Source organism: Dermacentor albipictus, chromosome 9 (genome assembly GCF_038994185.2).
Source record: "Dermacentor albipictus isolate Rhodes 1998 colony chromosome 9, USDA_Dalb.pri_finalv2, whole genome shotgun sequence".
Lineage (NCBI taxonomy): Eukaryota > Metazoa > Arthropoda > Arachnida > Ixodida > Ixodidae > Dermacentor > Dermacentor albipictus.
In genome coordinates this window covers 36467999-36611290 of record NC_091829.1, presented here as the reverse complement: position 1 = coordinate 36611290, position 143292 = coordinate 36467999, and the positions used below count along the sequence as shown (strand labels likewise).

The window sequence follows — 143292 nt, the reverse complement described above, 5'->3', positions numbered from 1 at the left end:
TGGAAGCTTTCGGCATTTGGCGAGGGCATTAAAGGTGATCTTGAGCGCAGTTTGGCGCAGCATAACGGGTTTGTGTTTTCCGTTTCCTGCCAGCGATGCTCGAATGCGCGCGAACCAAATAAAGCTCAGTGTGCGTGGGACAGGCAGTTTCAACAGAAAAATGTTCAGTGTTTCTTGGTGGCTATGGTGTTGGGCTGCTAACTGTTCATTTATTCGTTTCTATCTATCTATCTATCTATCTATCTATCTATCTATCTATCTATCTATCTATCTATCTATCTATCTATCTATCTATCTATCTATCTATCTATCTATCTATCTATCTATCTATCTATCTATCTATCTATCTATCTATCTATCTATCTATCTATCTATCTATCTATCTATCTATCTATCTATCTATCTATCTATCTATCTATCTATCTATCTATCTATCTATCTATCTATCTATCTATCTATCTATCTATCTATCTATCTATCTATCTATCTATCTATCTATCTATCTATCTATCTATCTATCTATCTATCTATCTATCTATCTATCTATCTATCTATCTGTCTATCTATCTATCTATCTATCTATCTATCTATCTATCTATCTATCTATCTATCTATCTATCTATCTATCTATCTGTCTGTCTATCTATCTATCTATCTATCTATCTATCTATCTATCTATCTATCTATCTATCTATCTATCTATCTATCTATCTATCTATCTATCTATCTATCTATCTATCTATCTATCTATCTATCTATCTATCTATCTATCTATCTATCTATCTAATCTGCTAAGCACGAGGTCGCGTGATCAAATCGCGGCCACCGCGGCCGCATTTCGATGGGGGTGAAATGCGAAAAACAACCGTGCACTTAGACTTGGGTGCACGTAAAAAAAAACACCTGGTGGTCGAAATTATTCCGGAGTCCCTCACTACGACGTGCCTCATAATGAGATCGTGGATTTCGTGCGCGAAACCCCATAATTTAAAACATTTCAGTGCGTAATGTGGACGGAATATACGCAGGCTGCGTTATCACGCCGTTTCTTTCCCAGGCGATCAGAATTAATCCTGCCGTCCCCAACTAGAGCGTGCCCCACACTCTATCGGGGTTTTGGAACGTAAAGCATCATAGTTAATTTTTATTTCTTGGAAACTATGACATATTGCACTTTTCCTTCACGCACACGCCTCGCCGTGTTCGCATGAGCGGCGCCTCTCGCTAGGCGCACAACGCCGATACCAAAAAAATGGCTGTGGCTTAGGTAAGGTTAAGCCCAGGATGCGAAGCATACTAGCCTTTATTTTAGTTGTTGAACCACTGTTTAGCCTGGTGAACTGCTGTTGCTTGGCTATATTTGGTTCGGCTAGACGAAGAAACAACTCATGCATTACTGCTTCGCCTTCAAGAGTGGAACGCGACAGCGTTCCCGTCGACCCGCCAAGGGGTGTAAGACAATGGGCTACAGGGCAGCGACTACGCGCCCCGCATTGGACGCGGCGAGCGTCGAGCAAAGCAGCGTTCGGCGCGGCAACAAAATGTGCGCCTGAGCAAGAGACGCACGCCTTAGAAACAGCTCGTTTCTAAGGCAACACCGCATTCACTAGAGGCGCTTTTGTACCGCTTTGAAGCATCGTACTCGTGGCTCAGTGGTAGCGTCTCCGTCCCACACTCCGGAGACCCTGGTTCGATTCCCACCCAGCCCGTCTTGCAAGAGTTGAGCCAAAGCCACTTCTCCTCTGTCGTGACGTCACGGTGTCACGTGGTTTCATGGCGACACCGCCGCGCCTGAGGAGCTGGGTTGAGCTCTCGTAATATGCTTCGCATAAAAAAAAATTATGGTGTTTTACGTGCCAAAACCACTTTCTGATTATGAGGCACGCCGTAGTGGAGGACTCCGGAAATTTTGACCACCTGGGGTTCTTTAACGTGCACCTAAATCTAAGCACACGGGTGTTTTCGCATTTCGCCCCCATCGAAATGCGGCCGCCGTGGCCGGGGATTCGATGCCGCGACCTCGCGCTCAGCAGCCCAACACCATAGCCACTGAGCAACCACGGCGGGTAACGCCGTTACCAAGAGATGTATTATAAGCAATGACTTGCTGTTTCATTGAGGCGCATCACGTCGGGATGATAACTCGGCGAACGTATACGTTGATCGCCCACGGACAAGTATATAGAATGGTGCGCTGTATAGCGTCGCGGTTGAAACATTATGAAGCGCTGTGTCTGTGTATCTGTTTCTTTCTACGTCCTCGTTAATTTAATTATGGGGATTTTATGTGCCAAAACCACTTTCTGATTATGAGGCACGCCGTAGTGGGGGACTCCGGAAATATCCACCACCTGGGGTTCTTTAACGTGCACCTAAATTTAAGCGCACGGGTGTTTTCGCATTTCGCCCCCATCGAAATGCGGCCGCCGTGGCCGGGATTCGATGCCGCGACCTCATGCGCAGCAGCCCAATAGCCACTGAGCAACCACGGCGGGTTACGTCCTCGTTCAGTCGCTCTTATACACTCTACCATGAAACATTATGCCACGGTTCATGTGCAGTATGCGGCATCGAAATTGCAGTGGAGGCAGCCGATCGCCTCAAATAAGGTAGGTGCGTTAATTGTTTTTTCTTTTTCGTTTCCGTTTACCGTATTCGTTCGAATTTAGGCCAGCTTCGATTCTAAGCCGAGCCCCAATGTTCGGAGGTTCAGATAGTAAACAAATAAGTAAAAGAAGTTTCCTCGAATGCAAACAAACCAAGATAATAATAGTAAGCGGAAAGAGCCTCAGAAGGCAACTGACATTTATTGCCCGTGACCCAGCGGTCAGCCACGGACTTGTCCGGGTTCAGCGTAGGCCCCATTGTACGGACACCGCGTGCTTAGTGTCAGCGTCTCGCCGAAATCGAACGTTGGAAAAAAACAATGACTGTGCCCGCATTGCACGCATTAAATGCGTTCAAAATGTCAAACCGTTACAGTGAGCTGAGCTGCTGCGGAATAATCGCACATTACTATTTTATATAGTTGGCGTTATCGGCATGCCGTTTTTCCAGTTCTAACAAAATCTTCCAATATAAGCCCGCGTAGAAGTTTCGTAACTCCCTATTCCCTATATTTTCCCGTAATTCCCTATTTCCCCCGGTATAATTCATGAGCCTATGTTCGAATAAATGCAGCAGTGTGACAGGAATTCTAAGCTTGAAATTGGGTTTGCTTTGCCTGTTCTGGTCGCTTTCGATGATGGCGGCCGCCGTAGTGATTGTTAAGTCCGTCGTCGGGCCATATCCTGTGCTTCACTCTCGCCATCTTACGATAGCTTTAATGTGACGTCATGGGCGCAGCTTCTCACCGGGCCAGTATCCCAACGTGGGGGCCGCGACGTGCACCACGTCATCACGCGCACATATTCTCGCTTTTTAACGGTGTCCGCTTTTCACCCAATTATCGCTGCTATCGAGTTGCCACTGGGCGCAAGACGAGCCTGTCGTGCTGTCACGTTCCTTGTTCCCGCCGCTTCTCGTCGTGCTATAGTAGCTCAAGATGGCGCCAACAATGACGTCAACGCTTTGACGCTAAGAACTTTACCCGCCGCCCCCCCACCACCGCTGCATTACCCGCACTTAAGACAACGCTCAAACTAACGCAGTGCTGCTTGCGTCGATGTGTCTATGTGTCTTCTTGTGTCCCGTCTTTTAATCGCGCTACTGCACTCCCCTTGAAGTTGCCGGGAGAGTTGTGGTAATTTATGCTGCACAGGAAGTGCGCCGGAAGACAAGCGCTAAGAGCGAGGCACGCAAGGACACATACGGGAGCTCTCTAGCTACTAGTGCTTAATGATGGTATAGCAATTACGTGGACACTGCAAGCGAATCTGCGCCGTCGGCGTTGCTGTGATGTCTCGTATAAACTCCAAGCGCGATAAGGTCGCGGTGTCATGCTGTATGCTGCAGGTGCGAGGAAAAGCTTGCGAGGATCAGCCGAGTAGGATGGTGGCTTGATGCGGTGGTGTCTTCTCGCGCGGGCAAGGACGGGATTGGTGATAAGTGCGCGCGATAGGAAGTGGGCTCCAGGTTAGCGCGCATCTCTTATTCTAATCCAACTAGTCCGGCACCTGTTCTACTCGTCCGCCGCCATGGTCGTGGGCGGCGCTGGCTAACATGCTAATTCCGGCCCTGGCTGCATAGATACTACCGTATCCGTTACAGGCATGGTTAGCGGTTCAAGATAGATAACTTCTGAGGAAGAGGAAAAAAGAAGGTTAAGGTTACGTATACAAAAAAATGCTAGAATGAAAAGCGTGTATAGCTTACCTGATTAACTTAAGTCCCTGTTTCGAAGGGAATGCCAATAAATCATAATCATCATCATCATCACCATCATCATCACCGTCACCATCAGGGCTAACCTTGCATACATGCACAAGTACCTATGAAAGTTGAGGTGGCTGCTGCCGGTGGCTTATGGTAAAGCACCGTGCGCGTAATGCGGTAGATGTGGGTTTGGCTTCCACCCGAGGACAAATTGTCTTTCAATTCATTTTGTTTTTCTCTTTTCTTAGTATTTCTACGTTAAAACGAACATAACAGTCAATTTCTCCTTTGCGTTCTCTGGCTTCATTTTTTGTTTTCTTCAAATGCTTGTAAATAATAAAAAAATAAATTCGAGCCTCTCTGTTCCCCTCAGTCTCGCTCAGACATCCACTTAAGTTATTCAGCGTCTTCGAGCGCTTTGAAGTAGCAGACACGCATCTATACTCTATGCTGTTTTCTCTATATTTCGCTAAGGAACTTAGCAAAATGGCAGCACAGCTGAAATCTAGAGTAACTTGGTATAATGCGAAATACACAAGCTCCACAAACAATAGCTCTGTGTAAGCTGTTCTGGAAGTTATGTAGGAAAGAGAGAGAGAGACAGAGAGGAAGAGAGAGAAAGGAACAAATTCAATGCGTTGCATTTAAAGTAGCCGCCAGACATCCACATACGCTTGGCGCCCTCAAAAACTGGAGTCCAGGCGTGCAAAACAGATAGCACCGAGGTCTTCGTTACCATCTGTAAACGCAGAATGCGTTTCGGAAATCTCGAGGCGGGGTTATCGATGTAGAGTTAAGACAAGGCTTCGTTCCACGGTTCAGTCAATGCTGGGCATTCTCGACGCTAGTGGGCAAGCGTAAGTACTGCTTCTTTCCAATTTCTTTCTTCTACAGCCTCTAAATTGGTTATTTCGGTAGAACGGTTGAGGTCACACTGGTCTGTGTTGCGTGCAATTTTTCATGTGGCAAAAAAACTTTCAGCGTTAGTTTTAAGCGACACGAGTCAAGTAGGAAGGTGAATGCGTCGGTACTAAAGCTGATCGTTAGTTAGTCCTCGTACTGACGACCTAGTTGAGGGGCAATGATAGGTGCGTTCCTGTGGAACCTGTCAGGTGAAATCAAAGGCACTTAACCACGTTACGCTCAACTCTCAATATCAAGTAATATTTACGTGTTTTTTAAAAGGAATAAGAAGCAGTCGGGAACATTATTGGGGCTGCTACTCAAGGTGATCATCGATTTTTTTCGTGTATTGACAAGCGCTGGCGCGTTCTTACAAAGCACAGCTACGTCATAGCTGGTATGTTTCGCGTTGATTTCCACATAGCAGAGCGTGAATGCAAGAAAAAAAAAAGATGCTTGCGAATGACTTTTGCAGGGAACGAATCGGAAAAGTGAGCTCGTGCAATATAGTGGACAAGCGTACTGCGAGAAGAACTAGCAAAATATAAACAGATGAGAGTGATAATTTAGTTTATCGTTATTATAAAGCCCGATTTCAGGTATGCTAATAAGTAAGTTAGCACGCACGCACACCTTCCGATTTATTTTTTGTGGAACTTGATTTTTTCAACTTTTCAACCCAAGCTTGATGCGTCTGCAGTAATGTAGATAATGAGGACACGTAAATGAAAAGAAATAATATTTTAAAGGTTCATGTTATACTTGGCTCCATCGCGACCTGTAATTGATCGGTATGCTAATTACTTCGAGAGCGTTGACGTCGAGTTGACGCCGGTAACCTACTTCAGCTCATCTAAGCAGTACCCTGGATCTGAGCTACGCTCAACTAAAGCGCTTGTATCAATTCCTGCAGGTACAGCTGTCAGTGAGGTCAACGAAATTTTTGGGCTAGTAAGTTTCGCTCGCACGTATTTGTTGGTATTGTGCGCGTTTCGTTTTGTTTTGTTTCTCAGTTCGTTTACTTCATCCCTCACCATCTCCTATAGAAAAGCACGCCAAACATGCCGCTATGATAACCTCTGCAGATATAATGAAACTACCTCTCTATTTTAGTTTGGTACTGCATGGTTCTATCATTTGTACAATTATCGTACTTGGTACGATGACCGTTGTATGCACTTTACGTACGATCTTTGTTAATACCGTGTGGATTGATTTTCCTGTAATCGCGAGACTGAATATATACAGGCTGTTTACGGGAGCTCCTGCGGTATACCCTATGTTACGACGCTCTGGGAATGAACAATAACTCTGATACTCATCCCCATGAGGCTTGGAGTACCAGGAGCGCTACCGGAACCGTACCGCAAAGTCGAACGACACGTTTGGGAAAGCCATGCGGTGGCCCGTATACTTTTGACGAAGGCTGTACCTTCACTAAGGAAACATCGGCGTTTAACGCTCCGCACATTCCCCATTTAACGCGCTGTTTCTGTTATCTCGCAAGAGTTCAGAAGACATGTCTGCAAAGGCGCGGCTGACGATCATCGCAATCTTGGCCGCCTGCTTCGCCTGGGACGTGATGGCGCAAGATGGCGGGCTGCCCGCCACGCGTCTTTCACCCGTGTCAACGACGGAGGGCAGTGACCAAATTCCCAGACCGACCTGCGCGCCATCTGATGGTGAGTGTGTTGGTGTGCTCTTGCTTCCACAGAGGCGGCTGCTTAAAGCTTGTACGCTTTTCACACAAGAAACAAAGGACCGGGACGGGAAGCAGTAACTCCCACTAAAAAAATAGAAAGATTATGCCGATCCGCATTTTGGAAAACGTATGAAGCGAATCCTTCGTGGGGTGGTTAACAAAATGCTATATATTTGCCCATTTCAATTTTGCGTCTTTGGCGTAAAGTGTGTGTGTGTGTGAAGTGATCTTAGAAAAGTAAACGGAAGAGATGAGTGCAGCGCCGTAACATTCTCTCACAGGAGGACACCTCAACAGCACTGCACGGGGAAGGGGGGAATGGGAAGAAACTGACACGCGTGCCTGTGCTCTTGCGTACCTATGCTACACAATGTGGCGGACGAGGCCCTCACTTCTAAGAACTGGTTGGCGTTGGCGTGATCATTCTGGGCTACGGTGACCTAATGCATAGAGCATCGGGTTCCTATGGTGGAGTACTGAGGTTCGATACCGCCATCGAGCAGATAATTCGGTTATGTATGTATCTTGAATTATGAGCTATTCGCCAAGGCAGCGGTACCCAGCAACCACGGCCAGGAAAATCCGGGAGTGTTTGCAAGGAAAGCCTAGCTTTAAAGCGTGCTTACAGAAAGCCTACAGGCGCATTTCTACAAAGTGCGCACGCCATCAGTATGCATTCTGTGGTATTAACATAGAGTGGTGCCTCGCAACACGAAATGAAATTGTTCCGCGCGTCTGTCTACTCTGTGCGACGTTCGTTCTGTCAGTCAACTAGATGCTTGATGCACGCCTTTCGATTCCTCACCAAGCGGAGCCGATACCAAAGGCCGTGTAAATGCATGAAGGCAGAACGGTTATGCACACGTGCATAATGGGTGGTGTCTAAAACATGGCGTCTATGACGTGTTTCTGGCTCCGCAGTTGCTTCCGGCGCACATAGTTAGCAAACGCATAGCCATCGAGATTGGTTTTTTTGTTCACTCGGAGGCGACCATCGTTTAGGCGTGGATTTGTACATTGCCTATCATTGCGCGGCTTGCAGTCGTAACGAATGTGACGCTAAAAATGATCGATCTGCCAACGTCACAAAACTTTTCGGAGTCGGAAGAATTACGTTTAGCAAAGGCATGTACTGGCCACCATTTTCTCGCTGCCTGAATTGCCTTACTCGCCACTTTCGTGGACACTAGCGCCAGAGCTTGTTCCCTGTAAATAAAATGCTATATATTAAAATTATGGTGTTTTACGTGCCAAAACCACTTTCTGATTATGAGGCACGCCGTAGTGGAGGACTCCGGAAATTTCGACCACCTGGGGTTCTTTAACGTGCACCTAAATCTAAGTACAGGGGTGTTTTCGCATTTCGCCCCCATCGAAATGCGGCCGCCGTGGCTGGGATTCGATCCCGCGGCCTCGTGCTCAGCAGCCTAACACCATAGCCACTGAGCAACCACGGCGGGTAAAATGCTATATATAGAAGGCTATATATTGTTATTCATACAGGCAATTTTATAATTGGAAGAATATGAGTGCAAAAGAGGTCGCAAAGCATAGAGGAAATAACCTGAAAAACGAGACACAATACACAGGTTAAAAACTCATACAATGATACGAGCACTTGAATGCAATGTGATTAGGGAGATCTCGAAGGCTCCGCATTTTATACTGCATGCGCCGGAAGCGATTGCGGATCCGGAAAAATGTCATACACGCCATGTTTTGGGCACTACTTATTATTAAAAAAGCTTTTTTTTCATGGTTATAACGTCCTAGTCATTAAAAGACAAGCGATTTGAAACCTGATCATGTGCTTGAGCTGTCTTTTGCCTGGCAGGCTCAAATGGGCTCATGCACGGAAGGTTATTCGGAGCCAAAAAAGCAGAAGGAGCAAGATTTCAACAAAAAGGTGCTGCCCAAATACACGCTCCAGTGTCGGTTGCCCCTGGGTAACGGAAACAAACCAAATCCCTAAGACGATGCTTTCGCTGGCTGCATGCTCCGGAAGGGATTGCGCAACCGGAAGGATACCGAGCCCACCACGTTTTAAACGCGACCTATTCATGACCTACCCACAAAATTCCCGTGTTGGATGAAGTTCCATACTGGCGGCGTGTGCAGACCACTATAGCTTAAAACATTTCTGACGCCATCTGGAACTTATCTTGTCCCTTATCTGTCTTTAACATCTCTCTTTTATCTGTCTTCCTTCTTTAACAGTGCATGTTATATCCTTTACTGTCAAGGGCATGATGTCACGTTGGTACGTGTCTGCTGTTCGGGAAATGCCAGTACTGGGAGTGCAACGTTAACGCAGGGTCTTTCAATACTTTTATCAAGTATTGATGGACAGTGGTTGAAGGAAAGATACGCCCGCAATATTGATAAGGAATATTATTGGGGACAGGATAAGCCCCAAAGAGTGCAACTCTTTTTATAGTGCAGCGTCCGAGTTACTTCTAGTTTGGCGGCCATGACGTCAGCACGGTCCTTTCGTTCATCCGCTGCGCGGTAAAACCATGGCCCCTCAATACCGGTTTCTATGATTCATACTACGAAAGGAGGGGGGGGGGGTGAGGTTATAGCTTAGTTTCGCACAAAAATTACTCCAGTGAACTCTTGCGCTGCAATCACTCGGCTACCATGGGAATGATGCTTAGTGCATGCAGTTGTCTAACCTTCACGCTTGTGTCTTCAAACGTTCTTGCGAAGTTATATATCTCGCTAAATTTCTGACCACTCATTGCATCCTAAGCGCAGCTACAGTCGTTGTGCACACGCGTGGACGTAATCATTGCGAATTCTTGCTACTTATGACGCAAACTAATAGGTTGTCGAAAATGACCGAATCGCCGAGTCGCAAGGCCGTTTGAAGCCAGAAGGACGATGTTTAGGCAAATCCATGCATCAGCCATCATGCCCATTGTGGCTGAACCGCGACAGTTACAGCTCCAGTAGACACGGACGCCCGAGTTCCCTCTAGTCATCAGTTTTTTTTTAATCTCTATGGTAGACGCCACCAATGTTCTTAGTAGCGAAATCTGTATCGCAGTAAGTTGCTTGAAATCAAAAGCATGACAGTTTGGGCGAGTTGGTGTGTAATGACTTTTTTAGGCTTGGAGCGCAGCTCAGAAAGAGCAAAAAGGAAAGTGGAAGGGGTAACGAAAGGGAACGGAGACCAGAGTAAGCGCTCACTCTGTTCTCCGTTCCCTTTCATTATCCCTTCCATCATCCTTTTCGCTCCTTCTGAGCTGCGCTGCAAGCCTAAAAAAAGTCACGCTTGAAATCGCTTGTCGCTCGCCGAGACGGAAGCGCCCGCCGTACTCGTCGCCGCCTTCTGCTTGGCCACTGAGAGTGAACCGACGCTCGGTTCTGTGTATGGCACTGCGGTGTCGTCTGCCGACACGCAGGCTGGCTCGCCAACGCGTCGCTGCTGACACAGTTGGCCTTCTGGTTCGGCGCCGTCGGTCTGGTGGTCACCCTGTGCGTCACCGCCGGCTACTTCTGCTGCTTCTCTTGCGGACCGGTCCGAGCGGTGAGACTGCGGCGGCGGGACCGATCTTCGAGGGTTAGTGTTCCTGCTTGGTTTCCCTTCGGTACGCGTGCAGTGCTAATCACACTTGTCTGCTTAGAGTGTGTAATGCCTCCCCTCAGCAAAGGCAGCGGGAAAGTTGTTTGTTTCTTTCTACTAATGCCCGTTGCGAGTGTATTACTCGTGAATAGACTGTAAGTCGCGGATTGAATTCTCTTTTTATAAAAATGACGCAATATGTCTGAATGCAACAGCCTTACCGAGATTTAATTACTCTGCAATTATGAAAACTCTCTGGTAAATGCACCGAAAATGATCTTACCGCCTGGATTCTTTCATAAGTGAGTCCGGAGTGCTTCGGGAGGAAATTGTGCGAGTTCGATGCGTTCATCAACCGTTCATCAACGTTATAGCGACTGAAGATAGGTTCGAGACACCTAATCTGCGTCTTTATACGTTATTGGCACGTGTGTTAGCTACAGGGTACGCGATCGAACGCCTATGGCGTTCGAGCTGCTGTATGTAACGAATCTTGTTTGCACAACCTCGCAGTCCCGAGAACGGCTGCTACCACCGGCGACCAACGGAACAGACCAGCGCGAGCACCAAAGCACCGTTCGACTGCTGTGCGTCAGGGTCGGGAACCCGGCTGGAACGAGGCCCACGTCACCCACCCACGCCAGCGTCTTCCCGCGCCTGGCAACATTGGGTTCGGCACAGGTAGGCACCGCGTTACTAAGTTGCGCGGCGAATTTCCTCACGCAGACTCACTCCCGCATTCTGGAACGTTCCCACACTCCACACTTCACCTCTACTCGAGAAAGGAAAGCTTTACGACGACGACGACGACGACGGCGATGATGTTGATGATGATGATCATGATGATGATGATGACGACAACGACGAAGACGACTTTTTGGCATTCTCTTTGAAACGGGATGGTGAAAAGTAGTCACCAAGCCTGCTTGAGTTAATAACTTATGCTACACATGCTTTTAATTATAGCATTTTAGTGTATATCTTATTTTTTTCTGCCCTTCCTCATAGTTTCTCTATCTACCTTATACCGCTACGTAACCCTGTAACGGATCCGGTGGTATCAGCTTTCTCCCTGCTTTTTTTGTTTCCCCCACCAATACTCTAAGCGTCTCTCACTTATCACGACTGCTGACCGGTTGATGCTTCCGTCAACTTTAAATCCAAGCGCTTCTGGAAGGTGTACGTTACCTACGAGTCCCATCAATGACCCTAAATACCTTCGCATTCCATGAGGACGTGCTGAGTGCTCCCTTAATCTTTGCTGCAGCAGACACATGCCTAATCTTGTTGTGAATATTTGCTTAGGTATGTGTTTGTCGTCAGGCAACAAGCCCGAGCCTCAAATAGGAAGTCACTGTCTTTTGTGTTATCGCACAGATTTTTCCTTGTAATCTCTTTCTTCCCATTTTTTGTAGATTTTCATGGTCTTTTCTTGTTTCCATTATTTGCATCCGATTCGCTGTCTTTGTTTCTTTCACTTTATTTTTGATGACTCCTTGTTGTCTATTGACACTTTCAATTACCCTGTACTTGGCTGCCAACTTTGTTGACCTCTTCCTCCATTCTGTGTGCGCGCTTTTCAGGTAGAGATACTTGTGCATTTTAGCCGCTCATTTATTTCCGTCCATGTTCCTGAGGTCTCGCTTCAAAACAGATTTTTCTCTTAGTTCCTCTGACTTCAAAAGAGGCCAAAGCCATGTGACCCTGCACTGACTCATCCGTGGCTTTATCGTGGGCTCCCAAAACAAACCGTTCTACCGATCTCTGGTCAACTTCCAACCCCGACAGACATCCGATTTTAGGCACACAATGGCATTTGCGAACGTTATCACTGCCACCGTTGCTGTTTGCCAGATTCCACGCGCCACCTGTTGTGGCCACAAAATGCTCTGTTTCATTATTGCTGCATTCCGCTTCCCCTTTATTTTCAGATTATCTTGGTGGGTGCTTGAGTCTTTCCTTCGTTTATGTATACGCCTGTAGGATATCTATATTGCTTGGCCATCAATGTAACTTGCTGTTGAGCCGATACCACGTAATTACTCGTCCCTTCATTAAAAAAAAAATCAGAATTCCCGATTTCTCTGTGCTATATTTCTCTATTCCTAGATTCGTCGCTGCTTTGTCACACATATTCACAAGTGTCTGTAAATCACTCCAGGGACCTTCTGTTGCACCCTTTGCCCATTACGCAAGTAGCATAAGTTAAACCCCATTTCACTGTTTTCCTGTCGTGTTTCTATGCCGTTAACTTAAAGCGTGAACAACAATGAAGACAGATGACATCCTTGCTTCAGTTCTTGGTGAATTTTCACCACTTCATTATATTTCCGGCCTTCCCATGCAATTTGTACTCGGCTTTGTCTGCATATCTCCCTCAGCAGTTCCAGGAAACCTCCATCTTTGCCTTCGTGGTTGCGAATATTTAATACCAATTCCCTGTCTACGCTCCCTTAATATCTAGAAATGCTATCCATGAATAAAAATAATGAAAATTTGGGGTATTACGTGTCAAAACTACAATCTTCTTACGAGGTGCGCCATAGTGAAAGGCTACCCATAAACGTCTGTCTACTGAAATTTGTACCCACCGAGTTAGTACAAACATATTATCCTCTAAGCGTCTGCGTAGTGTGAAACCGTTCTGTAGATCCACCGTTATACTATTTTTCTCCACACACTTAGAGCGTTCTATTTTTGCTTGCATTGCCATTCGGTATATCACCGACGTTACTGTTACTGTACTGTGCGAGCTCGTCCTATCTTTATCACCGTTGCCTTTGTATATGAGGTTCGTCTTGCTTACGCGCCATCCAACCGGAATTTTGTTTGCTTTGATCACTTGCTCTATTGCTCTATGGCATTACTCACCAGTGCCTTGCTCTTTGGACACAGGCTTTTTTCATTACCTGTATTAGGATTACATCGGGTCCTGCGACCGTGTTATTAAGGACATCTTCCTCTGCTTTTTTTTCTTCTCCAGTAAAAGGTCTGCTTGCTAAATGTGTATCTCAAGCTTCTCCATTGTGGCGGGATCTGCTCAGTCCCAACTGCGCTTTCTTTCATACCGAATTCATCCCTAATAACGTGTGTGATGTACTGCAGTGCATCGCCTTCTTCGAAGATGTTACCGTCTTCATCGCGTATAGCCACTTGCGAATTTTTAGTTTTAGGGAAATCGGGTAGCAGCGCCTCTCCTCGGCAGAAATGACCACTGCGTTTTATTGACACAACACCGCAATTCTTGAGTAGCGTAGCGAACTCTTTAGGCGAAGGGCGGGCACTCTGCTCAACTCGGGGTGGAAGAAGAGCTTCGAGTGGAGGACCGTTTTTACAAATGAAAGCTTTCTTTAGCTATACGCCTATCCGGCCTGGACAGCCGTCTGGACCGATCATAAAAACAGCGTGTAGTCAGAGACGAGCAGAACCCGCAGGCATGTATTGACACGCGTACAGTGTTTACGTTCTCCCGGTGGCTGGGCTGTTATCGATCGGCGCCCGATACGCCTATCTTTTATCGAAACCTTTTTCGAATGTTATCGCCGATGCTGTATATAGTTTTCACGGGACGTCACGGACGCAGGTTCTCGCCGTGCTACTTACTACTCGGACATGCCAACCCCGATAATGTCAGTGTACCGTGTTATCGCGCGTATATTGCTTTGATTTTACAGCGAAGCTGTTAGCCTCTAGTTGGCTGGGATTCTTCGCGGTGCGTCCTCACGACGACGACGACGGCGACGACGACAACAACGACAACGACAACAACAACGACAACAACAACGACAACAACAACGACAACGACAACAACAACGACAACAACAACAACAAGAACAACAAGGAGAAGAAGAAGAAGAACAACAACAACAACAACAACAAGAACAGCAAGGAGAAGAAAACAACAAGGAGAACAAGGAGAAGAAGAACAACAAGGAGAACAAGGAGAAGAAGAAGAACAACAAGAACAACAAGGAGAAGAAGGAGAAGAAGAACAACAAGGAGAACAAGGAGAAGAAGAACAACAAGGAGAACAAGGAGAAGAAGGAGAAGAACAACAACAAGAACAACAAGGAGAACAAGGAGAAGGAGAAGAAGAACAACAAGAACAACATGGAGAACAAGAAGAAGAAGAACAACAACAAGAACAACAAGGAGAAGAAGAATAACAAGGAGAACAAGAACAAGAACAACAAGAACAACAAGGAGAACAAGAACAAGAACCTTCAGCGATTTAAAAAAATTGACTCGCCATCTCGGCCCTGCCAAAGTGGATGTCCCGCGAAGCTGTTGGAAACCGCCACTACAACTGCTGTGGGGTGTATGCAATGCTTTACTGTCAATTCCTCCTCCGGTGCATTATTCAGCCACTGGCGAATATGGACGTGCGGACTTGCCCTGTGCTAGAAATCGACGGCGATAAGACTAGTGGTAGCACGGCGCCACTGATCTTATTGCCGTTTCTTTTCCTTTTGCCGCTCCTCGCACTCATGCTGCTCCTCGGGAGCCCTAACTATGTGTTGCCTACCCGTAGCGGTTCTGGAGCAACAATGAAATCAGTTGCTGGGTTGGTTCTTTTGTGTATGACGGGCTAGTGACGTCACTACCCACGTCGACGCGGCAGCTTGAGACGGGGCGACGTCGAAATTTTACCGGGAAATGAAGTTGTCTGGATACTTGTTTTGGTGCTTGTTTTTTATTGAAACAAATGATGTGCTGTATGTTCTATGCGTGGCACCAAATAATTGTGCACTTTTCGCTTCAATCGCTGAAGGTATTTTTTTTGCGGGAGGACGACGCGGAGAAAAATGCCCACCAACTACAGGCTAACAAATTCGCTGTAAAAAAATCGTTTTACATAGATTCCAGCATGTGTCTTACCATCATATTTGCATAATTATTTTTTTCTAAACAGATGCTTCTCCAACTTGACCCAGGTCGGGCCACCTGGCGTACCTGCGGCCACGCAGATTAGCCGCGGAGGAGCCCCCAGCACCTCGTCCCCCGTTATCGTGGCGCACCGCGTAGAGGACGAGTTCGGGTACCAGGCCCAAACGCTACAGCCTTACTCCGCAGGCCCACCGGCGTACAGCACCGTTGCCAGCAGCACCACCTTCCCGTTTAGCCCGCCAGGGCCGGGTCCGCAGCATCCGGCGGCCATGGGCGTTCCAAGATCCCCGCCTCCACCTTACACGTTCCAGGGCTACCAGCAGTAACGTGCACGAATCTCGCCCACTTTGCGGCAGCAGCGATGGGCTATACGCACACGTTATTGCACGCCATCTCACATTTTTTAAAAATTTTGCACGGGCATATTGCAGTAAAGTGCAGTAAAGTGTTTTTTTTTTCGTTGTTCTACTTTACTCACATGTTATTCCCAGGGGAAGCGCTTTAGTGTTTCCTTTCTTCATTCGCTGGCGTTAGTTTTCTTATAACGCGGTTTTAGTTGTGACGTTTTACCTTTGGACGATCTCTCCTTTTTTTGGCTACTTATGGTTTGTTTGGGTTGTTGTTAATGTTTCGAAGACTTCCGGTTTTATTCAAAGGCCTTGCTGTTTTGATTAAAACAGCCTCAGCGAGGACTTCATCGGACAGGCATCGTCCTAGTTGACTGGCATGACCACTGGCGCAAGGAAACATTGCGTAGAAGCCAACGGCGATGATTTCGCTTGTCAATGTAAGCGAATAGCCGCTCGCTTCTAGAAAGCTGTTCGATTTAGTAAATGAACGATATGCGCCTGAAGGCGCATAGCTGTAGGTATATGTTGCAATGAGAATATTAGGGTAGTGCTTATTGTTTCATTGAGCAATTCCGAAATCAATAGAGGCGCCAATGAGCACGTCTATAAAAGAAGTGTAAGTTATCCGTTATGTCTGTGTTGTCTCCAGAGGCGCGAGCGACCACTGACATATTGCTCTCCTGTTGCAGGGGGGAGGGGGGGAAGAGGGAGAGGCACTTGGAGCCCAGCCTTTCTCTCTCCTCCCCCTTGTGCAGTGCAGTTGAGGTGTCCTGTACTGAGAGAAAGTTATCGCGCTGTACTTAGCCCCACTTTTCACCCACCCCCACAACCAACAATCTCTCTCTCTAGGAGTGGTCTAGGAGTGGGCTGTCCTTCCTGGGCCTTCTACCGCAGCATCTGAACCTTCAAACGCTTCAAAACTCTCGCGTGACAGCGCGTGCGTATCAGATAGATCAGATAGATAGATAGATAGATAGATAGATAGATAGATAGATAGATAGATAGATAGATAGATAGATAGATAGATAGATAGATAGATAGATAGATAGATAGATAGATAGATAGATAGATAGATAGATAGATAGATAGATAGATCTCTTGTGTTGGCGTTCGGCGCCGAGCGCCCCGCAACTCGTTTAATAATTTTGTCACGAATGTAACACCTGGTATCAGCATTAGTGATAGAATGTCGTGCATACACTGCATGTCATATAGCATGGCATGACATATAGCAGGCTTATACCTAGATATATACGGAACATCACGGCGACGGCGACGTCAAGAACTCGCTTGGAGTGTCCATATAATTGCTATCGCAATAAAAGAACCAGAAGGCTCTTCGCGCATACGCGGATGCACGGTGATGAGGAAGTAAACGCTTCCTGCGAATAGAACGGATTCGAATTGCACTTCGTACGTATGAGCTTGCTGCCTCTGAAACCATAATTCACCCGCCGTGGTTTCTCAGTGGCTTTGGTGTTGGGCTGCTGAGCACGAGGTCGCGGGATCGAATCCCGGCCATGGCGGCCGCATTTCGATGGGGGCGAAATGCGAAATCACCCGTGTACTTAGATTTAGGTGCACGTTAAAGAACCCCAGGTGGTCTAAATTTCCGGAGTCCCCCACTACGGCGTGCCTCATAATCAGAAAGTGGTTTTGGCACGTACAGCCCCATAATTTAATTTTTTAAAAACCATAATTCGTTGAAGGCTTCTGTCTAGATCGATAGTAGTCAGCAACTCTCCCCCTAACAAAATGTACGGTGTAATTTGTGTGCGTCCGCGCTTGTGTGTGTGTTTGTGCTTGCGTGTACTCGTGTTTCGACTCTTTATGCACTCACGCAAAACTTCGCTGTATGTAGATTCCAACTCCTGAGATCTGCTCCAATTAAAAAAAAATGTGATTTGGCCTTCGTCAAACTGCGCACACCTGCATTTCAGCCGTCGCAGTTCAGCGTAATGAGGCGGAAGCGGGGGCTGTTACGCGCCGGCAAATAGATAAGGCGCGAACATACGGGAACCGTATCAGTGCCCAGCCCGATACGCGACGGCTGTGCTGTTACAAGCTATGTGCACGGAAAGACCATGCACAGATAGCTGCCCAAGCTTCGGCGCCACAAGTAGGTTATGCATACTCGGGACCCTGTTGCTTGCAGTTGCGTAAGGACGGGAAACCACGTGTCAATATATCTGTACGAGGAACAGGTTTTGGACTTGTGTCGCAGAAACAGTGAGTAGCGAGACGCTGATGGTCGGAGCGTAGATTTTATTTCTTGTTTGCGTTAGCAAACATGCGATACAAAGCAACACTGAAAACACGTTGGGAACAACACTGAATCTGAGGACGAATGACAGATGAAGCGGGGAACAACCTATGCGGAATGCGAGCGATAACACGAATCGCGAAGTTTCAACTATAATCGGAGACGAACTTAACTATTCAGTACGACATGTCCGTCGAGAAAACTGCACTGCGCTTGCGATCTCCGACTCCGCGTTTAGAAACATAGTTCCTGAGGATACGGATATTGAAATAAGTTCGCCTCCGCTGAGAAGCAACGTAAACAAGCGAACGTTGATTGGCCGGTGCATTTCTACAAGTTCCCATCGAGTTGTACAGCTTGGTGTGTTTCCCACTGCACTCTGAGGTAAGTTGTCACCGCCTATGCATAGGTTGCTCGTGACGTCACGGACGCAGCTTCTCACCGTGCTGGTCCTCCAACATGGCGGCTAGTGTGTCATAGTCATTGCCACGGGTCATGGTACTAGTGTCTCATACTCACTGCCACGGGTCATGGGAACGGGTAATTTGCTCCGAATGTCACACAAACGCGATCGGAACGCGCTGCTGGAGTCAGAAGCGCGGCAGAACCATCGCGCGGGACGCCAACAGACACGGCTTCTCAGCGTGCTGGTCCTCGAACATGGCGGCTATGATGACGTCAGGGCAAGTCACATGTACTTTATTTCGGATATTCATTTGTATGCAGCTTTAACTTTCCCACGTGTACTTGAACGCCTCACAAACCCGCACACATGCGCGCGTAAACAGGCTGCATGAACACTCAAAGCCGCTGATTGAAGGAATCTGAAGGACCGCTGCGATTGAAGGATTCATGTCCTTAAGCGCAAATTATTCGTAACAAAGGATGCGCGTGCGTTCGTGTGTGCACGCACGCAGAAAATTACGAAAAGCGCTTACTTAATTGAAGATAAGACTAATTGGATTAAGAAAGAGCGATGCTAGTCCGGTAGGACTACGTGTGCTGCTACACGAAGGCCTGATTAAAACCATTATACTGGGAACGCGGAACTCTTCGCCTCTTGTGTTGGAACGCCGAGGCAGCTCCGAGTCGCCCAAGATCCCCGTCCCGAAGCTCAAGGGCCCCTTTAAGACGCGCGCGTTCACGTTCTGGCGCTTTTAAGGGGCCACGAAAGGGATCATCACCAGGCGAGCGATACCGTCCCGACCGCCGGCGCGGTCCTTTTCCCGCTATCGTGACATACAGATAGAGAGCGGCGTTCTTTACTCTCGGCAAACACGCGGCACGCCGGGTCGCGATAGTGTGCGCTCGCATGCGAGTCTGGGAAAAAGTCGAACCGCGTTGACCTGCGGCAAGACGCGAGTTCCAGAAACGAGGCGTTGCCATCGGTGCGCTTCTCGCCGACTTCATCAAAGGTAACTGACTGCTCTCAAGTACTTCAGTATAGTCGTATTGCACATCCCTTCGAGAGGCATCCCATGTGATAATACTCGTATGAGCTAGATTTCAAAACTACTCGCTGCACTGATGCCACAAGGGCGGCGCCCCGTTTCGCAGTATTCTGGCGCTGCAACGGAGGCTATGAGTCATGCTCTAGTGCTCAAGGCTGAACTTGATACTGCACATGAGGCTACGCTTGCGATTGCATTTGAGACTTAAAACGAGGCTACGCATGAGAATACACGTGAAAGTGCACTTGAAGCTTCACTCGAAAATTCACTTCAAACTGCACATGAACTGCACATGAAACTGCACATGAAACTGCACATGAAACTGCACATGAAACTGCACTTGAGGCTGCACTTGAGACTGTACATGCGACTGTACTTTTGACGTCACAAGAGAATGCACGTGAGGATACCCGTGGGAACACAAGTGAGCCTACCCGGGAGACTGTGCGTGAGAGATTACACGTGATACTGCGCTTGAGCTTTCGCCCCCAAATCTTGCTTGAGACTGAGGATACGGCAATCTGACGCTGACTGACACGCGACGCGTCCATCACCATCAACGAGCTTCTGGTCGGCTGAGGAGAGCTCTCGCTTCCGCTTCATTGCCAAATGCTAACGACATCTAGCATGGCTAGCTGGCCGACTGTGTTTGCAACATTTCGTGAAACTGTTGTTTTCCAGACCGGCTTTCGGCAGCTTTTCGGTAAACCAACTGAAAGCAAAAAGAACGGCGCGGTCCGTTTATCTGAAGGAATGACTCGGCAATTTGTGTAAATGAGCTAAAAAATAAGGGTAATTCCTGGAAGCATGGCACATCTTTTGCCAGATCTGGACTATACGTCCAGTTCCGCTGGTTTCGCCAATCAATGCGTCTCGAAAAAGGATACAAATCACTCAGAAAAAAAAGAACAGCGCTTTAGGAGCGCGTTGAAGGGTCTTTCACTTTGGGACATAATGTTGCGATTTGGAATGAAAAAAAGATGAAATCTCTCTACTTATCGTTCGGCTTTGTGTACTCCAGTTGCTAGGCTAAGGGGCGGACATTCAGTGAACAACGTGGTTCATTTGTGTTCTGTATCCTTTATTCCTATACAAAACTCGAAAGTTTACGTTAGCAACGGTAACTTGTGATGAGGGCAACTGCTGAGGCTAGACATGTTCATAGCTCAAATATCTGTGCTGCAGATTTAGCAGAACACTAATTTGTGTTTTGTTTTGCAAAATACATTCATCTAGAAGTGCAAGCACAGACCTCGTGCAACACTGTGCAAGTCTGTGCAACCTTGGGCAATGATATATCAATTTGCTATTACTCAAGCTCTAAAGCCCAGGGATGTATGTATGTTTTCCTATGTCCGCTGCAATTAAGCAGTGAGCTGAAGTTTCTTATGAGCTGAGCTGAGCTTTGCTATTCTTTTTATTCTGCTTGAAAACACACACACACACACACACACACACACACACACACACACACACACACACACACACACACGCACACGCACACGCACACGCACACGCACACGCACACGCACACACACGCACACGCACACGCGCGCGCACACACACATATTATATATATATATATATATATATATATATATATATATATATATGTATGTATATATATATATATATATATATATATATATATATATATATATATATATATATATATATATATATATGTAGCGCTTACCTGCACTTTAAGAAGGAAGAGATTGAAACTTGAAAGTTGAAGAAATGAAGAACGAGATGACAGTTCGCGAAGCGTAAAGTACAACAATGACATTTATTACAGTAGTGTTGCGCGAAGATGAAAAAAACTAATCATAAGGGTATAATAAACACAAATTCAGAAGCCGCCGCAATTAATGCGCCACATTAAACCAATCAGTAAATCAACCAATCGTATACGCGAGAATAAATCAGCAGGGTTCACGTTCGACGATTCTGTACTTTTGGAGTGTGTTTTATGTTCCTGATAATGTATTCTATGTATTGCATAATTTATCTATTATATACAGTTACGCATCTGTAATCATGTAACTGCGCGATCATGCGTTACCTTACATCTTATGAATATTTCGCTTCTTTAATTCGTGCGCATGGAAGGTACCGTACAGGTGTGTAGTCCAACCTCTTGGCTGTGGGGTCCGACCTTTATGTGTCTGCTTGTTGCGTAGTTGGCAAACTAGGATTGATCGATTGGTTGATTTCAAAAAATAAGTCAAACGCTTTGTCTGTTAGAAAGTGACCGGCACGCATCTCCCACACAGGAGGATGCACCGTCGCGGCCAATGGAGCCTCGTCACCCAAATCACTTGCCTGACGTTAGCAGCTGCCTCAGGGTTGTTCACGGCTGGAGCCACAGGCACGGTGGTCTCTCCGTTCTCCATTACGAGAACGAACGTTCTCCATTACGAGAACGTCGAGTACGCCGTGACGAATGCCACTAACGCTTACAATCGTCACCGCCAGGGCGGCGCGTCCATCGCCACTCACGCGATGACGTCACTGGTTGCGCCATCGTTCAGGTCTCGAGCGAACACAAAAGACGCGCCCGACGGAAGCGAGCGCGGAAACCGGAAGTACAGCGAGGCCCCTACCAGTGATCACCGCCAGGGCGGCGCGTCCATCGCCACCCACGCGATGACGTCACTGGTTGCGCCATCGTTCTGGTCTCGAGCGAACACAAAAGACTGGCCCGCCGGAAGCGAGCGCGGAAACCGGAAGTACAGCGAGGCCCCTACCAGTGATCACCGCCAGGGCGGCGCGTCCATCGCCACCCACGCGATGACGTCACTAGTTGCGCCATCGTTCTGGTCTCGAGCGAACACAAAAGACTGGCCCGCCGGAAGCGAGCGCGGAAACCGGAAGTACAGCGAGGCCCCTACCAGTGATCACCGCCAGGGCGGCGGGTCACTAGCCACTCACGCGATGACGTCACCGGCTGCGCCATTACTCAGGCCTCGAGTGCGCAACGAGAGCGATGGAGCGCTTCCGTGTGCTAGGTGGATTTCCTTACGCCACATATCCAAAAGTGAGTTTATGAAGCTATGAAATTGATTAACTGTGAAGTCGCAGAAGCGTAAGCGTGTGGTAAATCAGCGGCTGTGGCGCTTTGTTTGGAGGAAGGAAAATACCAGTTTAGTCCTAGGCGCGTACTATTTTCACTTACTGTTCATTTCACCTCAGAGGAGTAGAAAGCGTGGAAACTAATTTGGAACCATTTCTACGTAGCGTTCTTGAAAGCCGAGCAGTGCCTTGTGGGCCGTTGAACATTGCTAAATTCAAATCAAGTTAATTGATTGAGACAACAGAGTTCAATGTCTGGAAGGGAGACAGCGACAAATGGGCGCCCGCGCGCGTTGGTAGCAGCTCGGGAATTCATCTAGCGATGCCTTGAAAGCACGGCACTGCAGGAGCAAGGGCTTGAGAGTCGCCATTTGAGCTCATTTTTAGCCGCCGTCCGTAGCGATGAATCCGAGGCGCACGGGCAACGGTGAGAGTATTTATGGCGCTCTCAGAGAGAGCATAAATAATTTACTATGGCTAGTTCTTGCGCGGTACAGTGAGATAGCCTGTACAAGAGTACATCCTTTGACCACACAGAGCGTATACGCGGAGTTTTGTGGACCGCCCGAAAGCGGTTGCTGATTGCGTCTTCAGTTAATCGTGGCAGTTTGGGCGCACATGGCAGCGCTTTCGCGCGAAGTCCACCACCCTCACTTGAGTCAATGAATGGGAAAGTCGGAAGCGTCGTGCCAGTGCTCGCTTAACGGTTTCTGCGAAGCGTGCGTGAGCAATAACGCTGCGTTGCGCGACGCGCTTTTTGGTGCATCGCAGAGTTCGTGGCCGTGCGCTCGTTGCATGTCCAAGCGTCGGCACTGGGCAGAGCTGTCTTGGGAACCGTTTTCTTCGCGACCAGCCTGCTCGTCGTGGCCTCCCTGTTCGCCTTAGTGTGGTGCTTTTGCCGCAGTTGCCGGGGCGCCAAGAAAGAGGTATGGCAATGTACACTTTTCTCAGAACGATATTGCATACTGGGTGCTCTTGTTCGCCTAATAACGCGTTAACATTAGGAGCGTCGAAGTGGAAACAAGTGTCTTTGTGTGAAGTGTAGAAAGCGAGTCGCGTGACATATATATATATTAGTGCAACAGACGTTGGGTCTGTTCCGTACCTCCGTCAGTTGCACTTCATTCAGCATGTGTATCGAGTGACTTCCTGAACAAGATATTGCATTGCGGTGAACGCGGCTTAACTCGTGAATCCTGCACTACAAAGAGTTGCGAAGTAATGCTAACGCATTTTCCTCGCCTTTACCGCTAAATCGACGCAGATTTTTTTTTTTTGGTACACAAGGGAGCAATGTTATAATAGTTCGGAAAGTTCACGAGGGTTGCAATGTGGGCTTGTTGGTAATGCATCTTCAAGGGGAGTATGGTAGCGCGATTCAAAGACGGGACAAAAGAAGACACTATGTGTGTCCCTTTGTGTATTTTGTCCCGTCTTTGAATCGCGCTACCGTACTCCCCTTGAAGGTTCGGAAAGCGCTTGCTCTTGCGTGATTGGCCAGAATTGTGCTTTCGTAATCGAAAACGCCGTTATTGGGGTTATTCCACTGCAGCGATACCGAATTTGTAGTTGTATAGGCAGCGTGGCTACACTGTAACAACGCGTTCACCCCGATACAACGCGCGAGCAGCCGCCCGATTGTCGCCGCAGAATGGGCGCGTTCAGATCGAATCTCTGGTGGCGCGCGACGAAATGCTCTTTGGCCACCGGACAACTCTCACGTGATGCGCTGAAATTCGCCAGGCTACTTCTCGCAAGTGTGTTCCGAATTCGTGGTTACTGCAATAGTATTTTGTGTGTGACTAAGCCATAATGGTGCTGCTTCTACATTCACCCATTTACATTTTTGTGGATAACCGTTGCTATTGCGCGAAAAATGGTAATGTAACATAAATAATGACAATCCTCCCCCCCCCCCCCAGTGCTACAGGGATAATGTAATGCCAGGCCAACTATTTTAATTAGTCGGAATAAAACTTGCAGGAATCACCAATCTGTAACTGTGGTAAATCACTACTCTGTAACTTTAACTGTCACATCATCTGCAATAAGACGTCTGGCGCTGCAGCTATGGTATCTGTCTGGCGACTATATACATCTAGCAGTTTTTTGTGGGCCAATTCCGAAGATGGCGCAGTCTAAAAATGTGGGTAGATCCGGAAGATTGCGTTGTCTAACACGAGTGTGGAGCGCTCAGCGATTGAAACACAACACTCGGAGCGCGTGGCTGCCGGAAATTCTAGAAAAAATTGTCGACGCCGACGCCCCGCTCTTGCGGCAAGCGTAGGCGTCGTACCTCGTTGAAAGGATTGAAGAGTGAACGGGGAGCGCGTATGAAAGACGGCGATACGAAGAGAGCGCGAGGAGGAAAATGGAGGAGGAGGGTATGGCGAAAGCCTGAGAAAAAAAGCGCCGTGCCGCGCACGACGGGCTTTGTGGTGACTACAGCTACTAGATGGTTACGAGATGGCGCCAGAGTAGCGCGCGTCGTCTGTTTGGAAACAAAGCGCTGCATGAGTGAAAGTGTGTCTGCGCCGACTGCAGTGAATCGCGCTCACGGGTCGCGATTAGCGAAGCAGTCGCGCCAGCTAATATATCGCATAATAAAAACACGTACAGAGCTACGCTCAAATTTCGCATTAGGGAGTATCGTAATTGTCGGTGAATTTTCTTCGTCCCCGCTGCGCTATGGGGACACCGAGCTGATGTATTTTTGTACCACATGAAGGCGAGAGCTTTTGCGGTGCATTCTGACTGCATTAAGCCCCTCAGCATCGAACACACCGGTCCTACACACCGACGTGGCTCGCAACCCACAGAGATGTTCCCTATGTCTAGTCGCACTAGACAGTACATCCCGGTCACTGCAGCCGCATTTCGATGGGGGCAAAATGCGAAAACATTCGTGTGCTTAGGTTTAGGTGCACGTTAAAGAACCCCAGGTGGTCGAAATTTCCGGAGGCCTCCACTACGGCGTGCCTCATAATCAGAAAGTGGTTTTGGCGCGTAAAACCCCATAATTTAATTTAATTTAGATAGTACAGGCATTCAGAGGGGTTTGGCCACGCTCAACACTGTGGACAGTGGCACGGCGGAAGAGGCTGCTGTCGCCCTAGTCATCGTACATGATTGAAACATACCGTTTAGAACGACAGAAAGCTGAGCTAGTTGGTAAGGATTCATTATGCAAAATAGAAGTGAGGCGTGCAGACAGGACACAAGAGTAGAGAGGTGGACAACACGAACGCCGTTCATGTTGTCCACCTCTCTGCTCTTGTGTTCTGTCTGCACGCCTCACTTCTATTTTGCATAATACAACCATACCGGCACCGGATGGACCCATCCACAGTGGTCACTGATTCACAGACCGCTTTCAGGACTTTGGCACAAGGGAGGGTGACCCCCTGCACACACCGCATCCTTACATCATTACACCCAACAGCATTATACAGGGTGCGTGTCGTCTGGACACCTGGACACGCCTCTCTCCATGGTAATGAACGCGTTAATGTGGTAGCCCAAGAGCTCGCTAACCGGGCGCCATTGGAAGAGCTGTGCAACCCAGACGACACACCGACAGAACCACTGAACTGCACTGAAGCTCTATAACATTACAGAGGTAGCAGAAGACACTTCCCCCCACCACATAATTCCTTTAACCGAGAAGATGCCGTCGCGTTGCGACAGCTTCAAACTAATTCATTTCCCTGCCTCTTTTATCTTCACCTCTTCCACCCCACACAATATACCTGATACTGTCCCTACTGTGGAGTCCACAGTATGCAAGTCCACAGTATATAATTGCAGCTGGGAGTGCCCACACCCTCCGGGTTACTCCCCTTTCCTTCACCTTCACCTTCCTCCTGGGGGACTGCGCTGACCAGCTTAGATCCGCAAGGGCAGCGACGGCTCATCCGGTGGGCACGCGGAGTGGCGTGAGCCAATGGGGCCCCGAACTAAGGGCTCCACCCTACGAGGAAGGCACCCCATCTCATTACAAATAAATTTTCTCTCTCTCTCTCTCTCGGCGATCTGCCAGCGTTTTAGTGGTGGTGCAAAAAAATCAAGGCCATTCCGCCCTGAGAAGGTGGATGGTCAGCGGAGCTGTAAACATCGTGGTAATAGAACTTGTGGTAAAGATATTGTTACCTAATTCATCGTCACTTAGTAACGACGGTCACAGTGACTTTGTGGTCGTTATGATATAGACTGATCGGCATACTCGCGGCTGCTGACACATTCCTTGATAATGTCACATCGATGCACGTACGCCGCTGTGTGGTCAGTTGGGCCGGATCGGTGTGGCATAGCAAGCGATATGTGTGCCACACGAAATGTGTAAACTACTCCCTTTTCGGTCCCAACACATGCACATTGAAATCACGGACAACGACCACGGGGGTGGTGTCATCGCAACTAAGCCACGCAAAGTGAGTAGCCAAGAAACTTACGGGGCTATGAGCCATCGGATTTTTTGCTTGCTTACGGGAGGAGGGGGGAGGGGGGGAATGATTGAGTGCTTACATCCGCTGTAAAAAGCGCCGGCCGCCACGCGTTCAGAATATCGCGTTTCAATCGTTGAGCTCTGTACATTGTTCCTGCAAATTTGAGTAATGTCGTTGCTACATCCACATTCTACATGAATTCTACAGGATTCGATGGATGTATCATCGATGTTGCACCCAGAGTAATGCGAAACGTAACCAAAGAACGGGAGCTCGAGCGGCTCTTCCCAGAAATTAAGGTTAAAAGTGCCGCTTTTTCATCAAACTATAAGATTGTAGCGATCGTATAGTCGTCAGGACCTCGTTGTAGCGGTCGTCGACTTTGTTGGCGTCATCATGCGTCATCATCATTGTAATCGCGCCGTGGTCTGGTCGCTGTCGTCGCACAAAATGCTAACCTTACGATGATGATGGTGATGACAATGCATCGTCACCAATGCACCGAGTCGCACAATTTGGGAGTCCGATTGTCGAAACGGATGCCAGCCTCAGAATTCTTTCCAAGTGCTTTGCGAGCTCACCTGCCGCAATTCGTGAATCGCAGTATGTGTCCAATATGGAATACTTATAAAGTTACTTAGTTAAATATTGACTACTAATGAATCATGAATTCTAATTTCTCGTTGAAGTAATGTCTGCCTCTTCGAGTTAGTCAACTAAAAGAGCAGAACTGCCGAAGGCAATTATTTCTTAAGGTACCCGAGATTTCCGAAGAAAGGACACCGTATATATGCTGCGCTCTTCGTAACTTTGATTACACCATTAAAGAATCATATAAACATGAAAATATAGATGTGACCATTAAACCCTACGTCTATTCCATTCAGTCACCTTCAAGAAACTGCCATGTTTCATGAGTAATTCCTTCATTCAGATATGACTCTGCCAGATAATGACTGAATGCAATCGAAGTGCTAAAATGAGTCCATAGTGATGCTGCAAACGTTACGGCGGCATCAAAATTCACTGCGTTTTGATGATCACGTGTGTTGTAATTCATCCAGGCGTCGCGCAATGCCAACCAGAGGAGCTTCGCGACAGCGCTGTGGCGCTTGCGAAGCGTTTCGAGATTTACATGTGTGTAATTCGTCATCACATTTCTTTTCACGCTATAACGACTTGCCGCGATCGGACAGAGCCACGTAAGTTTTGTCACCAAATTTACCACACGTGCTGTGCCGTACCGGTAGCCGAGTGGGCAACATGTTCAGATCGCACCCATAACGGCGGTGGTTCGATAGGCTGCGCCTGCATCCCGAAACAAAAAGTGCTATCACACGCGCATTTCTGCATTTATGAGGGAGCTTACCTCAGGCAAATGAAACCAACATTCATGCGATGGAACAACGATGAAGCAGTCTAGTTGTGAGTAAGACCAACTCTAACAACATCACCCACGCCGAAGTTAGGGGATACCACGCCGTTCACGCAAGGACGCAGTGTTCTGGAAAGCGCCTAGCAGGCACAGGCCATTATCGGGTGTAATACACAGGGAATAAACAAACAAGCAGGTTGTGTCAGTAACGCTCCCCATTTCTTGTTTATTTTAAACATGTTTCTTTTCCCGCAGGCGTACACGTTTCCCTTCGCCGCAGGTCTTGGTCTTCGTTACGAAAATTTTGCGCCGATCCACGTGGTGCCCCCCTCCTCGAGGTTTCTTGAGCTGGTCGGACGTGTTGCGGCCCGGACCATTACAGGTTTTCGTTCACATCAGTAGCCACAACCGCTGCCGCAGCCGCTGCCGCCTCCGCAGCCGCTGCAGCAGCAGCTTCTGCCTCCTTCTTCTTCTGGCTTTCGTCCTTGAGGCTCTGCAATCGTGTCAGCAGCGTCTCGTACTGCGCTGTCTTGGTCGCGTTCATCAGCGGGTCCCTAAGCGTCGTGCCGGTCTGATGGAGTCGCGCGTTCACCGTCTCCTCGTACTTGTTGTACGACTCGAGGAACGACTCGAGGATGACCTTCCTCAAGGCCGGCGGGCACTGGGCGTCCTCCCTGAGGGCCGCGTCCACTTGGTCGCACACGGCCACCCGGAGCGTCTCGTGCTGGATGTAGACGTTGTAGGCCTCCGCGTCACCCGGCGCCTTTTCCTGACTGAACGCGTCGTAGTACGGGTTGTCGCTCAGCAGAGACTGGATCGAGACGAGCGTGCTCGAGAGTGACTGGGCAGGGCTCCAGTTGCACAGGCCGCCTCCCGTGCCCAGGGTGGACACGCATACCTTGCCGTTGATGTAGAGGTGTATGTGGAATCGCAGTCTCCCGCCGTCCGTGTTCAGGAAGCGTACGCGGGGCGGGCGCAGCGGGTAATCTTGAGGGAACTTGAGCAAGAACTGGAAGAACCCGCCTTCGTACGGCGAGCCCGGCGCTCCCAGCATGAGGACGTGGACCTTGGTGATGTCGTCTTCGTCGGGTGATATGAAGAGCCTCGCCGGCGGCTGTGCGTTGAACTCGGCGATGTCCTTCTTGACCCTGACCAAGCACTGCGGGGTCGGCACCTCGTGCTGGTATTCCAGCGGGTCCCAGTTGCTAGTAATCATTGTGGCGTATGGAAAGATTTCTTTAAGGGCGCGGGCGAAGCAGATCGGCGAGGTTTTGGGGGCGGGGGGGGGGAGCGAAACCGGATCCCGGCCCTTCGGACGTCCGACGGCGAAGCGCAGTGTGCGAGCTGCTTCACTTCGTCTACGACGTCAGCGGTCACGTGCCTATGCCCAGCGCGAACCTCGTGTCGAAAGACCTCAAAGAATGTCGCAGGATCAAGGAAGGTTTTTTCTGTCAAGCCACAAATTAAGAAGCCTCGGAAGCAACCTCGATTGTTTACGTGTGAGTCGTGAGCATTACCGAAATGTGAAAACAAATGGCCAGTCTGTCAGAGCCGCACGCGCACGGAAATTGAAAGAAGACGAAGAACACCAAGAAAGATTCTTGATTGGAATCCCCGCGAGTGGGTAAGCGCCAAACTCATCAAGGAAATCATCATCATCATCATCATCATCATCATCATCATCAACATCTTCTCTTCGGATGCCGTATGCTATACGGATCCTTTTAGCCTAATTTATGCCACTGGTGCTGGGATTACGCAAATTAGGACCATCAATTACGTCAGCCGTGATAATCACTGATTCATTATCATTGTGCTCATCCCTTGCTGCTTCTCGTGATTCTCGCGTAATGAGGACGTTTCATTCATTGGTACCTGGGTACTTGAGAAACGTGATATTAGTTTGCGTGCCTAACCATAAAGGACTAATTATAAATGAAATTGAAGATTCTCTAGCCAAGACAACGATGAGTGGCCCGATTTTCCCTTATACCTTTTGACTGCTCTTGTCACTGCTGCTAGATTTCGCAGGAGTGTCATTACGCAGCCTGTATAAGGCTCCGCAATTACGAGCTCTGTGGATTACTGACATCTTCTATACACTTGGCACAGAAATTTTTGCCAAACAAGAGAAATTGAGGTGTCCACCAAGAAGTTGTGCTGCCGTATAGGTACGTTCAACTTCTATCTATACACGTCTGGTCTGGTCCCCTCACCATTATGCTCATTGTGTGCTGAACCGGAGCCAATAGACCATTTATTGTTGTCTTCCAGGCCTTTTTCGGTCATATTGACGTAATTTATCTGCGCCTGTGATCCTATCTTTCACAGAAATGTTTGCTTGGCAATCTAAAATTACGTAATTTAAACCAATCGATTACCGTGGTAGACTGTTCCTCCCCCTCTCCACTATCTTTTATTTATTTATTTTCATGCACGGTTTTCTTCTGATTGATTTTTTTCACACACACAAAAATTTTACTTTTTAAGCTTTAACGCTCAAATGGTCCAGAACCAACTCTCCCACTTTTAGAATCTCGCGCTCATGATGGCTAATAACGTTTACGTCATGCCTCAGGAATTTCGACTATTTACGCGCGCAGAACCGTCGTCTTGTAATGGAAGTATCTTAATGCTGGAAGTATCTGATTAAAACATGACAGTGTCCCAGATATATTTTTTACAGCCTGGGTCATAAATTTGTCGCCATTGCTTTCCCAAAACATGGTACAGTTCGGAAGCTGAAGTGACGCGTCTCTCAGATTGCACCTTGATAACAAAAGGGGCGGCGGCGTTGGGTTATATCAACCCAGGACTAAAGTTATCCGTACTAATGACTTCATGGCTACCAAACGATATGTTGTATCCCTAACCATTTCATCTTCTAATGTACTCCTTTCTGTGGTTTATCGCCCTCCCAGTGGGTTCCATGCCAACGTACATTTTCTTGAACGACTACTTGATTTCGCAGACAGCACCCATCCACGAGTAACAGTGCAAGGAGACTTTAGCATTACCTTGCTCGTTCATGCTAAATGTGCTGAAGAGTTTCTGGACGTTCTCCACGCGCATTGCTGTGAAAACATTATAGCTCTGCCAATAATGCTTTCAGAAAATTCGAGCAGCCTTTTGGACTTGCGTGTCAAATACTACAACACATAAGTAATTGTGGGAGGTGTTCTTTCATGAAAATTAGTCGACCACCTACTTACCTTTCTATATCTTTTTTTTGTTTTTGCCAAGAACTTCATTTAAAAGTAGACCAAACATATAACCTGTTTTATCTTGCCTAGTTGTTGATGGTGGCAGCATTTCTACATCTTATGTATCGATAGCGAATGCAAGCATTGATGATGAGTATTCAAAATAAGACTACAACACTTTGCTTTCAACAATTCCATGATGCATTTCTTTAGGTAAATCCATCCCCTATAAACCACCTATAAAGAAAGGGGTCAGACAAGGAGACACAACCTCTGCAATGTCATTCACTGCGTGCTTGGAAGAAGTATTCAAGCTATTAAACTGGGAAGGTTTAGGAGCAAGGATCGACGGCGAATACCTCAGCAACCTTCGGTTTGCCGATGACATTGTTCTATTCAGCAACATTGCAGACGAGTTGCAACAAATTATTGAGGACCTTAACAGGGAGAGTGTAAGAGTGGGCTTGAAGATTAATATACAGAAGACAAAGATAAAGATGAATAACCGGGCAAGGGAACAAGAGTTCAGAATCGCAAGTCAGCCTCTAAAGTCTGTGAAGGAGTACGTTTATCCAGGTCAACTAATCACAGGGAACCCTGGCCATGAGAAGAAAATTCGCAGAAGAATAAAAATGGGTTGGATCGGCATACGGGAGACATCGTGAGCTCGTGACTGGAAGCTTACCGTTATCATTGAAAAGGAAGGTATACAATCAGTGCATTTTACCGGTGCTGACATATGCGGCAGAGACCTGGAGACTGACACAGAAGCTTGAGAACAAGTTAAGGACCGCGCAAAGAGCAATGGAACGAAGAATGCTAGGCATAACTTTAAGAAACAGAAAGAGAGTGGTTTGGATCAGAGAGCAAATGGGTATAGACTATATTCTAATTGACATTAAGGGAAAAAAATGGCTCTGGGCAGCATGTAATGGGCAGATTAGATAACCGTTGGACCATTAGGGTGACAGAATGGGCACCAACAGAAGGGAAGCGCAGTTCAGCCTCGGTTTTCGTGCTACAAAGTGCGGGCAACACCGTACATCCCGTAACCCCTTTTTGTCCGCGTCTTCTAGCGCAAAAACCATTTGGCTACGAATGAGCTCTCTGTAGTACATTTGTTATATTGATAACTCAGTGACCGATTATAGGTGCGAAGTGATGGACAACCACACGTGTTCACACTGAGTACTTTCTTCCCCCCTCTCCTGTCTTTCTTTACATCCCTTAAGCCACTCCCTCATGTAGGGTAGCAAACCGGACATGCGTCTGGTTGACCTCCCTACCTTTCCTTCCTTCTTTTCCTGTTCCTCTTCCACATGAAGGAAACAGACTTTGAAGTCGAGTCACACTTACGATCGTTCGCTTTAACGCTGTTCGCGAGGTGCTACGTTTCTTTTGAAGTTCTTTCTGCGTCATGGAATTGCTGAATATAGAAAGGCTTTCAATTCGCAGGATAATCCGCTGGCAACACGGACGCCGCCCCCTGCGTACACTGCACCGAAAGGCGGGTCGTTCGGAGGAATGCACAGTGTACTGATCGACCCACCGCCCCCTTACGGCAGCGTCATCGACTCGACAACCGCTTCAGTTCACTGCATCGGAACAAGGCAGCCGAACAGCCCTGTTCCTTCGCAGGGAGCAGACCAGCCGCCTGCGTACGATGCCTCCATGTCGTCGTCTGCTTCACCGCAGACGGCCTCCGCAATTCCTCGCTTATGACTGCCTCATGACGATGGTGATGTTTGCGCGCGGATTTTCCATCTACAATGGCACTCGGTGGACTCGTCGACTTACGTAACCCCGTATTCTCAAACCAATGTCTCCTTTACTAGATGCCTGCCGCGTTGTCCGGTAGCTCGGTTCCGGGTCCTCTCCCTTTTCTCTCCTCCGCGAAAGGCAACGAGCGCCTCTCATGGCGAACGCCTGCAACTTGCAGCCACGTGCTGCGGCCTCTGAGATTAACACGGCATCTATCACCGTCTCGGAGGCCCGCGATAACGCTCGCCAACAGACGCCCGCGCATATAACGCGCCGGCGTATGCATTCAGCCGCCGCTGCCACATCCGCCGGAAGTTTAAAAGGCAACGAGCGCCGCCGCACGGACTTTATGCTGGACTAACTTCAACTAAGGGAACCGCCGTTACAATGGGAAAGCGAGTTACGCGGGGGGCATCTAGTAAAGGAGGCATTGCTCAAACGATCCTCGACTCGAAAGCTCGTCCTCCGCCCCACCGAGTGGAGCAATGCGCCACCCCTAGACCGATGAGGGAACTACGCATCTTGAGAATTGCCGTGTATGATCATATAGCGCAGTAACCATTGCCATCGAGGGATGGCGCTGCTATCTCTACTTTCTTGAGTCTAGGCAGAACGTTGGTTGCAAGAACGTTCTGGCATACGGAAGTTAAAGTTACAGAACGTAAAGTGAAGGCTCGTCAACTCTTAGGGTGAGCACGTGAGCGCATGGCATCGCTCCGCAAAGCGCCGGTTCAAACATGGCGGCCACCCATCGAAGGAAGCAAACCAGCGGTGGTGCACTGGCGCCTAGAGGCGTGAAAGTTACTAGTGTAGTCTAGTAGTCTAGACCTAGTCTATAGTAACGTTGAGAGCCGTCGCTTCGTGTCGTCTGTAAAACTGCTCGGGCGCGCCAGGGATGTGTACCACCATCAGACTCTAAGAAACGTTTACACCTTTTGGAGTGTATATTTGCGACACAGCAATAATCGTCATCTGTCTTGCCCGCATTTCCTTTCTTGAAAACGCTGCGCTCGTTACTTTCCTGTCGGCAATGCTATATCGTGCTGGTAACGCGCGTGCCGTTCGTTACTGGAAAGTACCGGGCTCGCCGCGTTAAAGAAAGGAAATGCGGACAAGACAGATGACGATTATCGTTGTGGGGCAGATATACCCCCCAAAAGGTGCAACTGCTTTTAGAGTGTAGTGGGTGGACAGTTGGGCTGGTCTCTGCATTGACAATAAAGCGTCGCCATTTTCCTGGTAGCCAGTAGAAAAGTCAAAATGTTTTGAATATTTGGCTCTACCGTTTCAACCTACACGGTAACAAAATACGCTGAATCGAGTATATGCAGAAATAAATTGTGCTTTTGGCCTAGTTTCTATTTTCGCAACCGATATTTGCATTTAGTCGTTTCCGTTGTTGCGCCAACGGACGGCTCTGTCTCTGCTATCGCTTCGGCTGCCGTTCTGTTTGTCTGCTCCTGCCGCTTTCAATGCACGTGCAAGTTTTGTTCCTGTGCTCTGCGGTTAAAGATTTCCTCTCTGTGCGCGCGAATCTCCTGGCGATGTCGAAAAACCGAGGAAAGGGCACAAGGCGTGCAGCGCGGCTGTGTGATGTAACAACTTGGGGAGCAACAGCAGCGCAAAGTTTTCCGCTTCTCAGCGAACGAGAGGTAAGCGCACCTTTTACCTACTCGTTATAAAGGGAATGAGCGCTATTCTTATCAAAACATGTATATGACTTCATAATAGTGGCTAGCCGGGCTTGTTGGTACGAACACATTCTTTAGCAAACAGCGCGAACAACGCGACACAGAAAAGAGACACACACGACACAGCCGCTGGCTTCCAACTAGTACGTTTATTGCGCAAGCGCAGAACAAACAGGCAGCTAGCTCCTGGTACAGCTAGCGGAAGACATGTTAGCGGAAATGCCCCGAAGAAAGAAGACACTCAAAACCGAGATCAACAATTCGAAGACGGCTGTCATTACCCATGTGCACGAGGTGCCCCACAGATTGAAGAAGGCTGCGGGAAGGGCGGGTGTTTCGGTTGTTTTTTTCAGCCCCAGGCAAGCTGAACAGCTTGTGCAGATCGAAGGGCCAACCAAGACAACCCCCACAAGAAAGGTTGCGACAAGAAGCATCAGCAGCTCCTCACCAGCTGCATCACAGCGCTCGTCCGTGTCTCTTCCTGTGTCTTCTGTTTGGCGCTTTAGTACTTCAGTAACATGCACCAACTAGCCCAACAAAAAGTTCTGCTGGAGCGTCACAGGGGTCGTTAACGAAATACCCGTGAAGTGCGGAGGCCCTGACGTAGGACACACGGGACGTTGCCTCAATGATCGCCTCCGGGAGCACGCCAACAACATAAAACAAAATTACAGCAGCAATCTTGCTCTGCATTGCAAGCTGTGTAAATGCATCCCCTATTTTAGAAAAGTCGCTGTCATCCAAAAGCACGCTGACCAGCGCACTCGGAAAATTATCTAAGCATTTGCGATCGCCCAACGTGGTCCTTTGTGCCTTGTTGGGAATGGCCGTACGGGGGTGGCAACGTGCCAGCTTTCAGCCCGCTGCGCGTGTTCCAACCCCCCCAGACGAGGCGCCTTCTGAGAACTACGGATGACAGGCGGCCACGTGGCGCGCGGGCAGCTCTGGAATGTGGTGCGCCGCCGCGCCACCCGGGACGGCGCAAAGTTCTGCGAGGGCCTCGGTCGACGACACCGCGGGCTATGCTGTACCGAGAGTTCTACAAAGCCCTCGAACGCGTTAGCCTTTGTGTGTGTAGGCTCGAACGTGTTAGCCTTTGTGTGTGTGGGCTGTACCGCGGGGCGGCGGCAAGTTTACCATGATTGGACGCACATTCCCGACCATTCGTGCTCCGTCCACGCCGAACGATGACGTCGAACTATGACGTCAAGCGGAGGCTTATAAGCAGCGTTTGCCGACTGCTAGAGCGTGCTTGTGCTCGTGTCGTGCTCGTCGTAAGGAGCTGAGTGCTCGATGTTATGCCAAAATGTAGTAGTGAGCTGTGTGCTCGAATGCTGTTTTGCTGAATGTTAATCTTGCGGGCTCCATATGGGAGTCGCGCTAGACTGCCAATGTATCTTGTCTTAAAATATGTTAATCCTGTAAATAAATCCTGTTAACCGAGTTCCTCATCTACGACCTCCGACTCCTTCAAATGGTGGCAGCGGCGAGGTAGTCCGACGAGTCCTACATCTGCTTGACAGCGGTAGGATCGTCCGATGAACCCGACAGCCTAAGTTCACCATTCATCAAGTTATTAGACAAGGAAATCGCTATCTGCAAACTTAACCGATCTCCGCCAACATGCAATCTCAAGTCATTCTTTTCGTGTTTTCATGCCATTTATTTTTTTACTATTACTTCTCTGCCTATATATTCTGCACACGCGCAATAAACATACTTGTTGGAAGTCAGCGCTTCTGTCGTGCGTCTCTTTTTTTGTGTCCCTTTATTCGCGCTGTTTGCTAACGAATCTATAGGACGAAGCGAAACATCTTCCGCGGTTTCCAGTGAACATCGTTTTGGTTTGCCGGGGCGCATTTTTCTGCAGTGTTGTTAGAAACCGAAGCTACCTGTTGACAATTGCTCATGAGCCGATTGATGCTAGCTGACGCGCAGATAGAAATTTCACTTCATTGTATGTTAGCGGTTGGTCTTCATTTTTTTTTTTGCCAGCAATATAGAAAACTTGCAATTTTATTTACGCACGAACTCGTTACGCTGGAGAACATTCCGCTGACCAGTTTCTTGTGGCCAAATTGGGGTCATTCTGGAAAATTATTGCAAGTGGATACGCCTCGCAAACTCACCGGCTAGAATTCGTGAATTACAATACGTGCTGTAGAGTAATTAAATATTAAGTTAATTAGCAAACTTTCGCGTAAATAGTTGAATATGAGTTTCCATTTCCCGTGCCGGTGAAGTCCGCCTGCTCGAATAACGCAGCTCAAGGACACCAATTATGCTATCTAGCTGCCACAGGAGATTTTTAAGAAAAATTTCATAAAACGTTTAAAAAATGATAACCCTATATTTCTCTTACACGAGTGAGGTTTTTGTGTGGAAGCCGACACGTGAATTCCTTTGACACGGCTTTCGTCAGAGTTTCCAAGGGTCCGGCGAAGTTCGTGCACGACTATTCCTGTGTGGTGCCATTCCTGTGATGCCGGAAAGCTAGGATTTGCCAACTGAAAAAGCTGTTGCAAAGATTGGGGGATGTGTTCAAACCGCGAACTGTCCGAATCGAATACGATCGCTCCAACAATGAAGGCTTAAAGTGTCGAATCGAAGGTCGAACGTTTTCTCTTATTTTAGTTCTTAGAACAACAAAACCAAGCATGGAAATATAGGGTGGCATGCACAAATCTGATTTCCTCCTTTCACTGCACGCATTGCCGACAGGTTGCCTGCTGAACATGGCGCTTTGTAAGCTAACAAAGTCTAACATGGCGTCTAACATGCAGTCTAACATGCTGAACATGGCGCTTTGTAAGCTAACAAAGGCGTCGCTCACAAAGTCCGGCGTCGGATTGTAACGTGCCGTTGAAGCGATTGGTGGGCCAGAAACTCGGCACTTGTAAAGGTTGAAAATTTTCAAATTTTCGTGAGTAAGCGCGGAGTTTTCTGTCGAGATAACAGCGAAAGCAACACAGGGTAAATTGTTCTTATTATTTTTTGTTAGGTTGGAAGTATAACAACGATGTTTTTAAAGTTCGAAGGAACAATATACAGGGCGTTTCAGAAAAGGCGATCCAAAGTTACTTCAATAGAGGAAGGAAAGATGCGATGGCGAAACAATTTCCTCAAGTTTTGCTTTACAGCAGTGACGCACACATTTAATTACTCGTCCAAGTAATTAGGCAGATAATTATGTACATTAGACTAATCTTTCAATCGTATTCACTTGGGGACTGAATGACAAAAAAACGTTTGTGTATCGTGCATCGGGTGCATGTTAAAGAACCGCAGGTGGCCACTAAGGCATGCTTCATGTCAGATCGTGGTGCTTGCACGCCAAGCACTAGAATTTAATTATTTTTTTTAAATTTTAGATCTTGAGCTGAAAGAGTCAGCAGATTGATCCTAATGCAAGACTTGAAGCCCGTCATCTGATCAAATCGCAACTGATTTAGGAGATGCGAGAAGTTGACGTTGTTAATTTTAGTAGCGTTAATAATTTCTGACCAATTTCATGCAGGAAATCGAAACTGAATCTGCTGAAGAGTGCAAATGTCATACTCTTAGCAGACTCTCCAGGGTGGAGTGCGTGCTCGCGCGTCGCCGTCGGGTATCGCATAAAGCGGGCGTTCGTATCAAACGGCAATCACGCTCGCTTCATATTAGCCCGATGGTGAGGTGTTTGAGAAAAATGTTCGTAACATTGAATTTTGTTAAATCAAGGTTTGCCTGTATAGAACAAAAACAAATAAATGGATATAGCAACATGTAAAGTAAAGAAAAGGTAACTTCTGACCCAGAGGATATACGTATATAAAAAAAGGATTATAGCATGAAAGCATAAAACACAGTAGAATAAAAAAAGGCAAGCTTAAGATTATGTAGTAAAATTTGAAAAGTTATTGCCCTTGACGAAAAGATGTGGCAAGGAAAAGAAATGTGTGATTCAGGGATGCCAAAGAAGTAAGAAATAGCAAGCACAGACTTCGTCTTGGTAGCAATCCGACACGTAGGCCCGGGAAAAAACAGACTATGCAGAAGCTATTACTGTTCATTGCTTTATCTTTTCAAGCTCATTTTTCTGAATTCATTAACTGTGCGCATAAACACTCGATTCTTGGCCCATCCCCCGTAGTGGGTGAGAGCCATATTATGAAGTTTCACCATTATCAACATCACCATCAAACGCAGGGCTTAATGTGATAATCTGTAGTAGAAATGAAACTATAAAACGCTTCGTTTCACCGTGCCGTATGTTTTCATTACAAAGGAAACACCTTCAGATGGCCTACGTCGTCAGTGTGGGCTGGGCCTAATTATGGTGGCTTTAGGCCTAATTCACATAGTCGTCATCATCCGTGTTTCGTAATCGTCACGGACGGGACAGGGCAGATGACGACCTGGAATTGGGCCTCGCTTTTCAGGTGAAGTTCTCCTTTGGGTCGTTGGCTCTGAGTTTCTGCCACAGAAAATTATGGTGCCATAGTCAGTATTCTGTGTGACAGAAAGAGGCTGTCATGTAAATTGTATTCGTATTCTATTCTAGCGAGTATTAACAATGGGTATACAATAAATTCTTCATTCTATTTATCAATATTCACATTACAATAGCTCAACACACCACAATACTTCGTAAAGCTTACATTATATGTATGTTCCTTTACTGCTACTATTCCTGAAGTATTTTCTTTTTCTAACATTTCTTTCATTTTTGTCATCTTCTGCCGGCCGGTCCGTGGCTTACCCTCCATAGTGGGGTCTACCATTTCACTTGAAACCGACGAACGAACCAATCAGATTCAAGGAATCGATATCGGCGATCAGTTGAGGTCAGAAGGAGCAGCAGTTTCGGCAGAACCACAATGCGAGCAGACTGCGTCCCAATGGGACGTTGCCGGTGTTTTCTTTTGTATTTGTCGTTTGCGATCAGCTTATGTAGCACCGAGAGTCTGAGCACCGCCGGCCAGGTGCACCTGCTAGTAGCCATACACAGGAACGTCCGGGAACAGGACTTCTTCCTCGAGAACCTGCAGCGGTTCCTAACTCTAGCCTCCCGGCAGCTGCGCGAGGTGACAGGGCGCGCATGGATAGACAGCGTGACGGTACAGGTTCCCAGTTCCTGGCGCCGCCGACGGTACTACGGGGAGCTGGACGCCGACTTCTACCAGGTCGCCCAGGTGCGCGTGGTGCCGTCCGAGGACAACGTGAAGCCGCGCATGGAAGTCGTGCAGCCTCTGCCTTGCGGGATGCCCGGCGAAATGCTTATCGTTCCGGACGCCGCCATCATGCACCGACAGCACACCCGGCCCGTCTCCACGGCACCCGACAGCCTTGCTCCCGAGCACGAGTTCGTGCATCTTTGGCCACGGTTCCGTTACGGAATATTCGACGAGATCGGTATTCCAGGCAGCAGGCGTTTTCCGATGGCGGTGACCGACAACGACACGGTGTTTCCGGTGAGCCTGTCGAAGGGCCTGGCGGGCGTGCTGTCCCTACCCGACGGGACCAGATGCGCGGTGACGCCGACGGGCATGGTTCGGCCCGATTGCCACTTGTTCCTCGAGCTCAAAAGCAAACAGACGCTGATGAGCTTACTGCGGATGCCTTACGCGGCGGCCACCAACCCGCTCACGGCCAGGTACCTTCCGACGCAGCACAACGTCCTCTGTCAGCGGAGAAGTACGTCGGAGATCATCTACGCTCACGAAGACTTTACCTTAAACCGAGAGTGGAACCGCCCGCCGAGCGAGCCCCGTTTCCGGTTCGTGCGGCCGCGGGAGAACGCCACCACTCGCGTCGTGCTCCTACTGGACGCCTCGGAAGGGATGTGCCGCTCAGGCTGGATGCGTCAGGTGCACCGGTCCGTGTCCCGCTTCATCCAGTCTCGGTTGCCGGACGGCACGCAGCTTGCGCTGATGGCGCTCGCCGGAGGCGAGGCTCACATCCTCGCCAACCTGACGCAGCTTGATGCGCGCTCCAGGAGGGCTCTCAGACTTCTCGTTCCTTTCGGCTGCGGCCGGCCGGGTGTGCATGCAGTCAGAGCACTCGATCGCGCCGTCCAGCTGCTGAAAGGCGCCCACATTGCGGGAGCCATCGCGGTGCTTGTCACGCACGAAGCAGCGTTGGGAGGGAAGAATGAGACTGTAGCCGGACCCTGGGACACGGGATTGATCGTTAGCACTGTGGCGCTGGGTTCGCGCGCCGACCCGGCGTTGGAGCTGCTCGCCGCCAGAATGGACGGCATGAGCTACTGGGTTCCCGGCGACGGGGACGCTTACGCCAGTCTCCTGGACGATGCCCTTGCCGACGCGGCGCAGCAGCTTACCCAGCCCGACCACCGGGAGGTCATCGTGCGCCGGGAGGAGCTACGGGTGCGCGGCGAGCACCAGGTGTCCTTCGTCGTCGACGCCGCGCTGGGCGCGGACAGCCGCGTGGCGATAGTGGGGAGCGCGGTCGAGTTCCTCGCCGTGCGCGTTCGCGACCCGGATGACGAGTTGTACCACGAGGCGAGCGCCGAGTGCACCAAGGACGTGCTGCGGACGCAGTCCGTGGTCTTCTCTTTCCCGTCAATGAAACCTGGCCGATGGACTGTTCAAGTGTCGCCTATCGTCGGCAGTGGCCGAGGCGAGACGGCGACATCCAGCGTGACGCTGTTGGTGACGTCACGCGGCGTGCGGGACAAGCCGGCGGTACTGCTACGTGCGCAGGCGTCGGCGTCGTGGGTCACTTACCCGGCGGTCGCCAGCCTGCACGCGCGCCTCTCCAGAGGGAACAACGTGGTCCTCGGAGCCTCGGTGTGGGCCTCGGTGAGCCGGCCCCGCCGGAGACACGTGGTCATCACTCTTTACGACGACGGCATCGGCGCGGACACGAGCGCCGGCGACGGCATCTACTCGGCCTTCTTCACTGACCACTCGGGCGCGGGGCGGTACCATCTCGCGGTACGCGCTGCGGGCGACGAGAGCAACGCTCGCGCCACGCTGCCCCACGTCTGCCGCAGCTCGCTCGCCGACCTGGCGCGAAAGCCACAGAATCTGATGGTGCTGCCCAAGAAGGCGTACCGCTTGATCGACCTGGCCGAGGACACCAGCGCCCAGGACCAGTGGGCGTCCCAGGCTCCCCAGGCAGGCGAGCCCTGTGCCATGTTCGAGCGGTACGTGGACGCGGGCTCCTTCCAGCTGGTCGGCTACCGCGAGCGCAGTCCCGTCGGTCCAGGCGCCATCTCCGACCTGCTGGTCGAAGCGTCCACGGTGCGGGGTCCGCGGTGGACGCTGGAGCTCTCGTGGACGGCCATGGGCTCGCACTTGGACGCCGGCGTCGTGGAGCACGTGGAGCTGCGGTGCAGTCGACGCGGGAGCGAGCTGGAGGAGAACTTCCGGCGCGCCGTTCAGATCCAGGAGTCGGACCTCCTGCGGGGCAGCCTGAAGCCGCTGGCAGCGCGTAAGCAACACCGCGTCACCGTGCAGGTACCGGCCCGCCTGTTTCCGCCGGACGGTGGTGCCTTCACCTTGTACCTGGCAGTGCGCACCCAGGACGTGCAAGGTCGCGAGTCGCCGCTGTCCAACGTGGCGAGAGCTACGCACCCCGGCATAGGGCCGCCGCAAAGCCGACCGAGCGCGGACAAGCCGAAGCCGGGAAATACAGCGAGGCCCATTGTTCTGCGACCGAGACCCGACTTCGGTCAATCCGATCGCCTTTATTAGAAGTTCTATGGTGAAAGACGTGGAACACTGACTTGCATGGTTCCCAGATTCGATAAAACATTATCGTTTCTTTCTCTTCTTTCTTTGTCCAGATTTCTGCTGAGGCCTGTATTATGGCCGTTTGTCACTGGGGTACCATGTCGGCCGGCGCAACTCCGAACAATAGCAAAGACAATTTTGTTAGTTCTATACTCAAAACAAACAAACAAACAAACAAACAAACAAACAAACAAACAAACAAACAAACAAACAAACAAACAAACAAACAAACAAACAAACAAAGAAGCAAGCAAGCGAGTGAAGCAAAGCAAAGCGAAGCGAAGCAGAGCAAGAAGAAGTAAAGCAAACAAGCAAACATTTAAACAGACAACGCATACTTTGGGAATTATCTCCCTTAATGCGATTAGCATTCAAGTGGTGTTATTGAGTATATGTTGTCTGCTCGAGCACATATTCAGTGGCACATATTCAGGGACCCAAGCATTTGGCAGACCGTAGCCAGCAGCAAGTTGTATGTCCGGGCGCATACCCAGTTGCTCATATTGTCTGTCTGGCTGAAGAGCAGCCTATACATGCCTAGTGGCCCAAGCTACACAGCAGACAACTTTGGCCACTGGGAAGAGCGGTGTGAAGATGCTAACTAGATAGAGACAAAATTGCTGAAGTACCCTCAGAATGATAATCGGTTTAAATATGTTTGCCGCTGGATTGGAAATGCGACAGAATTCTTGCTGATGATGTCGTTGGCTTCGGGTTGTTAAAGGGAATTTGCGTTTCTCCTGACTCTCGGTTTCTCTGCCAATGGCTCACCCGGGAAATGCATTAGTCGCCCCAATAAGCGAGGTCATGTACACCAGTCGTTGCTCTGTTGGCGGCCCGTGATCAGAACGACCGTTTAGGAGGAGTGAGTGAGCGTAAGTTGTCAGTTCTTTTGTTTGATTTGGTTAAAACTATTTGATTTTTTTCCCTAGAAGCGACAGTTCAAGTAAGTTTTATGTCTTGTCAAGACACAATGAAACATTTACCATCACAAAAAAAAAAGGGATTATCATATGACAAAAGTTGAGCGGTTCGGATGAGAACGAGGGGCAAAGTAACTAAAGACTTATTTCGGTAAGATGTGCAGAATTCTGCAATCCAAGAGCATCAGCGAGGGAACGAATGAGAATATTTTGTGCAGCTCGACGACTTAGTTTGACACTTCGACGTATAGAAAGTATGACTATTTTCCAACGATGTTACCTAATATATTTAAGCACAAACATACTTTTGTGCACATATTTTGGCGCCACAGTTCCGTTTTGAAGCGCGAGGTCGTGGTATCTTAAATTACCTTAATTTCACGAACCCACTTTCGGAAAGCTTGTATCATTTTATTTAATCGCTCACTGGCTACTTTTGAGCGCATATTTTGGCGCCACAGTTCCGTTTTGAAGCGTGAGGTCGTGGTATCTTAAATTACCTTAATTTCACAAACCCACTTTCGGAAAGCTTGTATCATTTTATTCAAACGCTCACTGGCTTTTTCTTCACTCGCTCACTGGCTTTTACTGACCAAAAAAGGTACTTTTGATCCTGCATTTTTGAACTACAGTTGCGTCGCCAAGTGGGGGGCCATGGCACCAGCAAATAACAGTACTGCGGAAACGAAGGCACAGATAACAATACAGCGGAAACGAAGGCACATATGCGTAGCACCTGTTATCAGATTAGGGGAACGGCTTTCAGAATAATCTCGTCCGGCGCAACCTGAACACTGTGTACGTATCTATTGTCCGCGTAAAGCATTATTGCGTCCTTTAAATATTTATCACATCAGGCAATTTGTACGCGAGGTTCCCCTTCAACCATGCCAAGCATTACCGCCGGTGTGGCAATACAAAGGGCAATTAAAGAGGCGCTCCGGCATTACAGAGGCTGTTGAAACATGCCGCTGAGCGGATTGCTGAATTGATGGTGAGTTTAGCGCCGAATGCGCCAGAAGTGTGTAGAAAGCTGACGGCCATCGGGAAGCAGTGCGTTTCGCAGACGGGATATCAAGAGCCAGTGACCATGGAGATGTCGATGACAACAACCTCTGCATGTAAGCATACCGTTCTTATCTCGGAAATTTCGCTTCCTGAACTTTTGTTTCCAAAGGTCAGGTTTGGTGCACTCCAACGTTTTTTTTTTACAGTAGAAGAAACAATTCAACGCTTATTCCTATCTCGTCGCCCCTTTACTAATGCAAGAAAAATAATCTTGGAAATGTCTCTTTGCAAACTTCGTCTAGACTTAAATGTGGTACCACATGTTCCAATTAGGAGAATAGCAACTGTGACAAACGGTAATCTATATTAAACGTACAAAAAGAAAGATAAGAGATAAATATTTAACAGGGAAATTGGCCGAACACAATGCGGTTTTCCGCGTCCCTGTGGCTGAATTTCAGAGCCGAATAAATAATTTTCTCGCTGCTCATTAGCTTGGGACGTTATTACAGCGAAGTTATTTGCCTCTCGCTGGTCGGAATTTTTCATGTTCGTCCGTCAATAATAATGATCATCATTAGCAAAAGCTCATACTCTACCTAAGCAAGCAAAAATGCACTGGCTCATCCCCCTCATAATGCAGAGGTTACAAGCATTCAGCATAGTGAAGCGAACATTGCATATATTCATTGTAATCGCGCATACAACGTACTGAACAGTGTACGTTTCAATAAAGAACAAGCTCAAACCATGTATGTGTCGTCTTCAGCAAAAGCTCATACTCTGCCTAAGCAAGTAAAAATGCAATGCCTCATTCCCCTCATAATTCAGAGGCCACAAGCATTCAGCATAGTGAAGCGAACAGTGCATACATTCGTTGAAATCACCCACACAGCTCGCAGCACAGCCTACGTTTCAATAAAGAGTAAGCTCTTTATTAATAGAGAGTTTAGTTTAGTAATAGAGAGTAAGCAGCAGTAGTGATGGTTTTGGAACAGCTTCGCTAGGCGTCCACTTTCGCAGGGCCGGGATGGCGAGTCACTTCTTTTTTATATAAATAAATATAAACTGAAGAGTTGTGTCTGAAGAGATGGCAACGGCAGCACCTTTCCAAGTGGTTAAAAATATAGGTATAAAAATAGATGTACATTCTTGCACTAGGCAATTCGTAAATGAAACCGAAAGTAAATGTCTAACTCTCCTTTCTCTATCTCTCTCTTTAATCTTAATTTATTATCATTGATTATTGTTGCCTTTGTTCTTCTAATTTCAATACGCATGTGATTCCGCTTTACAGTAGCATTTACTTTATAGCAGCCCCAAAAGCTTATAACTTGGAAGAATTCACCAATTTCCTGGTATGAATCGGATTAGTGAATTACGCGTTTGCAATCTTTTCTTAACGCGAGAGTAGGCTTAGTGAGCCAGAAAACGACGCAAACAACACAATACAAGTGGCAAAACCACCTTGAAGTTCCTTCTACGGCTTAGAATCGGTGCGCGGCGCTAGGTTAAAATTGTTGACACACATTTCTTGAAATATATGCACCAACTTGCCCGATATGGTGCTCTGTTAAAGTTCCTGTGACAGCTATCCCTGGTGTCGGGGATACCGACGTCGACTCCTCTGGCCTACTTAAATGTTTTCTTTTTTATTGGCGTACATGGAATACATTGTATTCGAATAACGGAATCAAATACAGATTTTTCGATCGAGAACGTCATCCAGCAGCGCGTATACCCTTCGCGCTGCGACAGCAAGGAGTATAAATTTAGGTGCACCTTAAGGAAACCCCAGGTGGTGCAAATTATTCCGGAGTGACCCCACCCCCGCACAACGGCCTGCCTCATAGTCAGAGCGTTGGTGTTCACACAATTTAATTTTAATTTCGCGCGCTTGTGATAGCCGAAATTCGTCGTGCCACAATTCGGCGGTAATCCCATCTTTTTTTTTTCTGCAGATTCAAAAGTTGATACGGCTAATGTACGGCTAATGCCTGCTTCAATTTATCAATTGCAATGAGCCTGCTGGAGGTAAATGTTCAGAAGCCAGTTATTAAAATTTTGGTAATTAGCGACTAATTACCGCGTATTACCCGCTCACCCTGTGGTCGACGCCACTGACGGCCCGTCTCCGAAGGAACCGTCTTCTTATTTCAGAACGGCTATTTTGTTAAGTATTATTTGATGTCATTGTAGAAGATGTTACGTGGAACGTGTTTATGTGGAACGCGTGAACGCTCGCATTAAGATAAACGCTGGCGCGAGGCCATCGTGAATGCGCAACCCCTTCCTACGAGATGCGATTCCCCCGCTCGCTATAGGCTGTGTGATTTGGCGCTGCTGTTGGTATATGGAAAGCTTGTGCGTCCGGTACATATAACGCGCGCCTAATTATAAGTACACGATCTCTTCTTTGCGTTCCGCTTCATCGCAATGAGGCCGCCGGAGGCCGGGGAACGAACCTGCGACCTCGTGAACAGCAGCTGAACGCCCATAGCAACTAAAGCACCACCGCAGCTGGTTAAAAATTAAATTATGAGGCTTTGCGTGCCAAAACCACCGTCTGATTATGAGGCGCGCCGTAAAATTCGGACCAACTGGGGTTCTTTAACCGGCACCTAAATCTAAGTACAATCTAAGTACACGGGTGTTTTTGCATTTCGCCCACCATCGAAATGCGGCCGCCGTGGCTGGGATTCGATCCCGCGACCTCGTGCTTAGCCACCGCAGCTGGTAATGGAGTGTTCGTGCGAAACTTGTTTGATGGCGCTAACATCGCCATGCGCGGGCGCCTGATCGAGAGGGACCTCATTAGATTTCGGCCGCTTTTTTGCAACCTCGGGGAAAAAAAAAATGAAACGCACGAATTGCATTCGTGGACGCAAATTGATTTGTTCCACATTTCTCGACGTGGTTTACAAATTGTTCGCCGAAGGTGTCGCGTTTAAATCGATACGCTAAGAGTGAGCTAATTAATACTTTTGCAGCCAACTATGACTAATCTGTACATATGTAACTTTTGAGCCGTTCAGCGTGACAGTAAACAAAACTCAGGTTGTAGCATTTTCGCATCACGCACCTGCTTTCTTTTAAAAACGCATGGGTAAAGTTAATTGAAACACGCTAGATCGATACAGAAGTTTTTATTCTGCTTGAGGATCAAAATGTAATATGGACTTACGCACTTGAAAAGGTTTCCTTCCCGGAGAAACAATGTCCGCGTGATTATCATAAGAAAGGGGGGACAAAAAAAAATAACGAAACGACGGCAGATGTGTTTACGTGAGCCAACGCGATGGCGACCCGTGCGACTCTGTCATCTTGTGATTCGTGCGAACTTAGCTTGTTGTTCCGTTTGACCTAATTTACGAAAAAAATGCGCGACCTTGAATCCTCGCAACCGGTAGATTTGGCCCGACCCCCAGCTCCCCTGCTTGTAAGGCTTGATTCGCACAGCCGTCATCGGCATCCGTAAGAAGAGAGCTTTTTTTCTCGTCGGTTTCTCCTCAAGAACGGTATGGTGGTGACGTTGAGAGCGTGGGCTAATGAAACCGGTGTCCCGTTTTAAGAAGAAACCGGCAGAGAAAGGCTCTGCCCTCACAGACGCAGGTGCAGTGATAGTGACATGCATGGGTAAACGTGCAGCATGTGTCTAGCCATTGTACTATGTATGCACAGTATGAGTACTTAGCCTTTCTGTTTCATTCTTACTTCCTACATGTCCTTAGAGAGGCGTGTTTGATTGTAATGTAATCTTGGGTTCATTGTATGTCTGGTACAGTGCCTTTTTATGAAGGTTTAGTGATGCTAAATATGGGTTTCGTCTCCACTGCTGATGGGTGGCTGGAGCCCCGTCAAGCTGCAGGGTAGCAGCTTTTCCTTCGGCCACCTTTTTTCTCTTCTAAAGTTGAGAGATAAAATCGCTTTGATTGATTGATTGATTGATTGATTGATTGATTGATTGATTGATTGATTGATTGAATGAATACGGCCAAATAAGGGCCACTGCATCTGCTTCCCGCACCTTCCGCGGGGCGTCTAGCTTGCGCGGGAACAAAATACAGGATACTGATAACTCCGCGGTACCCTTTCGTGCAGCATGTTTGGAGCCTCCGATGATTCATATAGAAAGACGGAACAAGGCGTCACAAAACGTTATATCGTTTCAGCGCCCAATTCCGACTTTGAAGACAGCGGCATCAAGAATGACACCTTCACCACGTATGTCGACGCCTACATTATCTACGGACTTATCAGCGCCTTGCTGGCGTCCTCGCTTATCGTTCTTCTAGTAGCCGTTGCGGCTCACGCCCTTAAAAGAAAGGTAAGTTTTGTTACACGTATACAGGGCTCAGCGATCGAAACGTGATAGTCAGAGCGCATGGTTGCCAGCGCTTGCCGCGCCACTGGTCCGCGCACTGTGGTAGGAGCAGTAAGTGAGAGCCTTTGTGACGCTTTATGTGACTGCATACTGGCCCTCGGCCACAAGCCAGCGCTGTCTGGTGGCGCAGAAAACGCTGACTGTCATGCGGACCGGTTATATCGTTTGAATCATCGCTGAGCACTGCAGTATACTACATCCGTGAGAAAAGAAAGTAGGCGGGTCAAAGGCTCACCGAAAGCAAAAACTGAATATATTGGCTGTTCAGACGCATGAACTGAAATTGACGAGTGCACGTGAAATGTCCGCGAAATCAAGCTTGAACCGCAGCCCTCGATTTCAGGGTACATTCAATGGGCGTCTAAGAAAATAGAATTTATCGTGGTATATACCTGGTCTGCATGCCGTTGCTCAGGGGAGTACGTTAACTGCAGATGTAGACAATACGAATTATTTCGACACCTAACATGTCTCTACATTGCACATCGCACCGCGAAACTAGCTACCTACACGCGCACTCCATAACCTAATTTACACATGTAGCTGCGCGAGGACTGTAAGTGTCCACTACGATGGAGACTTGTAGCGCAACCGAAATTACTGGAATCTATAATATCGCGGATATAGAAACTCTGAGTTCTTTGTTCGGCGTCGTAAACCGTGTTGTCGTAATACGAATAATTCGAAAAGGCCCATGATTGGGGCGTAATGACACCGAGAAAACTTTTTCTTTTAAATTGAAGCGTCCCTGCACGACTGCCTTGTAAACAATGCGACCAACAGATAAGTAGAAAGACACACTAACTATACCACATGTATACATCGCTCGAAGCAGCTTTAGAGAAGTACTCCGAAATGCACAGTAGCAGACGCTATAGGTACGTGCTACCTCAAGCAGCGGAAGCTGTCACCACTTGGCTATAGAGCTTCGCATAAAGTACGCACTAATCAGTGACATTAACAAAAAGATAATCACAACTTCGAGAGATGTATAACAGCTGGCTATGAAAACAAGCATTAGCATACGCCAAGCAGAGGAACAGGTGGACGTGGTATTGATTTCGGCGAGTTGGAATACCGAAACCACGGTAGGCAACCCGTGCAAACACAGCAAGAACTACGCAGGTATTTACACGAAGCACTGTCATCCAACTAATCTTTACCTGAATCATGGAGATAGACGTGTTGAAGGGATAATATGGTAAAGGGAATTACGTACCAAACAAACACGCGGCGAGCGGATAGACAAGATATGCACAAGTTTACCTACGATAGGTGCGTGCTCTATTTTCCTTGCATACAAGGGCGGGTTGCCGATTTTTTTTCTGTGCTGTTGTACTCGCTTATTTCGTAGCGCATCACATTTTCATCATTTCAACTTGCGTAATGTTATGATTCGCCCCTATGTCGACAACATTTTTTATGTATGGCTCGTGTCTCGTGTTTGGGTGTGACGTGATGCCGACTGATGACAATCGACGACCACCGGCAAAAAGAAAGACCGGCTGGCCCACAAAAAAAGGACATAATGACCCCTCAGCCAACCAGACTGTTATTCACTGGTGAGATAATTGCCCTGTCGCCAACTAAAGAGGGGATAATATCCATTACGGTCCCCACCAGACGGTAATGGGTCCTTCATCACCGAACCGTAGAATAGGCACGGCCTACACCGGCGAGAAGAATGTGATTTCTAAGTTTCGAAAACTAAGGGCGTTTTTGAGGGGCCTCGAAGGATGTGTAAATGACTCCGCCCTACTCTCTCTCTATTTTTTCTCATCGTGCTATCTCTAATAATGTGAATGAATTGTTCAGGTTTCGCAAAGCTGCCTCTAGACTCGGCACCGCGCCCATGACCAATCACCCTCGGTCACCCAGCACATCGTAAAGCCGTTCGCCAAGTGTGAGGCTCGATGACTCCTGTAATGACAAGAAGAAAAAAAATTGTTGCCTTTATGTTTCATGTCAGCCGGGTTAGCATCAGGTTCGAGGTTGTTGCTACGACGGAGGAACAGTTACCGGCTAACCGATGTTGACGGTGGCACCGAAGTTCTTGCCTTTGTGGTCTCTATTAATTTACCGGTTCCTTACTGTTGACTGCTGCGTGGTGTGTGCAGCCAGAACGAGCGGCGAGGACTTCTTCCACCAACACCGGTTCGGCGCGGGCTCACTCGTGGGTGATGCTCTGTCACGAAGACCGGGAGGCGGGTGCGCCAACAACCGGCTCGCCCGACGACAACGTAATCGACTGTGAAGCTGCACCTTCGCGGCCAGACACTGTAGAGCCTCCGCGCGTTGCGGCGGGCTCGAGGCGGCTAGGAAGCCGAAGACCTTCCCTCAGCGCATTTCTCGCTGCCACGGCGAAGAATGCGGGTGACGGTGGGACCGCACCGAAAGCCGCTGTCGCGGAAAACGAGACGGCCGTCTGAACGGTGATGCGTATGAGTAGCGACGGTTTTAGGCGTCCTCGCTTCGTGGTATAACATGTTTGCCAGTCTGCTCGGCATTCCGAAATTGTTATGTTTGTACGCGTGTCGACAGCGCCACATATCAGTAAAAGTTGGCGGGGATGGAGGGTCCCAAACGTTAGTTACGCGAGAGGAAGATGTTTTCAAATTCGTCAAGTCATCGCGTATTGAAAGTGATTTGTCTGTGTCCCTTGGATGGATTGTCTTCGGGGAAGTTGGTAAGGTGTCAGAGCAAGAAAAGAAAGAGAGAAGAAAGGAACAGATAGAGCGAGTTGTACAAGACGGAAAGAATGCACGAATGTATGTCAAAGAACAATAGAAAAAGTGAGAAAAGGTCACATAAAAGGTGAACAAATGCTTAAGACACCGTTCTTGGAACTCGAAACATGATCGTCAAGCAAGCGAGCTTTTCATCTCAATGAAATTAGAGCCTGACTGTCACGTGCCACGCTTATCTGCACTGTGTCTTTTTTTTACCTAAATCTTTTGTAATGCGTGCCATTATATTCTATTTTGCCTTTGATGCGTAATGATGGGCGTCAACACTGCGTATTGTAGAAAACCTGTTAGTTTGGTAATATGTGGGAATTTCATGTTGATGACTGCAGAAGAGTTACACTACGTCAAGGTGCAGTGTACGACACTGGAGTGTCTGAGTGACTGAGTGGGGACCAACGACGAAAACTTACGCACGAGATGAGGTATGCAAGGGCTAAGGGCTCCGGAATAATATCGTTATCTTTTAGTTCCTAAAAGCGAGCCCAAATAAGCTGAAATGGATGTTTCAGCATTCTACCATCAGCAAGAGGTGGCCGGTAGAGTGAACACGCCACCCCGCGCTCAGCAGCTGAATGCAACTGAGGTCGGCTAGCTAATTATTGCAAGTTGTATTTTCGTCTGCCTTCCGTATTATAGTATATATATTTCAAACATACATAACAATTCATTCCTCCTATGGGCCTTGTCTGGTTTCATTGTATTTTTTGTTCATGTAGTTGTAAGTGAAAAAAAAAAGAAAGAAAATTCCAACCCCTCGGATATCTCTAGTCCTTGCTCTCGACCCAGTGTTGGATTCTTAACGTCTTGTGTCGCTAACTGAGCACCGACATTCAAGATTAACATGGTGTACTACTCCATGCATCATACTTACGTAAATAATGGGATTCGAACCCATCGCGTCCTAAAACTGGTTCCTTGTTTCTTTATTATTGCAGTTTGAGCTTCTCATTGCGGCATCCGTTGCCTTGTGATTGCTATTGTGTTCATTGGTCATTTTATTATCAAGAACTAAACCACACTGAGGACCATGCGAGTAAAAATAGGTCGCACATGGTGCTCATTTCTAAACTGAATGGGGCCCGACAGTCCCAAAGAAAGAGAGAGAGAGAGAGAGGGATTAATGTAGGGCGGGTGAGCCGATGGCATCCAGAAATTTCAGGAGGCGACAGGGGCGTACGTTGAAGTGTCGGCCCTACGGTGTAGGCTTATGGGTCAGCTGCCAGTATTTACGCCAGGGAAAGCACAGCGCTCGCGGTCCGCCCGTGGCGTTCTGGAACGGGTGCGGATGACGTTGGCTGGCAATGGATGGAGCAGTGAGGGCATGCTCGAGGGATTGTGTTGTGGGCCGCTCTCCTGGATGCGGGAGCTGCCAGTGTTACCAGCACATCCAGTCTCCGGATGCACCGCAGAAACGAAAAGGGACGTTGTCCATTCCGAGCGGTAAACAGCGCTAAACAACAGGACGAAGAGAGGGACACAGACCACATGCAGCACTGACTAGCAATCAATCTTGGTTGTTAGTCAGCGCTGTGCTCTGTGTCCTTCTCTTCGTCCTGTTGCTTAGCGGTGTTTACTGCTCGTAATCATGAACCAACCAGCTCATATCCGTACTCTTCTGCACTGGTCAATTCATCTCTTGGTTCTTCTTTTAGTTTATATTTGTCCTTTCTTCGCAATGTACGGCGTCAGACTCGCCAAACTTGTGGTGGTTCCGTATTTCGCATTTAGTATCGTAACGTTTCTATGCGTCACATGCTTCGTGCCTTCAGTTTGCACTGATGATAGCCGAGAGCTCAATCTTGAGCAATTACACCTACTGTAACGTATGCCACAGAACTTATTTGCGCGTGTATATCTTATTGTTGTGTTATTCATCGCCTAACATTTCCATTCCCGCTATTCGTGTCATGGGGCGCTAAAGTGTGAAGCTATTCCAAACTGTTTCGGTTCCATTTCTGCAATCAGCACTCCACGATTGGCCAAATATTTTTCAGGCTATCGCCGCTTCGCCTGTCTGTCAGGCAATGTCACGAAAACCGCGAAAACTCCCGATTCGATATTGCGTGTGCATACTGATTATGCATGATTAGACCGAAAAAAAGTTATTATTGCTGATTCAACACTTTTTTCGCCATGAACCCTCCGATACTACTCAAAATCTTTCTGGCTGCGTCCACTTCGCTTTTCTGTCACGAGGCGTCGCAACACCGCGACAACTCACCGCGTGAAAGTGCGCATTGCAGATGTATTAATATACCGAAGAAAACTGTGCTTTCTTCGTAGTAGCCGGAGAGTGCGCCGTTCTGAAAGGAATAGAAGATGTCTGCCCTCCGATCGCTCTAGCCCTCGCTACTCGGAGCTGTCGGAGAGAACGGAATTTATTTGCGTATAATTTTTACGTGGCAGCATAACGTTACTAAGCCCTTTCGGCACATATGCGACATCTCTCTGCCAACTGTTCTTCGACAAAGATCCGATGTAATGGCACTCCTTAACCTTTCATGTTACGCCGCCGCAATTTTCGTCCAGCCACTGCAAGCTAAGCCAGGGGAAGCGGGCCAATCCCAGATGCCGTTACCACCTTCCTCATCCGGTTATCTACTTTCACTGTCCTAGCACAGACCCACCTAAGCTCTCTCCAGTTCTGCGCCTTCCTCGCCTGTTGTCAGCCAATTAGGCAAGAAAAACCAGCCAAAGTGATCAATGTTATTAGCTTTTGAAAGCAAACGAAAGTGACTTCGTATAAACGAGGACAGTATTTCCAACAACGGTTCCAACAACGCCGTGGGTCACCGCTCGATACTAGCGGTTACGTAAATTGGACACCATGGGATTGGAATGAAAACAGACTGGAATAGCTTTACGTTACAGGGCCCCATTTTTTGTTTTATCAAATCCCTATTTGTTGTATGCAAGAAAATTAAATAAAACGATTTTGATTGTGAAAAAAAATATTATTGAAGAAAGTCACTTAGCGCACCATCCAGAACAGCACTACATGCCAAGAACTACATGCCAAGAACGATAACTACATGCTACTGCATGCCAAGAACGATGAAGACGCAAGCGGTAAGACGATAAAAAATGGTACGTCAGCTAGACAAACGACATGGCACCAACGACCAGCAGAACAACGATGAGAACCAGAATACATCGACTGTGCTGATGAACGGGACCCTCATTGCTGTCCTGGAATCGATTTCACGGTAAGTGCAAATATAGTTTTGTTTTATTGCAATAGCAATTAAATGAACAATCGAAGTGAGTTTTCACCGTCCTCTGAAGCTTCGCATAAATTTAGGGATAAGTATGCTATATGCTTATCTATGCCGTATAGGCTGGTTACATTGCTACACTAGTTAATCACTAATGTTGGTCATACCAGGTCTGAAGCAGTCGACTAAATTATTCTTCAGAAGTCTGAGAATGCTAGCCCACAAACAATTGTGGTAAATACAACATTCACAGCGCGCGCCTTTTATTATCTTTTCGGACAATCATATAGTAAACATGCAAAAGAATGTCTGTGAATATCTGTGAACGTCTATGAAAATGTGAACGAAAGCAAAGTTGTGCTGTGCGCCTCTCATCGTAAGTAGTGCTAAAAAAAAAAAAACATGGATGATGTCTCCTGGTTGCTTTCAGCGTCTCAGCTCGGCAAAGTATGGGTGGCTGTCGAGATTGGTCTCCACTAATCACCGAGGGGTGGGTGGCTGGGGGGCTGCGATGTAAGCACCCCGAGAAGTACAGGCAAACTTAGGATTTTTTTTTCTCGACAAATCAGTGAGGTAACATCGTCAACTCTGAGAGTGAACAATCGGGGGCCCCGAAAATGCGATCTTGCTGCGAAATTTGAGCGAAATCAGAAGAGCATCATGGTAAACTCAAAATCTTTTTTTCTTGCTTTTGTTTTGTTTTGTTACGTTTTATTGCGTTAGCGATTATGCAGACATTGGAAGCGCGTTTTCGCAGTCTCTGTCGTCGCCGCCGTGCTGTTACAGTCTATGCGCGAATCGCGAGTGGAGGGTTAGGCTTCCAGAGACGGCACACACACTTGCAATGCCTTTGGCTGCAAAAACGACGAAATAAAATGAGCTGTAAAATAATTTACACCTTTAAAAGTAAATAAGGGTGTAAATAGGCTCATATCTCGCACTATTACGCCTTTTTCTGCGTAAGGTTGGTAATTAAAGACATATATACAACCATTATTACTTTTCTGTTTATAACTAACACCCTACACCAATTTTTGTTGTAAGAGAGTGAGTTATTGACCGATTTACATCCTATTTACTTTTTGTTTATAACTGGCACTCTTACCCGCCGTGGTTGCTTAGTGGCTATGGTGTTGGACTACTAAGTACAAGGTTGCGGGATCAAATCCCGTCCACGGCAGCCACATTTCCACAGGGGCGAAATGCGGAAACACCCGCGTACATAGATTTAGGTGCGCGTTAAAGAACCCCAGGAGGTCAAAATTTCCAGAGTCCCCCCACTACGGCGTGCCTCATAATCAGAGAGTGGTTTTGGCACGTAAAACCCCATTATTTAATTTTTAACTGGCACTCTTACACCCAGAAAGGGCGTAGGGGGGAGAGCCATAGACCGACTTACACCTCTACGAATTCTCTGTCTATAATGCTATGTTCAGACTACGTTCGTAAGGCGCCGATTTTTCGTAACATACGTAAGCGGAAGCGCAACAAGCGTATGCGTCTAGTTCAGACTGCGAACGTAAAGGTACCAACGTGCGCAATTCTTGCAAAAATCGTGGGTGAGAGTGTTAAAGGGTCGGCAACATTTACGACTGTTATGTTACGACCGTTGCGACACAGCCAATGACCGATAAGCTTTCGGCTTTCAACAACCGGTGACGACACTTCCGTCCTCCCGTCCGCAGACAGCTCCGGGCGCGGGAAGTGCCATTCCGCCATTCCGTGCGCACGATTGGCTGTGTTCGTGAAAATTTTTGCAGTGCGCCTTGCGAGACTGTTTTCAGTTCATCTGGTTTATCCGCCGAGGAAATCGATGGCCGCAGATGCGTGCTCCGAACTTCGATAAGTGGTCTCGATAGGTTTTCAAGGAAGCGGAACTGCTGGGGCGACATGCGGATGATGTTATGAAACATCGCAGCGTCACCAACTCGGAGCTTGGCGAAAAGGTTGTGAAAATCGCCGTCCACGGCCCTGTCGAGAAATACTTGCCGCACCCAAACCCTTCTGCGTCGCCTTCGTCGTCTTTGGGCGATTGAATACATGACTATAAGTTTGTTTTGAGCGTGAATTTCTTCTATCGCGGCCAGCGCTCGCATGTATTGGACCGCTGGTGACGTCGATTCTGCAGCTCCAAATTTGATTGGCCTGTTGTAAAAGCCGTAATTTAAGCAGCAGTAAATGTGAACAAAGGTGCCGTCTTAACTGCCGTAACGTTTTTTACAGCCGTTACGTTCGATACGCCAAAAGAGCTGTTACGCGCGTTACGACCGTAGTGTGAACATAGCATAACTCACGCTTACGCTCCTCTTGGGTCATCCAAAAAGGTTTAAGGGTAAGAATTATAAACCGATTTATGCCTTTATTACATTTCTGTCTATAACTCACACACTTGCACCCTTATTGGGTCTGAATGTGTGAGCTATAGACTGATTACACCGTTGTTCACTTTTAAGGGTGTATATTATTTTATTGTGGGACGTATTGCAGCCTGCTCAATTCACTTTGCAGCAGATACAGAGCAGCTGTCCGCCTTCCGATGCTGGCGTGCAGCTGTGCACACGCACACACTGGCGTTACTGCTGATCGGTTGTGTGTGTACAGTGCGTGGTCTAAGCGGAATAGACAATAAAGCTTAAGTTACAAACGCCGACGATTTTTTTATTCGGTCTCATGTCGTGGAATACCGCCTGGCAACGCCACTGGCGGCGCAGTAAGTACTCAATGCTGGTTAAAAGTGCTCCTAAATAATTCCGTGGTCTTGTTCGTGCAAATAACACCATCTAATAACAGTGTACAGTAGGCCTACTAGATTATACTTCCTCCAGCACAGCGTTGTTTTCAGTGTTGTATTAGTCTCGTGCGTTGAATTTGCTTTTTTTTCGGTAATAAACTTTTCTGTGCACGAATTAATGCGCTGAAAGATCGCGGCGAATCTCACACATTCAAAACTGCGCCGTGCATTGAGGCTTCACAGACGAGCTGGTTGGCCGCATTTGTACCCGCTAATTAGTTAATTAATGGGTACGCCATGCAAACTTGTACTGATCCTGGTAGATTGGTCTTGGAACGCACAGTTGAGCGACGACTCAAAGGCCATGCAATTTCTCTGTAACAAAAATTTCATGGAGTCGTCCCCGTGGTTTTCAAACCCCAGCTTGCCAAGCCTCTCTTGACGGTATAAGTGCAGCCGTTGTGCTTTTGCGTACTACGCGCAACTTGCTACTTCTGCAGTAGTAGTAGTAGTAGTAGTAGCAGAAGCAGTAGTAGTAGTAGTAGTAGTAAAGTAGTAGTAAAGTAGTAGGAAAGTAGTAGTAAAGTAGTAGTAAAGTAGTAGTAGTAGTAGTAGTAGTAGTAGTAGTAGTAGTAGTAGTAGTAGTAGTAGTAGTAGTAAGTAGTAGTAGTTGTAGTAAGTAGTAGTAGTTGTAGTAAGTAGTAGTAGTAGTAGTAGTAGTAGTAGTAGTAGTAGTAGTAGTAGTAGTAGTAGTAGTAGTAGTAGTAGTAGTAGTAAACTTTATTTAAAGATTCACGCGACGTCGTCCTGAATGTCCAGAATGGGCATATCTCAATGTGGCGCCGAAAGTGCCGAATCCTTATATGTTGCTTGATGCCTGTCGCAGTTTCCTGTGCATACACCTCTCACCACCAAATTATACACATCGCAGTTAGCTGTAAAACATTTCATTAACCACTTCCCTTGGCTTCTTTTTTTTATCTCTCCTAGCTTCGTTCCACTTGTTAAACTTGCATGCACATTACTGTTTCTTGGAGTCGAAAATCACCAGTATTTCGCCGTTGCACTCCGTGGCATCATACCTTGGCCTCTTAATAACATGGCTTTTCTTGGAACCAACACATTGAAAATATATCATCCAAAGCAAGCAGTTCCTTAAGATATCTGCGACGAAATTTTGCAGTTGCGCCTTCTTAGCTAAGCGTACAGCTTTTCAACACTTACGTTCGTCCGCAACTAGAAAACGGGTCATCAGTGCGGGACGCATACGAGGTTACATTAATAAATAAACTGGAAGCAGTACAGCAGCAGCAGCAGTACAGAATGTGTTCAGCACACTTTAAACTGAATAATTACAACGTAACAGCCAGTGTTACGCAAATGCAAGTGGCTTTAAATATGAAAATACTGTCAAAGCGTAGGATAATTCCTCCTGCATGCTTGTATCACGAAATATTTTAGCACCACACTCTCTCATCTCTTTGCATGCAGCCAGTAGCTTTAATGTATTTCTTGAAGTAGAGATCATTCCCTCAAAGTCAATATATCTCGCAGCAACACTAGAACTTATACCAACTCATTTTTTCATAAAAAGCGATAGTTACTGGGACAGTCTTCCTTCCTTTTGCACCGGTATGTCTGATCCAGGCCTTCTCAGAAACGCCATTACTAACTTGATTTCACCGTAGTCATTCACATTAGGAGTCGCTGTTTTGATGTTTTCTTGTTGGCATTGTGCTGTTCGACTTGTACTGTTCACTGTACTGTTCTATTTATTGCATGTTGCCTGCCGTCTGGAATGTATACATATGTATACCCTGAGTGCACCACAAATAAATAAATAAATAAATAAATAAATAAATAAATAAATAAATAAATAAATAAATAAAAACTATCAGGTCTTACTCGAGTGCCCCTCCCCCCATTCCCCCATGCCCAACTATGCCCCTTAAACTGACACTCCAACATTTCTATTCGTTACAGTTGGCCCAGCGACGCCATCGCGCGTATCATCATCATCGTCATCATCATCATCATCATCATCAGCCTGGTTACGCTCACAGCAGGGCAAAGGCCTCTCCCATACTTCTCCAACAACCCCGGTCATGTACTAATTGTGGCCATGCCGTCCCTGCAAACTTCTTAATCTTATCCGTCTACCTAACTTTCTGCCGCCCCCTGCTACGCTTCCCTTCCCTTGGAATCCAGTCCGTAACCCTTAATGACCATCGGTTATCTTCCCTCCTCATTACATGTCCTGCCCATGCCCATTTCTTTTTCTTGATTTCAACTAAGATGTCATTAACTCGCGTTTGTTCCCTCACCAATCCTGCTCCTTTCTTATCCCTTAACGTTACACCCATCATTCTTCTTTCCATAGCTCGTTTCGTCGTCCTCAATTTGAGTAGAACCCTTTTCGTAAGCCTCCAGGTTTCTGCCCCGTAGGTGAGTACTGGTAAGACACAGGTAAGACGCTTATCAGCAGTACCCAAAAACGACAAACAAATACGCAGGGAACGACACGAATGTTGACGCGCGTGCCTTTACGGTATACGCACAGGTCTTGCCAACGAGAGATAACCGAGGGCTTTGACTGCATTCGCTTGCACATTTTAGGCGCCTACAAAAGCAACCAGCAATCGCAATCAGTATGGTATGGTATGAAGAACTTTATTTAGGTCCTGAGGGATCAGTCTGGGACTGATGCGGGCCGCTCCCACGTCGGTACAGAGAGGCCGAGCCCCTCTGCCATCACACGGGCCCTCTGGACAGCCCTGAGTTGGTCCGCCAGCACTTCACTGTGCAGCATTCGCTGCCACCACTGTTCACCTCGAGAACCATTACCGGCCAACGCCAAGCAGCGCCACAGCATGTGTTATAAATCGAGCAAACCCCCACACTTACTACAATAGACTGAAACCCCGCAGTCCGGATTAATTTTATTCATGATGACCGGGTTAGGGTACGTCCGTGTCTGCAGAAGCCTTAATGTAACCGCCTGCGGCCTACTTAATTTAGGATGTGGCAACGGGAATGCCCTGCGCCCTAAGTAATAGTGCATGGTGATTTCGTTGTAGGTTAACAGGTGGTCCCTGTACTCAGGAGCGGGAGATCCAGCCCCTTCAGGGAGTACACGGCACACTAATCCTCGTGCCTCCCTGTGCGCCACCTCGTTGAGGTCACGCGGGGCTCCGTCCACTGCCCCATGTGCGCCGGGAACCAAGTAACGGTATGCGAAGTGATATCCCTACCCTGCAGCAGTCTGTCAGCCGGTTCCGCAACAAGTCCTCTCGAGAAGGCTGTAATCGCAGATCGCGAGTCGCTAAACACCAAAACTCTTCTAGAATCAATTAGTGCTAGAGCAATAGCCACCTGTTCAGCAACCCCCGGATCTTTGGTATAAATAGAAGCAGCATTTCTAACGCTCCCTTTTCCATCTACTACCACCACCGAATAAGCATTTTTACCATTAATCCATGCGGCATCAACAAACGCAGACTCCTCCTCCTGATCCTTTGCCTCTCGCAACAAAGCCCTAGCTCTCGCGACCCGCCTCCCTACATTGTGCACGGGGTGCACATTCCGCGGAAATGGACGAACCATGATATTTGCCCTAAGGTTCACGTTCAACTCGTGTAGGGGCGCCCTATCGTGCGACATAGCCACCGATTCTTCAATTGACTTTAATATATACCTACTCGCTGGTGTACCTAGCAACCGCTCCCTGTGTGCGGTACGTTGAGCCTCAGCAATTTCATCTAAAGTATTATGCAAACCCAGTCGTAACAACATACCGTTTGACGTAGTCATAGGCAGACCAAGCGCAGCTTTGATGGCTTTTCTGATTAATGCTTCCAATTTATTCTCCCCCCTATTCCAATTTAGCATAGCTGCCACATACGAGAAATGACACACATAGTATGATGAAACTTTTTTTAGCACCTAGAACGAGCAATTATGTCAGAATGTGCTTATGCAGTGTTAAGCTCCATTCATATGCGATAGTAGAATGTGGCGAGTTGAGAAAGCTTTTCTACGTGTACGCCGCATGATGAGAATACGAGCGTTGTGAAACTAGTTACGAAGCCGCGGAAGCAAAATTGCAGTATTGCATTTGGGCAGCGAAAAAAGATAAGGTCGTAGATGTCGGTATCACTCTTATCGCTTATCGAAACCCCCAGCGGTAAATTGATCACGCCGAAGGCACGCAGTCATTTGGCTGTATATCGGTTTCGTTGAAGGCCTGGGAAGCGTGGAAACTGCGTGATTTAATCGATGTTTTGGCGGCATTCGTACGCGAGATTGCGTTGTGACTTTGTCAGGCGTGACTCTCTGTGGGGCAGAACAAAAGCCAATTAAATAAATCTACAAAAATAGCGATAAGGAGTTCGCACATGTCATTAGCATTCCTGCAAAACACGTTGGCGGATCCGTATGCGCCATTTATTGGAAGAGTGGTCTGACAAAGTAACGTGAGCCAGTGCCCTCCCGCAGACGACGGGCTGAATTTTAGGCGCAACGCAGGAAATCCTATGGAGGTTGCAACTACGACGGCATCGCGTAAGCATTACGATGGTTTATTAAGCGATTTTCTTTTGCTGTTATCACCACGTGTCTTAGATATAACTGCGTTATGAGCGACGCCGTAGTTATAAGCTTCCCGATTATAGCTTTGGTTACTTTTTTCAAAGTCTCCAAGTGCACCGTAGTTATAAGCTTCGCGATTATAGCTTTGGTCACTTTTTTCAAAGTCTCCAAGTGTCGGTGTACGGTAGTGTTTGCGTCATGCATTCTATGCTCGGAACACAGGAACCACTGTTAAATATTGAGCCTGAGTGCTCTCGCATTTGTTTTAAGAAAACTCTATGAGAAGAAAGTGGGTAAGCATGTTCGAATATTCGAAAGTTCGAATACAAGTCCGCTAAGTGCTGTTATTTGTTGTATATGAAAAAAAAAGAAACACTCGGGGGGGGGGGGCACATTGGAATAGTGAATTCTCGAATCGAATACAAATGGAATAGTCTCTGCTGTTCTAGTCATATTTGATTTGATAATTCACTAATAGAAAGTGCAGAACATTTTTTTTTCACATACAGCTAATAACAGCACTTACTGGATGCCCGAGGCAGAGAGAACAATGGAGGTGAGGACTGTTCCATATGTTTATGCCGTAGAAGAGCTGCTGTTGTTGCCCAATGGTATTGCAGTAAAGTCACGTTCTAACGAAGTTGAAGAGAGAGCCAGAATTGCGTCATTATATTCATTGCTTCGTTATACTCATTAATACATGCACTGCAATATGAATCTTTGTGGAGATTTCAGGAGGAATTTCGCTTAATTCGTTATATCCATTATGTCGTTACTTTTCGTTTGGTTATAACGAGGCTTGACTGCAGTTCGTTAGTGAACGTACGGGGCTGTTAGCCCTGTTCAATAATTTACAGTAATTCAAGAAGATTGGGTCGCTTTTGGACAGCCCGTATGCAAATTTATTTCTATTTATTTTTTTTTATGGCGTGCATTCACGTTCGCAGTAAAGCTTAGTCGCTGTCTAGTTCGAACTTTGAAATGTCTGCAGAAGAGCTCCGAAACTACTAGTCAAGTACGCCATACAGGAGTTCGTAATCAGGTAACGACGCTTCAGCAAACCGGTCTATGGCGTAGCGCTGCTGAGCTCGAGATCGTGGGTTGGAACCCGGCCGTGGCAACCGCATTCCTATGGGGGCGGAACAAAGATCTACGCGTACGTAGATTTGGTTCACGGTAAATAACTCCATAGTGTTGCAAATGAACTCTGAGTCCCACACTATGGCTCGCCTCCTAATCAGATCGAAGTTTTGGCCCGTATGCTTCCACAATTTGTTGTTTTAGCCTTCCACACCTAAAAAATAAGAACTACGGAGGCAAAGAGCGCAGTGTTCTGAAAGTATACTTCCAATGTCTCATTCGCTTTAGTTTAAGCTGGGGAACAGAAAACATGAGCGTCTTCTTTACTACTGAGACTTTGTTAAAATAAGGCAGAAATTACACATATACTAAGTTTTATTTTTGGTTTACGTTTCCCTTTTATCTTGTACGCGTTCGGCCTAATGCGTGATCGTCGCACGGCGAAGCTACATTGATTCAGCCTCTGCTCCAAGATACTGGAAGCGCTGTCACAATCATGCCGGGCTACTTGGCGCCGTAACACACGTGAAGAAGCTCCGCCCTGTAGCCTTTGATTCATTGTTTCCGAAGGTTTCGCACGAGCATCAAGTTCCCTCCAAAATGTGCACATGGTTACTTCGGAGCTTCTATTGGACAAGTCGCCTCTTCAACCTGTGGGGAAAGTTTGAAAATCGTCCGCATAGATCCGCAGCACAGGTGTACATTAACTCGACAGCTAAACAGCGAGCTCAGTTTGGGATTCAAGACAGGCAGCGTTTACAGCCTGTAAGCAGCCGACTTCGTTTATTTTTTTCTTCTAAATATTCTCGTCACTCCAGTACATCAAGAATGAAAAAAAAAAGAACCAACCTCGGCTTATTAGAATTAGCTTCCCGCCGTAAACTACTGCGTCTGCGTCTTTTCCACATGGTATGTTTCCCTAACCCCATCCTTAACGACTATCCGTTCCATCCTTCATCGTATGTGTCATCCCGCACCGATCACTGGTACAAAGTTGATGTCCCGTCGAGCGTCACTCTAATTCCTTTATTCCTGGAACTGGTAATGAGTGTGACCGTGCACCTTCCGTCCACCATCACTGACGCCACTAAATTCAAGGAAGCTGATCGCAATTACATCCACACCTATTAGTAACGCCTTCAGGCCATGATGTGGAAAATAAGTGTGAAAAGCAACGGCTGATGTCGAAACACACACGTCACACTGTTCACCCTTGCACGCCAAAGCGTGGCACATAATAATAATAATAATAATAATAATAATAATAATAATAATAATAATAATAATAATAATAATAATAATAATAATAATAATAATAATAATAATAATAATAATAATAATAATAATAATAATAATAATAATAATAATAATAATAATAATAATAATAATAATAATAATAATAATAATCTGGAACTAGATAGGCGGTCCGAATAGGGCAGGAAAGGTTTTCCCAGAAAGTGCTTTTAAGTATTGACGCTGAAAAAGCTATCATTGCTATACTTGCAACCGAAGAATACTGGAATAAACATATCAAGGAACAACTACGAAATTACGCCTTTAGCGAAGCATCCGCCGTCGAGCAAACACCATATGCAAAGCAGCAACGCATGCACCCATTGTCACTGTACCTGAGAACACGGGGTCGTCCGAAGTGACCAGCCAGAATTCACTAATCTATGCTGTAAGTTAGCATGTATCTTGTATACCTACTTTTCTGTAACTGACCAGCCAGAATTCACTAATTTATACTGTAAGTTAGCATGTATCTTGTATACCCACTTTTCTGTAACTAAAACACCGACAACAAACAACAAAGTGACAGAAGGGGACACCACACTTTATTGTTTTTTCTGTTATATTTTCCTACAATCCTATCTAGGGGAAACTCTCGCGTTGAGATTGTTTAGCTATACCACATGAATTATGAGTAGCACATAAATTTGTAAAATCTTCCTGCTTCCGGCATCAGGCATTCTTGTTTCGTTACTGATTACGCTTTGTTTTCCTAACTTTCCAAGTAATCCAATATTCAGAACGCACAACGGTAATCAATCTCCGCGCACGGGCATAATTGTGGCAAATTGCTGCTTGTATAACACAATATTTTGCTAAAGACGATCGGTTTACGAAGTCACCAAGTCATTTGAAGCCAGAAGGACTAAGTTTTGGCACATCCATGGGCAAATCCATGTGCTATCCATAATTTCCAAGCACGCTTAACCACCATGTTTGCAACTCCCGTAGACACTAGAGCCAGATTTCGCTCTAATGATGTTTGTGGGAAGCTTTATGGTATCAACAAGGCTTCAGATATCTCAAAGTGCGTTATCTTAGAGGCCATCCTATCACCTACACACTTTATCGCATTTCTGGAGGGCATGGGTTGGTGATCCGTGAGGTTATAAACTGCTTTTGCGGTAAGCAGATGGTATCTCAATCACATCTTTGACGCGGCGATTGTAGCCATATGTAACCGCGCTCACGAGGCTGTAATGCGTCCATGCGTTTAAAACACTTCGGAGGTACGTTCTCCGCGTTTGAGAGTTTACGGGAGATATCACGTGTTACAGTATTGACTATTCATTTTCAGCTTCAATCTTTGGCGTCGGGGACACCGAAGTCGAAGATCATTACGACGACGACGACGATACACATTTGGAAACGTGGCTCATCTATGGCATAGTGGGTATCGCAGTGGTGGCCTTGTTGGCGCTCGCCCTGATATCAATCCTGGCCCATTTCGTCAAGAAGAGGGTAAGTTTCAGAGTGATATGACACCAGATTTATATTTCTTTTACTGTATATTTCGTAATACAGATATTTTGGTGCCTCAGATCTGAAAGTTCTTCGCCGAGAAATGGCTTATCGGCTGTATACTTCAGTTCCTAATTTTCTGACATGTGCGCGACTCGCCGACAAGCTGGTGTGTGCCTTTGTGCAGAGACGCTTTGACGTCTAACGAATGTTGAGGATACTAGGCACGGTATGTTGGGGAAGCCAAACTAAAGCCGATTGTTACATATAACTTTACCTGCCGGATAGCGAACAACAACTGTTGCAGTACCTGCATCACACAGGTCTGCTCCGTGCGTTCATTTGATGGCGCGTTCATGTTGTTTAAATCACACGTAGCAGCAAATCCCCCGAATTAAACAAATAAATGCCGCAGATTCGCCCGAAAGGCTAAGCATCAATTGCCACAGAAAATTAGTGGACAGCTACACGCAGTAAGGATAGTCATTCTACCTGCCGTATAAACTTGTAAACAAAGGCATGCTATCTAAATTAACAAACGTGGTGTCACGTGCGCACAAGCAAACATGAATATTCATGAAGTGCCTGCTGGGATTTATCGCTCACGCCAAACGCCGCCGACGACACCGGCTTTTCTGCGACACGAGCTCCTTAACGCTGTCGCGTTAACAGATCTCACGCGATGACCGCGGAAACTCGCTGTCGAAACGCCGGAGTGAGGAAGCGCGGCAGCGAACGAATGGACCTCTGTGATGCCTCTTGCATCAACGCGCGCTAATCCACTGAAGTACAGTGCACGGCGGACTGTGTCTCTCTCCAAGATGGCTTTCAAGACACAGCGGCCCAGGCGGGAGCGCGCGGCCGCCCGGACTGCCCGGAGTAGAACACCCCACCCCCCTTTTCTACACTGCCCACGGAGCCAAGCGCGCGACGTAAGACGGCGCGCTTTCCTTCCTTGCGTGCGCCAGAATGAGCCGTGATCGCAGGCTCACCCTCGTACGCTTTTACTGGCACATACACCATACGCCGCGCGTGGACGATGTTATCACCCGTGGACGGAACCTCGCAGCGACGGCGACGGCATAGACGCGCCTGGAGTGTCCATATAATTGCTATCGCAATAAAACGTTTTGAGCCACCCTTAGTGAAGCAGGCACGGGCGAGGCCTTCGTCATGGAACAACCATTGAGTTTCTCACTGTGGTAAATGAAACTATGTGGTATCAACGAAGGCGAGCGCGTCGAAGATTTCCGAGGCCATGTTTCAAGCCACGTGTTTGCGTGGCACTTTACAAACTACGGGAGTAGTTTCAGAGTGACATGCTTAATCAGCGCTATACATGTGACAACAAAGCCAACGGGCTCACGTGAACCAACACGCGTGCATATAGTGTTAACCCTCTCCCTCTTCTATCTATTTTCTTTTTCTTATACCTCTACTGTAGGGTAGCAACCCACACATTCGTCCTTACCTCCCTGCTGTTCGTCTCACTGCGTTCTCCTTCTCTCCCTCTGAGGGGGTTAGGGCAACAATAGAGGGGGACCACGACATGTGCAAAAATAAATACGTGTTATCATTTTTCTCTTTCTATGCAGGCATCAGAAGAGAGGAGGTGCTCCAGCGCAAGCGATGTGAACAGCAGAGACTCGTGGGTTCTTGCCTGCAACGAAGTTCCCGAAGTCCCTTCACGAGAAAAGCCCAGAACAAGTTTTTTGGGGGACGATGTCCAGAATTTCTCACCAACTCTGCAGCAGATTGTCGAGCCCGTGGATGCACCAACGCCCGCCTCGCCCGGTTAGTCAACCTTGGAAAGACAGCCGATGTCGGTCAGCCCTTTGCTCACTCCCCTGCAGGTGAATATTGTCAACAGGAACACGCCGACTTCAGTAGCGGAAGAAGCTGACCGGGCTGTGTGAGACAAACTGTACCGGCTGCGGATGCTCAACGGTGATTCTGATGTAGTTGCTTCTTGTTGTCCTCTGGCAAATCAACGCCCTTTGTTTACCCCGCGCAGGAGAATATTGTCAACGGAAATACGCCGACTTCCGTAATGAAAGCCGACCGGGCTGTGTGAAACAAACTGCACCGGCTGCGGGATGCTCAGTGGTAATCGTGATGCAGTTGCTTCTTGTTGTCGTCTGACTAGTCAACGCGATCGGCCTCTAGCTTGGTGTTGTGCCGAAGCACGCGCTGCGGTGGCCCACAGCCGTTCTTAGTCTGCGCAAGAATTCGCAGTTTCTAACTACGATCTCGAAACCACGCAGCCTTTTGGTGAAAGAGAAATACAAAAAGTGACAGTGTATATAAAATTCGGCACTTGCTAAAAGACTCCGTTGGCGATTTCTAAACGATCGTATTCGACTCAGTGCTGCTTAGTCCGCTAGTAATTAATGGTGTCCGAAGGTTGTGCGGAGAATCTTGCGGCAGGCGGTGATAATTACGAAAGTGCGAGCTGGTCTACAGGGAAGGCGGTCGGGTTGTCGGATTCTTCTGGTTGCGACAACTGCCTATATCTTTTTACGCACGGAAGGCATTTGACAAATACGCAACCTGCCGCGAACAATGGCGGCCGATATTCGGCGCAAGACTGCATCTAGCTACGCAAAGCGCGTCGCAGGTGTGTGCTCCGCAGTGTGCTTCATGTGCAGCGCAAGCTGGGACAATCGAACGTGTCAACGAGATAATTGTATCGGGCAATAAATGAGTTTTGCAACGAAAAGGAAGAGAGCATCGTCAGAAACACTTGCTGAAAAGACAGGGCGCCGTACATGGTAACGAGTCATTTGATATTCTATTTCCATTTCGTATATGTAACGCCGTTTGGCCAATCCTGATCATTATGATGATGTAATGACGTCAGAGTCAGCGAGGGAGCGCGAAGAGAAAGAATATATATACAGATGTTGACGATGATGATCATCATCAACATCTGCATATCTCGCGGGTAAGAATCTCGCGGGCAGGGAGCCTTCCCAGCGGAATGAAGCATAGCGCTGTCTGCAGAAAGCCTGCGGGATGAGCCAGACAACGCATTGGAGTACTTGTCAAACGCACAATTCTCAAGTGTGAATGAAGATGTGTTTTCTGCACAAATGTAACCCTCTTTGCAGTAAGTTCCGCAGGCACTGCGGGAATATGCCTTGAATATAGAAAGAAAGAAAAAGGAAATTCCATATTTCCAGCCACCTGTAGATCCTTAGCTTGCGCAAAAAAAAAGTGGTGCAATGTTTAGAACACTTCTCTCGCAACAGGAGAAATGAAATGGATAATTATAAACACAACTTCTGGGACTATTATGTAAAGATCATTTTATCTTCAAATCTTTTCATTCGTCAGTAGCTTAGTTGTTGCAAATCGCTGGAATCGGCTCTTCGGCATGACGTATCATCACAAAAGAATAAAAAATGACATAGACCCTTAGGAGACATCGCCTCCATGGTAGTGGAGGCAATGTCGATGGCTTGGTTTTCACGGCATCTCACTTACCGCTCAGATCTGCCCTCTCAGCATAACCGATAACAAGATAACGCTGAATTAATCATTACAAAATACAGCCTTGCCATTTTCTTCTCATTCGCGCAAACAACGAATGAACATGCGCAGGAATCTGTCAAAGCAACAGAACCTTCTCAAGGACTCCTTGCGGTCGCCGTGGCTGCAGCTATAGTAGCGCTGACATTGTTTCTTCCAAAGGGACAAAAATATTTGACCGAACATTTATAAAGAGCCAGATGAACTCCAGCTGAACGCCATCATAGTCTCTGTAAAATAAACACGCTCATATGTACGAGGTAAAACAAACATTGACAAACACTTTCTTGTCGCGATTGTCCTTGACAAGGCACACCGTAAACGACGTCAAACATGAGTTTGTTGCTGTCTTCGAGAACGTTCGACGAAGCCGACGGTAAATTGAAATCACGGTGAAGCTGTCACCAAAGACAGATTTTCATGAATTGTCCTAAATGGAAACGTCTGTCAAACTTCACGAAGGTAGACTTTATCGAACCGTGTCCGTTCACAAAGATAGGCGGGTCACAAATTATAGGGACTGAATGCTTTCATATCTAGTTTAGAGGTCATAATGAACAAATATTCTGGGCGCATGTAACTTCAACCAGTGACGTTCTCCATCACTTTGAATACGGTTACCGATACGTTTAAACGTGACGGCAAGCAATGGCATGGCAGCCTGCGCGAAAATAGTAGGTACCTCGTTTGACAATATGAACGTTGGAAGCGCTTTAAAATCTGTGCACGAAATTTCCTGTGTCCTCTTTCCAGGTCGCGACAAGCAAGCGAAACATATGGGGAGCTAAAACAAAGTGCAGATGCCATTCATCGTCATCTTCGTAGCGATCCTGCACTGGAACGCGGTGAAGAACTCGGGCATGCTCCTGACGGCCATGTTGCACGCGTGCCTCGAGCTGAACCTCGATCCGGGGTGGGGCGGGTGGGTAGGCGACTCGGCGCACAAGGTCAGGCAGGCCCTGCGGAAGAACGTCCTCAGCAGCGCCGGCTTCTCGGGCATCGGGGACGCCGACGCTGCCCACGACCGGTACGCCTCGAGGGCCGACCGGAGGCCCAGAGTGAACTCGATGGCGTCGGGCACGTCCTCGGTGTCCCGGACGTCTCTCGTGCTCCGCTGACAGGCACCGGCGGTGGCGAGGAGCGTGGCCAGGGCGCGCTCTTCTTCGTCGGCGTGCGCCTTGGGCGAGAGGAACGCGTGCAGTACGCGGGTGGCCATGAGGAAGCCCAGAGAGGCGTAGTTGACGTACTTGTCGGCCTCCGGGTACACCATGGGTGGCAGGAGGACCCAGGGGGACACGCACATCTCGTTGTCGACGTCGGCGAGCGACCACTCCTTGCCGACGCAGGTGTCCAGAAATTCTTCGGGCACCAGGAAGCGGGTGAGCCAGAGGCGCTCCTGGTAAGCGGAGAAAGAGAGAGAGAGAGAGACGTTTTCAGCGAAACCATGGGTTGAAATCGAAATTAAATTATGGGCTTGTACGTGTCCAAGCAATAATATGATCATGGGGCACGCCGCAGAAGGGTCTCCGGATTACTTTTGACCAACTGGGGTTCTTTACGTGCACCTAATGTACGGTGCACTGGCGTTTTTTTTTTGCATTAAGCCCCCATCGAAATGCGGCCACAGTGGCCGGGCCCCGATCCCGTGCCCTCGGGCTTATCGGCGCAACGCCAAATCTTGTACGTCAACACGGGGTGTGTGAGAAGAAGGGTGGTGTAGTTATACTGGACAAATTAATGTGTATAATATATAGATCGCATACAGATTTCAGGTGCAACGCCTTGCCTTTTTCATATATATGCTGAAGGGGGAAAACTGACCTCCACCCGTTTTGTAGCACGAAGTTACAAAGGAAACCCATACGGGTTCATTTGTAGTCTGAAAAGATTTTGCGCCAAAAACACAACACACACAAGAAAGACTACAACACCACGGGCGTGGTGTTGGTGGCGCCCGTGGTGTTGTCGTCTTTCTTGTGTGTGTTGTGTTTTTTGGCGCAAAATCTTTTCAGTATGCAAGATCACCAACTAGTCCAGCAGTTAACTCTTCTAAAGTTCATTTGTAGCTTCGTGCTACAAACTGGTAGATGTCAATTTTCCTTTTCATTAGCGTTGCGAAAACACGTAGCGGGATGCCGACCTGGTACAGGTTGGGCGATGCCGGAAACGCCTGGTACGCGAGATCGAGCCGGTTCATGTTCAGGTAGGGTCCCGAGAAGACGTTCTTGTACGAGTAGGCGCGCAGCATCTGGCTGAGCAGTATGCGTGCCGGCGCCTCGAGGCGACTGTTGAGCGAGACGCCCTTGACGAGCTGCAGAGTCACCAGGGACATCATCTCCTTCACCCGGAACACGGTGCGCTCGGGCGCCAGCGTGGAGACGGCGAACGCGCGCTTGGCAGCCGACAGCTGCTTGGCGTCCAGTCGCCGCAGGCACTCATCGCCGGCGACGTCAGGCCTTCCGTCAACCTAGGACAGAGGTGCCAGGCCAGTCAATCAACGCTTTGTCTATACAGCGTCTACAATGTGTACAGAATACACATATTGTCACGTGGTGGTGACGTTGAATAACACAGTAGCAACACTGTGAACGAGAAAACTAACTTTTATTGGGCGAACCTGTGCCCACAAAACAGGCTACACTTATAGCACAACGATAGCGGCGAACACGCTCGGCGATCGTCGAAAATCTGATCAGCGGGTCAAGCGCGTCGGCTTTTATAATAATAATATTTGGGGTTTTACGTGCCAAAACTACTTTCTGATTATGAGGCACGCCGTAGTGGAGGACTCCGGAAATTTTGACCGCCTGGGGTTCTTTAACGTGCACCTAAATCTAAGCACACGGGTGTTTTCGCATTTCGCCCCTATCGAAATGCGGCCGCCGTGGCCGGGATTCGATCCCGCGACCTCGTGCTCAGCAGCCCAACACCATAGCCACTGAGCAACCACGGCGGGTCCAGCTTTCATAGAGCAGTCGTCGAATGTTCCAGACTAATCTTTCGGACCCGCGTGCCTTCCACAAAGTTCTACACCATTCGCGTTGCGCGGTGAAATCAGATAACACAAGGTCGGCGACAACAGACAGCCGGGTAGAAGCATCGACAACTTTCCAGAAACGTCGGATACATGCAGGCGCGTCCCTCGCTGTGCGATTACAGTTAAGCGGCGAAACGTGGCCGCCCGATAAAGATAAGTACACGTGTCAATATACATGGTTATACGAGTACACAGGAGATCTCAAAGCTCGAGGCCGTATGAGGACCGGCTGTTACCGATGACAAAAACATAACTGAATAATACGGAGCAACAGTGCAGCGTGGTATGACGGATGAAGATAAATAAGGAAAATACACAGGAGGATAACAGAAAAAGGAATAAAAAGAAAGGGTTCATCAAGTGTCGATGCTAAAGAAGACAAGCCTAACGTATCTGGGGGTTCAAATGATTCGATCATGAAATGATGATTACATCTCTCTATCATGTCTCCTTTTTATTTCCATTGTTCAGTTATTTCGCATGTCATTCGGATCGTATTTCGTGTGTAAGTACGTCGACCTTATCTTGCTTAACGTCGACATCTTCGTTGACCGTTTCTTTTTTGACCCAACGGGCAGATGGGCCGATTCCGGAGATAGTGCAGTCTACGGTGCAATCTGGCAAATTTTCGATTGTATTGGCGCTAATGACTCCCGTACCAATAACTTTACCTACTCTGCGCGACTACTACTCACTTCGTTTGGGCATTCGAAGCCCCTTCCAGAGACCATTACCTCGCACGAGTCCTGCTTATTCCACGCGATGTCACTCCACTTCGCAAAAGTGCACCGCGTGGTGGCTTTGCCTCATCATGTCTGTATTTGCGGCAGTGCACCCTTTACAGTAATATAGCGAAATGTGCTCAATTGTCGACCAAATTGACGCTACTTACGCCCGTGCCTTTAACCTTGCCTACTCTGCGACTAATTTTCACGTATTTTTTTTCGTTAAAACGTGCATTTCGATAGCTCTTGTGACTCGTTAAGGCATTCTGGAGGCATGAAAAGGTCTTCTTTTTTTCTGGTTCAAAGGTGCCAATATCCCAGATACGCCAAACCTGCGTGAAGTCAGCTAAGACCCTACCTTCAATATACAAGTAATCAGGTAACTAAGGCTGCCGAACGGAAATAAAAAGCACAGGAAAAAAGTTTAATTGTGGGGTTTTACGTGCCAAAACCACTTATCATATTATCAGATTCGCGATGGTGGGGGATTCCGGATTATTTTGACCGTGCGGGCTCCTTTAACGTGCAACCAATGCACGGCACATTATTATTATGTTTTTTTTTATTTCCGTCTCCATCGGAATGCAGGCCGCCGCTGCCGGGATGGCACCTGGGACCTCGAGACTAGCGGCGCTACGCCGTAGCCACTGAGCTACTGCGGTTGGCCGACGTCGTATTTTCAAGAGCGGACAGTCAACAGTCAACCCGTTCAGTTGAGAATCACAATGGACGGTCGATAATTGTGTCAATTACATAAATTTTTTTCGAAGGCACACATACTTCATTGAAAGAAGACAAAAAAGAATACAATGGGGTAGGATGACGCTTTGTGCATTTTTCTAGTGAGAGCTCATACTTACGGAGTAAGTAAAAAACAACTACTGCACATTGATTTACTGTATAATAGCTGCTGTTGCGTGTTCTGATCCAAATAATAGAGCAAGAGATCTCAGTGCAAAATATCAGTGTAATTAGAGAAAAAGATCTAATTCAAAAAATAATTGATGATAAAAGAATGCATACCACACCCTTCGTCCAGAAAAAAAAAAAAGAACACCGTTTGATGTTCTCTACACGCACGAAACCACCAGGAAAGGAGTAACGAACCCACGACGATTTGGGCTAGTCATACGCCAAAAAACAATGCTTGCTTATGACGTACTGGAGTTGTCAAGATACCTAAAGGGTTTAGGTAAAACTGATCTACTATGGCTATTCAAGTATACGAATCAATTCTGACACTTTTTTTTCAAGGGTTCATTTTTTTTTTAATTGAAGAGGGCCGTCAACAAGGTTAGGCCCACATTTTCAGACTGAACTTCTTTCCGGTTCGGCTGACGAAAAGGCTTAGATATGTACCCGCAAAAGAAACTTTTCTTATATTGCCATGAATTATATTCTTACACAAACGCAAGAACACTTCCGCTCCTTAGAAACCACTTCACAACCCACCGTAGTTGCCTAGTGGCTATGGTGTGGGGCTGCTAAGCACGGTGTCGCGGGATGGAATCCCGGCCACGGCGGCCGCATTTCGATGGGGGTGAAACGCGAAAACCCCCGTGTACTTAGATTTAGGTGCACGTTAAAGAACAGCAGGTGGTCCACATTTCCGCAGACCCCCACTACGACATGCCTCATAATCAAGTGATAATCATAATCAAATTGTGGTCTTGGCACGTAAAACACCACACTTTAATTTTCTATTAGAAATCACTTCACCAAAACAGCTTAGCGAATCTTTAGAAATCACAGCAGCCAATGATTACTTTGACGTTGAGGTCGTGGACGGCCGAGAACCCGGGGTGTTCCAAATTTCCGCGGGCCTCTATTACGGTGTGCCTCATAATCAAGACAGAATCATAATCACAATCAAATCGTGGTTTTGGCACGTAAAACCCCATAATTTAATTTGTTTTTTTATTAGAAATCACTTCACCAAAACAGCTTAGCGCATCCTTAGAAACCAATACGTCGAACGATTACTTTACGTTCAGGTCCTGCATGGCCGAGAACCCTCGGTGGCCCAAATTTCCGCAGACCTCCACTACGGCGTGCCTCATAATCAAGTCATAATCATAATCATAATCAAATTGCCGTTTTGGCACGTAAAACCCCATGATTTAATTTGTTTTTTTATTAGAAATCGCTTCGCCAAAACAGCTTAGCGCATCCTTAGAAACCACGACGTCGAACGGTTACTTTGACGTTCAGGTCGTGCACGGCCGCGACGGCGTGGATGACGTGCGCGAACAGGTAGACCGATCGCGCCAGGTCGTCGGCGAGCGCGAACAGCTGCAGCGCCCTCGCGAGAAGCTTGGGCGAGTCGAGGGCCACCGCGGAGTCCTCGGTGACGTTGAGGCGCGTGTGCCGGCTGACCGCCTGCAGCCAGCTGCGGGTGTCGCCCAGCCCCAGGGCGGGCAGCACGGTCTCGGCGTCCCCCAGGATCCGGGACTCGTTGTCCTCGCGGTTTCGGTACGCCTCCAGCACCTTCTGGTGCAGCTCCTGCGTACGATCGGCGACGTCGCCCGGCCAGCCCTCCACGGAGTGGTTCGCGAGGGCCCTCACCTTCGACGTTGAGGGAAGAAACCCAAGTAAACAAAAGTAATAAAACGTCATAACGGTCCCAGTTCGTGATACCTAAAGGCGCACGGAAGATAACTAAAGGCGCACGGAAGAGAAAATTCGCTTAAGCTGTATTACTAAACTATGTTCTCCTACAATGAAAAAAAAAAGGAAACGTTGAATTGTTGAAAGGAAAAGGAAATGTTGAAATATCCACAACATAAAACTCTCTCCAAGGTATCAAAAACGCTACTATAGGCTATACGTTAAACTTCCCGCTCATCAACTAGAAATTGGAGGTGTGAAAGCACCGTGACATGTGATGCGTCGAGCATTGCGGGGTTACAGGGAACGCCGAAGCGCTCGCCTGCGTCCTACGTCATTGCGTGCTTTGTGAGCAAGGGCAGAAGAAAAAAAAATGGCCAGGCTTAGCTTGGTTAATCCAAGAATGCGTTGCATATTGCGCGAGTTGGGGCCCAGCTTTTCCTCCGGCTGTCGTGACGTCACGTCACGTGGATGCGCTAAAGGTCAATGGTGGCTGCCCGGCCGCGCCCCAGGGCTGAACTGAGTGATTGCAATATGCAACGCATAAAAATAGAAGCGACTTAATAACAAACATAGCAAACTTAAAAGAGAATAGACCCACGTATGAGACGCGCAGCATTGAGAAATGGCTCATACCCTCAATGGTGGCTGCCCGGCTGCGCCCAAGGGCTGAACTGAGTGATTGCAATATGCAACGCATAATGGCTCATACCCTCAATGGTGGCTGCCCGGCCGCGAAACGAGGGCTGAACTGAGCGATTTCTCTAGCCCCCTGGCATTTCTCTAGCCCCCTGTCCTTCTCGTCCAAGTCTCTCTTGCTGCATTCTTGAACTTAAATCGCGCGCAAACTAGCCCATCAGTCAACTACGCTGCACATCACGTGCTCTGATCACCTTTCCGAGGAGGACGCCCATCTCGGAGGCGCCGATGAGCTCGTCGTTCGCGAGAGCGCTCACGACGAAGCTGTACTTCAGCTCGAGCGTGACGATCCTGATGAGCACCGAGACGGCAAAGCGGGCGCTCATGGCGACCAGCACGTCGACCAGCTCGCTGCTGCCGTGCTTGGCCACGAGGGTGTCCCAGCGGAGACCGGTGGTCAAAGCGAAGCGCTCCACGAAGTAGGCCATGTCGTGACGACTCTCCATGTCCTGCGAGCACGGCGTTATTCCCCATCGTCGTTCAAATCGTCGTGCGGGCGTCGGACGAAAGCGCATCCGTTCCAAATTGCATTTTTCGCGTTATACGGAAGGTCCAGCTTTTAAAGAAGAAGCAGTCAAATGGGTGTTTCATATTGTTCCATATTAAGCAAAATGAGAACAACTTATTCGCCCTAATTTTTAGTATTATAGAGTAGATTTGGGCAAAAAGAATCGGCGATACGTTTTTCTGCGTTATACCTTCATTACTACACAATTCATCAGCTATGATTTGTTGAACTATACGAAGCAGAAAACTCTCTCGAGCGTATGAAAAACTCTACTATAGGCTATACGTTACACTTCCCGCGCATCAACTAGAAATTGGAGGTGTGAAAGCAGCGTGACACGTGTGACGCGTCGGACGTTGTGGGGTAACAGGGATAGCCGAAACGCTCGCCTGGTAGCAGGAGCGGTAGTACGAGGCGAGCTTCTCGAAGGTGGTGTAGTGCTTGTGGGATCCCTTGGGGTAGGAGGCCAGCCTGTTCCGCAGGGCGCTCCGTCCCCCGGTCAGCAGCGCGGCTTCGAACGAGGGCGCCCTGTCGCTCCAGCGGCCGCACACGTGACCGTAGAAGTCGTCGCACGGGGAAACCCGGGGTTCGGACACCTCGTCGAGGTACGCCTCGGCGTCCTGCGTTTGGCCACCGCGTGCATCGAACAACGACACACACACAAAAAAGAAGAAAGCACACATAACGCACACGTTGGGGTTTATGCGAAAGTGAAACTATCGTGATGTGGTTAATCGAAGCCTCTGAAACTGTTCTGTACTTTGTAATAGCGTGTGGCAACGGCGTGTAATCGCTATTCGCTCGCTTACTCTGCGAATCATGACGAAGCGCTCAGCTTCGAACATTCGTGTGTTGTCGGTGCACGACGTCATTCATGTGCTTCGGCGGATTCATTCAGGTGCGCGTCCATTCACTTATTCTTGACACGTTGGCTTAGAGTGAGCGTAAGCTGGCGTGTGAGTTGAGGTGAATTGTGCGTTGTTAAAGTGCGACAAACTTACTGTGCCAAGAAGCAGCGCTACACCCGTTGTCACTGCGGAACGAGCGGTACTCACTCTTGCCGACGTTCAGGCGTTGAATTCCTTTCTTTGAGGTAAGCTATACAACGTTAGCGGAAGAGCGCGTTTTTTTTGTCCTCGGGGAACGCCGTGCATCATGAATGGTCGTCAGAAGGGTATAAAGCTTGGGCTTGTTGATAATACATAGTTACACTAGAAGCATAGCGCGGGAAGGATGAACGACAAGGAATAGACAGGAAAAACGCTAATAGCACTTGTCCTGTCTAGTTTTTGTCGTTCGTACTTCCCGCACTATGCCTCTAATGTAACCATCACGAATGGCCGGCAACACTTGCAGTTGTTATGTAGCCAGCGGTCTGTGAACATAGTCACACAGATTCATTTCATTTGTCAATAACCCAGACACTATCTTTTTGAAGCCTAATAAAGCCAACGTCTTCCCTCTGTCACTCTGCATTTTTCAGTTCAAATGAAGCGCAGTGCGTTAGCGAACGTTCATTTGCATTTTCGGCAGCTGATCACATAGAAGCTGTAATGGTTTCGTGTTCGAGCGCTTTCGCTGAGGCAAGGTGCAGCGCGTCGCCAAAAGCGCCATCTCTTTCCTCAGGAGCCGACTGCTCTGCGAAAAACACCGTCTGAGGAGTCGTTTTGGTTTGCAATCGAAGCTGGCGTTGCATGGATGGCTCTCTTTCTGTAGAGACGCTCGTTTTGTAGGAGAACTCACCTGAAAAATTTTCAAGAAGAAAATATTGCTAGAAAAGCTCGAGAAGCTCGAGAACGTACGACAAATATAAGGAAAGCTACTTAAAATTATGGTGCTGTTTCAATTTTTACCGTTACTTGTGCTTTTCACAGGCAAACATATGGAATAAGGTAAGGCGTTTAATGTGGTAAGTAGCGTCACTTCTATTTATCTCCGAGAAATATTCGCATTATGAAGGAGTAACTTGAGAAAAACCTATAGGAGAACCTTGTGCCACTGCTGTTGTTGAAAAAAAAAAGAGGCCTATAAGCATTACACCCATACCCGACGTAGCGGTTCGTAACTTTACGCCTGATGGAACTCGGATCGCATATACAAAGCATTGCGCAGTTCGCTTGCATTGATTAGCTGTCCATCTTCATTGAATATGATGAGTGGGCAGTGCCTAAGCACAAGTAGACCATCACATGACAACAGCTGATTTCCTTGGAAGTGGTTTATGTAGCTCGCTCTACTCTAGGGAAAGGGCAGGGAAAGCGTAAAGGGACGGCTAACATGATTAATTCAAGCTGTTAGAAAGGAGAGATTAGTTGTGCTGCTAATTGGGGTCGGAAATGAGATATTGATTGTACTACTAATTCTCCAGAGAGGCTACAGAAATGGCAGTTTCGACCGAAGGCAATGTACTGAATGCGACACCAATGTTTAGCGTTACGCTAGAACCACCTGGAATGGTGTTCTACCAACACAAAGAAGAGATATGGAACGAAGCAGCACGCCAGACAACTCCTGCGGTGTTACCGGCCTCGCATATTGATGGTGCACAATATGTAAGCAATTAAAATAAGGATTAGTTGTAGCATTGTGATGCAGACCATAAGGACGCTCGAGGCGCATGCACGCCGTCGGCGCCGTAGCCGTCGTCGTCGCGCTGTCCCTCTGACGGCGCACCACGGCTCACGCGCGGAAGGTTAGAGGGTATCCGGAGACGCGGAGTGCGTTTGGATTGCACGCACGACGAAGCGAAGTGGACGCACCATGGACGCTATGGTCCGTCGCCCCCTGTGGCGAAGCAGAGGCAATGTTCCGCCTAATGGCACAAGTGTTGTGTACATGCGCTGTATGAGCACACTAGCTTTGCCGCTGAGCTGCTCTTTGTGTGCTCTGGTCTGAGAAGTGTGAGCGTCAAGCTAACGTTTGATAATATTTCACTGGGCGCTCAAGTTACACTCCGTTTGATGCGTGGTCTGCCATGCTGCGGAGGCTAGATATGCTTTTTGTGGTGGCCGCGTTCGCACTAAGGAATAGTTCGAAATAGTTCGGTGTTTTTTGACCACTTCGTTTTTGCGAATATGTTCGTTATGTGCGTTCACTTAGGAATTAAAAAAAAAGAACGTTTAGCGCTTAGGAAGAAACGAATCATGTACTTATACGGCTGCTAACAAGTTGTTCTAGATCAATTTGCTTCTCTCTGTTTTTCTTTTCTTGTTTTATTTTCAGCCCATTGCGACAGCCTTAAGTGCACGCACGCGCAAGCTAACGCCTCTGGCTAACAGCGAAGCATTAAAGGAGCGCGCGGAGCGATACCGCTTGGTGACCGAACTTCTTGCCTAGCTAGCACGGCCGCTCGATCGAAGCGCACGTCTCGCGCGTACTGACCGAGCTGCCGTGATAGCTTTCACGGCATTCCATCTGGTGTATGAAACGCAGTATAACGTCGACGGCTCCCTGTCGGTCTCATCATAGTCTATGTCTCATCTTGGGCACCATGGAGGCGCGACGCCTGCGACGCCAACGGCGGCGTTTCTCATCACGTCGGCGTTCAGGCACCCGGTAGCTTCCAACTTGGGGTGCGTTTCGTTCTGCCCAGCCAAGCTTTATCTACTACCCTTGTGCCCAGCAGGCGCTGCCTAGCGTGCCGCCTCGTTCCATGTCGCACACTAATGTATGCTTAGGAAATCTTCAATGCTTCGCCTTTCGAGCAAAACTGCATTTTTTTTCCTTGCAGGAAAAAATAAGGAGGTTTCGGGAGGGCCGCGACTTGATAACGGACGGCCATCGCCGTCTACGTAATGGATACGACGGGCCAATGCCTCCTTTACTAGATGCCCGCCGCGTTGCTCGCTTTCCCATTGTACAGGCGGTTCCTTTAGTTGACGTTAGTTCAGCATAAATTCCGTGAGGCGGCGCTTGCTGCCTTTTCAACTTCCGGCGGTTGTGGCAGCGGCGGCTGAATGCATCCGCCGGCGCGTTATATGCGCGGGCGTCTGTTAGCGGGCGTTATCGCGTGCCTCCGGGATGGTAGCAGATGACATGTTAATCTCAGAGGCCGCAGCACGTAATTGCAAGTAGCAGGCGTTCGCCATGGGAGGCGCTCGTTGCCTTTTTGCGGAGGAGAGAAAAGGGAGAGCGCCCGGAACCGAGCTACCTGACAACGCGGCAGGCATCTAGTAGAGGAGGCATTGGACGGGCACGCATCACGCCGAGTTACGGAACAGGGGACCTTGACTCGAAAAAATGGAGCGCGCACTCGCCTTGCAAGAGGGACACTTGTGCGGAGGCGTGCCGATCACCTCCCGCTCGGCGAACAACCACGCAGACATCGAGGCGATGACGCCCAGGATCACCAGTGCGACGCCCTGGCTGACCACGAGGTCCAGAAGGCGCACGCTGTTGGGTTGCCTGTGCTTGTGGGACCGCTGGTCGCTGCTCAGGATCTCGCCTGAGACGCTGCGGCGGAAGTGAATGCGCGCGTCAGAGCAGAGAATACTCGCGAAGTCCAGGAAGAAAGAGGGAGATATACATAGAGATACAGAGAGATACGTGGAGATACAGAGAGATACGCATACAGGCACGCCACCTTTGTGATTGACACGCTAGCTTGTACCTAACGCATCGTGTTGGAGAAAGCGTCTTGCGAGGCATTGAATGAGTCGGATTTTCAAAATGCTTGCTGCATTCGAAAGAAACAGTTAGAGTGTAGCACCTGTTTGGAGAAAACTGTTCAATTAGGCAGAGTAATTTCCGAAGATCGAAAATTTTGAGGAACTTGAAGTTTATTTACATAATGACTCCTCGATGAAAAAAAAAAGCAGACGCCGCTGTGCTGCGAGTCGCACAAGCTAAGACTCGGAAAGCGAACAGACTTGACATGTCTATTTGTTCGAAGAAGTATTGCATACATTCCATAACAACGCGCAATGATGTTAACCCAAAGCAAACTCATATATTATACGATACAGTGTATGGTCCAGTGTATCATGTTTCTCTGCCCCAGAGTGTTTTATAAACAGTTTGCCTGAACAGCGACAACTGTGATTGGTGTAACGTGACAGGATTGGGGACACAGAATGGCAAGCATCGAGCTGGCATGCTTGGCAAATATGCCCACACAAAGACTCAATCTCGTTAACGAGTAACATTTCTGTAGCACACAGAAAGTCCACAAGCGCCTCACTGCGCTCACTCGCCGGCTGTTATTTTTCGATCGTGCAGAACATGTTTAAATTCAGAATAGAAAATGTGATTCTTAGAGATCACCGCACATAGGACCCACTGGCGAATCCGTTTGAGTAAATGTTGCGCCATTAAGTACTTAGTACTGGTGACATTCGGCCTACAAAGTTACGCGCCAGGAAACGTGTCGTCTGCGGCGTGCTGTAGTAGCATGTTATGTGCTTACATGGACTATGTCGAGCAACTTACGGGCTTAGTTCACCTTCTGATAAGACGTTCTTGTCTTGCTTCATCTTCTGCGGTCCGCACCAGCGGCCCGCGTACTAAATTTGCAGGAACTCTTGTCTGGATGGTCAAATGCGAAGGTCCATAGGCATCTTCTCGTTCTTCTTCTTTGGCCCCGAGACTGGGAACTAACTCTTTCGGCAACTCAACCCGATTATTGGCCAGTACCCCATAGTGGGTGGGGACCATTCACAACCAACCAACCAGCTGGCAACAAATTTCTTGCTTAATTTTCCATTTTAATAAAATAACGGTCTTATGTACTGCATATATTTCGATTCTAACTTACCTATTATACGAGTTTGTCGTCTTATTTTGGGATTTAGTTCAACCTACCCAATCATTGGCCGATCCCCCAGTTTTTCCAAGGATGCACATCTACATCTACTACTACAGCATCAGGGGGGGGGGGGAGGGGTGACAAGGGTTTTTGGCCAAGGCAGACAGATGAGAACAGGCCTTTAGAGAATACATGCCCGAAGAAAGAAGAAAAGCAAGAAGAAACAGCAGGCTCAACGTTGCGCCTTTTTTCTAAGGAACAAGAACCGTAACCGGCCCCTACATGTTGTGGTTCCATTTCCTGTTCAGTCTTAAGAACATTTAGAACAGACTATAAAAATTCTGTGTGGCGGATTTAATTGTTCCGCCGGTTGTTGAGGCGTATTTATTGATGAGGCAGACACACTTTGCACGATGCGGATCAGTGGAAGTGTGCAGTTTCACGATCCGAACATCGGCTGTCGATAACCCATCTATACAGTGTTACCACTGTTACATGCACTCTACACTACAAGTCCTTAAGCCAGTGTGAAGTACCCGCACTTACTTGACGTCTTCGCTACAACGGGAAACAAGCGATAACTGTAAAGGCACATCAAACTGGTTGAGCCTAGTACCTTTATTTAGAAGACTACACGAGAAGTAAAGTACAACGAACCAAACAACCGATTGACAAACAGACGGAACATTCGCTGGACGAGAGTCACCATGTGCGCACAATTCGTGGGCCGCGCGCAAACCTCGTGGGACGATCAGCGCTCTTGTGGTCCCAATGGAAGCCAACGTAGGGCGCCACTCTACCGCTCGACCAAGCCACCATGAATGCCCATTTTGTTCCATACGTGTATCGGCCTTAGATATCGTTTTTCCAAGTGCTGGACGAAATACATGGGCGTTCCAGTTACTTTTGTGCTTCAGTGTATAAAAGAGCACTTTGTTGAAAAGGTAGAGTGGAACAACAGTGCATTTTAGCGACGAGTTTGACAGCGCATATCTCCAAAACTGGCGTCACTTAGGAAATTCATTCCAAGGGGACACGCATTGCAAACTCACAGCCTAGAATTCGTAAATTGCCATATGTGCCGCAACGTAATTAATTAAGAGGTTAATTATTGAATTTTTCTTAATTAGTTGAATGTGTGTTTCGATTTCTCCTGGAAGTTATGAACGCCTCTCTGAATAATCCAGCCCGAAGACTAGAATGAAGCTTTCTGCAACAGGCGATCTAAAAAAAAAAATTATGTAAAGCTTGAAAACGATCCCTCCCGTATATTGCTGATGATTCCATACTAATTCCATACTCTGCATTCCTATACTAGTTCTGGCCTGTCTTACGCCTACCGATTCTTTAGAAATCGGAAACGGTAGACGGTTGTTTCTTGGGATGTAGCCAAGGCCATGGTTGATGCGATTAGTAATGCTGTATATGGGAATAGGCTGACAGGGGATTATTACGTGAAGTACGCCAAGGGACCTATGTGAAATCACGGTGGAAATATACAGCTCGTTATTGTAAATACTAAAGCGTTTTGAGAGTGCCTTCTATAAAAATGTTTAGGTTTAATAATTTGAGGGCTTGCTATACCTTTCTGGGAAAATGGAAAAAGACAGCGTTATGAAGTTTTGTTGCGTTAGTTTACGAGGTTGTCATCGCTTTCAAAAGAAAGTGACTGTATAAGTCCATACTTCCAGGACATAGTTCATTCTGCCTGGATACCACCGCCTGAGCCTTCGTCCTTGCATCTTTAAATGTTCCCCGATGACGTCAGGTATGTTGCACAACCAAAATAAATACCGTTTCTAAGGAAGAAATTCTCACAGATTCACAACAAAGCCCAGCATATTGGCACGACTCGTCATCTGTTATAGAGAGTGGCGTAGTGGGGGACTCCGGATTGATTTCGACCACCTGAGAATCCTTAGCAAATGTATTGGTGTTCTGAGGGTCATTCTTGATCATAAAATGTTGATAGTATAGTTAGAAGTCCAGGGCGTGACCTTGGCATCTTGCAATGAAGCTTAAAACGCATAAGCATTGACGTAAAGGAAGGGACGTGTAAAATATGTTTTGCGCATTTTGAAGTTTGCTTGCCTTTGTGGGATACGTTTATGGTGTGCATAATGATGCATTTCAAGAAATCCCATCCATTGCGACAAGGTTGGTCCTCGAGAGGTAAGGCCGCTTTCTATGCCTAACAATAATAAAAAGAGAACTTGGCGAGATCCCTTTGTTTGAACGACGAAGCAGGCTGCACCTTAAGCTGTTTTATTCAATCTTTCATTATCACATGCGAATCTGCTCATAAAAAGGCCCGCATTATCTTTCCTCGCGTAAAGGGTATCCACTTAAAATTAGGTCGTAACCTTTCCAGGATTGATCTCTTTGAATGCGCTTTTTTTGCCCGATAACTATTCTCGCTTGGAATTCATTACCAGCGGATGTGTGTACCGCATCAATGCTGACGTTTGCACCCCGCAATGATGCCTTAATGGTAGCCGCGGGTCACGTATGAATAAATAATAAAGTTCAAGTAATCCGGGACACGCGCCTAAATCTCGATTAGTTAGCGTTTGTTTCCATGAGCGATTCGTTACACTGATTACGCAAACTCATATGTGGTCAAAGTTTTAAGCAGTGTTTTAATATTACAGGCTAACGAAATTCCTACTGCAACTACTCGGCAGAATCAGCCTTGCCGGAAATTTTGCCGGATTCTGTCAGGTCGCACAAAGGCTGTGCGTTTTTTTACATTATCAGGGTGTATCTTGATAATAGTTCATCCATATATTAAGAATAATTAGAGAAGAACAGGACGTGTGTAACGCACTTTGCGCGCCTGGCTTTTGAAATTTTCTGGTGCACACCGCAGTAGCACAGGCTAAGTCACTTGATCTAAGCCTATAGAATTCCAGAAGTGAACATTAAGAGATTTTTAGCCAACCAGACGCTCTTCTGATTACCATCATAGCCTCGGCCTTTTCTCTCCTCTTCTTCATTCCCAAGCTGCCTTACAAAGATATCCTACCGACTAATATAAAAGTCGGGCAGCATTGCTGTAGCATTTACAGGAATGCTGGGCAGCATTTTAGATTCCTGTAACACGTGAAGGCGAGAGCATTGCTGCCCACTCGGTAGTGCATGTAGTTATACGATAGGAGGCGTCAGTCTCGTTGCAAGACAAAACGAGCCGCATTGTCAATTAAACGTGTGACGCTGTAGGTCGACCTCCTTCCTCAACGACACATGCGAGCACCTAATGCAATACTTAGAGGTTCTTTCGTTCTCTCTTGCTCTCCGTCTTTCTTTCTTTCTTTCTTTCTTTCTTTCTTTCTTTCTTTCTTTCTTTCTTTCTTTCTTTCTTTCTTTCTTTCTTTCTTTCTTTCTTTCTTTCTTTCTTTCTTCATTCATATTCAGTCATTGCATCTTTTCTTCCTTACGGTGGTATGAGCCGTTCCTGATGATGTTATTTCTTGCCTCACCGGACTGGACGTCGCTTTTTTTCGGGTATGAGCCATCGTAACGAGCCACGTAATGCTTCCGCCTTAATATATCGAACTTAAGGTGAAGCTTTAGCGTGGGGGATCGTATCTAAATACATGGGAATTCTCCAATTGTTCTTGTGAGCAACCACTGCACCGCATTTGCTGAGTCGGGTTGAATTTGGAACAAAAAAGTTAAGATGTGAGGACTTGAGAGAGCAATTGTTTTATCCAAATTTTTAAATATTTTACAAAAACTCATAAAAATTGGAAAATTTCAAGAAACAAAACTTGAAGTATACCTGGACCCTGGCCACCCTGGACGATACCGGTAAATTGTGAACGTGACATTAGCAAAATTCTTCCAAACATTGTAAAAGATTCACGCAAGTTGTAAATTCATGCATCAACTTCATCCGCTTTGTACGCTCCAGCGGATTCAGCTGCTAGAAATGCGATATTTGTATTTGATGCTGAGTTACGGATTTGTAGACTTTGTACTTCTCTTTTTTTCATGTTTACCGAATTACGGCAGTTCTCGTAAAAATGTTACGCCCGAAATCGAAATTCTGTTTGCTGCAGTCCCCGGGGTTTAACTTTCTCTATTAAATGCAACAAATCTCATTCAAATCAGTTAAGCCATTTTCTAATAAAAACGTCTTTTTTTGCGTTTTACATACATTTGAGTAACCGGCATCCTAGAAAGGCCCGAGCAAAAGCTTCCTCTTAGACAATGCATAACGCTGGTTTCATAGGAAGCCCATGAAACAGAACAGTGTCATGTATGCAAGCCCGTGGCCCCTGTGAAGCGCAAATAAAAAGGAAAAAACACGCAAGCAAAAAAACGATATTTATCGGAAGCTCCGCTGAGGCCAGTTATCTCGGCCAGACATCTCATCCGGAATACCACCGAGCTGCCTGGACAGATATCTAGAAAAATCGCCGATTCACTGCCGCTCGACCAAATAGGTGGGCGTCTTCGAGATAAGGTTGATACATAGGCGGACCCGTTTCCAAGCGCCGAAGTGACGCGACAGTCTCAGGGTGGGTTTGTTTTATTGTTTTCTTTATTCGTGCGCCGTGACATACGTCGAGGCGCGAATTTCAAATTATTGAAGGTCGATACGCCACGTAGTGGAGAGAAATCCAAGCGAAATGTTGTATCCCATTCCTGGGTATCGTTATCTGACGCGAGCATCGAAACAAAAAATGAAGTTGACAGACAATATCTTATTTTTTTCTTATTCCTTTGGACTAAAGCGAAAAGTGTTTTGCGTCTAAAAGAATTTATACCTTTGTTATACTTTGCGATTCGTTTTTCTTGCGTTACCATAGCGACAAGCCAATGACTCGCTGGACACGTGTCCGTCACACCACCGAAACAAGCACGGCCGGCTGCGCATTTGGCGTGCTCTTTCTTTTTTTTTCGTAGCTCACGCAAGCTTTGTCCTCACGACCTGCTTGTGGGTCCCTGTTGCTCTTCGGCGTGGCACTCCTGCGGTATTTGACAGTGGCAAGGTGAGCAATCTCGCTTGGCAGAGTACGCTTCATTTCAAGTAATCGAGGCTTAGGACGCAGTTAGCTTGACGTGTGCTGAATCTTACCGAGACAAGTTTATTGTCTCGCTGACAAGGTTGTGAATCTTACTGGGACAAAGCCGCTGGGCTATTTGGGAGTGTGCGCGCTTGTTGATTTTGTTTCTTCATGAATGAGGTCTTTGTGCCCTGCATTTAAACCATAATTTGCTTTATTGCGATAGCTATTATATTGCCACTCTAAGCGAATTTCAGTCGTTGCTGTCGTCGCCTTGATGTCCAATGTAAAGCCCAAGTGTAATAACATTGCGGCCGCGCGCCGTGTGCTGTGGGTGCGAGCGATAGCGTTCGAGGATGAGCCAAGCATGGTGGCTCGATCCGGCGCGCGCGAGGGAAGATGATGGGGAGGATGCTCGCCGTCTTCCGTCGCGCGGCAAAGCGCCCTGAAGTGGGGCGTTCTACTTCGGCGGTGGCTTCGTAAGGCTCGGCTGAGGGCGGCCGCAAGGGCCCCATATTGAAAGCGATCTGCGCTGGGTGCAGAGTCTAGGCGCGCCAAGGGCAGATAGCTTTGCGTGCCCTGTGTCCTTGCCGCTTAGTTCGCGTTGAAGCGAGAGGCGGCATGCGGGTCAGTTCACTCGCTGCTGCTGCGGCTGTTTCTCGCGCCAGCGTCTTGACAGCGAGTGTCCGCGGTCATCGAGTGAGGTGTGATCCTGTTTGCCGGCGCGCGCGCGATTCCAAGCGAATGTTTGCAAGTTTGTAGAGCCGATGAAGCCAAGATTCACTTCCTCAGCCATCTTTCCTCGCAACACTACCCGTCGTGGTTGCTCAGTGGCTATGGTGTTAGGCTGCTGAGCACAAGGTCGCGGGATTGAATCCCGGCCATGGCGGCCGCATTTCGATGGGGGCGAAATGCGAAAACACCCGTGCACTTCGATTTTGGTGCACGTTAAAGAACCCCAGGTGGTCGAAATTCTCGTAGTCCTCCACTACGGCGTGCCTCATAATCAGAAAGTGGTTTTGGCACGTAAAAACCCCATAATTTAATTTTTTGTCTAATAATTTGATATCACAATGAATGCTTCGCCTTGGGGGTGAAAGTGACTTTTCTTTTTTCTTTGTAAGGAAAAGCGCTTGAGCTAATTCACTGTACCTGTCTATTCCCACATCCCAAGTTAGTGGTACCGTTCTTCACGAAATGAAATTAATTTCAAGTTGGCTTGCGAAGTTAGAAGTATGACGGTCTACGAAAGCGTCTGCGTGTAGAAGCATACTGAACAAGAAAAAACGTTTTTTGAACGAACAGCTTTGCCAACACGAATGTTGTAGGGATCTTGCGAAGTTCAGTGAAGGTGCTTTAATCTCGTTGCGGCGGCTATTCGAAAAACGACGAAGCAGTTTTGAGTTCTGAATTGTTTATTGCACAACATTTTATTTAACGGGGTGCGCACAATCTGTGTGGTTGCATCGCCGAAGGCTAGTATGCGGACGAATTTTCAAAGCAAATTTGAAAAACTCAGTTCAAGAGAAAGAAAAAAAAAAGCATTGAAGATGTCAGAGTGAGGACCTTCCTCTCGTAAAAATAGAATTTCAAGATACCACATCGGACAATAAGCACAAGTCTACGAGGACAAAAGGAGTTACACAGTAATTGACAAAAATGAAAACACGCCGACCCATCAGTTACCATCAATGCGCGGGGGTGCAAGCCGAATACGGAACGGCATCCTCCTTTCCTTTAGTTTCGCACCTCGCCACGGCGTGACGCAACACGGTATCAACGCGGCCGCGCTTCCTTTCCTAAGGATGGATTCAACGGGATACAGATAAGGCCTCTGTCGTTCATTCTGCCGGCTATTACGAGGTCGCGCACATGCTAAAAAAATAACACATGGTAAAAGTTTGTTTCCATCCCTCTCTTTCGCAGTTTCTTTATCAATATGGCAAACTGAGCGAGTTGGTAGGCTAACATAGTCCAAATCGGCCGCTTTGTTATCATTCTTTCGTGCTGTTTGATTTCGACAATTTCCGTGCATTTGGACGTTGCCTCCACCGCAATAGGAAGCGCTGTAACCTACACTGATATTGCGGCTTGCTTTCACCTTGGCTGCCATTTTTCCATGTGTCGGTGCATGTGGTTACGTGCAAGAGTGCCCACCCGTTTTCGTGAATGGCATAAGCGTCTGCGCTGGGGCCGCAACTCGCGTCGCTTTTTCGAGAGGACCACGGAGTGACAAAGGGTGCTGGCTGCTCATTTACGTAGGATATTCCGGTGGCTCATGGTTCGAACAAAGCAGGGATGGACAGCCGGGTCAAGATGCGTTTTCCAGCAGACGAGTGAGACCACTTCATGCAACGGTATTGAATTAATTACGCACAATCACCATTTCGCGTAGCACCTATGTAAAGTGTCTTCCGCTCATCTCTGTGCAAAAACCTTCGTTCTTACTGCTCGAGACGTAGGCATACCAATCGTTGGACAAGTGCAATGATGCACGCCACTGAATTTAATGTCGTTGCGTTGAAAACGTAACCTGTTCATTCCACATTTCTAAACCCAAATCAAATCTTGATAAAAGCACGTTCCCTGACAGTTGCGGGCCACTATACGTTTGCCGGCATTTCGCCAATGGTTTTGCTGGTTCTTGCCATGGGACCACCGACTGAAAACGTCAAATCAGGGACACTCCAAAAACGAAAAATTATGCAGATTCAAGGCACATGTTGGAACGTACTTGAAGCGAAGCTTTATGTTTAAATTATATACAACTAATGGCAATGCGTAAAATCCTTTAATTTCATCCTATGCAACGAGTATATTGATGCAATATCTAAGCAGAATCTTTAGCTCGCACAATTTTTGTAAGTGAGCACTACACCGTTCAGTTACTATTTCTAAATGTAAACACCAAATGACGCGGATACACTGTGTTAGACGTCTTCGTAGCAATGTCACAAGGACGAAGGCAATGCTTAATTCTTGACGAGGGGAGAATGCTGATGACAGGTGTGTGCACATAAATGTAGGAGACATTTGCAATAACGCATATTTGGGACATATTTGAGGCAGTTGTCTCGAAAGAAAGCGTGGTTCAACAGCTGTGTGCAAATGGTCACAGGCCACGCACTCTGTTGTTGCGACTACGTGCCTACGTCCGTGAGTATTTTCGAAGAGCGATCTTATCGGTATGGGAAATAACATATTCGACGTTCGCCAAGGCATTAGGTTAAAATTTGGAACAATCAAGTTTACTTTGGCCATGTTTTGTAGCCAGCGAGACCAGTGTATCGCATAAATATTTTTTTTCTGCCCATGCCTGTCTTTTTTGTGGACCAACCTTGAAGCTTTTCTTTGTGTGCAATGTGGAGCTTCTGTCTTACGTTCACGTTTGTTTGTAGCTTTGTAACTGTTTTCCTTTCTCTTGTGACTTCATTCCTTAGACGTTATTTGTGGATCCCAGGAATTGATTACATTTCTTAACCTGTAATATACTACTACTACTACTACTACTACTAAATAATAATAATAATAATAATAATAATAATAATAATAATAATAATAATAATAATAATAATAATAATAATAATAATAATAATAATAATAATTACCAGCAGCAGCAGTGACACGGTGAGCACTACAACAAGATTACGACACAATGACGTTGACATGATGAAGTGATGATGACTATGCCGTCGGTGGCATGACTGCTTCATTGCTGTGGCAGGAAGAAGTTGCATCGCGCTGTAGAATGCTTATGGATGCAGCTATTACCTTTCTTTGCCTCGTTCGCACGTTTTCTTGGAGTGTCGGTGGTCAATGGTCTATACTCGGTGGTCTATACTCGGTGGTCTATACTCGGTGGTGGAAGCTCGGTGGCCGATGCTCAGTGGTTGGACTGATGGAGAAAGTCTGGTTGATTCGCTTGTTCTTTCGCTCGTTAGTTCACTCGTTCAGTCATTCGTTCATCAAATCTCTCTTCCCGCCATTCGTTCATTGGTTCGTTCAGGGTATTCGTTTACATTGATGATCATCGAAGGTTTTTGAAGTTTTTTCCTGCCACAACACTTTAGTTATGCCACCGACATCACAGCGACCATGACATTCTCGTCACATCGCCGTCGTTTTGTAATTCCGTGGTTGTCAAGCTCGGCGTGTTGGTTTCGTCATGTGCGTGTCATCGTCGCCATCCCATCGTCGTCACTCTTGTGCTCTCTTTGTCCCACTGCTGTGGTGTTTTTGTCATCGCCGTCATGTTAATGTCCCAGTTAACCTTTGTCACAGTCGTTAACACCGTTGCGGCCATGTGGTCATATTGCCACAGTCGTCTTCGTGATATCACCACAGTGTTAAAGGCTACCGCTCTCGTCATGGCGCTCTCGTCATTCTTGTCGTGCTTCAAAGCCGTTCACGAGCATCGCTTTGTGTGGTGGTGGTCGCTGTGCCTTTGTCTTTTCATTTTGTGTTTCTCTTCTTCTTTCCACCTCACACGTAATAACACATGCATACGCACACACATAACACATATTCACCTTAGGCAAATAGGTTGAATCAGTAAGCTCAGTGCACGATCAAACGCAGTTAAACGATGCTTTTGCCAAAATTATTTTGTGGTGTGAGCAGTGGCAAATGCCCATCAATTACAAAAATCTGTTTTCATGAGAATCACTCGCAATATGGAACGCCTGGTCTTTGGTTATTCTACTCCTGATCTTGTTCTTTATGAGGTTGAGCAATATAAATATTTAGGATTGCTGATCACTAACACTCTCTTGGAATACACACGTAGATAATGTTGTAGCCAGTGCCTTAAGGAAGTTCTTTTTAAGACGTACACTGAAGTCAGCTGCCCATCAAGTGTGTATTCTTGCCTACATATCAATTATGCTTCCTATGTTAGAGTATGCCGTGGTAATATGGGACCCCTTCACCGAACCCAACGTTGAGAAATTAGAAAGAGTACAGAAAAGGCTCTAAGATTCATTTACAACTCATATGGTCGCAGCTCTATTAGCTAAATAACAGAAAAGGGTAATTTCTAACCAATTACTACTAGAAACGGTGTTTGTAGACTTGTGTTTTTATCAATTGGTAAATGGTCACTACAAAATTAACATATCACATATATTGACTTCATCTGCAGGTCACGCAACTAGGAACCGACACTCGCAAACAATTACGCTTTTAAGGCAAAGAGTCAGTTTCTTTAAATATCTTTTTCCTTATTCGTACAATAAATGATTGTAATAACCTCTCTAACGAAGCTGTAACAAAAAATTATTGTATTCTTTTAAGAGAATTTACTTGGAAGTGTTCTGTATCCTCTTAATACTGACTACTAGTTGTCTTTTCTTTATGGCCTAAATGCACCTATCCAATGAAAATGTACCACTCCGCTACTGTCTAACTTAGACCGCAGTATTTATAAATAAATAATAAATCTAGGGACAGGGTCCATCGCTTTCCTTTAGGGTGCGAAATAGGTAGGCCACCAGACCTTACAACACTGTATGCTGACCGGAAATGTAGTGCCAGTGCGCACCTCTGCTCTTCGTAATAAAAAGATAAGTAAATTCCCATGTGAAATTTTAACATATAATAACGGGGCAATAGTGCTAAGTACGCAGAAGTCTTAATGAATTAGAAATTTGAGAGAATTGATTCTTTAGTGATTTGATTTTCTTTGAAATAGCCATTCGACATGTTTTAAGGGGTGTGCCACTGTGACACCAGAGGTACATAATCCTAAACGCATCAAAACGTATCATACTTCTGTGTATGCACCTGTAATCGCCATGTTTGCATCTAGAAGCATCATAAATCGTCTTTGTCCTGGTGACATCGCTGCGTAGATCTCTGACACTGTGTATCCGCCTAATTTGGTGTTTGAATTTCGGCGTAGCTTTTGAACGGTCTAGTCTACAATCGCAAAATAAGAAAGAAAATCAGTGAGAATTAGGTTGACCATTGCGGCGAATAAACTTAAACGTCATTGGGATTACACACTCCACATGCTGAAAGTTAACACAATTGTACTCTGTGTCGTTAATTGTATAGCATCTGATTGCTAGCTTCACCCAATCTTCGCTTTACTTACATTATAACGTGTGCTTAGGATCTGCATAATTTTGTTTTCATATGGCACGCATCAGCCATTTAGAAGTGCTAATATGGGCCAACTGAGATATTGCAAGTTTAGCAGCGTTGTGTTACAGGAAGCAATGTTCCATTCCGGACGATCCATTGGCATACTGTGTACTTCATTACTTTGCATAAACCGTGTTTGTTCTTTCTAAGTTCGTTATATGCTCCACCGTTTTTAACAATGCCCAAGAGAAAAAAAAATAAACCAACCATCACCATCTGCCTATTTGTCCTCTCCAAGAAATTTCATGTAGCCCATGTCTCGCGCCAGCTCATTCCATCTTATGCCTGCCAACTTCATAATTTGATCACATCACCTAATTCCTGCCGTCCCCGACTGCCCTTCCGTTCACTTGTCATCCATCGCGTAACTGTTATAAACCAACGGTTACCTGCCCTGCTTATTACACAGCCTACCCAGCTCCATTTCCCTCCATTAATGTGAACTAGAATATTGGCTTCCCTCGTTTGCTCTCTAATTCACAGCGCTGTCTTCCTGTCATTTTACCCGTAGAAGGTTAGTTTGGTACGTATTTCTAATATCGCGACAAGCAGCCCGTCATGATTTAATAATGTGCACCGCATACGATGGAACCAATTTTAATTATGTAAGTTTTCTTCCGATCATCAGGGCCACCTTTAATTATCATTGATATATGTATTCTTTCGCGTATTCTAGAAACAGACTACCAATCTCAAAATTTTTGTCCTCTGCTAACCAATGGTACCTTAGCCTTCTGCGTATTAATCTTGAACGTTACTTCAACCAAGAGTGCTGTTGTGCCTCAGTGATCACCCTTGAACGCATTGCTGGTCTTGCAAGGTGACGCAAGAGAGAGAGAGAGAGAACGTACTAACGATGCCGTGCACAAGCGGGGCTTGTTGACCTGTCTTCTCTGCTGCTAAATTGGGACTGACGCAGTCAAGCGCAAAGCAAAGGCTAATAAAAGTGTCTATGTCTTTCTCTCTGGGAAAACAACAACAAAGAAGCGAGGATGTCATAATGAGTAGCGATTGTCGTGATTAAACTGTTTTTTGATCTTGCGTGCCTAAACTGAGATTGTGAGGCACGCGGTAGGAGGGGCCCGGGAATAATTTAACCACCTGGAGTTCATTAATGTGCTCATAAATCTAAGCACATGAAGCATTTCGCCCCCCTAAAGGTGCGGCCGTCACAGTCGGGTTTGAACACTTGACCTCGAGCTCAGCGCCGTAACGCCACATCAGCAAAGCTATCCTGGCGGGTCTACTCAGGACTTCATTTGAGTTTAGACAGTGTCCGAGTCTCCATTGATACACGCCGGAGCTGCTGTTCTTTATACTAAGACGTCCCGCTGTTTGGTGAAATTCGCCATCTTGCCTGCTCTGATCGACTCACAGGGTGCTTACACCTTCTTTGATAGGCTAAAAATGAAAACGCTGCGGCATTTGACGGTGTCCAGAATAAAACCTCGCGGCTTCGTGTAACCCACATTGTTCACCGTCCTTCTCACATAGACGTTCGATGTCTTCTTTTTTGTTTGATGCCGAGAACGAACGGAGCAATATGGACATGGACATGGACATGGACATGGTCGTGTCGTGCACCCATCTGTCTGGCAGAGACAATGATGGCCTTTCGTGCGTCATCACCAAGTCCAGCCGGGAAGTTAGCACGGTGGAAGAATGTACTAGCCAAGCCGTCAAGGTGAGCGCATTGAAGACGTGAGTTCTTGCGTCTTAATCTTACCCTTGCCTTTCGCTCTGCCAAAGTAATTGGGTAAAAGCCGATTTGACGTGTACTAAGTTCGAGTACACGAAGACTTCTTATTCTTTGCAATCAAGCGCGAACAAGATGCTATAATCATATAAATATGTAATAGCACAGCCATAATTATCCTACCTACTGTTTTCACTACAAAATTGTAGACTTGAACTGGAATGGCTCCAGTGAGGAGCGCATTACGCACAGTATGCGAAGAGGACAGATGACGTGTGCTGTTTCACAATGGAAAGTTCTTTGGAAAATGGCGTGAAAGGATCTACGGTGTTCACAGTATGCATTTGACGCTACTTTCCAATAAACGTTCAGCTATCAGAAGTGCTTAGTGTACGTTGTTTTATTGGCTACATTTATCTCTCCAGCAGCCCATCAGTGAAATCTGTCTTGTCTACGTACTACGCTTTCCTGTCGTATCATCTCTGGTAAAAAATTAGTCCTGATCTATTCACTACGGCATCCATGGTAATTACGAAGTTGCTTAAGAAAATTATACCCCATAAATTAAAGCTGCAGCATAGAGAAACACATTATGGTTTTCCAGGCTTCATCCTGATCGACGGTGACGCAGGCCTATTAGACGTAAATGCGCAACGCGTGCGGGCGATTGTCCTTTATAATAAATGAAGCCGCATATTTTCAAACGACAACAGAAGGAGTAAGAATACAAGACTTTGATGAAGTTGGGCCCAGGTTATCATTCCACAACGCGGAAGAAATTGAGCCCACCGACTCAATATTGGTAGTATTGTAAAATATGACACAACGCAAACCCAACAGGGAGATATAGAGAAAAACAGGGAAGTTAGCCAGTGTAAGTGCATGCTAGCTACCCTGTGCCGTGGAGAAGGGTAAAGAGAATAACAGGAGATCGAAGAAATAAAAATGAAGATTGAATAAGAGAGAAGACGAGGAGAACATTGCAAGTATGTTCACTCTAGTGGCGCTCGTAACTTCCAATTCATGCGGAAAGCATTCTTTTGGAACTTTACGAAGTTTGCAGTATGCTTGTCTGCCTGTTAGTTTGTTAATCCGTACCTAACCTGTTTCACGCCAACTTGGGCAACGGAGTAGTAAAAGGTATAATGTGTACAGCATCAGGCTGCTGTGCCGAGCGAACCGGGTTGGTTACTAACCTGCAGGCTAACTTGAGTCGCTGAGTTTACCGGTACGCGTCTCTCCAATGAACTTCTTACACTTTATCTAGTGTCACTGTGTTTGTGCTCCTAAATATGCGCCCTCTTCAGTGAACCTTTTTCATGACAGCTAGGGTGATTGGGGTGTTCTAACGACCTTGTGCCCTGTATCCGCCATGCATAGCTGGTGAGCCGCAGTTCCGGCGTACTGGTACCATGCTGCCCGCCCTGTGGACCTGGTGGCCAGCTCTTCTATCAGCCTGGTGTCTTGCTGCCTGCTCTATGGATCAAGTAGCCAACCATTCTTGCGAAGTGGTACCTTGCTGCCCACGCTGCGAACCTAGTTACCAACAGTTGTAACGACTTGGTATCTTGGTATCTCTCAGCCCGCCTTGCGGACTTGGTGGTCAGCTGTTCTAGTGGCGTGATCTACTGCTGATCCCAGCATAGCGCACGCGTTAAGGGATCACGTTTGTCACAAGTATGTTTTTTTTATTCAAATTTCTTTATAGAAACAGGAAGTTGGACGAGTTGGTAGATAACATTCTTCTAATTAGCGACTATGTTGACTTGGTTAGTTCTGCGCCGTTTGATTTAGGCCATTTGTTTGTATTTAAACGTTGCCTTCGCCGCGATCACACGTGGTGTAGGCATCACCGATATCGCGACTTCCTTTCACCTAAAGCCACCATTTTCCCCATTGGCTCCCTGCGGTGCACGCAAGAGTGCTTACCTGCTTTCACGAATAGCTTTAAAGGGATAGACAACCGCTCAGAACTTAAATCGAGATAACCCCGCTGATGGAATGATTCCCTATCGTAGTGGCTAAAACGAGCCATGTTTTTCTCATTAAACTTGGATTTATATTTTTAATTCATCACTGAAATTCGCGAAAAATTTTCTTTGATGCCTCACGCGGTTAAAAAATGAAGCAGCATAAGAGGTCCACCACGTGACCTTGTACTAGTGTGCGCATTTCCTTGTCCTTTTATTATTATTGAAATGCAGTATACCTTTTTATTATTATAAGCGTTTCCTGAATGACAATGTGCAGATAAGCTTTCGTTTGTAGTGAGCAGAAAAGTGGCGCTGCCTTCGCTTTCGTTTTCGATGAGTTGGCTTGGCTCGTCTATCGACAGAACAACGACGACGGGGGTCAGCCAGCCATGACGTAGGCGTGTACTTGGGGGAGAAACGCAGTACAATTATAAGAAATGTCTGTACAACAACGCGAACTTATTGCACCAGCTTTTTATTTTCGAAAGTAGTTGAAAAAATCTAAATGTAGGTGGTTAACCACAGTCTCACTCACTCCTGTTAAAGCAGGGCGATGGGCGGCTTTCACAATTTGCGAGGCAAGCTAGGCATCGCTCTCATTTCTCAGCGTTGTTGTAGGAGGGCCTCTTACTTATATTTAGAGGCTGCTCAGATAAAAAAATTCTGCTTACTAATTATCACCGCGCTTTTGGAAGTAACCGGTGCAGATGTAAGTACTACCGAGAGTGAGATTTGCGTTGCTCCATAAAAAAACGAGGTCCATAAAAATGGGTTGTCAGTCCCTTTAATGTAAACCATCCTTATACCCCACCGTATTGTACACCACAATGTAACGGAAAGGGTGGTGGCTACTCGTGTATGTAGGTCATTCCCGTGGCTCTTGATTCAGACAAACCACCATGTTGACGTATAGTGGCTTCGGCGTTCGCTGCTAAACCAGTGGGTGCGGGATGAAATCCCGACCGCCGCGGATGGTTTTCTGTGTGGAGGAAGTGCAAAAACGCCCGTTTAGTCAGGCTTGAGTTGACTGTAATGAACCCCAACTGGTCTGACGCTAAGACATGCCTAACAATAGTATTGTGGTTTTTCCACCTAAAAACCTATATAATACGATATTTTTTTCCTTGGTTAATAAAACTCGGCGACTGGTAACCGGGCCAAGTTTTGCGTCGCAGCCGATGATGGGAGCACAATCCTAGCAACTGCCTTCACGTAATGAAGCTCAATCGACTTCTTGTGCAGCAGCTACGTGCAAACTTCTTTCTGCTTCTTGCTGTAAACGCTTTCTTTTTGGTGCCTGTAAAGTAGACGCATCAATGGGTAGACAAATGCAATGCACTTTCTTGTTCACTGCAGCACGTCACAGAATTTGATGTTCACGCGTAGAAAAAGTAACCTGTTCGTTGCATATTACGAAACGCAATTTGTCAGTTGCCATAGTGTATTCAAGAAATATTGCGGGCAGGTATATCTTTGCCCATGTTCTGCCTTGTTTTTGTTGATTGCTGTCGTGGCATCATCGGTGGAAAAATGCCGAATCACTAATGCGCCCAGAACACAATTATGCCAAACATAAATTATTTGCATCTCTAGCGCACCTTTTGGAATCTATTTAAATCAGTTTCTTTTTTAAAATGCTACACAACTAGCGGCGACGTTTAACTTTATGCATGTACCGAGTAAATTCATGCAGTATTTATGCACAGGCTGCATGTCACAGAATTAAAAATTTGTAAACTACACAGCTCGGGAACTATGGCGAAATGCAATCATACCAGGTGGATACATAGTGCGAGGTGTCTGTGTATCGATGCTAGGACGACGAAGGCGATGTGTGATGCTTTTCGAGGGAAGAACGATAATGACAGGAGTATGCTGTGGGAAGGACCCATTCGTATCCAGATGTATTTTGGACCTGTAACCTTGAGAAAGCGTGGTTTCGCAGCATTGCGTAGGCTGTGCCAGAAGGCCATGTATCCTCTGCCGTATCAGATACGTCCTTAGGCCTCTGAATATCTAAAAAGCGATCTTATCATTATGGGAAAGTAGAATCTTCGGAAGTGGTCAAAGCACTAAGTTAAAATTTTGAACAGTGAAGTGTACGTTGCCCATGCTGCTTTACTAGTGAGACCACTGTATCGTATAACATTTGTTTCTGCCCGTGCCTCTTCTTTTTGCGAACGACCATTGTTCGTCTCTGTTCACGTCTGTTTGTAGCTTCCGGACACTGTTTTCACTTCTTTGTCGCTTCATACTGGGTTAGTTTCTTACATTCTGTTAACAACCTATAATGATATAACAGTAGTAATATTTATAGAATATTATTACTAATAATAATAGGCGACAGCGGCATTCTGAGCATGACAGCAAGATTACGACACGACGACATTGACATGACGGGAAAATGACTACGTCCTCGGTGGCGTGACTACACTGCGGTGGAAGGAATAGATGGCCATTATAAGCCGGAACAGTGCATGCATCGTCATTGACTACCGTGCTTAACAGCGGCGGTAGCGAAAGCAGCAGTGTGTACTGTAGAATGTTTCACTTTTAAGCGAGTAGCTTTCTTTTGCCTTTTCGACCGTTTTCGTCGTTGTTCGGTGGTCGATGGTCGATGTTCGGACTCGGCAAGGAGAACGTTCGTTCGTTCCTTCGCTTGTTCAATCATTCGCTAGTCGATGGTTCGTTCTTTCGTGTGTTCGTTCGTTGTTGGCTTGTTAAGTCTTTCGCTTGTTTGCTCCTTCAGTCTTTCGTTAAGTTGTTCGTTCGGCCAATTTACACGCTGATAATCATCGCCGATGATTTCCGCACAATTTCTTCCTGCCGCAGCGGTTCAGCAGTTCTGCGACCGACGTCACACTCACAATCACACCGTCGTCATGTCGCCGTGGTCTTGTAATCTTGTGGCTGTCACGCTCAGCATGTCGGTGTCATCGTCATCTTCCTGTCATTGTCGCCATGCCATCGTCATCATTTTCATATCTCATTGTAGTCGTTATTGTGCTGTCTTCTTTAAGCCCCTGAAGTGGTTGTCATCGCCGTCACGTTGACGTCATAGACAATTTTTGTCACTCTCGTCATGACCGCGTCGGCTGCGCGGTCGTCTTGCAGTGTTTGTCCTTGTGGCATTATCGCAGTGTTTGTTTTATCGCTGTCACCATGGCTGCCAAACGCACCTGCGTTTCAATGAGAATGCCTGCGTTTGGCAGGCATTCATGATCAACCTGCTGTTCATGATCTGAGAATGCCTGCGTTTGGCAGGCATTCTCAGATCACGAACAGCAGGTTGCCATTATCCCTCAAGAGAAAAGTCTATAATAGCTGTGTCTTACCAGTACTCACCTACGGGGCAGAAACCTGGAGGCTTACGAAAAGGGTTCTACTCAAATTGAGGACGACGCAACGAGCTATGGAAAGAAGAATGATAGGTGTAACGTTAAGGGATAAGAAAAGAGCAGATTGGGTGAGGGAACAAACGCGAGGTAATGACATCTTAGTTGAAATCAAGAAAAAGAAATGGGCATGGGCAGGACATGTAATGAGGAGGGAACATAACCGATGGTCATTAAGGGTTACGGACTGGATTCCAAGGGAAGGGAAGCGTAGCAGGGGACGGCAGAAAGTTAGGTGGGCGGATGAGATTAAAAAGTTTGCGGGGACGGCATGGCCACAATTAGTACATGACCGGGGTTGTTGGAGAAATATTGGAGAGGCCGTTGCCCTGCAGTGGGCGTAACCAGGCTGATGATGATGATGATGTCACCATGGCGTCGCCGTCATTTTTGTCACGATTCAGCGCCGTTTTCGTTCTTGACGTTGTGTTGACATAGTCGTACCATTGTCATCTTATTGTCTCTCTCTCTCTCGCACACAGGCCAGATGCGCGCACACTCAAGTGCAGACACACTCGCACAATGTTATTAATTAGGTTGCGAGATAATCAGGCAGGCAGGCGGCAACCCGCCTAGCAGATAACCTTAACTACGTGAACAGTGTTATAGGAGCAGTTCTGATACTCACATTTCTCAGCTTTCGCACTTATTTAGATATGTATTTTAAAGCGAATCTTCCATTGTCTACTCGCCAGGGTTTGGAGTGACTGCTGCTGCTGCTGCTTCGTCGGTCGGTCGGTCGGTTGGTCAGGCATACATATTTGTGGATATATGTATAGAAAACTAATATCGGGTGATCATTTTTATATATCACAGAATTTTCAAATATAACCTGTGTCAGATGGTGAAACCCATGCCATCCTCAATATTGGTTCCTAGTGGATATGCCTTCCAATCTAATCGCAACGTGTGCCATAAAGTTATATTCTTGAACTTTCATCGATTAGTTGATTGTATGTTGGTTTATTGTGAAATTATTGTCAGCCTCTTCAAATATTTCAGATCGCGGAATGAAATTATGCGATCTACCATAAGAGATATTTAGAAGTTCTGTAAAATGTAAGAATTATCACCCCGTATGTGTGTCGAGTGCAGGCACCAGCAAACAGGCTTATATAACCTCTGTATGCTGACCAATCAGGTAGTAGTACGATAGTAGTGGATACATTTCTACATAACACCTGAACATCGAATACCTGCTTAAGCATTTTTTAACTTCAGACGTTGAAATGACTGGCACATTATATATGACTGATTACTTAGGTAATTTTATTGATCATATGACATTGAGTAAGTTCCACTGGGTGTGTCAATTCTTGGCCGAACCTCCAGAACGGTTACGTGGTAAAGGATCCTTAATATAACTAGACATGTGTAATACATGTGTGCACACTCATTTTATCGCCTTAATTCCCTCGAGAAGCATACAACTCTGTTGTCCACGTGATATCACTGCATTGATATCACAAGAGTGTTTGAATTTCGGCATAACTTGTGAAAGGTGCAGTCTATCTTTCATATAGTCTCTTATTGGAGCATTGACTAAGGGTTAACGTGATAAAAGAAAGCAAGCAAACGGGTCCAAACGCGGAGTACCAATAAATATTTGCAAAGCTGTACTGCAACACAAGAAATTGCGTGATCGCAGCCATACCCAAGGAAAAAACTATGTAAGTCATCACCATCAGCTTGTTTATGTGCTCTCCCAGCGATTTCCATAACCTTTGACTTGCTCCAGCTGATTTCATCTTAAGTCTGACAACATTCTAATTTTATCGCATGGCTTAATTTCCTGCCGTCTTTGACTGCACTTCACTTCTCTTGGCACCCAGTTTTTAACTCTAATGCACCTCCCGTCGTCTGCTCCACGCATTACGTGGACCGTCCAGATCCATCGTTTCCTCTTAATGTTTACTAGAATATTGGCTACGCGATGTTTGCTAACTAATCCATATCGCTGTCTTCTTGTCTCTGAACAATATTCTTAACATTTTTCTTCCCAAGTTTGTGTGTTAATCCTCAAGTGTCTGCTCCGTATATTGGTGCCCATACCCTTTTCAAGGATAGCTGTGAGCTATCGGTTATGATTTCGTAAAGCGTACCATATGGGGTCCTACTGATCTCACTTTCCCGTAAATTTACCTGCCGTGATCAAAGCCGGTTACATTTCCTTAATGTAATGCACACTAATATTCAACCTTCGTCTTGCTCTGTCGGCTCAGCTGTACCATAGCAGTCATACATTACGTTACTTACGAATTCACATAATGGAAAAATTACACAGCGTAATCATATACAGGTTATATTTTCGGCACCATTAATCTGGTGGGGTTAGAATTCAGCCTTCTATCAAAATTAATCGCAAGCACCTTCGTCCTTACGTGGCATTAATGGAAGGGGAAATCTGACATTCGACAATCAGTTATCAGGCCTCACGTAGGAAAATTTCCACGCTGCTTTAAGCAATGGTCTAATGAGCCTGAGCTAAATCTCTGAAGAATATAATGTCGGCATCCAGTTTGCAGGTATACAAAAGCCATCGCCGAAAGTAGAAAGAAACTCGTATCTTGCACTTTCATAATAAACAAATAAGGCGAGAGATAATTGACGTAAAAAACTCCTGCAGTCGCGTTTGAGATGTGTTAGCATCGCATAGCTTCGGTTGTTTTATCCCGCCAGCAAATGCACTATCGTGGCCTTCGTGGCACTGTGGCCTAGGCCATTCTGCACAACCAACTATTTTCACCTTAACCGGAATGATTGATTTTTTTGGCTTTTGGCACTGGGCTCGTTGCTTCGCTTGCGTTCGCCTGTATCTCGTACACAGCCGAGAGCGTTTCCGGGGCTGTGTGAAGCGCACTATATTCGCGCAGTGTCAAGAGTGAAATCTCGCAAAAGTGAAACTATCTCCGTAAGAAATCGCCCCCTATTGCACCCCTAACTTTGCAAGATGAAAACAGAAAAGTAAAAACATACTACCAATGCCGGACACAAATAAGGCTTGTCGTCCTGTCTGTTACTAGATTGCACCTGGCGCAGTAATGCGCGAAGCACGCGTGGTTAGGAGTGGCAATGTCTTTTTCTCCACTACACAGACACATAAGAAAGTATGATGTCATAATGAGTTAAAATTCTTGTAGTACTCAAGATTCCTGATGAATTAAATTTTTCGGGGCATCTTGATGGCGTTTCACGATTTATGCTGCGCAAAATAGAACCTCAAGGTTTCGTGTGCCCCACCTTTGTCTGTGCTCCTCACATACGTGTGCAATGTTTTTTTTTCTTTATTTCATTGGTGCCCCGATTAAACGGCATAAAGTAGGCCTGATCCTGCCGTGCACACATCTTTTGGGTAAAGACGATGTTGGCCTTTCGTGCATCATCACCAGGACCAACGTGTGAGGTAGCACGGTGGCCGACTCTATTAGCCAGACAAGCAAGGTGAGCGCATCGAAGACATGACTTCTTGCGTCCTAATCCCTCCGTTGACTTTCGCTCGGTAAAAGTACTTGCGTAATACAATCTATAGCAGCCTGGTGTCTTTATTCCCGCACTGCAGATCTGGTGGTCAGCTGTTCTGGAGCCTTGGTGCCTCCCTCGTCCTGTGGACTTGGTGGCCAGCTTTTCTAGCAACCTGGTATCACGTTGCCCACTCTGCGCGCCTGGTTACCAGGTGTTCTAGCAGCCTGGTATGTTGGTTCCCGCCTTGAGGACCAAGTGGATCGCAGTTCTGGTGGCCCGGTTTTTTGCTGCTTGTTCTGCGGACCTGGTGGTCAGCTATTCTGGCGGCCTGGTTTGCTGATCAGATTTTAGCGCCCGCGTTATCCAATAACAGCAGGCAAGAGCTTATTTCATTCTATCTGAATTACGTCATAATATATGGCTAGTTGGGCGAGATGGTGGGTTGGAATTTTCAATATTAGTGACTGTGCTCAGTTCGTTTCTTATATTGATTTCCGCAATTTCCTTGTAATTAAACGCCACCTTCGCCTGCATCACAGGCGATGTAGGCAGCACTGATATCGTGGTTTGCTTTTGGCCAGGCTTCCCTTTCACCATTGTATATACCTGTGCTTGCACGCAAGAGTGCTTACCTGCTTTAGTTATGCATTTTAGTTTGTACCGTCCTAACGAAACAACTATGCTTCTTTACACTTTTTTAAAGAAGCCATGATGTGCCTGAAAGTATGCTGGCCGCTCATTTATCCCCTTGAATCTTGGTTCAAGCAAAGTGGGGAGGGACAGCAAGGCCAAGTTTTGCTTCCCAGCAGATGAGGTAAGCAGGCACTTTGAATGTGTTTTGAAGTGAGTACGCTCAATGAAATTTCGGAGTAGCAGCCATACGCGAAGTGCTTTCCACTGCTCCTTGCTACAGACGTTTTCTTTCACGGGAAGTAGGTCTATCAAGAGTTTTAAAAAATGCACTACAGCTGCGTTTCAGCGCAGCACGCCACTGAATTTTATGTCAACGTGCCGGAAAAAATAACCTGAGCTTTTGTCATTGCGGAAAGTAATCAAAACTTTCTTTTAATTGTATTCTGTGACTGCTGCAGGCTGATTTATTTGCGACGTTTAGCCTTGTTTATGTCTATTTCTGTCTTAGTACCATCAGTGTAAGAATACTGTGAATCAGTGAAACGCTAAGAACAAAAAGTTCTACAGAACGAAAAAATCATACAAGTTTATAGCACACAGGTTGGAAAGCATTTGAAGTGAATATATTTAAACACAATAGCACTAACGGCGATATATAAAGTTGTTTGGTTTCATCCTATTCAACAAGTAGAATCAGGCAGTGGTTATGCACTTGCTTTATAGAATGCATTTCTCTTTGTGTATGTGCACTACACCATTCAGGAGCTATTACCAAATGGAAACACTAGATCTGATGTTTGTGTAGCAATTTCATGACTGCGAAATTCTATGCTTGTCGAGGGAAGAATGCATGTGGCTGGCGTATGCATAGAGAAGTAGGCCACATTTGTAATCTCGCGTATTCGGGGCATATTCGATGCAGTTGTAATTTTGAGAAAGTGCGTTTCTACAGCGTTGCTTAGACGGTCACCGAAGGTCATGTACCCTTTGTTCTTGCAGCTAGGAGCTCGGGTCCCAGAGCATACTTGAAGATCGGTCTTTTGTTATGAGTATTTTCTGGATTTTGTCAACGCACGTGGTTAAAATGAGAATACATCGCTTTTCCCGTGCCCATGCTGCATTAATAATGGTTCCAGCGAATTGTATGTTCTATTTCTGCCATGTGTGTGTCTTTTGTGTGTTCAATTTGGATTTTCTGTGTTATAAGTTCACTTCTATTTGTAACTCCGTTTTCACTTCTATTGTCCCATCGAACTTTGGGAGTCAATTGTGGACCACACTTATTTCGTAACGATAATCTGTCAGTCTATTTATCTATAAACCTAACAGTGCTATTAACGTGCCGAGGAACAACCTAGTGGTCTTGAGTAATAATCAGCAATAGCAACGCTTTGTGCATGACAATAAATAACGGTGAAGTGACGTTGACATGACGTGATGATTACTACGTCGGTGGTGGCATTACTACTTAACTGCTGTGGCAGGAAAAAGTGGGAACTCCAAGCATGTATAGCGCATGCGTCGGCATTGAGGATGGTGTTAGAGCAGCAGTGGCGGCAGCAGCAGCAGCGCATGGTATATAATGTTTATGGTTGCAACCTCTATGGAAATAGTGTTTTTGCTTCTTGAGACTTTTTCCGGGCTTGGTCGGTGGTCTAGGTCGGTATGGAAAGCGCTGGTTCGTTCGTTAGTTGTCTCGTTCATTGTTTCGTTCGTTGATTCGTTTTTTCGTTGATTCGTTTTTTCGTTGATTCGTTTTTTTGTTGATTCGTTATTTCGTTGATTCGTTATTTCGTTGATTCGTTCGTCCATTAATTTGTTCGTTCGTTGGTTCGTTCGTTCGTTCGCTTGTTGATTCGTTAATTAGTTCGCGCTTTCGTTTGCTCTTTCAACAGTTCCTGTATTTCGTCGTTGATTATTGGTGAATCGTTAGTGCGCTACTTCGTTGATTAGTTCGTTCTTTTGCTCGTTGGTTCGTTCGGTCGTTCGGGCTATTAGCTTCCACTGAAAATTATCGTGAATGGTTTCTGCGCAACTTTTCCGTGCCACAGCAATTAAGTAGTAATGCCACCGACGCCATGAACACAACCGCATTGTCGTCGTATCACCGCCGCCTTGTAACCTTGTGCTTGTCGTGTTCACTATGTCGGTGTCGTCGTTCTGTACCTGTCATCGTCGCCGCGCCCTCATCATCGGCGCAGTTTGCACCCTTTGGGGTGTAAATTTGTCCCACAACCATAATCGTCATCTGCCTTGCTTGCGTTTCCTTTCTTGAAAACTCGGCGCTCGCTACTTTCCTGTCGAGAATGCTGCGTCGCACTGATAACGCGCATGCCGTTCGTGACTGGTAAGTACCGGGCTCGCAGCGCTAAAGAAAGGAAACGTGGGCAAGACAGATGACGATTATTGTTGTGGGCAAATATACACCCCAAAGGGTGCAACTGTTTTTAGAGTGTACCGTATCTTATCGCCCCTTGTCGAGCGTTGCAGTCATCATCGTCGCTGTCGTGTCGTCGCTTTGCAGCGGTCGTCCTCTTGACGGTAAAATTCAAGATTATTCAACATGTCAGTGATGTTGGCAGCGAAAAGGACAAAAAGAACACAATAGAAGTTTGACACGAGATCTCTGCGCCCTATAGAAACTTGGTAACGGGTTCATTGACGTAAAACAAAGTGCAGTAAAATAACACAGCGGTACGGAAGCTTTGAAAGTAAAAAGATAAACATATTTTGACAGTAATAATATGAAAAATATGGTATTAAACAATTCAGTAATGAAGTAATACATTGACAGTAATTAGGTAGCAATTCAGTAATCACGGTAATAAAAAAGCACAGTAATAAAGTTTCCACAGAGATCGTTGACATAGAATGGAAACAAGCAAGTAAAAACACTAGAATTTGGTTCGCCGCCAGTAGCTGCCACAAAGATCAACAAGCATTAACGAAGTGATTAAACAAGAGGGGTAGCGCGTAGGATAACTCGTGAATACGACAAGTTCTAACCCTGGGAACAAACCAAACGTTACTGCTATGGGTGTTGTAAATAGGTATCGTGAGCTTTAAGTTGCCAGTGATTGTGAGGATTGACGAATACTGTTCAAGACCTGAACGATAGCGATTCATTAAAGCTTTTCCGCAGAGTAGTGGAACGGCAGTAATATTGAGCTACTAAAAAAATAGGCGTAGTGTGACTGCCGTAAGGCGCACCAGCAACATGGATTATAGCGCGTTTTTGTATGACAAGCAGGTGGTGAATTTTTGAGAATATAGTAGTGCCCCGCCCCTAAGAAAGAGTAGTGAATAACGGACTTAAAGAATTGTTGAGAATTCTTTTGACAGAGCGATACTACCCAGGGCAATTTACCTAGAATGCTTTCAAGCTTCAAACTTTACTTGAGACTATTACAGCATGTTCATTCCAGGACGTATCTTGCTCAAATAGTGCACCCAGGTTTTTTTTTTTTTCATTACAGAAACAGTTTGATTGAAGAATCGATGCTAAGCAGAATGTTAAGATTCACTGACACGTCTATATATTAGTCTGAAGATCACGGATTGTGTTATTTTTTTCCACATTAATGATTAAACGATTTGACATGGCCCATCTGTTCACTAAATCAAGGCACGCTGTACCTTGTCGCAATAAATCCTTATTCCTGTGTTGCAGCAAGGTAAGGTATTTCAATGCTCTCTATGTGGTGAGGAAACTTTCGCGTAGACGTGATATAGACGTCAGAAAACCGACTTTCTCATTTTATAAGGGGACGCCACACGGAAAATACTGTGATATCGCAATGCATTATGTAACCGCGCAAACACCAACGGACGAAGAAGGAAACGCACAGGAGATGCGCGGAACTTCCGCGCTTGTCCTGTGTGTTGTCCTGTGTGTTGTCCTGTGTGCTGTCCTGTGTGTCCTCCCTCTTCAATATACTGTGAGTTGTATCAGTAAATTAAGTTTCTGTACGACCATCAAACGCCAATATTACTGTGCGAAAAACGCTTGGCAAGCCAGAAAAGCAAAAAAAAAAAAAAATGCGGCTGGTGACGCTGTTGCGCAGTTTCCGCAACAATTTGCCCGCGACGTCATGGATATTTACGTCTGCTCGGCCGTATCGTTAACTTGTTGCTGGTAGAGCTGAACCATATCGCATTCTGAAGAGCCAGACACTAAGTGCCATTTTATAACATGTATTGCTTATTTTTTCAAAAACAACTACTGCGAGCTGTACTTAATCTTTAACACATTAAAGATTATACTGTAACGTTTATACCCTTGTGTTTCGAACTTGGTTCCACCTCTCAAAACATCAGAACAGGGCCCTACAAAAGTAGCTTTGTTTCAACCTTTTTGAAAGTGTCCGGCAAAAATTTCGATCAATCAATTAATCGATGACAAACCCTGCATCAAAAGCGATTAACCATTGAAGGCTAAAGTGATGAATGATTAGTCGCGAATCGAATGTCAGCGTTATGTGTTCTCATCTGTTTCTTCGGGCTTTTTACTTACGCATGCGATGTTATTTCTTTTCTTTTTTCATCGGTGCCGAGAACGAGTGGGGCGAAATCGACAGGGTCGTGTCGTGCCCGCATCTCTTGAGCAAAGGTGATGCTGGCCTTTCGTGCGTCATCACCACGTCAAGCGTGTGAGGCAGCACGGCGTCTCACTGTACGATTCAGGCGAGCAAGGTGAGTGAATCGAAGACGTGACGTGGTGCGTCGTAATGGTTCCATTGTCTTTCGTCCTTCCAAGGTAACTGCCTAAAAATAAGTTCACGTGCTATAAGAGAGAGAGAGAGAGAGAGAGAGAGAGAATGAAAAGGAAAGGCAGGGAGCTTAACCAGATATGAGTCTCCGGTTTGCTACCCTACACTGGGGATGGGGGATAGGGGTTCGAAAGATGTCAGAGGAAAACGCTAAAAAAAGGAAAAAAGAACACGCACACATGGAGGCGCACACACGCGCTATAAACATGAGTATATGCGTATGGTTGTTGTAATTCTTAGCAATGAAGTGTAAATAAAAAGCAATAAATGTCTCATTTGGTAATTTTATTTCGAAGAAAAAATAATCAAATTAAAAAAGTCTCCAGTCCACACTGTAAAGGTGGTGGGAAAGCGCAGCTGTAAACGATACCTAGAACATTTACTCATTGTGACGTAGCTTGAAGTTATTCACGTGGCGACAAGCACTTGCACTTTACCTAATTATTCGCCTTAGATGTTCCAACGGTCTGCGACTTGGCTTGCTGCACTACTTCATGCACCTGCAAAGTGTGGACCAGAGACAAGAGAAGTGCACTTAACCACGCTTTGGCCACGTCTCGTATGCACGCTGCTCTTCAGGAGTCATCACTACACGCGGCCTTCTCACAGCACTACAACCCAAATCAGCTCCTAGGCGGGTAATTCTTTTACATACAAAAGTGTAGCTACGTAACTCGCTGCTTCGTATGCTACAGCTGCCGCTTCCCGGCAACTGCAGTTTATGCAACCGTAATATTTACCGGGATACGCTCACGGTGAACTCTGTGTGCCAAGACGAGCTTTCCGGTTCATTTCTATTGATCTCTCCTGCACGGCCGGCGCCGCCGCGCATGCGCGGACGTGAGCGTCATCTGGTGGTGCTGCAAGGAACCCAGTGGCGCACGCGGCGCGCGCCCCTCTGATTGGTTGAGTTTTTGCTCACGGAAACGGAAGATGGGTAGAGGTATGCAGATTTGCTGTAAAATGTCTAACAAGCGCAGCCACAATTATTCTACCTAACTAATGTTAACAGTACCACAAATTGCAAACTGGGTGAACTGGAACTTATCCACTAAAACTTCTTTCTGGGCGAGTTGGTGCATAATTGACATAAAAATTGTTACAGCGCAAACACATGCAACAACAAGTATCAAGGACGGGACACAGCGTTTGTGTCCCGGCCTTGATACTTGTGGTTGCATGTGTTTGCGCTGTAACACTTTTTATGTCAAGGAACTTGTCCAGTGAAGCGGTGCATCTATAGAACAGAATACGAAGAAAATAGACGTGCACTGCCTGACAACTGAAAGTTAATCGTAAAATATCGGGTAACTGTTTCGTTCGGAGCACGTGTGTAGATCAGCTGTCCAATGTACTTAGTTATCAGAAAACGATAGTTTTTTCTGTTTCCTCGGGGCTGCTTCAATGTCTGCATTTCACTCCAGAATCCCAGCCATGAAATGCGACTTGTCTACGTACTTCCCTTTATTGTCATATATTGTCTGGTAAAAATTAGTTCGCATCTACTTACTATAGTGTCCCTCATAATCCCCGAGTTGCTTTGGATAAAGCCGCGGCAAACGCTTCTTACTGATAGACGGTAACGCAAATTCATTCGGAGTAAAGCTGGCATCCGTGCTCGCCATTATCCACCATACTAAATGAAGGCGCAGGTTTTCAGTCGATCAAACAAGAATAAAGAGTACATGGCAGTGACGAATTGGGGCCCAGAATCGCTTTCAGGTGATGACTTGGAAGTCATTGAGCCCAACCATCCAGCACTGATGCATTATTACTCTAAAATATACCTACACAACACAAAGCGTTAACACGGCGATGTTACAATTTTGTGCACTCTAGAAGGTATGGCTGTACCTTTTAATTATTGCAGTTAGCACTACTTGTGCACTTCATCCAGTTTCAAGTACGTTTGTTTGTCTGTTGGTTTGTTTATCCGCATCCAACATGATCCACGCCAACATAGGTCTTAGGGGTAGTCCATGGGCTTACGGGTAGATCATTGGGCTGCTGTGCTGAGAGAACAGGTTTGAAACCGACATACGGGCTCACCTAAATCTCTTGGTTTTGTGATGGTATGTGCTGCTCCTCAATGAACTTTTTTCATGCCATTATGGTAACTGTCCACGTGTCACTCATCAGCGAACCATTTTCACACCATGTTTGATCACTGGTAATGTGCCATTACCCGCTACCGTGGCGTAGCGGCTTTGGCGTTGTGTTGCTACGTGGGAAAGCGCGTGATAAAATTCCGGCCATGATTGCCACATTTCGATGGGACCGAAGTGCAAGAGCACCTGTGTACGGTCCACTAGTTACCCGTCATAGTACCACAGTTGGTCAAAATTATTCGGGAGTCCCCCCCTACCATGTGCCTCATAATCATACCGTGGTTTTAGCAGGTAAAATCGGATTGAAATTATGTGCCATTGTGTAGGTATTGTCATTCAGTAAACATTACTGACGACGTCAATTTGGGTAACTACAGGGATATGCGCCACTGCGTATGGGCCGCATTGAAGCTCTTTCACGCAAACATGGTTCACTGGGCTGTTCTAACGGCCCGTTGTCTTGCTGCCTGCCCCTTGGACGTCGTGGCCAGGCCTTGCTGTGCGACAAGGCCGGCGTTGCCGGTGGCCTGCTGTTCTAGCAGCCTGGTGCCCTGGTGGCCGCGCTGTGGATCTGGTGGCCAGCTGATCTAGCGATCTGGTGACCCCATGCCTGTTCTGCTGACTTGGTGACCAGCTGTTCTGCGGACCTGGTGACCAGCTGTTCTAGCAGACTGGTGTCTCAATACCAGCCCTGTGGATCTGGTGCCCAGCTGGTCTAGCAACGTGATTCTCGATGCGTGCCCTGCTGACCTGGTGGTTAGCGGTTCTACCAGCCTGGTGTCTTGATGCACGCCCTATTGATCTGGTGGCCAGCTCACGAAGCTCTCTGGTATCTCAATGCTTGCCTTGCTGACCGGGTGACCTGTTCTAGTTGCGTGATGACTTGTTGCGCGCATTGTAGACCTGTTGGCCAGCTGCTGCTATGCCCTTCTCAGGTGCTGATGAAAAGATCGTGCCTACGTTAAGGAGAACATGCGGCAAAAGTTTTCTGATATCCCAATTCGTTTATCAAAAAGACAAGTTGGGCTACTTCTTGGTTGGCATACGCAGTAAACGTATGTGTTAACTCCGTTCCTTTCGCGGTGCTTGATTTATTTTTTTGTGTGTTTAGACATTACCTTCGCTGCAATAACGGACTATGTAACCTGAACCGATATCCTGGCTTGCTTTCGCGTTGGGATTCATTTTGCCACTGGTGGCGCCTGCGGTGGCCCGAAAGATTGATCACCTCCTTTCCTGAAACGCTTATGCCTATCACGTCCGAATGTAACGCACGCTGCTTTATTGAAGACACCGCGAAGTAGCTGGATCAGCACTAGCGTCTCGTTTATATATAATATCCCGATGGCTTTTGGTTGAAGCATCGTGGGCATAGACAGCCAGGCCATGTTCCGCTTCCTAGCAGACGAGGTGAGCACAATACTTGCGACTGTTTTGAAACAATTACGCTCAATCAACCTTCGGTGTAGCAACCAAGCGAAGAGGCACTCACTCCTAGTTTGAATTACCACTTTCTCTATCGTTCTCGCGAACTTCGAGTGGCTATGATTAGGTTAATATACTATAGTTACCTGTTCAGTGCAGCGCGTACCTGGAATTGAAGTCGTGTAATTGAAATAGTCTGTTCGTACCTAATTCCGAAACGCAGTTCAAAACTTCCGCATAGAGTACTCAATTAGTATTGCAGGCATGTTTCCATTTCTGACGTTTCACCTTGTTTTTGATTTTTATAGTGTAAGCATCCTTGGGGGAATAATGTTAATTCAATGCACATGTCATATATTTGAAGTGAAGCTTTTTTTTAAATGTATGCTCTACAGCATACCGCGATGTGCCGAATTGTTTAGTTTCATCTTGTGCAACGATTGATTTCATGAACTGATTATGCGCAGCCTTCACCTCGCACAATATTTAGAATTGTGCTCTGTACCATGCAGAAGCTATTCTGAAATGCAAACGGCAAATGAGGTGGGTGCACATTGTGACACTTCTTCGTAGCGATGTCACAAGGACGAAGGCGACGTGTGATTGCGTGTAAAAGGAAGAATACTGATGACAGGTGTGTGCACAGAGATGACACAGTTGCGCTTCGCCTTTTATTTTTTTCTGATGTTTGCACATTGCGCATGATTGATACACCGTTGATTCTCTTCGCTTGGCAAACTGGCTGTAACCTTTTCTCGGTGGTTGTGCTTCATTTCGTGTGCGTAGCATGTATGTGTCCGAAATGATAATTTTAATTTTCGTCTAATAATCGCTTTAAGTGCTCTGTCTACAAGCTTACTTTCTCTCGATTATTTTTTTGTTATTTTATGTTGTATGCACAATGCGCTTGATTTTACCCTGTTAAACTTTATGACAATATTGGTGTTCTTTGCATGAAAATCTGCTTAGACCACATTTGTGGCTCTAATCCCGGCTTGGCGGATGCACCTCGTTTTTTTTCCCCACTTTTTTGCCTACGTATGTGCGCAGAGCGCGCCTATTTTCGAAATGTCAATTTTTTTTTAGAACATGACTATCCCTTTTCTAATGCCCTCTTGCTATGCTTTCAACTGAGTTTGAAAATAAATAAATGCACCTGTCATCACCACAAGTCGCCTTTGGCCTCTTGACTTCGCTGCCTAGATGCTTGTGACTGTGTAACTTCCTGGTTTGGTGTTTGAATTTCGGCACAGCTTGCGAATGGCGTAGTGTATAAATAAAAAAAAAATTGAACAACTTGACCTCTTGTCCCTTTTGGTGAATAAACATGAAAATGGTAGTGGACTTCACACTGCACAGGATGAAAGTAAGCACAGTGTTATGCATCGCCGTTAGACGCAGTACAGTTCAACCACTTCACTTAAGCTTTGCTTGACATAAACTTTATTAAGCTAGTCGAATCTGCACAATTTTTTTTCACATGCATGCACCAGGTATTTCAGTGTTTATCTGAGCTCTTCAGTACATCGCAGGTTGCCCAACAGTGTGTATATGCACGAAAGAAAATTGGACTGCGAACCGTCGATCTGCATTTTGCAAATTTCCCAGTTAAATCTACCGTTTTATTTCTGTCTGTAAGTGACGTATATTCAGCGCCATTCTCAGCAAAACCAATTTAAAGGAAGTGCACGTGTTTAATCCCTGCTGTTCATCTTGCTTTTTCAATAAAGTAGGATAACCAATTTTTTGATGACTTGCTCCTACAGTGAGTGAGCCCAAGCGAGAATAATCACAATTGGACAGCCGAATGCATAATATATAGGAATAAAACACGAGTACACGTCTCTTTCACCTCTTACGTTAATGAAAAAAAATTCGTCGTACACATTTGAGTAGATAAGACGACGCACTACAGTTATCACGACGTCAAGTAACACTGGGCTGTGTTATACTCCAAATATTGTGACTTTTCTACCATGGTTTTACCATTTCGACGCAGTGAAAACGTTGCCACTTAGGCTCATTGATAATATAAAGCACGTTTATTCAGAGTGTCAAAGGAATGAAGGCGAAGCACGGTAACACGGCACAATCTTCCGACATACTTTTTGAAGAAAAGTATGAATGTGATCCTGTGTCATCTATCCCGAGAAACTATAGCTCATTATGCACTAGCGCAACAGCTTCCAAGCGCACGCAGCACTAAACCAACCGGCATTTCTCCTCTGTGTACATTTCGTTGTTGGTTGCAGGTGAAACCGACCACGTAGCTTACTTTTGTTACCCATTGCACCTCATAGCATCTCGCGAAAAGTGACGTTGAAGTGAATTACTAAAAATAGGAAGGCGAATTTGAGAAAAAAATATTATGATCATCATCAGCGTATTTATGTCCTCTGACAGCTGTTTCCAATAATCCTCGTCTTGCGCTAGTTGATTCCACTGTACGCCTGCAAACCTCTTCATTTTATCCCACCGCCTAATTTCCTCCCGTCCTGGACCGGCACCCATTTTGACTATAACACCCAGTATGTGCCCTATGCATTACATGACCTCCCAAGCTCCATCTTTTCGTTATCGAACACCTGACATTTTGCGTCATAAATTGTTCATTGCATATCGCTCTGTCAAGGCGATTGCCTATGAAACAATTTCACGCAAACTAAACGCATGTGCGCCAATTCCTCTTGATATTCGTAGCAATTAAGTGTGAACAAGACGCTACACACGTTTATTTCTTCAATGGTAATCAAGACTAATGAAACGCGTATTTATAACTTGCACAGCCACAGTTATCTTGCCTGCCTATTGTTATCGCTACTAAGATTTGCGAAATTGCTGAACTGGAACTTATCTAGGGGAGCAGACCACGAATGACGCGGTACAAAAAAAAAAAAAATAGCATACGTGCACTGCCTTAGAATTAAAGATTCAATGGAATTCAGCGTGAAGGCATCTGCGTCGTTCATATAATGTATGTGGCACTGCTGTCCAGTGCCACATACAGTTTAACGGGGTACAATTAAAGAGCATTGTACATACAACAGAAAAAAAAAACATAATCGAGAGAAAGTAAGCTTGTAGACAGAGCACTTAAAGTGATTATTAGACGAAAATTAAAATTATCATTTTGGACACATGCATGCTACGCGCACGAAATGAAGCACAACCACAGAGGAAATGTTACGACCAGTTTGCAAAGTTTATGTTGTTAGAAAACGAAACTGTCACGTGCGGGCTGCTTAAACGGCTACATTTCCCTCCAGAATCCCAGCAGTGAAATGCGATTTTTGCGCGTACTTTATAGTTGTATAATCTCGTATAAAGATTGGACCTACTATACGGCGTCCATTATAATCCCAGAGTTGCCTTGGAATGTATTAATGTGACATGAAAAGGAAACACATCAGGGTTCTACAGGCTTCTTCCTGATCGACGGTTACTCAAGCTCATTCGGCGCAAATGCCACCCATGCTTGCTATTGGCCATTGATCCAGTACTTCTACCAAAATTTTACAAGGAAATAATCTAAGCAGAAACTATTTAGACGGTATATTTACAAAAATCACGAGCACTGGCCAAGCTGGAAGCCAGCCCACGTGATGGCTGGGCACGTAGTCTTCTTTCAGAAGCTGCTCTCTGCGACATTCACGTCAGAAGATGAAATGAAGTCGCACATTTCCATACGAGAAATCAAAAATCAAGAGTACCTTATTGTGGTGACTGTGGACCCAGAGTCGCTTTCAGCTAATGACTCGTTTGTTGTTGAGTCCACCGACTCAATACTGACAGTATTCTAAATGACAACGGCACAAAGCAAAGCAATAACACGAGGATATTACAGTCAAGTTCACTCTTGTGTGTTACAGTTGTTCTTTCTAATTATTGCTGTTCACATTTGTTGATGTTATGGTATGTGCCCCTCATCGAAGGACCTCTTTTAGACCAAATTTATTATTATTATTTGTTTTGAACACATATATACAATTAACAGGAAAGGGAAAGCGAGGAGCAAGCTGACAACTGTCACAGGAAAGGGCACAACGCCTGCCTACTCTTCAGAAGGGAGGTGACAGCAACACAGAAATGGAAGATAGGAGAGAGGGGAGGAAAGGAAGAGCAACAGGACAAATCTAAAGAATAAAGTTGAACACAGTACAGTTCACACACAGTAGGGCTGGTCACTGAAGGTCACGCTACTACAGAATGTTGAATAAAATAATTTCGACGCTACAAACGTGAACCTTAGTTAACTCTAGAAAACTGAGTAGAGCGCGACGAGCGTCGCTGGTTATGTGGAATAACCCACCGTCGGGGCGTAGTGGCTTTGACGTAGAGCTAAGCCCGAAGGCGCTTAATCAAATCAGCGCCCCGGCTACTACATTTCGAGGGGCAGGGGGCAATGCGAAAACACCTGTGTAACGTGCATTGGGTGCACGTATAAGAAACCGAGATGCTCAAAATTAATCCCGATTCCCCCACTAAGGCGTGCCTCATAATCCAATCGTGCTTTTGGCGCGTAAAAGCCCATACTTGAATTATTTTTATGTGCCGCCGTGTATGGGCTCACTTTCAGTCAATATTCTTGAAGCCAACATGGGTAATTGGGTAGGTGCCGCTGGGTATGCGCCGCAATTCAATGAACCCTTTCTTCACTCGACCTTGACTCACTGGACTGTTCTGGTGGCCCTGCGTCTTGCCGCAGCCTGCCCTGAGAGTGGCCAGGCCTTCTGGCAACGGGCGCTGCCTGGCGGCCCAGCTTGCGGATGCGGTGGTCAGCTGGTATCTCGGAGTCCAACCTGGTATCTCGGAGTCCAATCTGGTATCTCGGAGTCCACCCTTGCTGCCTGGCATGCAGCGGTTCTCGCTGCGCGCCATGTCGACCTCGTGGCCATCTGTTCTCGTCGCGTCTTCCGCTGCTCATCAGAAGATAGCGCGTGCGTTAAGGAATCGCAGGTGGCAAAACCTTTTTGATCTTGCACATTTTCTTTTGAAATATACAATTTGGGCGAGTTTGCAAGCGCAAGTGCTTTATTTTTCTTCCCATAATCATGATTATGCAGATATCTGGACCGGATAGCCGGGGAAGGCTAGTTTGCGGGGAGGCTTATAGCGCGTGAAAAAGACAAGGACGAAAGGAAGACGTGACACACACATGCGCTATGTGTGTGTCACGTCTTCCTTTCGTCCTTGTCTTTTTCACAGGCTACAAGCCTCAAGATGTCTTACCAACAAGCCCAAATCACTGCAGTACAGCAGTTTCCGGTCCAGTGCCAAAACGTAACAGACAGATCAGGTGCAGGTTTTAACAGCAGAGTATTCCGGAACAGCTCATGATTTACAAGAAAGAACAAACATTTTGAAAATACTCTTAATTAATTGATTCAAGTAAGTTAGAGATGCTTGTTATCAAGAAAAAAAGAATTTGCTAAACTGCTTGAAATTACATGTGGTTTAATCCTCTAGGGTAAAGTATTCCAGATTTTGTGCCACTGAATTCAATTAACCTTTCGTCGTATACATTGTTACACTTTGGGTAAGTTGAGGTTACCTTTTAAAGCATGTCTAGCGAGTTCGAAAAGGAAAGGCGTTTCGAGGAATATGAAAGTAAGTGCACAAAATATTATCCACTGAAACTGAGATCTTATAATTACATAGTACCTTAACCGATAACACATGTTGTTTAGAAAATATCATTGAATGTATCACTGGTGTAACTTCAATTGCTAATTATTTATAGGGCCCTTTTCTGTAGTTCGTGTAAAGGTTGTATGTGCTGTAAGTCACGCCCCATGGTTCTAAACAATAATTGGCTATCGCAAAACGCGCAGTAAAGGGATTTGAGTACTTCGAGAGGGAAATATTGCTTTGGTTTAATTAGGGAGTAACAACTGTATGCGACCTTCTTGCATAAATTATGAAAATGTACTTCCAAATGTCTATGCTGGTCAAACATGACGCCCAGATATTTTGAAGAATCAACTTCTTGGATGGGGCTATTATTTAACGCAATATTTATTTGACAGGTGTCAACATTTTCTCCTCGATCAAAAAACTCAATATTTTGCCTTACCACTATTTAAAGTTAATTTGTTTTCTAAAAAGCACGAGAAAACTCTTGATAACTCAGCCATCATATGTATTTGCAGTGCAGAAAGTATTTCTCCTGTATATATAAAGGATGTCATTTAATTAATTTAAATTAAGGAGACCATTAATACATGATGAGAATAACACGGGGCCGAGCACAGAATCTCGTGGGACTCCGCTGGTGACTTTGCTGTGTGTAGAATAATAATCACCCATTACTACCATTTGTTTCCGTGAGGATAAATAGCTGGAAAAAATTCTAGGGAGTTATTTGTAACGCCAACAGGTTCAAGGCTTTGGATAGTGTAGAGTGAGAAACGGTATCAAATGTTATTTATATTCAAAAATATTCTTATAATTAGTTTGTTATGATAAAGTGCATAATTAATTGAGCAAGTGTTAGAAAGAGAGAACCCTTTAGGGAAAGGCTGATATTTTAGCAGGCGTATAGACGTCGCTGACGTGCTACTCTGCATGGGAAAGGGAACTGGGAGAGAAAGAGGGTGGAGGCGCGAAAAAAGGAATAAGTTAAACAAAATTTGCCACTGAGTTTTCTGGCTCTTGGGCAACGCTTTAAAGTCTTTCAGTGTATGCGCCGTCCTACAATGAGGCGACAGAATTCGCTGCGTGAAAGGCGCATGAAGGTGACAGAGTAGAACTATAGTTCGTCGACTTGACCAATTTTTTTCTAAGTATGTAAATAAAAAGTTCATCGCAAGCCTCTGTTGTGTGAGGCAGGCTAAAGAACCTAAGACACAGTCAAATGACAAACGTCTCCGTGTAAGTGAATGCATGCAATGTTCATAGAACGTACGCTCGTTGGCATACGCTCGACACTCAAACAGGATATGCTCCATGGTTTCAATTCAGTCACAGTTGTGGCAGTGTGGATTTGTCACTTGACCGACGCGGTACCGTAAGTCATTTCCATAGGCGGGGTTCTTGCGAACATGATATAGAGTTAGTACTGCAGTTGATCTCGATCTGGAGGGAACACAGCCATGCTGCTGCGAACAAATCACATTGTTTTCGTATAGAAATCACTTGAATCTCTTGGAAATTAGTTTTTCGAAAAGTGTTCGTCACACTTAGACCAGAAAGTGGCCTATAATTCTCTGGTTAGTTCGAAACTTGTATACGGGAAAGTCTTTGGCTGTTCTTAATATAGCTGGATACGAGCTGGAAGCAAATGCTAGATTGAATACATGGCATATAGGACTGCACAGAAGGTCTATATTGTCTTTTAAAATCCTAGTGGGTATACCATCATGACCAGCCGCTTTCTTTAGAGGTATTTTATTTATCGTTGATATAAGTTCGTCACGAGTTATTTCTTCTAGGTGCAAATCGTTGCCAGCTACTCTAGGTAAGGCAGGCGCTGGCTTACAGGATAAGCACTGATTAGCTAAATTTATTTCTATAGTAGCAAAATAACGATTTAAACATTTTAAAACATAAACTTTTGAGTTGGCTGAGATTTTGGCATAGACTATATGTGTGCCGCATGTGTCTACTGGACCTTGGACGTCGGTCAGCCATGATGTCCAGCAGGGTGCAACCTTCTTGTTCTTCTCATTGAAGTGCACACATATATTGTTTAAATGGCTAGGCCGTTCATACGCGCAGATATGTATGTTTCGCTACGTTTTGACATTATTTAATGTCAGCGATGTGCTGTTTCCAAAATATTTGAAGCTAAAAATTACCGATCTGTGGCTGTAGATGTCGATGCAAACAAATGCACCACCTTGGTTAATCGGACGTGCTAGGTTGCGGTGTAGGAGTTATTAAATCTACGAAATGTCTGAAGAAAGGTGTAAAAGGGATACAATGAACGAGTTACAAGTGCGCAAATCATCCACAATAAACTCCAAGGCAGCCGCGTCGGCAGACGCCCCTCAGTACGCCTTCAAAGGCCGCACTATTGTCACAAAAGCGTACGTAGGTTTGCTCATCCAGTGCGACATGGCTTCGAGGTACGATGTGCTACCCAGGAGAAACCAATCGCGATCCACGAAACGCATAAACGACGCACGTTCGAGATGGGCGCATCTGCACATAGTAACGGGCTAAATCCCCAGCCCCCTTCCAAAGTGTTGCCAGCCACATGCGACAGTGGGCAGCAGAGCAAACTGAAAAAAGCAGAATATTAACGAACGCATGCTTCAAACTATTTTTCTCTTCTGAGCTGGACATTTTTCATCTAATCTTCTGCTTCGGAATGATTTGCTAGTACTGAATTTCATAAAGTACAATTGGGGGCACCATCACCGTAAATTAAAACGTGAACAATTCTGAAACTATTCAAACATATTGTTCCGTTTCAAAGTTCACCCGCGTTTGTAATGTAATTGAAATTAAGAGTCCAAAACGAACGCTCGTGACTGCTACTCCATGCTTATAAAAAGCTGCATAGTAGATAATTACAAGCAATTACGTCAACAGGCATTCCACTCGGTGCTTTCTGGTAATGTTACTCTTTATGCTCGTGGTACAGGGATTGAAATGTGAGATATAGCCGATTTACAAAAAAATAGGCCTTTATGTTCACAGTATGAAATTTCTGGACTACCTATGAAACATTTCGTCAAGCTAGCTTGATGCGGGCCTTCCAATCGGAGCAAATAAGAAGCACTCGTCTCCGTGTCAGATTTCAGATACTGTACCAATTCATTACTTAGGCTTGTGCTTTTGAGAAACTTTGGCTGCCTTCACAAATCAGTAGTATGCCATTAACAGGCCAGTATTTGAAATATTCAGAGTTGTTTGCCGTTAATAAGACGGGCCATAAGATGGTTTATAGTTGTGCAGGTCACCGGACGTCAACTGTACGCACGTGCTCTCGCACGAGAACCTTCCGGCGTTCTAAGGTTTAGACAATGTCTCTTGGTCCAATTAGTATATATGGTACCATTTGTATTCTTGCTTGATGAAGATGGTAATTGTGATTATTAGTATTTTTTTCGTAGAGAGCTTAGGGCATGTTCTCATTTTTCGCGTGTTATGAGGCGTTGTATTTTGAGTGTCACATTTCTTTCTACCCCACATATGCATCATATGCCTTTTTTTTTTCTGTACTTGTCGCCGTACCTTCTCATTAAAAATGTAACGTCCCCCTTACACATTCCTCCGATAAGAAGCCTGCAAGGTACTGTAAATAAGTAACTAAATACATAAATATCCCTATAGTTGTTTTAGATCTATGGTTGGCACCCCGTACGCTGCTCTAGGAACCAGTATTCGTAAATTTCCTCTTACCACTGTCCATAGCACCGACTGTCTATTGAACAATATGCAAAATCCGGAAAACTGAGTAAAAAACACGCCAGAAGCATTTTTTTTCTCCCTGAAGGTGTTGCCAGGCCTCTCATCATCTTTCTTTTTTTTTACATTTCCAGAGCAGCGTGCTCACCGTAAGCGGCTATGATGGCCAAAATTTACCCACCACGGACTTGGAACGACAATTCCTCGATCGGGAGCACCTTGCGGCCAGACTGTCGAACAGCCGTTGACCCAGGCTGGAGAGGTTCAGCTGGAACGCCAGGTTTCGAAGCTGCATCAGAGTGTCCGCATGTATCGACACGACAACGAGGCACTCGATACCATTGCTCAAAATTCCGACAAAGGCGTGGTTACACACACACACACACACAAGGCCTGGGCCTCGGGGGCGGCCTAGGCCCAGGCCACAAATTTGCCGGATTGTTATTAAAGTTGTTACCACCACCACCAAGACAGCGCTGGTCAGAAGACGACGACGATGGCGGCGTTTAGCGCCGATGACGTACAAGACGACTCACGCTTCACGTACCACGAGTCCATCTAATAAGTATCTGCGGGGTATAGATCTTCGGTAGCCTCAGGAGGGTTTGGGACGCGTCATCGAAATAGAGAATCGGTAACACAGATGCTTACGGACTTACCAAGTTGGAAACGGCAGAGGAAACGCAAGGAGTGAAACGTTGGTGGATGGCATGAATAGCCCAAAGAACGGAAAACCACTCACGACGGCAAAATGCGATGTTCAGGGCAGCGTATTATACTCGCTCAATGTGTTTTTCACCAAGTCGCCATGTGTCTCGGGACCCTTTTAACTCTGTGCTGCACAAAGCAGATTCTGCATAGTGCGCCGTTTGAGACTTCGTAATTTAAATTCGCGCATCTGAAACACAAGTAGTGATATTAATTCATGATCACGTTATCTTTACGTCCACTACATGAGTGCATCTCCCAGCGATCCTTTTTTATCGCTATCCTGCGCCAGCTATTTCCAACTTGCGCCTGTGAATTTTCTCGTTATCCCATCTCGACTGCGCTTCGCTTTTCTTGGCACCCATTTTGTAACTATTACGGTCTACCGGTTATCGATTCTATGCATTGCGTAGCTAGCCCAGCTCCGTTCTTTCTCTTAATGCCGATTACAATAGCGGCTATCCCTGTTTATCCTCGGGTCCACAGTGCTCTTTTCCTGCATCTTAGTGTTACGCCTAACATTATTCGTCCCATTGCTCTATCCGCGGTCTTGGGCTCGAGCTTCTTTGTCAACCTACAAGTTTCGGTCCCATGTGTTGTCACAGGTAGAATGCACTGATTGTAGACCTTTCTTTTCGGCGATAGTGTTACTCTCCAAGTGAGGACCTGAGAATGCCTGCCGTACGCACTCCAAGTCATTTTTACTCTTCTGTAGATTTCCTTCTCTTGATCAGTGTCCCCTGTGACTTTTGAGCTAGGTAAACGGACTCCTTCACAGACTCTAGAGGCGGACGTTCGATCCCAAACTTTCGTTTCCTTGCCAGGCTATTGATCGTTATCTATGCTTTCTGATGTTAATCTTCAACGCCGCTATTGGAATTTTTCTGTTAAGGTCCGCCATCGTTTGTTGTAATCCTTCCCCAGTGTTGCTGAACAGGACGTCGTCAGCAAACCGAAAGTTGCCGAGATATTGGCCGTTGATCCTCACTCCTAGGCCCTTTCCACTTCAATAGCTGGCGTACTTCTTCCATACATGCAGTGAATATCATTGAAGAAATTGTCTCCTTGCCTGACCCCTGTCTTGATAGGCGTCTTTCTACTATTCATGCGGAGAACCAAGGTAACTGTGGAATCTTTTCAAATCTTTCCGAAGATATTCCCGTATGCCTCCTGTACTCCTTCATTACGTAATATCTCCACGAAAATGCATTTGTTTCCGTGGAGATACCAGCAGTCATATGAAAGCCTTCTAGACAGGTTGATTGCACTCTGCAGATTTGTCTATTACCCCGATGATGGGGAGGAGAAGGATCCGTTGTAGAACATACCTTCCCGAAGCCAGCCTGGCTTCTTGTGTTACTGAAGTATTGGAAATTATCTTCGTGAATTGGCTGGAGCCAAGTGTCTGTTGTGATTAGATTAGGAATCTAACTACAAATTGCTCTGCTAGCTATCTTAACCCTTTCTATTCACGAGAAATGTGCCCTCTATGGCAAGAAATCGAGGAAATTCGACGAATTCGATGTTCAGCTGTGTATGGGCACTACAGGGTTAAATACTCCCCAGCAATACTTGCTGTTCGAAGCGCACAGCAACACTGGCACAAACTCTGCAAAGTAAGTATTCGAAGACTTCAGCAACCAGAGGCCTCGTAAGCACACAACGAAGCCTGGTCTGACATGTTACTTCTACTGCCATTCACAGTGAATCTTGAAGACGTACCACAGGTTAAGTACGTTAAAAAAAATCTCGCGATGACTTGTGCCGCGCGCCTGTCAATTGGCGCCTATCGATTGTGTAGCCGACCAAGATATCCATGCCGCAGGCATTTTGCGCAAGCTAAGCGATCACCGTATAAGAATGAAGAGCCACTCCAATTGACTTACTTTAGCGTTTGCAACCAAACAAACTCGTTACGTACGATAAAAAAAAAGAATTTGCTTTCTCGTCTCCACGCATGTTCTGAACGTTAGTGTTTCTGGGGTTTACGCGCGCTATGGTAGTGTACGGTATTTGGCCAGTTCAACGTTCGATCGTTCGCGTACGCTAATAGGAGCATTGTAGAATGTCGCGGTACCCATGATTCCCGCTTCAGCGTGAATTCTCACGATAGCTGCGCTCTGACTCTCGTTGATAGCCAGCAACTATTGTGGTGAGCTTGCGCTTTTTCTGAACTCTTGAAACGTTAGTAACCAGCATATACCGCGTCCAGTTTCAGAGCTCGGTCGGCAATTCCGGCACCCGTAGGCCTAGCGAGACTCGTCGGCATAGCAACAGCGAAGTATTTGCTAACGGATTGTCTTGGCTTGGATGTGTATGGCGCGAGGCACCACACGGCGGTCTGTTTTGTAGCGTCTTCCTAACGTTCGCGTTCCTGTATGGTAAAAGTCTTCAAAGGACGCACAAGGTAACGTCCCGCAAATGTGATTACGTTTAACGTATGTAAGACGACGAAGGCTATTCGAAAACCGTTTAGTATCGCATGTACTTTCGTGCTGTTTTGTAGTTCTATCGCGTACTTTTCTCGGGAGCTCTATCATCCTTTTCTCTTGGAATGAACGGATGTGCCCTTGTACTCTGCCGAAGGCTTCCTGAAAGCTGTTCCAAATGTTCTGCGTCTAAAATCTGGATTCTCTCTCTCTCTCTCTCTCTATCGCTCGAGTAGCTATAACCGCCTTTCGGCTCTTACAAACGTTCAGTATGTAGGAGTCGCCGCTAAGAGGTTCTGAAACTGCTTTCATGCCAGTGTTAATTTTGGCATGCGTACTTGCGATATACTTTGGGTTCCCTACAACATTTTTTTCGGTTAATGGGATTTCCTTTTTCTGAAGCAGAATTGTTTTGTGGCATTTTCGTCACTTTGACGAGTGCGCCCATGTAGACTACATCAAGAAAGCTGAGAATGTCAGTCTGGAGGCGGTGTGCTCACTTGTGCGTGTGCGTGCGCGTGCTGTTCTACATACCCAGAGAAATGCTTTGCCTCATGTAAGAATGTTTGCTAGCTTAGAAATAAAGTTGTCTTGAATTATAACGCCATGTGCGTCTAGTCTCGCTTACTAATGATGCCTTCACTACCTACAAAATAAAGCATAAATACTTACGTTGCCGTGTACATCCGTTTTCTTTCAGCGTGGACGAAATAGCACCAATCAAGCGGAGGGGGCAACTAAATGAATTTTATCCAAGGGAGATCGGGCTTCATCATAAAAGGAACTGAATAGCGTCTTATCAACGCATATTACAGCACTACCAAACTGGATCACGGGTTGCAATATAATTGAAGCGTGTAGAATGGTTTGAGTGCATTAGAGGCAAGACTTACACTACGCCGCGTCAGTGGACGACGAAGAGTAGCGTCACCGCGCAGCCAGCCTGACTGGCGGCTTCCTGTGCGCATAAGCATGGCCAGAGCGGGTTGGAGCACGTCTTATCTCGTCGGCAGAATGAACTGTGAGAGCATAGCCCGCGATAACAGCCTAGCCGGCCAAGCTACTGGTCTAGAAAAAAAACTGTGTAAAGTGTGCCGTTCCGGTAGCCGAGTGGCTTGAGTGTTCAACTCGCACCCTGGAGTACGGTGGTTCGATTCCCGCTGCCTGCATCGTTGTGGAAAAAAAAAAAAACCACAGCGCTGCGGGTGTCGAGGCTCGAACCATCGTGTGGACGGAGGTTCGAATCCCGGTCGCTGCATCGCTGACAAAAAAAAAAAAAACACAGCGATGTGGATGCCGGGGCTGGAAGTGTCGTCCCTCAAGGGTCGGGGTGGACGCGACGCTGGGTCCCGGACCGCAGAAGGCCACCTGCATCCTAGTACCGGCGTAGCATGGCCAATGCGCGTATTGTAGGCGGTGCGCATGTCGGCACAAGGACGCAGATGGCCTCTGGCCGTTCCGGCACCCAGCTGTACGCCCTGCACACCCAGCTGTACCGGAATGTGGCGGATAAGAGGGAGTTTTGTGTCATGGTGCACATCATTTCCTCTCGCTATCCCCCGGGTATCCTAAGAGGGTGGATACCTGTTGCTTTTGTGGGAAGTGCGAAGCGTACTCCCCCGGAGAACGGCGACGAAGAGAGCACGTAACACCTCCACAGGAGACCGAACCCCCCCCCCCTAGAGAAAGCCGACCCGGCCCACCCTCAAGAGAGCCCCGTCCCCCCCACCTAGAGAAACCCGACCCGCCGTTTTGCCGCGCGAGCTCTTACAGGGGCCGACCTCTACAGAGGTCGCGCGGCAAAACTTCGAAAGGGGGGCCTCCCCTCAACGTTTGCCGCGCGACATGTAAGAGGTCGCGCGGTAAGATAGCGGTGGGGGGCTTGGTCCGACGGGGTGCGCGGCGAGGTTTGCTGTAGCGGGGGCCGCTGAAGTCCTTTGCGGGTCGGTTTTCTGTAGGGGTGTGGTGTCGTCTCTTTCGCGTGGTGTCGCGCTTCTCCGTGGGGTGCCCTCCGCACTTCCCACAAAAGCAACAGGTATCCACCCTCTTTGGATACCCGGGGGATAGCGAGAGGAAATCATGTGCACCATGACACAAAACTCCCTCTTATCCGCCACATTCCGGTACAGCTGGGTGTGCAGGGCGTACTGCTGGGTGCCGGAACGGCCAGAGGCCATCTGCGTCCTTGTGCCGACATGCGCACCGCCTACAATCCGCGCATTGGCCATGCTACGCCGGTACTAGGATGCAGGTGGCCTTCTGCGGTCCGGGACCCAGCGTCGCGTCCATCCCGACCCTTGAGGGACGGCACTTCCAGGCCCGGTATCCACATCGCTGTCTTTTTTTTTCCAGCGATGCAGCGACCGGGATTCGAACCACCGTCCTCACGACAGTTCGAGCCTCGACACCCATATCGCTGTTTTTTTTTCCACAGCGACGCAGGCAGCGGGAATCGAACCACCGTACTCAAGGACACGAGTTGAACACTCAAGCCACTCGGCTACCGGAACGGCACACCGAACACCGTTTTTTTCTCGACCAGTAGCTTGGCCAGCTAGACCGTTGTTGCTCGCCTATGCTCTCACAGTTTATGCAGCCGACCAGATAAGACGTGCTCCATACCCGCGCTGACCACGCTCATGCACGCAGGAGGCCGCCAGTCACGCTAGCTGCGCGGTGACCCTGGACTCTGCGTCCACTTTGCAGCGGCGTAAATTAACGGTGCCGTGCCTCTAATGCAGCCGAACCATTAAACACGCTTCAGTTGTAATCCGTGATGCAGTTTGGTAGCGCTGTGCTGTGCGGTGAAAAGGCGCCGTTCAGTTACTTTTATGAGCGGACCCCCGTCTCCGTTTGAACGTGGACAAGCGCTAAAATGTCACGAATGAACTGTTCTGCCAACGAAAACTCATGTACACCGCAACGTAAGTACGAATGTGCTAGTTTGTAAGTAGTGAACGGATTACTCCTTATATTCGCATCATTCACGAGGAAAACGAATGGAGAGAACACATGCACGGCCTTCATTCAAGTTTATTTCGAAACTTCTAAACATTGTTACACAAATCAAAGCATTCCTATGGGCGGGTGGAAACACACGCACACAAAACAAATCGAGAGAATGCCGTAGGTGCAATTTCAGGGTTGTTTTGCGGCACATGCAAGGCAAACAGTATGCATACTCTGCGTGTAGTAGTAAAACCACCACTAATTACGAACTATAGTTCGGTGACGCCATCAGTCATGAATATTTCGATGTGTAATACGTGCTTTCATAGCTGCAGAGCAAGAAAAATGCAGAGCAAGGTGGTTCAACCCTGCTCGACATCCTGGCCAAACCACATTCAATGCGGAGCATCCGGCTGCACGGAGACACTGAGTGTTCTTTCCACCGGCTAGCCTGGAGCACACTGTTGCCTGCGTTTCTATAGACGAACTACTCTTCTCTAGTTTACACGTGCGCACATGTACACTACCTGTAAACATGTCGCAATGACGAAAATGCGATGCGGAATGTCACAAAAAAAAATGACGTCGAATACGTCACTTCACCACTACTGGGAATCGGAACTATATCGCAAGTACGCACGTCAAAATTAACGATGGCAGGGACATCAAAACAGTTTCACGTCGTCTTAGCGGCGCCTGATAAATTCGCAGGACCGCAAGGGTCGAAACGCGGTGGCTGCGAGAGACGGAAACCTCGATTCCCGGGGCAGAACATTCGGACGAGCGTCAAGGAAGCCTGGGGGCTAAGTACTGCGCTGAGCTGTTCGTTCCAACAGAAAAAAAAAGAATGCGGCTCGCCCGAGAAAAACAGAGAAAAGCTGTAAAGTACGTGCGAGTATTCAAGTGGCTCTTCCTTCTACGGAGATCGCTTAACCTCTGACGTCACGTCAGTTCTGACGTCACGAGCAACTCTTCCTGCAACACAATACACGGGCGCTAGTTCCGGCGGCCGCGTTACAAGCCATGTCGAAATTTTTTTTCGATGTACTCAACCTGTGGTACGCGTTCAAGATGCACCGTGAATATTGCAGAAGTCACGTGCCTCACTCCAGGTTTCGTCCTCCTCTGCTGCAGCTTTCGAACACTTTGACGAGCTTGCTGTTCACATCCAACAGCACTGAAGCCAACAGTACTTGGGGAGTATAACCCTGCAATGCTCAAGCACGCTTCTACGTACGCAGAATTTTCTCCATTTCACGCCATATGGAGTGCAAATTTGTGCCGAAGATAGAATTTGTCAGCAAAGGTAATTAGCACCGTAGTTAGCAATTCGATTCCCAAGCTACTCAAGATTGACACTTGGCTCGACAGCGAATTAATATCGCTACTTCTGATTCACGTGCACAAACTTGAATTTCGAAGTCTGAAGCTGCGCAGTATACAGAAGGTGCGTTATGCATTACAGCGTTACAAGGGTCCCGAAAGACCTTAGTGGCTTTGGGGGAACACAGTACACAAGCAGCATACGCTACTATGAACGCCTCCGCCAAGTTTTGCAGTCGCACGTGGTTTTCCGTCCTTTTAAGCTATTCATGTCATCGACCGACATTCCACTCCTTGCCTTTCCTCTGCCTTCTCCAACTCGATAACTCGTTAAGCCGCCGTGTTATCGGTGCTCCATTTCGACGGCCCGCCCCAAACTATCCTTAGGCTACTCAAACTGTACCCCGCGAACACGTATAGTTAGTTCGACTAGTGGCATGTTAAGTGCGACTCGTCTGGCAGGTCCTGGGTGTTATCGTCGTCTTCCGGCCTGATGGCCAGCGGTGTTGTCATTCTTTATTTTTGTGTGTGCCTAACCACGCGTTCCTCGGAATTTTCAGCCGTGGTTCGAACGGCCGCCTTCGTCGTCGTGACGGTAAACGTGGCCGCTGTGACGCAGGTTTGCCACCTGAAGCTGAACCTCTGCAGCCTGGGTCAGCGGCTCTTCGGCGGTCTCGGACCAGGTCGCTTCCGATCGATGGATTTGTCGCTCGAAGTCCGTGGTGGGGAGATCGTCGCCATCTCTCCCACTTCCGGTGAGCACGCTGCTCAGGATCTGGAAAAAAAACAAAGATCGAGAGGGCTGGCAACGCCTTCAGGCTGAAAAAAATTCTCGTCGCGTGTTTTACACAGTTTCCAGGAATTTGCATACTGTTCGACAAACAAACGATGCTACGGACAGTGTGTAGAAGATATTTGCGGACCCTGGTGCATAGCGCCGCTTACGGAGCGTTGACCAAAGTATCTAAATATAGTATCATTTTTTATATATTTGATTATTTACAATACCTTAGAGGCCTCTCATCGGAGTAATGTGTATGGGAGGCTTTACATTGTTGATGAGAAGGTATGGTGGCAGGTACAAAATAAAATAATGATAAATAGAACGTATATGGTACACAATGTCCCGTAAAAAGCAAACTGACACTCGAAATACAACGCTTCGTAATACGCGGAAAATAAGAAGATGCCTTAAGCTGTCTACGACAAATGCCTATAACCGGAATGCTCATCTTCAAGCAAGGATGCAAATAGCAGAGTTAATTTAAACTAGACATTGTCTAAACCTTCCAACGGCACAACCCATCTCCTTCAAGCGGGACAATTCTATAGCCTGGAAACATGGTCGATTTCATTCTCACTGATATCAAACAACTCTGAATATTTCATATATTGACCTGTCAAGGACATACATTCAAATATGTAGGCATCGGAAGAGTGTAAAAAGCATGAGTCCAAGTAATGAATCGGCGCAGTATGTAAATCCTTATAAAGAGACGAGTGCTTCTCATCTGCTCTGATTGCAAGGCACACATCAAGCTAGCTTAATCAAACATTTCCTGAGTCGTCCAATAATTGCATACTGTTGACATGAAGGGCCAATTTTTGCAAATGGGAAATATTTCACATCTGAATCACTGCACCATTAGCACAGAAACAGAACCACAGTATGACCTCTTGGCATGCCTGCTAAGGTAAATGAATGGAATCTATATGCTATGTTGTCAGTTTTTAAACATGGAGTAGCAGTACCGATAATAATAATATTTGGGGTTTTACGTGCCAAAACCACTTTCTGATTATGAGGCACGCCGTAGTGGAGGACTCCGGAAATTTTGACCACCTGGGGTTCTTTAACGTGCACCTAAATCTAAGCACACGGGTGTTTTCGCATTTCGCCCCCATCGAAATGCGGCCGCCGTGGCCGGGATTCTATCCCGCGACCTCGTGCTCAGCAGCCCAACACCATAGCCACTGAGCAACCACGGCGGGTTAGCAGTACCGAGTATACGTTTTGAAGACCTAATTGAAAGCACGTTTACACACGCAGGTGAACTTGGAAACGGAACAATACGTTTGAATAGTGTAAAAATTGTTCACGTTTGAATTTACGCTGATGCTGCCTCCAATTGTGCTTTATTACGTTCAGTACCATCAAATTATTCCGATGCTCAAGATTAGACCGAAAATGTCCAGCTCACAAAAAAAAATAGTTTACGGTATGCTTTCATTACTAATCCACTTTTTTTTTTACTTTGTTCTTCTGTCCTCTGTCGCATGCCGCTGGAAGCGCTTTGGAAAGGCACAGGGGCTTTCGCCCGTTGATTTCTCTCACGTGAAGACGCCGTAACATGGAGACAACTACAAACCAATACATACCCACATTTAATCAGACTACACGCAATCCACCCTACACTATATTCATACAAATGTCCCCTTTGTAATGATTACGCCTCCCTATATCACACCACATGGGCGTGCCCCAACGTGAAGGCGGCCCCGCAAGTACCCAACCCCACATTTGAGCAGTGGGAGGCCGTGCTGACTAGTTCGGACCCTCGTAACCAGCAGCAACTGGTGCGGCGGGCCCGGGAGACAGCAAGAGCCGCAGGAGCCCTGGACTAAGGGCGCCTCCCGCACAAGCAGAAAGACACCTGCTTGTCCTTCCTTTTTTTTTAAATAAATGTTTCTCCTCCTCCACCTCCTGCGCACCTACGCCCATGTTCAGTGTGCGTCGGTTATGAGTTTCGTAGCTGGAGATTGGCTTCTCCGAGAAAGCAAGTCGTATCCTGAAGCCACCTCGCACTGCCCACTACTCTGTGAGCGAGCCTAAGCGCGCTGTTGTGCCTGCGGTGCGGCCGTTAAAGGCGAGCTGAGTTCCTTCTGCGAACGCGGCTGCCTTGGAGTTTGTTCTCGCTGATTTCCGCACGTGAATCTCGCTTTTTGTATCACTTCTACACATTATGTAGAGACTTCCGGCATTCAACAAGTTTCAGCGCGCAGCGTTGGGATTAGACAAAGCGGCGCATTTGTTTACATCGAGATCTACATCCACAGGTCGTTAATAATTTGCTTTAAATACCGTAAAAAAGGCGCAACGTCGACGTAATGTCAAAAGTAGAAACCCGTACACATATTCAAATATGAGCGGCCAAGCCACTTATATTTGAGTGGCCGAGCCAACATCGGTTCTGTACCCAGCTCATCTGCCTTCATAGAAGAAATTGCCTCGCAGTATGCCTCGTAACATTTTGATATTCTGTGTTTCTCACATTCTTTGTAACCCACCCCTTATGCAATACCCCGAAGAGGGGTCTTTAAGGAAATAAAGTGAAAGTGAAAAAATATATTTGCACTTCAAAATGCACAGCAAGAAGGTTCAACCCTGCTCGACATCCTGGCCAACCGATATTCAAAGTGGAGCATTCGGCTGCACGGAGACAACTCGGAGCCTTCTTGCCACCGGCAAGGGTGGGGCACAGTGTCGCCTGCGTTGCTCATAACTGGCACCTGTGGCCCGATATGGAGCATGCGCCTGAGCATGCTGTTCACCTCGCTGCTCCAGGAGCCAGGTGGACCTGGGAGAGATGCAAAGGCGAGAGTGAGAATCGCACCCTACGAGTCTTCCCGAGCTTATCGATTCATCGACCGCGCTAAACAGTTGCAGTCACGTTACAGCGCAATCAGAAGAAATGTTTTGCCTCTCATTCCTGTATTGATTTATTTCAATAAAAAAAAAACCAGTTACATTACGGTACTACATTGACTGGCAAACGGGATAACGCAGGTCCATACAAAACCTAGTGAAAAGAGCTTCACTTTTAGGCTTGACTTTCACTTGAGTATCCTAAACTTTTGCTGTCGTCATTAGCGTTCCACAGCATAACCAGTATGAAGCATGTGAGCCCTTTGTCCTTACAATACCAGGTGATAGGAGCGGCGTCTATGGGTAGTCTATGCAAACGACCTATCCGCTGTACTCCATACGACATGACTCCATGCGAGACAATTCCACGATCTCCGGGTAAAACTCTCAGCGCTAATGCGCATTCAATGTCATTAAATGGCGCCATATGTTCTCGCCTACGCTAACTGCTAACAGCACTTGCCACAGCCTTGAGCATTGCTTTTCAAGTCTGGGCGCAAAGTTGTCTAGTGAACACCTAACTGCAGTGATGTTTATATCGTTCGCCCGGCTACTTTTCATGTGTTAATGCAGATGTGGTATTGCTACACAAGCCCATTTTCGTTCTGGAGATCCTAGACAAGTTCTTGCTCATCGATTATGTCCCACAGGCCTCCAAGGCGCGCATCGTCATCATGACCATCCACCCGCGCACCTATCAGACCACTATGACAAGAGGTAGATTGCCTTCTGCAGTATGCAGCCGTGTAGACCGTTTGAAATGCCCGATATCGCGGCAATGCGGTAATATACTGGCAAGTGTGTTGGTGAATGGTCAAAGAAAGTTGACTGCATCAAAGGCTGCGGCTACTATTAAACCAATTAAATCTGATGCCATTTGTCGTTTGTGTCCGTTAATTAATCTCTCGCAGAGCGACCAATACCCAAGTATGGATAGTCAGTGACTCGATCTGCTCTTGTTGCCTCGATGCGCCAGACGTCGTGTAAATATGAAGTCTTTAGTCAATGTCACTATTACTTTTGTTTACCATGTAACGTTTGCTTACCAGGAAGGTTTCTTCGTATATGTAATTTGAGGCTTGCTTGGCGGCACATGCAAGGCAAACACTATGCATACATTGCGTGTAGTATTACAACTAGTACTGATTGCGAAGTGTAGTTCAGTGACGCAAGCAGTCGTGAATATTTGGTTGGGTACTAAGTGCTTTAACACTTTGCATCTTGCCACGTGTGTAAATAAAAAAGTGTCAAGTTATACATCGCTATCTTCTGTTTTTTATTCCAGTAGCCATCATATCGACGGGTCGGGTGCTGCACCACAGCAAGCAACGTGGACTACTCCCGTACTTCTGCTATATCGACTATCCTTATCCGGTTTTCTAGAACCCCTTCTGCAACAATGTGAGCCTACGTCGCTGTCGTCTATTAAAACGTATGCTTTTTACAACTACGGAATCTGAAAGTTAATGGCGCACCAGGTCACTGGTAGTCGTAGCACGTCCTCTGAATGAGCACGATGGGTGCCTGCTACATTGCGTGAACAATCATAACACGCATCTTCATGTGCCTCATTCCCTTTTCTCCTGTATTTAACATCATAAGAGTGCGAGTAGTAATTTTCAAAACCGAATCAAATACTAATTGAATAGCCTGAGAAGTGAAAGTGATTGAATATAGCATAATTGTCTAATAGTTCTGTAATGAGGAACTTGTGTTTTTCACTACCAATATGAAGCAGTCTTAAGATCGCAATATATTCACGACATTAATAAATTTATATGAGAGCTTGCACGTTTCGAGTTGCATTTTATTAAAAACACAAATAAAGGGACAGGAGCACATAGCAGTTTATTCGCATACTCAAGACTCACCGGTGAGTGCGGAAGATAGCCGTCTAGCACGAAAAAAAAAAAAGACGGGAAGGAAAGCGGGAAGAAAAGACAAGGCACATTAAAGAGGGTAAAGTAAAACAACGATGCACGAAGGGTTTGGAAGTATACCTTGGACACCGCAGTCGACCTGGCGACGCTGTGCAACCTCTCAGCATAGGCGATGTTCGAGTGCAGCCAGCGAGTCGAAAACTGGGTCGAGGGGTTCCGGGGGCGGCATGGCACCCTCTCCGACCCGGGCCTCCCGGGCCATGCCCCCATGGTCGCCTACAGGGCGGGGTTCTTTGGACAGATGCTGCTCCTGTGGATGTGCGTGCACTCTTTCATAATCATGACCTCTCTACGATCTCCCGCCCCTTGTTAACTTTCCCGTGAAACCTGCCTGCCCGAACGCTTTCCATGATGTTGTATAGACAATCTATAAAGAACTGCCGAAAGCTTTTTTTTTTTGTGTGTGTGAAAAATATGCTTGGGGGCTTCACGCGCGTGTCAGCACTAAGGTGACGAAAATTGCCACCTATTTCAGTCACCAAGGGACACTTGTCTGCATTATTGTGCCATCAGACCACGCAGGCAACAACCTTCACCTACCATAGACTTCTCCCAGTTTCGAGATGCAAGTGTTGCTAAAGCCATGGACAATAAATGTACAATAGGTATTTCAAGTGTACTGCTTTAGTTTGTCAAGTACTTGTTTATATTGTGCAATTGGCTGAAAAACCGAAATTTCGAGTACAAGTTGCATGTAATGCTGTGCCGAAACAAATTATTCAGTTCGAGAATTTGGTATTTAAAATTTCTTTAAATATTTCATTATGATCGAATGCAACAGTTTACTAAGAATATTGGCGCCGGAATTCCATAAAAATGACCCATGCCTGCGGTTTGCTGGAGTCTTTTATAGTCATTCTTAGTTCTCTTTTTAATCATACATGATCTGCCTTTTTGAACAGACTTTCAAATGGAATTTGTGGACATTTATTTTTTACGCTGCAATTAATCGAGTTTCACCTGACTCATTCTTCTTCACAATGATAGCTTAGTATTCATCAGAAAGTTGTGTTCAAGCTCGACATTTCTGCAACTACCAGCTCTTTAAATCTGAGAAGGTGCTCGCTTTGACATTGAAACCACCTTTACTGCGGTCATATCTCTTACATAACAGCTAGGTTAACTTGGCTCGTTAAGGTGCCGGTCATTAATTTATAGTTGAGTGAAAACTGTGCGATATCTTTTACTTTGAAAAAATGATATGCAAGGAAAAGAAACTTCATTTTTGTTGAATACTTTCTTTGCATATGCTCTTCCTTGTAATTTGCATATGTAACCTTTGCTCTGGTATATTCTAGGCTTGGGACATTCTCTTGTCACAAATATAACACTGACATTTGCATTATGCGCTCATGTTATGTAACAATCCTTGTGATTTTTGTTCATTTGGTTCTTCATCATTAACTGGCATGGTACCAAGTCTTTGTTATCAGCAGTATCGACCACTTTCTGGGGGGAAAAGTTAAGTTGTGGTGCTTTATGTGTAAGGAGCACAATCTGATTATGAAGCACACCGTAGTGGGAGACACCGGATTTATTTTGTACACTTGTGCTTCTCTACCGTGCACCTCAACATAAGTGCGCGAGTGTTTTTGCTGTTCACCTCCGTCTAAATATGGCCACTGCCACTGGTATCTAACCCACAACCTCGAGGTCAGTTGCGCAATGCCGTAGCCACTTGCCCTTACCGCTAAGCTACTTGCTGCCATGGTGCTGAGAAATAAAATTATGAAATAAAGTTTCATAGCTTCTTGCTGACACTGCATTGCGAAGAATAACACGAAGCATTGGCGTGCTCGAATTAAGCGTGCTTGAAATCGCTTTATACGAAGTTACATCGGCAGAGCGAAAGACAAATGGAAAGAACACGAAGCTACACGTCACTTCATCGATGCGCTCACATTGCTGGTTTGACTCGTGCAGTCGGCCCCCGTGCTGCCTCCCCCGCCTGACCTGCTGATGACGCACGAGAGGCCAGCATCGTCTTCGTTCGACAGATCCGTGGAGGACAGTAACATGTCGATCTCGCGCCGTTCGTTGTCGGAACCAATGAAAAAGAAGACAACGCACACGTATGTGACTAGCACGGTGAAAGAGGTGAGGACACGAAACGTTGACCTGTTCTGTGCACCATTAGAAAGCGAGCTTGGCAAAGAGCCAGGCACGCTTTCGGCTGCGTACGCGCGCACATCCGATGTTATCGCCTCCGAAAGTGATCGCCCTAGAAGTGATTGCCCCAGATGGTGCTTCCGAACCCCTCGCCATCCGCGCCTCGATGATAGTTGTTCGCCTACCTAGTCCCATATACAGCAACGCTAGCTGAAACGCAAAGGTACGGGCTGTGGTGTTTTGTGGCATGACAAGTATAGGCTAATGGGCAGTAAATGACGGACAGTGAAAGAAAAAAAAAACAAGCAAACGCAAGCGAAGCACACTGACATAGAGCCAAATCCCAACAAATGAATCATTCTGGAAAAGGCGGGAATAAATACTATGTCTCATCAGAGGTGGAAAGCAAAACTAAAGAGCCGCAATCGTGCAGAAGGGTCTAGGCCATCCATTCCACGATACCGTGATTCCCCACGTGACAACACAAGCACTGTCATGCGCTACTAGCACACGGCAAACCCAACCGCCGTATGTGTCTTAACTCATCCCTCTCGTCTGAACTTGTGCTTGGGAATATGCAACATCTGACTTCCTTTTGCCTTTCGGCGATTGCTGTAAGCCTGAAAACATTTTTCTCGTGCTCATTATATCTTTGCTTAACGCAGCGTGCACTTTTTGCCAACATTATTTCCGTTGATTTATTTACAAATGTCAGATTGCATCTATGCCTATGCAATGTAAGCAGTGCGGTGCTTAAGGTAAGCTTTACTAGAAGTATCAAGTCTTGGTTAGCCCTACCATGTTCTTACTACCGATGTCACTATAATATATATATATATATATATTAGTCATATAATGAGAAGCCAACAAACACTGACACCAAGTACAACATAGGGGAAATTGCATGTGCTTAATAAATGAAATAAAGTAATGATAAATTAATGGAAATTAAAGTGGATGAAAAAACAACTAGCCGCAGGTGGGAACCGAACCCACAACCTTCGCATGTCGCGTGCGATGCTCTACCAATTGAGCTACCGCGGCGGCGTTTCCCCATCCACTTTCTTGGGTATTTATGTGTACTAGTAGAACCCTGGGTGTGTTAGCCAGCGCCCCACAGACCTTGGCGGCGGACGTGGAACGTCTTTTTTGCCGCAGGCGTCACGAGAACGTGAACTTTTCGGGTGAAGGCAACTGGTCAATAAACCCACATATGCTACCTGAAGGCATCAATGTTGCCGGATTCAAGACCCTCGTTATGTAATAAACGAGAAGAAAGGGGGTTAACCGAGGGACCCGATATTTATTAGTCATATAATGAGAAGCCAACAAACACTGACACCAAGAAAGAAAGAAAGTGGATGGGGAAACGCCGCCGCGGTAGCTCAATTGGTAGAGCATCGCACGCGACATGCGAAGGTTGTGGGTTCGGTTCCCACCTGCGGCTAGTTGTTTTTTCATCCACTTTAATTTCCATTAATTTATCATTACTTTATTTCATTTATTAAGCACATGCAATTTCCCCTATGTTGTACTTGGTGTCAGTGTTTGTTGGCTTCTCATTATATGACTAATAAATATCGGGTCCCTCGGTTAACCCCCTTTCTTCTCGTTTACATATATATATATATATATATATATATATATATATATATATATATATATATATATATATAATTGCGCTGCTGTTACACATCAGCTCTGATCTCTACGGTAACACCAAGCTAGTCGAAAGAATAGAAGAGTTAGCTTGAATATTAATAATCAAAAGACCAAGATAATGTTAAATTGCATAGCAACAGAATGACAATTCGCGGTTGGTAGCCAGCCTCAAGAATCGTATATCAAACGCATATCAAAGAAAACGTATATCAAGGCCAATCAGTCAAAGGCAGTGGTGATCATGGGAAGAAAATTTACAGAAAAATCTAATTTGCTGGAATCCATACGGCACGCATTACGAAATCATGACCGGCAGCTTAGCCGTATCTTTGAAATGTGTACAATCATTATTTTCTGCGGGTGCTAACAATTGAGCAGAAACTTTGGGATCAACAAAGAACCTTGAGAAGAAAATGTTCGACCTTTCGTTCAGGGACAAGACACCGAAGTGGATTGTTAGGGCTAGCCGTTATTCTAGTTCATATTAAGAGGAAGCTTTAGCTCGGGTGCTCCTATCTAAATACACGTAAAAGGAGAATTCGTTTTTCTCGGCAACCACTGCACCAAATTTGACGAGGTTTGTTTCCCTAAAAAGAAAACCTTAAAATCTAGTGACTGTTGGTTTCTAATTTTCGATTTACATCTTTAATTCTTTATTAAAGATTGGCAAAAATCGCAAATTTTCCAGAAAAGGAACTATCAAGTTTACAACTGTAACTCAGAAACGAAAAATAATAATACAATGCTGTGAATTGCATATAATAGTACATCTAAAGCGGAAAAAATTGATATGCTATACATGAATCTCAAAAAATTTAGTAATGTGGATATAAAGCTTTTGCAGAACCTTTGTGAACAAAGTAACAAATTCACGTAAGATATAAAATGACATATTAAATTTGTCCGCTTTCAATGGTCTAATGGATGCCGTTTACAGAACTGCGATATCTGTTTTTGATGCAGAGTTATAAATTTGTAAACTTCGTTCTATCTTTTTCGAACTTCCGAATTTGTTTCTGCTGCCCCAGCAGTTTAGTAGTTATGCCAGCAACGACATAGTCATCCATCACCACGTCCTCATTTCCATGCTGTGGGGTCGTAACCTCGTGCTTAGAGTGACTCTGGTATTATTATTATTATTATTATTATTATTATTATTATTAATAATATTAATATTAATATTAATATTATTATTATTATTATTATTATTATTATTATTATTATTATTATTATTATTATTATTATTATTATTATTATTATTATTATTATTATTATTATTATTATTATTATTATTATTATTATTATTATATAGTGGTTAGTCCACAAATAACTTCGAAAGTTTGAAGGGACAATGGAAGTGAAAACGAAGTCCCCGAAAGCTACGTACACAAGTGAACAAAAAAGAGGTGAGCAAACATTGCACACAAAGAAAACAATCAAGGATCGTTCACAAAGAAAAAAAAAAAACAGGCACGGGTGGTAACAATGCTAGAAGATACACTGGTCTCACTAATAATGCAGCGTGGGCAAGGCAAACGCGATCGTTTGTCATTTTAACTAAGTTCCTTGACCAACACCATAGAAATCCCCATTTCCCATATTATAGGATCGCTTTTGGGATACTCAGGGACATGAGCACATAACCGCCGCCGCAGAGAGTGAATACATGACCTTCGGCGACAGGAGGAGGAGTAAAGTTATTATTGCAGAAACCATTGCGCGGTTTATTCCTGGGTGGTTCTCTCTGACAGGGCTCCACTGGCGATCGCGGCTCGCCGGACCTGGTCGAGGGTCGCCAATTCGCTTCCGAGGTCCAGTTCGGAGAGTCTCGCCTCTCAAGACCACGTAGTGAGTGTGTGTGTTGTGACTCGTGGCGAAATTGCGTCGCCCGGTCGGTCGGTACATTCGCGTGGTATGTGCGCCAGTGTCGCTGTGTGGTTGCTACACCAGGGACGTGTCCGGGACATGTCTGGGACGGGGAGATTGCGTGTAGACGAGACAAGTGTGGGTATGTGTTAGTTTGCAGGCGGCGCCAGTCCCTTGCCTGGAGCTTATTGAGAGCTTTATGTGGGGGAGCGTATTGTGTTCTTCCAAGACGTTGGTCCCGCAGTATTTGTTGGCTTGTGGTTATTAACTCGTTGGCCGCTCGTCGGTCTGTCGGGAGCTGAAGAACGGTGTGGTCTGCCGCTCGGCTAGTGAGACCTCGAGCTGCGCAGTCCGCCTCTTCGTCGCCCCGCAGGCCTTCGTGCCCGGGGCACTAGACGATACTGTGGGTCCATTCTAGTGAGCGACCCAGGATTCGAATGGCTTGTATAGGGAGTGTTCCATTCATGTATAAACGACACGCCGCTTGTGAGTCCGTAAGGACGCGGGCGGACCTTCCGTTGCTCTCGGCGTCGCGAAGTGCGAGAGCGATCGCTGCTGCTTCTGCTGCTGCGCTGCACGAGGCGCGGATGGAGGCCGAGGCTAGCAGGTTCCCCCGATTGACGACGGCGAGTGTGTATGTGGGCCCGCAACGTGGCGACGAGGGATACGGGCTAGCGTCCGTGTAGTATGTGTCTGGGTCTCTGAAACAGCGTTTGTGCAACATGCGGGCACGCGCTGCTCTTCTCTCTTGATTGTGGGTGGGGTGCTTGTTCTTGGGGATAGGGTCTACTACAATGTTCTGTCTAATGTGGTTAGGAAAGAGTTGTATTTCTTCTTTGCAGTACTGAGGTGTCAGCGGGTACCTTGGCCGTTGAAGAAGGTGCCTTCCCTGTTGAGTCTTGTTGAGGCGCTCCCTCTGCGTTATGAGTGTGGCACTTGCTAGCTCCTCAAAGGTTTTGTATACGCCTAGCGCTAGTAATTTCTTTGTGCTTGTGCTTGACGGTAGCTGCAAGGCCGTTCTGTGCGCCGTTCTTATAAGAGCGTCAATGCGCTCTGTCTCGGTTTTGCGGTTGTCTTGATACGGGAGTGCGTACGTGACACGGCTGATGACGAGGGCTTGTACCAGTCTTAAGGTTTCGTCCTCTGTGAAACCATCTTTGCTGCGCGCTGCTCTGGCGATGAGTGATGCGATGCTTCTTATAACGTGATTTAACTTCTCTGAGGCTACCTTTATGCCGTTGTTCTCCTGGACGTGCATACCTAGTAAGCGTGTGGTTGAGACGCGATTTATAGGTTGCCCGGCAATCTCGATATGTATTGGCGGGGCTCGATGTTCCTTAGTTTGCTTGGGCCAGACTTGAAGGTACTCCGACTTGTGTGGAGCACAGCTCATTCCTGCTGTGGTTAGGTATGACTCGATGTATCCGATAGGTGAGTAATGTGTTTACTCTGTCGCGGTATGAATCCTTGGTTGCGCATAGGATGATATCGTCGGCATAGGAGGCGCATCCGAGTTTTGGGATGTTTTCCAGAGTTGTAAAGCAAGTTTTCTAAGTCCGATGTTGAAGAGGAAAGAAGATATTATTGATCCTTGCGGAGTACCTTTCTGCGGAGATCATATATGTCTGATTGTTGGCCTGCTATGTCGATGCGGGCTTTGCGGTGACTGAGAAAAGCCACGGT

At 46.6% G+C, this 143292-nt stretch overlaps 6 protein-coding genes and 2 long non-coding RNA genes across 12 annotated transcripts; 5 read left to right on the top strand and 3 right to left on the bottom strand.

The window, feature by feature from the left end:
- Positions 1-2522: 2522 nt before the first annotated feature.
- LOC135906545 (uncharacterized) lies at positions 2523-15880 on the top strand. 2 transcript variants are annotated; one of them, XM_065437995.2, is made up of 5 exons: positions 2523-2609; positions 6725-6899; positions 10327-10484; positions 11001-11168; positions 15422-15880. In XM_065437995.2, the coding sequence occupies exons 1-5, from the start codon at positions 2532-2534 to the stop codon at positions 15698-15700; spliced, it is 858 nt and encodes a 285-aa protein (XP_065294067.1). In that variant the 5' UTR covers positions 2523-2531; the 3' UTR covers positions 15701-15880. The 2 variants fall into 2 exon arrangements, with proteins under 2 accessions (XP_065294067.1, XP_070381491.1); XM_070525390.1 differs by having other exon boundaries at positions 2541-2613; positions 15422-15878.
- A 1963-nt stretch (positions 15881-17843) lies between these two features.
- LOC135906479 (uncharacterized) lies at positions 17844-54366 on the top strand. Its single transcript, XM_065437879.2, has 6 exons — positions 17844-17953; positions 21715-22478; positions 23285-23439; positions 32992-34949; positions 48831-48985; positions 51160-54366. The coding sequence occupies exons 2-4, from the start codon at positions 21719-21721 to the stop codon at positions 33256-33258; spliced, it is 1182 nt and encodes a 393-aa protein (XP_065293951.1). The 5' UTR covers positions 17844-17953; positions 21715-21718; the 3' UTR covers positions 33259-34949; positions 48831-48985; positions 51160-54366.
- On the bottom strand, positions 28531-29701 carry LOC135906480 (ubiquitin-conjugating enzyme E2 Z-like). The gene has a single exon (XM_065437881.2). The coding sequence runs from the start codon at positions 29547-29549 to the stop codon at positions 28710-28712; it is 840 nt and encodes a 279-aa protein (XP_065293953.1). The 5' UTR covers positions 29550-29701; the 3' UTR covers positions 28531-28709.
- On the top strand, positions 39763-42767 carry LOC135906478 (calcium-activated chloride channel regulator 1-like). The gene has a single exon (XM_065437878.2). The coding sequence runs from the start codon at positions 39848-39850 to the stop codon at positions 42686-42688; it is 2841 nt and encodes a 946-aa protein (XP_065293950.1). The 5' UTR covers positions 39763-39847; the 3' UTR covers positions 42689-42767.
- Positions 54367-62158: 7792 nt separating the features above from the next.
- Positions 62159-68427, top strand: LOC135906483 (uncharacterized). The gene is made up of 3 exons (XM_065437886.1): positions 62159-62295; positions 65993-66156; positions 67752-68427. Exons 1-3 carry the CDS (start codon positions 62268-62270, stop codon positions 67953-67955), a joined length of 396 nt encoding a protein of 131 aa, XP_065293958.1. The 5' UTR covers positions 62159-62267; the 3' UTR covers positions 67956-68427.
- A 1380-nt stretch (positions 68428-69807) lies between these two features.
- LOC135906482 (endothelin-converting enzyme 2-like) lies at positions 69808-126613 on the bottom strand. Of its 4 annotated transcripts, XM_065437884.2 has the most exons (8): positions 125889-126613; positions 123159-123266; positions 81520-81715; positions 77653-77883; positions 76950-77204; positions 75649-76014; positions 71828-72154; positions 69808-71083 (listed from the first exon to the last, which is right to left on the bottom strand). In XM_065437884.2, exons 3-8 carry the CDS (start codon positions 81586-81588, stop codon positions 70472-70474), a joined length of 1860 nt encoding a protein of 619 aa, XP_065293956.1. In that variant the 5' UTR covers positions 81589-81715; positions 123159-123266; positions 125889-126613; the 3' UTR covers positions 69808-70471. The 4 variants fall into 4 exon arrangements, with proteins under 4 accessions (XP_065293956.1, XP_065293954.1, XP_065293955.1 ...); XM_065437882.2 differs by lacking the exons at positions 123159-123266; positions 125889-126613 and adding an exon at positions 82691-82831; XM_065437883.2 differs by lacking the exons at positions 123159-123266; positions 125889-126613 and adding an exon at positions 82691-82831 and having other exon boundaries at positions 75649-75951.
- On the top strand, positions 102728-123232 carry LOC135906484 (uncharacterized). Its single transcript, XR_010565751.1, has 5 exons — positions 102728-104667; positions 104786-110013; positions 112690-113027; positions 118329-118579; positions 123112-123232. It is a non-coding gene; the product is annotated as an uncharacterized lncRNA (long non-coding RNA).
- A 2587-nt stretch (positions 126614-129200) lies between the features above and the next one.
- Positions 129201-138237, bottom strand: LOC135906546 (uncharacterized). Its single transcript, XR_010565766.2, has 4 exons — positions 137874-138237; positions 136033-136222; positions 133939-133964; positions 129201-131161 (listed from the first exon to the last, which is right to left on the bottom strand). It is a non-coding gene; the product is annotated as an uncharacterized lncRNA (long non-coding RNA).
- Between the last annotated feature and the right edge of the window lie 5055 nt (positions 138238-143292).

Bases quoted from the DNA above. Each gene is read 5' to 3' on its own strand.
- LOC135906482 (XM_065437882.2), bottom strand. From the start codon at position 82,734: ATGAAGCAAGACAAGAACGTCTTATCAGAAGGTGAACTAAGCCC. The intron at 77,205-77,652 runs GCGAGCGTTTCG...CCGTGCTCGCAG, and splicing joins ACTACCGCTCCTGCTACCAG to GACATGGAGAGTCGTCACGA. The intron at 72,155-75,648 runs GTAACCGTTCGA...CCTCTGTCCTAG, and splicing joins TGCACGACCTGAACGTCAAA to GTTGACGGAAGGCCTGACGT.
- LOC135906545 (XM_065437995.2), top strand. From the start codon at position 2,532: ATGAAACATTATGCCACGGTTCATGTGCAGTATGCGGCATCGAAATTG. The intron at 2,610-6,724 runs GTAGGTGCGTTA...TTATCTCGCAAG, and splicing joins AGCCGATCGCCTCAAATAAG to AGTTCAGAAGACATGTCTGC. The intron at 10,485-11,000 runs GTTAGTGTTCCT...ACAACCTCGCAG, and splicing joins GGCGGGACCGATCTTCGAGG to TCCCGAGAACGGCTGCTACC.
- LOC135906479 (XM_065437879.2), top strand. From the start codon at position 21,719: ATGCACCGTCGCGGCCAATGGAGCCTCGTCACCCAAATCACTTGCCTG. The intron at 22,479-23,284 runs GTGAGTTTATGA...GGTGCATCGCAG, and splicing joins CTTACGCCACATATCCAAAA to AGTTCGTGGCCGTGCGCTCG. The intron at 23,440-32,991 runs GTATGGCAATGT...TTCAATTCGCAG, and splicing joins GCCGGGGCGCCAAGAAAGAG to GATAATCCGCTGGCAACACG.
- LOC135906480 (XM_065437881.2), bottom strand. From the start codon at position 29,549: ATGATTACTAGCAACTGGGACCCGCTGGAATACCAGCACGAGGTGCCG.
- LOC135906483 (XM_065437886.1), top strand. From the start codon at position 62,268: ATGGAGGTTGCAACTACGACGGCATCGC. The intron at 62,296-65,992 runs GTAAGCATTACG...ATTCATTTTCAG, and splicing joins TGCAACTACGACGGCATCGC to CTTCAATCTTTGGCGTCGGG. The intron at 66,157-67,751 runs GTAAGTTTCAGA...CTTTCTATGCAG, and splicing joins CCCATTTCGTCAAGAAGAGG to GCATCAGAAGAGAGGAGGTG.
- LOC135906478 (XM_065437878.2), top strand. From the start codon at position 39,848: ATGCGAGCAGACTGCGTCCCAATGGGACGTTGCCGGTGTTTTCTTTTG.